Consider the following 144,179-nt stretch of genomic DNA (forward strand, 5'->3'; position numbering starts at 1 on the left):
ACGTAAATATGGGTACATATCTATAAAAGTATAGATACCTATGCTATGCAACTTAGTTTGGACTGAGTTTCTGCTATCTTAGACTAAATACAACAATTCAAAGTGATTTTCCTTTTGGGCTTTCCCCAGAAACTGTTGGAAGCGAAATATATGACCCGTCTTTGGATGTGTTTTCATGTGAAGAAACAAAAGATTGGTGGAAAAATTTCAGACAGTCCTATTTGACATAGACAACCCTATGCAACACCATTTAAAATCCCGAACTGTAACCTATAGCTCAAGGCATAATGTGATATTCATCAATCTAGTCTGAGGTCCATACTTTTCGTAACAATAAAATCAAGATAACAAATTATTCTCAAAACATAGATCCTTTTGTATAATAAGGACAGCAAGGTCTAAACTTCAAGTCTTTAGGCAAATTGGAGATCAAAAATGAATTTGTCCTCTGAGTCCCAAAAAGAAAAGGGGAAAAAAGGGTAGAACAAAACAAAATCGCTTTGACATGGAAAACTTTAAAAAAATCAGAGTTATCTTAGCTTTAGTAGTTATCTGAAAATCAAAACAGGAACGCATTTTCATTTGAAATCCTCCCAATTTTTTGTCTATTAACAGATTAGGTTCAGCAACTGACTGCCTTTGAGAACCAATCAAACAGTTCGTGGTAACGAACTGTAGTAACGAGCGACCCGGCTCAATATTAAACGAAACTCTAAAAAACGAAATTTTGATGCTAAAAGATACATCAAAAGAAGAACCCCCCATCCCTGGGGGAGAGGCTGCAAGTTACAATCTATGTCCAGTGTTTACATACAGTAATGGTTATTGGGAAGTTTACAGACGTTTTCAGGGGATTTTTTTGGTTCGGGGGGGTTAAGGGGAGGAGTCTATGTGGGAGGATCTTTCCTTGGAGGAAAATGCCATGGGAGAAGAGAAATTCAATGAAAAGGGCGCAGAATTTCTAGCATTACTATAAATAAAACAATGAAAAGATAAACATGAAAAAGTTTTTTCAATTGAAAGTAAGGAGTAGCATTAATACTTAAAACGAACAGCGATTTTAACGCATATGAGGGGTTCTAAAAATACTTTATCATAAAGAGCGAGGTATTTAGGAGGAGATAAATATCTCTCTCTTTATGCTAAAGTGTTTTTAGTAATTTCAACTATTTATTCTACGGCCTTTCTGAGTCAGGGGTCATTCTTAATGAACTGGGACCAAACTTAAGATTTAGTGTAAAGGGTGAGGTATTAACGAGGGGACAAACCCACTCATATACATAATAAAATATAAGAATATAAAAGTTTGTTACGTAAGTTAATTCTCAATCTACGTAAATTTTTTTACTAATAAAAACGTTCGTTAAAAGTTAAAAGATCTAGTTGCCTTTTTAAGTAACCAAAAAATTGGATAGCAGCTAGGCCTCCTTCCCCACTACTTATTTCTCAAAATCGTCTGATCAGAACTAAGAGAAAGCCATTTAGCTAAAAACAGAATTAATCTGCAAATTTCCTTTTAATAATTTAAGTGCGGAGAGCCAAAATCAAACATGCATTAATTCAAAAACGTTCAGAAATTAAATAAAAAAAACTGAAAGTAAGGAGCGACATTAAAACTTAAAACGAACAGAAATTACTCCGTATATGAAATGGGTTGTCCCCTCCGCAATCCCTCGCTCTTTACGCTAAAGTTTGACTCTTTGCCACAATTCTACTTTTGAAAACAAATAAAAACTTTAGCGTATAGAGCGAGGCGTTGAGGAGGGGACAACCCATTTCATATACGGAGTAATTTCTGTTTTAAGTTTTAATGTCGCTCCTTACTTTCAATTAAAAAAACTAGTTTTTTTTTAATTTAATTCACTACACAGACACGTCTTTCGGATTGCTGAACTTGTACTGCACAACTGACTCTTTCAAAACATATTATGATATAACAACAATCTGACAAAAATATTTGGATATTCTTATTTATGTATCTATTGCTCTAAAAAGAGCTTTTATTTAGATTGATTTGAGAGTCTTAACTTTTGATTCGTACTATCATAAACTAGATGGCAGTTCGTATTAGCAGTAGTTGCTTATATAAGCCTTAGAATACTTGATTGATATTAATTATTGTTTTCTCTTAGCAGATTATGTTCAGTACACAGCCTATATAGACACACTAGTCTTAAGATGTGTGTTGAAATCCTTCTATGGACAAGATACGACTCCGTGCAACTGTGTGTCTATACAGGCTGTGGTTCAGTACCTACTTGTCTTTGAGCAAGGGCGCCGGCAGAAAATTTTCCAGGGGAAAGAGGGGGGACAAATGCCAAAATATCAGTGGTGGTTGTGTGATTGGGAATATAGTTCAAGAATTTTCTTGGCAAGAGTAAGTTTATTTTTAAATACTTTTAGAAAAAAACTCTTGAATGAAAAAAAAAACAATTAAATTGCATGCAAAATGAAACAAACTACAGTAATTTTAAACGACAAGGATTCCAGGTAAAGCGATCAATTTACTTCAACATTAACATATCTAATTATTATGTATTTAATCTTAAAATAAAATCAAACTCACACCAAAATTTCAGAAAGATTTATTACTTCCGTAGATTAACAAATGTAGCCTTGTCTTAATTTTCAGCGCCTTAGAATAGTTTACAGAAGGACTAGAGACACTCAAGAATCATCCTGCCTGCATACCCCGTTTTGATTTTATAACGGCCATGTAGAATGTACCTCTTTCAAAGCAGGACAATTCCCCCCCCCCTCGAACTTCAATCCCTTATATATTCAGACATTAAGAAAATAGAATTTTGAAAAAAAAAAAAAATTAAACTTAGTACCCAGCTGTCAAATTAATTCTCTTTGTTGTTGTCCTATTCAATTAAATAAAATGAAAAGGTTCAAAAACAAATTCGTCCTAAAAGAATCCTATCAAATAGTTTGCGATAAAGAAAACGACAAAAAACTGGCCAATATTCACAAAAACTAAAAATGGAATTTTCATGACAGTTGCTACATGGGCAGTGTTGGTTGTTTATGCTGATTCTAAGTATATAAAATTCTTTCAGTTTATTGTTACCCATCCAAAGCCAAAAATCTGAGAAAATTTGCCTAATTTTAAAAAAAGGGGAAACACACCCCAAAAAGCAGGCAATCTTATTGAAAATTCATTTATTAGATACATCATACCAGAGAACCCTACCATAGCGGTTTCCAGCTCCGACCTTCGAAGTGTGGATTCCGCTTTTTTTCAGAAGAAAAACCGTCGATGCATGTTTATTTGTTTTGTTTTTGTCCCAGGGGTGATTTTATCAAACCGAAAATCCAAGATAATTAGGAGGGAGCTCATTCAAACGTAAATTTAAAGCTCTTTTTTTGTGACCATACAAATTAGGTGAGGAGAAAGTCTTATTTTCTGCCATTTTAGGGCACCAAACTACGACTTAATCCCAAAGAGGACGAATTTGCAATCAATTTAAAATTCTGAGAAGATAATTGATTTAAAAGTACCAATAACTATTTTTAGGCTTCCCAGTTACAAAAGAAGTAATGCCACACTGTGGCAGTACTGGAATCAACCAAGTTGATTCGCTTTATTTGTAATTAAATTATGCTAAGTCTGGTGATTGCTATTGTGTATCAGCTATAATAGAGGAGGTGGGTAATTGTTTAGGTTAAGGGTAGGGTAGATTCCTAAAAAGAACATTTTAACGGACAAACTGCTTACTCTGCATGACATTTAAGTTAAATATTGAAAGAGGCATGGCGGGAGGAGGAAGGAATTAAACTGTTTTTTTTTTTATTCAGCTAAAATGTTACGTTCCCATATCTACCAGCACAGAGGTGGAAAAGGCAAGGCAGACCATCATCAGCTCCACCAGGAAACTTCTTTGGGGTGGCAAATACTACTAGGAGCTTAGTTCTCATAAATTTTAAATGGTCTCATTTTCTTTTTGTATTTGTATGAAGTACTTTAATGTATTTCAAGAACTGTAGGTAATTTATTTATAGATAAGGAAATTCTCTTGAAGAGGTTGTATGGCTTCAGTTATGTAGAAAATCAAAAGTCTCGCAGAATTTCCATCCATGCAAATGATAATACTCCTTTTCATCCAACCGAAATTCTTTAGTTGTGATATTAACAAGGAATGTTTATCAAAATCACTATTCACCGCCAATTTTTTAAGTATATTCAAATTTTGTCCAAAATTGCTATTGCAAATTTAAACGTAGGACGGTTCTAATCAACATACAATTACTGATTTACACATTTTGAAAGCAATTACTCAGGGATTTCAAGGGACCGGTAGCTCAAATTATATCTTGGTTAGGCCTGGGTATGATTTGAAAAACAATCTACAAATTAAATAAAAAAAAGAGCTTTTCAAATGAAAGTAAGGAACGGATTTGAAATATTTTTGCACATATGTTTCTTTATATGAAGGGGGGTGTCCCCTCCTTAGCTCCCAACTCTTTACTGTGAAGTCTGGCTGTTTTGAAATTTTTAAAGACAATTTACAATTGAAAGAAAAAATGTTTCAAAATACTAAAACTCATTTGTTTAATGAGTAAGCTGTTGAGAAGGGGGCAGTCCCCCTCATATACAGAATAATTTATGTTTGTTTTAAGCTCTAAACTTGCTCCTTACTTTGTTTGAAAAACCTTTTCTTTTTGTTTAATTATATACCATGAAACTGTAAAGTTTTATGAATACAATACTTTTGGTAACACAGAAAAAAAACATATTTCAATGATCTCTGTTTGGATTTTGGTGGGTAGTCAAACAGATCGAGGTAATGAACTGCAACGAGTGACCAGGCTCAATAGTAATCGAAACTTTAAAAGCGGAACTTTGATACCAATAGATATATTAAGAGAAATGGCTCAATATGCAGCATCCAAATATATACGTTTCATTAAGTTTAGTCTTACTCAAAAACCACGACCCTGAGAGAATTTGTCTGATTTTCGAAAAAAGGGAGAAAGACCCCCTTGAAGCAATAAAAATTTTAATGAAAGTCACACCATCGGATTTAGCGTATCAAAGAACCATACGTAGAGGTTTCAAGCTCATGTATGCAAAAATGTGGAGTTTTTTGATTTTTGCCAGAAGAAAGATCACGGATGCGGGTTATTTGTTTCTTTGTTGTTGTTTTTTTCAGGGGCTATTGCATTGACCCAGTGGGCCTAAAACATCACGAGAGGGCTTATTCTAACTGAAATGAAAAGTATTAGTGCCCTTTTCAAGGGATCAAAAAATTAAAGGACAACTAGGCCCCCTCCCATGCCACTTTTTCCCCAAAATTACTCGATCAAAATCTTGAGATAGCCTGTCTATTTGGCATAATTGAAAAGCCACATAACTATGTCTTTAGAGATAAAATGACCCCCCTACCTGGGGAAAGTTTTTAAGTTGTAAATTTACCCATTGTTTTATTTGTTATCGGGAAGTATGCATACATTTTTCGGGTGGGGAGGATGAATTTTCTGCTGGGAGGATTTTGCAGGGGGAAAATTTTCCATGGAGAGGAATATTTTCCAGGGGGTGATTTTTCAAGGAAAATTTTACACTGGGTGAATTTGCCAGAATTCCTATACGAAATTTCTTTGTAAGTCTTGCTTTCGCTTTACCGATTTAATTTTAGGCGTGGAAATGTTAAGGGTAATTTTCCAGGGTAGATTTACACCTGGATTGAATTGCCCAGAGAATATTTTTTTGGGAGGGGGGTTTTTCTATGGAGGTGAAGCCAGGTATCCTGGTGTTATGTAAAAACCGATAAGAAATTAAATTTAAAAAAGCAAATTTTTTTCAATAGAAATTAAGGAGCAATATTAAAACTTAAACTCTAAGGTTAAATATTAAAACCTCTCCAGCACCTCGCTGTTTACGCTAAAGTTTAAATTTTGTCCCAATTCTTCGTCCGAAAAACTAGTGGTTTATAAGAATTATTTTTGTATCAACAGATTATTTTTAATAACTGCCTAACTTTGAGAACGACTTAATTACCTGAGCACATTTATCAGATTGAGAAATATATAATGCAAAATTAAATATGGTTCTGTTTCTTATGCTTTCAAAACTTAGTAAGAAAAATAAAAAGTTGACCTAGTTGTTTCAATGTTATTGTTTATTTAGATCCTCTCTCTAAAAGGAGCTCTTATGTAGATTGATTTGACAATCTTGACTTTAGATTCTTGCCGTTATAAAAGACATGGGAAAACGCATTAGCGGCAGTTGTTTACCTAGGCATTAAAATGAAGATCACTTCCTTTTTATGTGAGTGCTAAAGGAGTTACAAGGCAGTTTAACAGTTGAATTTGAGAGCCCTAGAAGAACTTCTCACGGTTTTAAAAGGTCCGTCGATGTCCTACTGTGGAAACAATGTTAAACACATTTTAATAAGAGAACAAGCACATAGGTAAAGAAATATCTAACAACTTTTGGAAGAAAAATGTATTTTTCTTGACTGATTCAAATTTAAAAAATTTGCCATATATAAATATGTGTACACTTTCTATTCATAACATTTCTATATTCGTAACACGTTTTTTCTTTTTCTACTTAACTATGTTAATTACTTAGCTATATAAATTATGCAAACCGTTATAGAAATGTATGTAATAAATTATATAAATATTTAAACAGCCACAGAAAAATCACACCATTGGCATAGCTGACTTTAACCAATTAGAAGGATCCTGGAGGGGATGGGCATACAACTTATCTGAACCTTTAAATTTTGTATGTCTTCAGTTCTTGGTGTGGTTTGAAGAATAGGAGAGGCTATTGATCAAAGTCGCACGTTTAGATAAATCATCAAAAATTATCATAGTTATTAAGCCCACATGTTTTTCAGTTTTACTGACGGGGATATGTATCATTCAATTGACTGAAACAGCTTGAACTGAAGGGAGGCACTAAATTTACACCAGAATGTCTTGACTCGATTGAAATGGCTGATTTTCCAGTCCATCAGTTAAAATTAAAGAATAAAATGATAATCAGGCTGATGTCTAATTTAGATATTTCAAAGGGTATATGAATGCAACTACTAGAAAATCAGCTACTAGCGAGAGGCAGAGGCATCAGTGAATGGCGCTGTCTGTTTGTTTTTGTTGAGGGAAAGGGCTACTTGAAGATTAGAAATATTTATTTTAGGCCCAATTACTAACTTTTAGGGGGAGATCTTTCAGATTAATTGGAGGGATGAGATTTGACCCACAAAATCTCTCCATTCAGAGAACTAAGATTCTGAGGATTATGTTTCAGAGTGTTCTTACTAAATTATGTAAAACGTAATGAAGGCAAAAATAAGAGCTGGGGAAAAAGCTGGAAAGGAAATGCACATTCCCCGAGTTACGCTTGACTCCAGCAATAGTTGACTTGGGTTTACAGTAGAACGTCCTCAATTTCCGCTTCGACCATCTTTTATGAAGATCACGCATAAATCGCAAAGTCAAACTTATAAATTCGTTGGCGCCGAATTCGTACACCTGTCTCTAACCACGGAATATTGTATGTATTATTTTTTCGTGTTAAACGACCAAAAGGCTTGAAAGTTCTGCCAGCACCTTGTAATGAACGTCGGACGTACAGCGTTAATTCTGAAAAATTAGAAAAAATGAGGCATTTTTAACCTATGAAGAGAGATCGGATCTTAATGAAATTTCATATTTAGAAGGACCTCGTAACTCAGATTTCTTATTATAAACTTTATCTTACGGATTGGTGATCGGATCTTAATGAAACTTGATACATAGAAAGATCTTATGTCTCAGATGCTCCACTTCCAGTTCAAATTGGATCCGGGGACATAGGAGGTTGGAGGGGGAAACAGAAATCTTGGAAACCGGAAATCTTGGAAACCGCTTAGAGTAGAGTGATCAGGATGAAACTTGATGGGAAGAAAAGAACAAGTTCTAGATACGTGATTGACGAAATTGGAACGGATCCACTCTCTTTGGGGGAGTTGGGGGGATTTCCAGTGCTTTGGCGAGTTCCGTGCTTTTGGACGTGCTGGGAAGATGAAAATCTGTAGGAATGTCAGGGACCTACACGAATTGACTTGATAACAATTGTTTCCCCGATTTGACCATCTGAGGGGGGGCTGGAGGGAGAGGAAAAATTTAAAAAATGAGGTATTTTTAACTTACGGGTAATCGGATCTTAATGAAATTTGATATTTAGAAGAACCGTGTGTCTCAGAGCTCGTATTTTAATTATCGACCGTATCAGAGTCCGCCGGCGAACTATAAGTATTTGGCGTAAGCATCCATGTTCGAAAGCAGCTAGTGCTCTCTCTCGTGTTGAAGCTTCAACGACGAAGTTTCGCATCCATAAAGTAGGATGGTTCGGACCATGGCCGTAGAGATTTGACTTTTAGTCAGAATGGATATTTCTCGGCGGTTCCAAAGGAACTTTCGAAGGGATGCGAAAACAAACTGCGCCTTATGTATTCTTATGTATGTCTAAGTCTGAAGAGCCATCAGTGCAAAGTATGAATCCTAGGTAGGTAAAGCACTCAACCCTTTCTAGATGAGTTAAATTCACTTTCAAAGATACTTGGGTCGGATGATTCATGACTGTACATTTAGTTTTCTCTGCGCTTACTTTAAGTCCAATCAGACTTTACCATTCGACAATGTCACCTAGCATCTCTTGAGCATGGTCAGGGTCAGAGAGGAGTCCGACATCATCAACATAATCCAATTCGGTCGAGGACAGATTTTTTTTTAATTTTTGGCACCATTGTGTTGCATTAGGACCTTTTCTAGTACCCATTCTAAACAGTAATTAACAGGATTGGAGAGAGAGCCCAGCCTTACTTTACTCCACTTTCGACTAGGAATTCTTCAGTTTCTTCGCCACCGGCATGCCATCAATTTCTAGGATATTCCAGAGTTTGAGACGAGTAATGGAGTCGAAGGCCATGGTTTGGTCGAGGAATATTAAAGCCAGAGGTAAGTTCTACCTTTGGAACTGTTGGATAATAAGTCGGGTGCCAAAAATATTATCAGTGCAGCCTCTGCCTGGTCTGAAACCAGCTTGATTTTCGCGGGTATTTTTCTCCTGGGCACTTTTGAAACGATTCAAGAGAATTATCCCCGAATATTTTTACCGCGATATCTATAAGACTTATTCCTCGGTAATTTCTATATTCAGTCTTGTCACTTTTCTTATAAAAGGCTAGTAAAGTTGAAGTTCTCAAGTCCTTTGGGAAGGAATTCGTTTTCCATGCGTCTTGAAGGATGCCATGTTTCTGTTCAGCTGTTACGTCGGGGCATTTGTTGTATAGTTCAAGAGGAAGGCCATCTTGACCAGGGGATTAATGGTTCCTTAGTGTTTTTATTGTTTGGAGGATTTCAGCTCTTGTAGGAGCACCCAGTTCAACATCATAGGGCTTTTTTTCGACAGATGGGGGAAGATCGTCAGAGGGGAATGAATGAGATGGTAAAAGTTAAAGTTAGATTATGTTAGTTTATATAAGGTCAGGTTAAGTTAGATTAGGTTAAATTTAGTTCTAAATATCATAAATGGGTTAAAAACCTAACTTCAGCTAACTTAAAATAACATAATCTCGTCTAACCATACCCAATCTAATCTAACCCAATGTTTCATCATCAAACCTTGGATTAAATTGAAAAAATTGACTGGTAACACTGACTACATTCAATTCTAAATTCAAAAGACAATTTGAACCTTTTCTTGATGCCATGACGTCACCACAGGATCGATACAGCCACCCTGGGAAAAGTTCAAATTCTTTCTATGTTTTGACCTATTTGGATCGTTTTCGTGGCCAGAAACTTCAATTCGCTAGTTTTAAGAAAAAATCCAACTATGTAGCCAATTTTAAGACCAAGCCCCGTTATGGCTACGAGACAGGCTTGTCTGTATTGATTCTCATTGTCGCTTATCTTATAACCGCAGACAATTTGAGCCTCTTCTTGATGTTTCGGCGTCACCATAGGTTCGGTACAACTACCATGGGAACGGTGAAAAATTCTTCCTTAAACTTGTGACCTTTTAAGATCGTTCCAGTGGCCAGAAATACCAATATACCAGTTAGGAAAAGAAAACCATGTTGCCAATTTCAAAGCCGGGCCGAGACACTCGGCATACGGTAAGCTTGTATATATTGATTCTTGTTGTAACCAGTAACCTCCAAATGAGTCAGCTTTCTTTGTTACTCTTTCTGCGGGAAAATAGAAGGCTCCCAAAGAACACATATAACGTTGAAGGGTCCCAATGACTTGTAATAAACAGTTGCGCTGTTTATGGCATCTTTGTAGGTTTGTACTGGGTTTTGCGCCACCTTTTGTTGGAGTCGAAGGCCATGATAGCGTTGTTCTTCTAAAAGAATATTTCTTTCTTTTTCACTTTCATTTGTTACCCATTCTGATTTTTACTGTTGCTTGTCTTCTAACAGCACATTTTTTCTTTTTCTTTTTTTTCACATCATTTTGACATGTTCTGATAATTGCTTGTAAAACTCGCTTGCTTGTAATTCTCACTGCCGCTTATGTTTGAACCTCATATATTCTTTATTTTTGTTGTGACATATCTTTTTGCCGCATATTTCTTTGTTCTTCACTGTTTTTGAGCAGTTTAAATCCTTTTTGCCGCTTATCTTCGAACCGAGTGTCTCATTGTCTTTACTATTGTTTTTGACTCAATATAATTGTTGCTGACGGAAGTATTCTGACTGTATGTATTTGTTCTTAATTTTTGTTTATCATTACTTTTGACATTTTTTCAGTACCATTTATCTTAGCTGCTCGAATTGGTCTTGTCAAGTTTAATGGTCTAGGGTGTTAATTTGTCCTCTAGGCATTATGAAACTACTTAAAAAACTTTTTGTAAATATAATAATTAAATTTGGTATTTTATATTTAGCTATGTTCCTTGGGGGGGCTCCTGGGGGGAGTGATGTAATCTAGACCCTTGAGAAACGGGAAAAAATTAGAAAATTGCGTGCATAAAGACAAGGGAGGCATCGAGGAAAAATGGATAGAAAAAGCCTGAACAAGTATATGTCTTCCGTGAACGATAAACATTGGACTCTGACATCTTTCCTGATTATTCGTGCATTGTTTTCAACTTGCACACAATAAGACATAACAACAAAAGGTATGTAAGTTAACCAGTCTCTTTAATCCACAACCCTTTTCTAAACAGGTGTCCAATAGAATAGGAATTATTTTTTGCATTCTGTCAAAAGAGCGAATAAGAACCTGAGGCTTCGCTCATTTCTTATGCTTTTCCAAAAGACATGCGTTTCCTAAAACTTCTTCTAAGAATACCTGCAGACCCGGCTTATTTTGAACAGTTAGACAACTGCTCTACTAGTGGCGTATAGGAATAGATAGAAGCTACGGTAAGCTCTTGTTCAACCTAAATTCAACCTTCAGGGTGTACAAGGTGAAATAAAAATTGATTCTCGAATATACACCAAAGGATACTAGATCAAAGAATACAAACTTGAAATCAAGCAGTTTATGATTTTATTTAAAGTGATTTTTCGGACGTTTCAATTTTTGTAGCCCTCCTCACCATTTGAAATATTATCCTTTCAATTTATGTTTTTTGGAGGGGGGAGTGTTATTGTTTGAAAATGGTATATTTTAAGCCAAAATTTAAGGCTCTGCTCCCGTTTAGAAATAGGGGAAAGAAAATCTTTTGGATGGACGTGGGTTTTCACTTTGGCAACAATAGTGCATCACCTTCGAAACACCTACAGGACTTAGGAAATCATCTGCCTGAAACAATAGCCACCGGGGAAAAATAAAAAGATACTGATTAATTTGTTCTGTTACCTGTTAATTATTCAGAACACACTCATATTCTTTACCTGAGTATAGGATCTGAGAAAACCGGTTTTGTAGCCACGAAGACAAGTAAAGGGTGACAGAATGCATTGGATTTATATAATTTGGGCTATATATTTGCATATTAGGGGGAGGGTGGGTGGGGGTGACGTATAGCGGGTCTATATGCAAGATGTGTTAGCTACAATTATTCTGCATATTATGAAGTAAAAATTGTTTTCTAACTTGACGCTGTCAAAGTACTTTAACCCCCCCCCCCCCCGCTGTAATGGAAAAACATATAGCCAAAATTATGCGAGTCCAATTATGTAAAATCCAAGCAAAAAAAAAATACTGTCTAAGAAGCAGAAGAGTTCTTAAATGGCGAACAGAAAATATAATACTTGTTTATTAGGCTCTCAATAATTCTTTGCTAAAAATGATGTCGATAGTTTTTAGCTTTCTATACAAAAACAAAACTAAAAACGAAACTAACACTTTGATACTCAATAAATTTTAATTGCCTAATTTTGAACAGATTTTTTTTTTAATTTAGTGAAGCTTTTTAGGAGTAAAATATCAGTTTTAGAGCTGTTCTTATTTTTTGAAGATAGATAATATTGACAATGAATCTTTCTAGTGGAACGACGGAAGTCTTTCCACTAGAAAGATTCAGGCGTGCCAGGTGTCAAGAAATATGCTACTTGTCAAAATAAAAGTAACTCTTCTGGAGGTTATATTACCATTTTTATTTCTACGCTAAACATGGACTCTTTTTTTGGTCTGATTTTACCATTGAAATACTTTTTCTATAGCAGTGACTTGTTAAAAGTAATGCATTTCTTCACAGCTCACAAGTTTTTACTTTCTATTAATAATAAAAAATTGAATCTATACATATGCTTAAAAAAACAAAATTTTTCTCTTTCTGACAAAACTCATGGTGCAGGGTTGCTTAGGAATTGAAACTAAACAGTTTGTGGCAATGTATGGTAAGTAAGGAGCTGCGCGACTCAATAGTAACCGAAACTCTATTAAACAGAGTCTTGATAACAATAGATACATAAAAAGAATCGAATTTTGATGCTTATTTAAAATATTTAAAATTCATCAAGTTTAATTATACCGTCAAGAGTTACGAGCCTGGGGAAATATGTGCAATTTATGAAACAACTAAACCACCAAATCCTCAAAAGATTAAATTATCTTAATGAAAACCACACCATAACATTTAGCGTATCACAAAACCTTACTGTGGAAGTTTCAAGTTCCTATATATAAAAATGTGGAATTTTACATTTTCTGCCATAAGAAAGATCATGGTTGCGGGTTTATTTGTTTTTTTTTTGTGTTTGTTTTTTTCCATGAGTGAATGTATCAAGCCAGTGGGAAGATCAGAAGAGGGTTCGTTGGTTTGGAGATCAAAAGTTCTGGTGCCCTTTTTAAGTGACCAAAAATATCGGAGGGCAGCTAACTCCCCTTCTACGCCTCTTTTTTTTCAAGGTTGTCTGATCGAAATTTTAAGAATGCCTTTATGTTCAGAATAGTCGAAAGGGCTAATAAACTATTTCTTTGACGATGACTTGACCCCCAAAGCCCCAGGGGAAGGACCGTAAGCTATAAACTTTGCCCATTGTTTACGCATACGTAGTGTTGGTTATTGGGAAGTATACAGATGTTTTTTTCGGGGAGAGGGGGGTCCGGAGGGGGAGAGGACTACGTGGGAGGCTATTTCCATGGAGGAAGTTTTCTTGGGGAAGAAAATTCCATGGAGGGGGAGCTAGATTTCCTAGTATTTTATAGAAAACGGTCAGAAATAAAATAAAAAAGTTTTTCGAATGAAAGTAAGGAACAGCATTAAAACTTAAAACGAGCAGAAATTATTATATATGATAGTACTTCGTATTCTACGCTGAAGTTTTTTTTTAACTTTTAAAAGGCTTATTATTCTAATTAAACGGCCCTTGTGTTTCGAGTCGTTCCTAAATAATTGGAAAAAAAAGTCAAACTTTAGCGTAAGGAGTTAGGAATTGAAGAGTAGGCAGCCCCTCCCAATTTTACGTAATAACTTTTGTTCGTTATAAGATATAATGTCTCTCTTTACTTGCAGTTTCTTTTTGTTTAATTTAGCTAAAAAGCAGATAAATAGCTCCATCAAAACAGCTTGAATTAAAACTTACTTTTTTATATTTATGGATGCAAATTCTACTTAACATACTAGCTTGATACAATATCCTCTTTTCACCACAAGGGTGTAAATAAAGTTGTTCGAACAGCATTTCAAAAGATTCTCCGTCTCCATTTTCGCTTTCTCTTTAAAATTCTGCATTGCCCTACTATTATACACCAGAAAATCTAATATCCAGAACTGAAATATTTTCACAGCATTTTCAGATTTCTAATAGGCTATCTTTAACCCTTTGGACGAACTGAACACACAGCTGATTTTTTTGACATGATGTTTTTCAGTATAAAGGAAGAATAACTGCAAACGCTCCAGGCTATTATAATTTAATACCAAAATTCAGATTTGTGTCTTTCCTAATGGCCAAATAATGACGTCGAGTACTAAAATACAGTTGGTCGCAGATGAGGGTAGAAGAAGGCTTCAATCCCCATCTAGAAACAGAAAAACGAACCAAAAGCTCGAAAATATCACAAATTTTTCAAAAATTTGTGATACACTTCTGTAAAAGAGCTTTTTAATTCATTACTCAAGCCTCCCTCCCTGAAAGATTTCCTGCATATCACAATTGGTGGAATTTATGTGGCTACTTTTGTTAGGGGACAATATACAATATATGATAATTAGTTTTATGTTTTTCAATATAAAATTAAATTGAAATTACATACAATTAAGCTTTGATTTAACGAAAGTTATCTTCAAAACTTATTAACAAGAACATCTTTTTACCAATGTCGCTCTGTTTTTATCCCAAAAACGAAATCTGTTCAACTGATAGCGACGATTCTAACTAATCACCCAAATTTCTCATAAAAAACTATCTTAAATAGACCAAGTTTATAAAAACTTAAAAAGCGCATTTTTTTATAAGCATTTTTGTTATATTCTTATGATTTGCTATATTTTTATGAGTCAAACGAGCATCTCGAGTTTTGCAGACGTAGTATTTTGTTTCCAGTGTTTGAAGAGCATAGATACGAGAAGCGTATGCCGACTTTTATAGAATAATTGATTTCAAATGAGAACAGAGATTAAAATAAATAACAATGCCAAGCTTAAATGAACAGAAATTACCGGGATCATGAGGAGGGCTACTGAGTTCAAATAAATAGGCTGGATAAAAGTATTATAATTCCTAGCCGATCAAAAAGAAAATTATAGGTTCTTTTTCGGAAGCACTTTGTTTTCAACTAATCTTTTCAAGACTTGCATTGACCCAATACCTTATGGTTGTTTTTCATGTCTACCAAAGTAAATATTGGTTCTTTTTTGGACATACCAGTATTTAAAGATAAAAATGTTTTGCCTTTCATAGCCTTATCCCAAAACATGATGCGTGAATGGCCCTTGCTCTCCCCGAACACTCCCAGTAAGTTTCAACCTGATCCCTCAGTCTTACTGTAAGTGTGTTAGACACGGTATTATGACAGCCTGGGAGAATATATTGTCTTTTGACTTACCTCACTGCTTCAGCGTAAAGAGATACAAAGTTTCACGGGGGGTTATAGTCCCCAAAGATTAGACAGATTTGAAAGCCATTTTTCACCCCTTCCCCTCTTCTTCTTGTAAAGAAAAAAAATATGATATTCCCTGGCCTCTCCCCCTGATGCTTAAAAAAATTTCAGTCCCACCTATCTTCCTCAAGTTGTTGTAAGTAGACCATTTTGATAACCCAGATACATAGATTATTTCAATTTACCTCTTTCTATTCCCCTAAATAAAATTAAGCTTCGTTTAATCTTCAATATCCCTGGAAAATTTAATCTTGACCCTCCAAGCTGTTTCCGTGATAATATAGACACGTTATTTTGATAACCTTGGCAAAAATGATTTTTCTGTTCTACACCGATACTGGCAGGGATAATTTCTAATTCATCAAAGGGTTCACATTGACATACATTTTAAGCAAATGGGCCACTAACCCTCTAGACCCAACCCATTTCCCCGTCCCCCAAGTGAAGACTGTGTATCCACTCGATCCCTCTCCAAAAAACAAAACTACCAGACAGTTTCAAATTGATCTACTAACCATTGATCCCAGAGATGTTGCAGATATGCAGTTCTGATTTCCTAGCAACTTGTAGTGTTTTTATTTCCTTCGGTACTTAACTTTTGATAGATTGTAAATTCTAAAGATGGTAAGGCTGAAGATATTTTAGGTAAATGCTGAGAAGTAGCTGCTCTTCCCTCCACTAATTCAAAATGCAATGTTCATTCGGCCCCTCTAACACTCCCTCGAAGTTTCAGCTTAATAGCTCAAGTCATACCAGTGGTGTTATAGATACCATATTTTGACACCATAATACCAAACAGTGTCTTTTGATTTAACTTGTTACTTGGATGTAAATAAGTTAAATTCTTCATAGAAGATTAGTGCAGAAACTTTCAGGTGTATCGGACACAGGGTATTTTTAGCCACACCCCTCGGAAGCCTACCTTAAAGTCCCCTGGCCTACTTCCTTATTTCTTCTACACTACCTGAAAGCTTCAATTCTATATCTCCCAGCGGTTTTCTATAGATTGCAGATATGGTATTTTAATATTCTGGATGCGTTCCTGAATGGATAATATCATTTGATTTAGTTCTATCCTCTCCATTTAAATCTTAACTCCACGTCCAATTGCCCAGACCCCACCACTCCCCACACCACTCCCACCAACTCCCACCCCTTCCACAGACACATAAAGCTCGATGCCTTAAAGATGTTGCCATATATTGCTAATATACTATTCCAATGCCCTAGATAGATGGACATAGTGTCTTTTGGTTTACCTTTCTCCCAGCCCTAGGCAAAATTTGAGATTTGCTTGACCCCTCATCCCCTCCCCACACTTACCAGCTGAAAGCCTCAACTGTATTCCCAAGTCGTTCCTGAGACAGGCCTATTGCAGATAATTTGAAAACTCAGGTGCACACAGCGTTGTTCGATTTACTTTTGAAAACAATCCTTAAAAGCTTTTCCAAAAAGATTTTAAAATTGTGTAATCTACTGTCATCGGCCATGTTGCTCCAGGGCTATGTCAACATCGAAAGGAGGCATAGTAAGCATTTCAACGTTTCTGAACAAAAGAGCTATCTCAAAATCGAATATAATATTGTTGGTTTTTAGGGGGGGGGGTAACAAAAAACTTTATAAGGGGAGCCCGTTCGCCCACTTTAAAAAATTACTTTCAGCACTTAAGAAACACTAGAAAATGCAATTTACAGTCAAAAGATTCCCTTCAAAGGTTTCTATGACCATCCTTCCGTGAGAAGTGGCCGAGGAAGATATTTTCCCACCCTTTTCTGGTCTTTTGTCGGGTCCATTTTACGGATTCCTTAGTAACTGTTCTATGCTGGGGTCTATTTAGCAAATGTATTAAAGAATGCGAATTTCAAGCCAAGTTTCGATCCTGATTTTTGGAGGGGACTGTGCCCCAATTTGAGAATTATATTTTCCCAAGACCTAAGAAGATAAGGATATAAGTTTCAAATTTATCAGAAAAAAAAGTTTTGGTTTGTTCCTGACCCTTTACCGCTCTTCCCCAATACAATATTTGACCCTTTTGGCCCAGAGAATGGCTCCTGAATTCTTATGAGCCAAATCGCACTCCCATTACCAAATAAGCCCCCTTTTCTACTACAAGATCTATGTTTTAATAATTGGCAAGTTGCATTATTTATAGCCCTTGACCAAGGGGCTTTTGGGGTCATGTCATATCCGGAGGCGTGTTTATTGGAACAAAATACTTACTAAAAATTTTGATTTGACGCCTCTGGGGGTCATGGTTCACCCAATTCGCAAAAAGAGCCGTCCAATTACTTTCAACTCATAAAAAGGCGTCAGAACTTCTAATTTCAAATCAAATGAGCTCGCTTCAACGTTTCTACGACCATTCCTCAGTACGAAATGGGCAGCAAAAAAAAAAATAGAACATTGAAGGCTTGTGGCTCTTTATTCAAGCAGCTCTCATGTGCTCCATCTGATAAACTTTATGTGCAAACATTTGGAAATTTACATTATTTGTGGCTTTTTCTCCAAAGGCTGCAGGGCTAATGTTATCTCTCGAGGCTCATTAATTGAACCCACATCTCAGAATTTTAATAACGTATCAGGGAGGGGGCTGGGTAAAAAAATGCACGGGGGCGAGGTTTTATGCTCTCTAATCACCTTTGAATTTTAAAAAGATTATTTTAAATTTCAATTTCCAATCAAATAAGCCCCCTCCGTAGTTTCAACAACTACTCCTTTCATACGAAGCAGCTGGGAATCAACTAAGACAATTTGCCCGACCAAACCAAGAAGTAGGTCAACAAGTGAGTTAGTAAGTAATTCCAGAAATATCATATTAAAAATATTCGAAGATGGGGAGAAAATCTTTCGAACTAACAGTTAGTCTTAACACGCTGAAAATGAGCGTTGGCCTTGAAAGGAATCGTAGTTCTAAAGCTTGCGTAAAATACACACTTATGAAGTCAATGCGACCCTCTCAGTTTGAAATACACAACTTCAGTGCAGCCTTTGAGAAAAACCGATGTAAAAAAAAAGAAATACTAAAAATAACCGTTGACATATATTGAATTCCGGGTACCAGAGATTGTTGAGGAACACCACGTCGTCCAGCCCTTAAATATGAGGGAATCAAGCTTTCCAATAGAATTAAAACAAGTCAAGCAATTCTAAAAAATATTCATTTGGTGTTTTGCTTAAGAATCAAACATTCATTTATTTTAGAAAAAAAAATTCAACAGATGGATGCATGAGTGGAAGAAAGAAAGAAAAAAGATTCAGATCAGAGTAATTTCCTCTATAAAGTTACCCAATAAAGGCTTTGCAAGGCATTTGTTTTTTGCGTTATTGATTTTTTCCTTCTTCTCTATGGCATAAGAAATGAACAGCGACATTAATAGAATAAACATAGTTTATAGTCAGAACAAGTTTAAAAGAAAGGCGAATCAGAGTCTAGGGGACAATTTTTGTTAGGAGCACTAGATGGGCTATTACCGTTCTCACTCCAAGTTGCATAAGTATAGCCAGGGAGATAAAAAATTCAGAGACCCCTTCCATTGGTCCCAGCTTTGTGCAATGTCCCAAAGGCAATGCGTTAACATTTAACGACAAAGGAGCCCTGGATCTAGCAGGTGTTTATTTCGGCCATTTCGTACAGGTGTGATCGCAGATTATTGGTTGGTGCCTACTCGACCTGAAATTGAAAGTTCAACTATCCTTTTTAAGGACTGAAAGTAATCTAGGGCAGCCGGTCCCCACCTGTGCACTGTTTTTGCCCACAGATGCTTAAATAGCATGCAACGGTATCAGATCAAAATTTTAAGTTAGCTTTTTTCTTATATAGTCTAAAGCTCTAATATACATGCCTCATAACCTCAGGGACAAGGGCCTAAATGTTGTAAGCTACCCAGTTCTTGCATAGAGTTTTAATAGAATCAGTGGACAGGTTTAGTTTCGGCTTTCCTATCAGTTAGGAGCCCGGGATCGTTATCCCATATATATATATATATATATATATATATATATATATATATATATATATATATATATATATATTTATAGACAAATGCCTTTCTAATTGTAAGCCCTTGCCCTTATATATTTTTTTAAGTAGTAGCTCTAGTGTACCTGTTGGTCCTAACAATTCTGCTTCTCCATGCTACTTCCTTACGACTAACCTGAGAAAAACGAGGCTTTGTTGACAATTTACAATAGTCACCCAGAAAGCTCAACTTCCTTTAATGTCTTGGAGATGAAAAGCTATTACACTTAGCTAATTACGTGAAAGAGTATACTTCGCTCAGGAGAGTTTATAAGTAGATAGGAAAAAGGAAAGAATTTCACTTTTTGAAAAAGCAGACATAACTAGAAAGATGAACTTTTTTTTAATGACATCATTGCGCTATTTATTAATAAGTCTCAATTATGTAATAATATTAGCGTGGTATAAAGGATAAAATCATAACTGAAAATGGGAAATTAAAGAGCTAGCTATACTCGGTGATAGAAATTTATTGCCTTGAAAAAACCGGAGCTTTTCAATACTGTAAGTTATACGTAGCTTGCTTAAAAGGAGAAAATGTTTAAATTTGTTTTTGAACTCGAAGTATCTACACTGTATCTTTTTTCTAAATGCACGCCATGATCTTTCTATCTTTTCATTTTTATTTTTTTGTAAAATAGTCTCCTGAATATATTTGGAATCATGGACATTTCCGAAGGCTCTGAAAATAATAAAAAAAAATTCTAAGAATACTTGTAGGTACTCGTCTGAATGATCATATGTCAAAAAATAGCTGTTCGAAATTTTTTTTTTGAAAGAAAGGCTAAGAGTATTAAGTCACTTTCACTGGATTAAGTACAATAGGCTGCAAAAAATCGCAATTTTCGGGAATCCATCGGGGGCCAACCGGAAAGCAACACGTCATCGAATAGAGAAGAAAAGGGTCACAGGAAATGATTTAAAGGAAATAGAGACATAATGGAAGGGAGTAATGAGTGAAAGTCTAAAGATATTAGGGCGGAGGAAAAACCTAGCCTGCTGCGTTGACCTTCGCTGAATTTCTGCAGCGATACATTGTAGGTTTATGTAGTTACAGTTTCAGTAGCGTCAGGAATAGTCATACTGTGCAATATTTGTATAGTGACAATTCCAATATCAATGATAATTTGGTATGTTTGGCGAGTTGATTAGTAGATACTGGAAAACGTCATTAATTTTCTGAAGCTTCAATTCTTTTACTTTAAGATTTTATCGGAAAGTAATTTTAGAACCATGTGCTTGTTCTAGGTCCTTGGAGCTCATTAATGTAGGTCAGATAGGAAATTAACAAGCTACAGTATTTGTGCTTCAGTGTATGAATTTTTTAACCCCTGATGTTTTTGAGAATTTTTACCAAATTAATAGCGACCTACATTATTATAGAACTTGGAAAAGGGATAATATAGTTTTTGATTTGCGTCAGGGTTCTAGAGCTTCATTTTCAATGAAAAACCTGGATCCGTCTGTGTGAAATGAGCTACCATTGATCATTAGGGCGGCAAAACACGTACCTCAATTTAAAAAGAATTTAAAAGATCATTTTTGAGAGGATAATTGTTGGATTTTATTATGGGTGGTAGGATGGGTAGGGGAGGAAGGATGTGCTGGGTGACTGGGAAGGTAAGAGTTGGGAAGGGGGTAAGGTGGGGTTGGGAGGACAGGGTGAGCGAGGGGGAAACTGATTATTAAAGAGTTATTGAGACTGGACTTATTATTATTATTTTCTTTTGTATTTTGATTTATCTATTTTTACTCTTAGTTTAGTTTTTTCTTAAATATAGGTAATAGTTTCTTTATTTTTGGCTTATCTATGATGGTTTTATTTAAATAGTTGAGTTTTTCTTTACATAGTTGAGTTGAAAGGTAAGTTGTAACGTGGATTTCCGTGAAACCGCAAACCCTCATATGCTTTTCTCCAGCGCAAGAGTGATGTTTAATTAATTTATTTATTTTTGAATGTGAAAATAAAAAACTTAACAATATCACAGACGTATGCAGATCTACAGTAAGAACAACTATGCATGGTCATCTGATGGCTAGGTAAACAAAGGACCATCGATTATATATCAAATAAAATTTTATTTTGTTTTATTGAGTCAAGTAAGTGTCTTTTACAGTGTTTTTGTTGTCCCTTTCACCAAAAGCAAGCTCTTGTAAACTATTGGGCTGGTCAGATGCCTGTATACTCGAGTGAATTCTAATAAAATCTTTCTCCTTTATAAATACATTTGCACATTGTTGTCCAGATTTAGCAATATTGCAAAACTTCATCTTTATGGCTTCACGATGTCAAAATTAACTTGAATAAACAAGAGTTAGCTATCAAAATTGAATATCATTTGAGATGATGCGGTACATTGAAGAATCCCCCTACATCGTCCACTAGAATTTTTTTTACTTCACTTGGCCAAATTATTTAGGCCTTTTTTTGTGGTCTTCCTTTACCCTGCAGAGCTTGGATAAGATATCCAAATAAATGAAAGAAAACTGCCAGCTAATACCTAATATCCCGACAAAACAAACAAGAATCATTTAACTTCTTGCGTTTTGTTCTAGAGATAGGGAAGGTCAATTTTAATAGGTCAATTTTTTTTGTTTGTTTAATCGGAGCAGAATTCTCCTTTTTAAGTCCAGGGAAAGGTAGTTCCTGAAATTGATCTAGCATTCCTGCTCAGAAAATACTAAAATTCAGCTCAATAGAATCATCATTTGATTATTTGACCGCTTTAGGATTTCAGTACTGATGGGGCAAGACAAAGCAAGACTTGTCAAATCCAGTTTTGACAAGCCAGATAGGGGGTGTACAAATGGACCTATCAGTTTCTCAAGACGTTATTTACGTCTTGCTTCAAAATACCTTCTTATGACAAATCTGTAGCCCCCTGTCTAATTTCCCTAGCCTAATTCCCTTTCCAAGATAGAACAAGATCTAAGAGCTCATATGGTACTTGTGACGAGGCAAGAAGAGCTAAGAGCCAAGAGCTCATATGGTATGAGCTCTAACAAAATTCTAAGAATCAATAGATTGATTTAGAAGGAAAATCAGACGCTTAATGCCGGTCAGTATTTATAATAAGAGCTCCGAGTTATGATGTCCTTCTAAATATCAAAATTCATTAAGATCCGATCACCCACTCGTAAGTTATAAATATCTCATTTTTTCTAATTTTTCCTCTTCCTTTAGCCCCCCAGATGGTTGAATCTGGGAAAACGACTTTATCAAGTCAATTTGTGCAGCTCCCTGACACGCCTACCAATTTTCATCGTCTTAGCACGTCCAGAAGCACCAAACTCGCCAAATCACTGAACCCCTCCCCCCAACCCCCCCAAAGAGAGTGAATCCAGTACGGTTACGTCATTCACGCGTCACGGACATTTGCCTATTCTATCCACCAAGCTTCATCCTGATTCCTCCACTCCAAGTGTTTTCCAAGATTCCCCCCTCCAACTCCTACAATGTCAAAAGATATGGTCGGGATTTGAAGTAAGAGTTCTGAGACATGAATTCTTTCTAAATATCAAATTTCATTAAGATCGGATCACCTATTCGTAAGATAAAAATACCTCAATTTTCACGTTTTCCAAGAATTCTCGTTTCCCCCTCCAACTCCCCCCAATGTCACAGGATCTGGTCGGAATTTGAAATTAGAGCTTTAAAGCACAAGATCCTTCTAAATATCAAATTTCGTTAAGATCTGGTCACCCTTTCGTAAGTTACAAATACCTCAATTTTCAAAATTACCCCCCCCCCCCCAACTCCACCAAAGAGAGCAGATCCAGTCCGGTTATGTCAGTCACGTATCTTAGACAGGTTTTTATTCTTCCCATCCAGTTTCATCCTGATCTCTCCGCTTTAAGTATTTTGTAAGATTTCCGGTCCCCCAACTGCCCTCCCCCTCCAATGACACTGGATCCGGTTGAGATTTAAAGTGAGAGATCTGAGTTACGAGGTCCTTCTAAATATGCAGTTTCATGAAGATCCGATCACTCCTTCGTAAGTTAAAAATACGTCATTTTTTCTAATTTTTCAGAGTTACCCCCCCCCCCCAATAGAGTGGATCCGTTCCAATTATGTAAATCACTTATCTAAGACTTCTGCTTATTTTTCCCACCACGTGTCATCCCAATCCCTCCAATCTAAGCGTTTTCCATGATTTTAGGTTCTCCCACCCCAAAGTCCCCCCAGTGTCACCAGATACGGTCGGAATTTAAAATAAGAGCTTTGAGACAGGATACCCTTCTAAATATCAAATTACATTGAGATCCGATTACCCGTTCGTAAGTTAAAAATACCTAATTTTTTCTAATTTTTCAGAATTAACCCCCCCCCCAACTGCCCCAATGAGAGCGGATCCGTTCCGGCTATGTCAATCATGTATCTAGGACTTGTGCTTATTTTTCCCACCAAGTTACATCCCGATCCCTCCACACTAAGTCTTTCCCAAGATTTTAGGTTTTCCCCTCCCAACTCCCCCCAATGTCACCAGATCCGGTCGGGATTTAAAAAAACAGCTCTAAGACACGATATCCTTCCAAACATCAAATTTTATTAAGATCTGATTAACCGTTCGTAAGTTAAAAATACTTCAATTTTTCTATTTTGTCCGAATTAACGGGCCCCCTAATCCCCCCCCCAGATGGTCAAATCAGGAAAAAGACTATTTCTAATTTGATCTGGTCTGGTCCCTGATATGCCTGCCAAGTTTCATCGTCCTAGCTTACCTGGAAGTGCCTAAAGTAGCAAAACCGGGACCGACAGACAGACCGACAGACCGACAGAATTTGCAATTGCTATATGTCACTTGATTAATACCAAGTGCCATAAAATAGTAGAATTTTTGGAGAGTTAGTCAATTTTTTATTTAAATATGTATAGTAGGGGCACTCTAGAGGAAAAAAGCTACGGAATCTTTAACTTTTAAAAGGAAAAGGGTAACATCTAACCTTATTGGGTATTTCGGGCTTTTTAAACAATAAAAGAAAATTATGGTGTAACAAGCAAAACCTATTACATATCACCCAAAGAAATTCTGATTTTACGGGGGCCCTTGAATGTTTTTTAGGTAATTAACGCCTTTATCTCTTAGAAAAGATTTCCTATGATGTAAAATACACCTGCTGGCTGAAGCAAGGATAGGGATGTTGTTAAAAGCAGAGGGACATCACTACTTATTTCCCTGTGGTGTCACCTGTTTTGATTGATAAGGTCCCCAATAAAAAGGACGCAAAATTTCACTGTTTTTCTGTCAAAATTTCACAGTCAAACCACAAATTTTGGACAGTTTTTGAAGATAGCTGGTCCCCTATGATTATTCGCTAACAAACCCTTTGTTTGTATGACGGTCAGCTGACTGTGAGTATCAAAAAGAATATTAAGGTACGCATCCCCTTAATACTCAAAGACTATTTGGTTTTGGTAGAACACAAAAAATGAGACAATCTTTGAAGCCCAACAAACATCCAAACAACGTAAATGTAGCATTCTTGTACAACTTTTTCCCATAAAAAGTTTGGGTTATTAATGTTGAAGTGTAAGAAGTCCATATTAGGTCACTTTTTAAGCACTGATACTTCCACATAGCTAAAATTGTATATGTATCCCTTTGTTTAACTTCTATAGTGGAATCACTTTTTTATATTGGAATCACTTCCTTCACTTTGTTCCGGATCCATTTTGGAATTTTCTATTTTGGAATCACTTCTATATGCCTCACATTCACATTGAACGAACACAAAAACCGTGAATTTCACTTTGGTGGGAATAATTTTACAATTTTCGCTGGTTTTGGGATTACGCTCGATTATTGTAACTAAAAGTTTGTAAAAGACACACTTGCATTCATAAATTAAGTTCTAGCTAGTACATTGTGTACTGCTAGTACTAGTGCTTGATATTTTATTGGTTCCTAAAAGGCTAAAAAAGATAAAAACAAAAAGAAGGTGAATAATAAAAGGAAAAAACTATTTTTCTCGAGTGTTATTTGCGTCAATCACTTAATTAACTTGTTCCCATTATTTGCCAGTTAAGACAGGCCATTACACCGGTTAAGATGGGCCTTAATCTTACTCTATTTCAGAAACTTTTTTATTGATTTGGTAACTTGACACACTTTTTGATTTCTAGCTACCGGAAAGCTATGCCACAAAACAGGTAAGTCCGGAAACATATCCGCGATTATTCACTCGTAAAAAGCGTTTTTCTTTTTCTATTCGATTATTGATTTAATTTGGACTTGGCTCAAAGGAGTTAACAGAGAACAATTTTTCACTTTAAAAGCAAACATTTTCGAATGACGTTTTTTTTTGCCAATAATATGCTGTTTTAGATGCTTTTGGATATTCTGAATGTAAGCAATATTTTATTATATAGGAAATTAAATAGAACAAATAAAGGGTAAAAATTAATTGACAATTGTTTCTTTCTAAGTGATAATTAAGTTATTTCTTCAATCCAAATGCCTAAGGGTGTCTCCTAGGATATTTTTAAACTGGCGCTTTTTTTTAAATTTTGAAAGCCAGCTCTTTATTTAAAATACAAAACTGACCCAGATAATAGGATAATCTCTTTGGATAAAAAACCCATGAGTAACCTGCAGAAAATAAAAGACTAATTTGTAAGATTTTATATCCACCGTCATGTCGACAACAATTTGTATAAAACTATAATTCTCTAAAACTCAAGCAAGCTCAAATTTCAGTAAAGTGCTAGTTTTTAGAATTATACAGAAAGTAGAAAATATCACTTGCTAGTTTGCATCAGCTGGTTCAGCAAATGTATCTATTATGTGAAACAATAATTTTTGTTTATTTTCACCCAAAGACTTGTTTTCTTTTATATTGCCTAAATGTAAGACGAATTTTTGGTACTTGATAGGAAAGGCCTACGCCCTACCTAATGTTCTTTTAATATGTTTCTCTGACGCTCAATCCTAATGAAATATACCAAAGTAAGATAAAAATATAATACTGTAGAAATAAATTTGTGCTTTATATTTTCAAATTAGGGGGTTTGGGGGGTAAAGTGATGCGGGTCTGCATGCCTACTTTGTTAGATACAATTATTTTGCATATTCTGCAGTAAAAATTGTTTTTTAAGTTCACACTGTCCAAATACTTTACCCCCCTCCCATGTGCAAATATGCAGCCCAAATTATATATTTTCCGCCTATTCTGTCAGATCTCTTTATTTTGTCTCACGCTAAGCTGAAAAAAACTAACGAAAATACCTTGTTTTAAAATTGGTCAATGAATGAACAACATTAGGTAGGACGTATATCATGCAAGTACTGGATTTTTAATGAAGTTAGCACAACTTTCTTCTTCTTCTCATTGAAAATTTTTTTTACTTAATTTAAAGTGATAAATTTGCTTGGTCTATCATCCCCATATATGCGAAGTATTTATTTTTTCAACATCACACTGCCTTTCTACGACGAAACAAATGAGAGTTCCAATAGTGATTTTTAATGAAGGTGGCAGAGTCTTCTTCTTCTTCTGGTTGTAAATGAAATGTTGCTGAATTTACAGTTATAAATCTGCTTGGTTCTATCATTCCCATGAATATGACGTCTATTTTTTTTCAACACCACACTGCCTTTTTAAGACGAAACAAATGAGAGTTCCAATAGGGATTTTTAATGAAGGTGGCAGAATCTTCTTCTTCTTCTTCTGGTTGTAAATGAAATGTTGCTGAATTTACAGTTATAGATCTGCTTGGTTCTATCATCCCCATGCATATAACGTCTATATTTTTTCAAGGCCACGCTGCCTTTCTATGACGAAGCAAATAAGAGTTCCAATAGGGACTCTGGGTACAAGGCTATAGGGTACAAGACTTTGAGTGAACTCAGTTACTGAACCCTCTCAGCCTTTATTTATTTTAAGTTTCAACTTTGCTTGTTACTTCCATTGATTGTGTTTTGTTTTGTTTAATTGGTTTTTGGTTGTTTTGTTTTTTTAAACATAGACAGTAAACCTTAGAAAATATCTCTGATTGTCTTAAGCAACAAAACAAAAATAGTTGACAGGATTGTTTTTGTTAAAATGGGACTTTAAATATGGGGTCTAATCCTACCTCCTTTAGCTTTCCCACGAGATTCCTGCAACTTTTGGCATAATCAAAAAATCTGACTGCATTTGTCTCTGGTACCTTTTATAATTTGCATTAAAAAAAACTATTGCCATGAAAATGCCATTTTTTTTCTCATATGCATTTTTTTCTCATAGCACATTTTTTTGTTTTCACTTAACAAGGGGACTGGAAGAGGCAATATGAAGGAGAGGTAAGCCACCGGTAAAGGTTTTCGACTAAAATGCTGCGTTTTATTTGAGACAAGATAGTTTCAGTTTGGGCTACCGTTTCCAGTCTTGTTTCGCATAATTCTGTTTTATTTGAGCCTTCGTCTTGTTTCGTTCGGTACTGCCTTTGACAAATAAAACGCTGGAAAAGAGCTAGGCAGCTTACTGGCAAAAGTTTTCAAAATCCACAAATGCATCTTAGGTTAGGTCAAAAAGTGCTTACATTTGAATTTGCAATAGAAGCGATTATTATATTTGTAAAGAGCATAAAAAAAGGCATCGAATGGCATTTTCACTTTATTGGTAAGTCAATAATATGAACTGTCATACATTTACCCATCTGGGAATGTTGAAAGTGAAATCTGGCTTTTTTAGGATTCAAAAAGACACAAAGTATTGTAATTTGTTAAAGCCAAGGGTATACCTTACAGTAGGCACAGAAAAATAGTGCTGTACACATATCTGGAAAAATACATCCACTAAGTAAATATTTTCTGCCGCCATTTTCATGAAACAAGGGGTGAAACTATCTAGACGAACAAGTTTCGATTCTTGGAATCTAGTTACGGAAAACGGTACGGTCCCTTACGGGATACTGCAAATAAAACGGCTTTGAGCTTACTAAACACGTAAAAAAACGCTATTAAGGAAACAGGACTGAAACTAGACTGAAACAAGACCAAATAAAACGCGGCAAAAGATTGTAATGGCACCCTTATCATGCTTCCCGCCTTTTGACTCAAGAAATAGCACCAAGAAGTTACATTTCCAGTGCTATATTGGACTTTACGATGAAGTTAACAAGCTGAATTCATGAATGTCCTTAGAGAATGTTGCTTTTAAATTAGCCAATAAACTTTTCTCTGTGATCTCTTTGAAATCATTCAGAAGAAAAGCAGTAAAGAATGAGACATATGCTTTCAATGCAATAACACAATTTTCCTAACTTTCAAAGATGGAGGTCTTTAGACCTCCATACATCCAAACCTCTGGTTTTTAGCCATGGCAAGTTTATTTTTCATATAAGAATCTGCATTCCCAGGGATTTTGACTCTTTTTGGATTAAAAATGATGTGTTCCGACACTAAAAGGTAGAAGACGCTACTTAGTTAAAAAGGGCATTAGATATTATTATTATTTTCACCCATATGAACCCTCTCAATATTCAATATTCCCAATATTCCACTGGCTCGATACGAGCATCTGTGAAAAAGACAACAAACAAAACGGAAACACCAGTACTTCCCATGGAAAAAAGTGGTTTTGCTCGTTGATCAAGAGAGGTAGATTCTGATTCTTTCACAGGGTTTTCGACCACGTCTTCTAATCTTGTATTTTCATCTCGGTCCACCGCCATTTTCGAGAGTTTCAAGTCTTTTTCAGAATTATCAAAAATTTTGTTATCTGCACACAATTATTTTTATTAACTATAATCGAAATAACAGTTACGGTTCCTGAATCAGCTTCAAATGAAAAACGTCTCGCTTTTCTAATTTGTTGGACTCATTTATTTTGGTTTTTGAATTAGCAACTAGTTATTTTGCTGTCAGAGGACATGACCTTGACAAAGGTTGGGTTTAAGTTGAGTTCAGATTTAATATAGTCAGTATTGTATAAAACTACGTTAAAGTATAAAATAACATAAAGCATAAACAAACAAATAAGAGAAAAATAAGTAACTAATGATAGCAATAAAAAAATAGCCATCGAGTCTCATTAGATTGTGGCTAATGCGCTAAAAGGCATATTCTCTAGAAAAAATTTGTTTCATCTCCAAATTGTAGATAGTTTTAGGAAGTCATTTTCCAGTTCTTTCCAAGCAGGCCCTGCGACATCAATTATGTGTGCTTGATTTTCTAAAATTTGAAGGAAGACTAGAAATTAAGATGAATTAAAATATGCAAATTAAGATTCTCGGGAGATTACACTGCCTCACATTCATGTATACTTTTACTAATCTTATTAAAAAATTAGTAAAATCAAACTTAAAAAAAGTTCAGAGTTAAAACGTTAACAGAGCTCATCTAGGCTATTCTCATCAAGAATGTGTTAGAAAAGACTTTTTTCTAAGTGAATAATGAGCTCAAGGATAAATGAAGCTGATACTGCTTAAAAGTTCAAGATATATTTTAAGGATTAAGATGTAATTCTTTTTTCTCCAATAAAATTTTTCTAATTTCAAAATAAAGTACTTTTCGACAAAAATCAGTAATTTAAAATGAAAATTTTACGTAATTTACGTTCAGAGTTCAATCGGCTTTAATTTGAAAAGAAAATGAACTTAAGAAACTTAATGAACTTAATGAACTTAAGTTTAAGAAAATAAACTTAGAAGACACTGTTCTGTAACACAATGATAGATAAGTCCCTTAAACTTAGAGATCCTTCACTATCACGCAGAACGGCGTAAGTAGTTTACGATGCGTGCAAGCAGCTACCGCATGCTACCCATAAACTTGGTCAACCTACCTGAGAATCTAGGCGGGCAAGCCTATTAGGCAAGCCTATTAGGCAAGCCTATTAGGTTTAGGTCACTTTTTCACCTGTGAGCCCAAACAAATTCAGTTCCCCATTTTGAATACAAGTCGAGTTGACAGTGCCCGCCATGCACTTAAAAAAATGATTTCCAACAAATTGTTTTGCTGGACTTTAAACAAGTAAAAAAAAAAGCACAAAAAAGAAAACAAATAAAAGCACAAGACACTAATTCAACTGATACAAAATAAAAAAAACACAAAAACTATCAGAAACAGATGTCGACCACTGCTGTAAAACATTGGCCCACGGGTAAGTCTTGACAGATTGATTATATCCGTCAATTTGCGACAGAATCACTTCTTCAGGGTTGATAACACTGTACTGGCACGTAACATAGCTGTTACCTGTCAACGGTAGTAAACGCAGCAAAACTTTGCATACTTCTAGTACATTGAGCGTAATTTCAGTTTATATGTAGCCGTAAGAATGCGCCAAAATGGGCTAAGGTACAGATAATTAAGTAAAATCATAGCATTGTGCAGCTGGGCCAACAGATGACGATCAAACTTCCGCTTATTTGCCACTATACAGCTATACGTAAAAGAACACCACTTCCGAAAATGAGAGAGCAGTAGTCGCCGTGTTTCTAGTATTGACCGTCCGATAGGGAGGCCCAGATATACAACATAAAGTCGCAACAGTTATTGGCCAAAAGGACGAACATTCAGAGGGAAGTGTATTATTCTTAGGGATGAACATCCAATTGAAAAAGAATCAGGGAAAAATCCCAGATTAAATACCATTTGATAAAAGAGTACTAAGTGTTCCATAGGCAGTTCGCCGCACAACAACAAATGCTGTGCAGATATCCCATCAAATCCTCTAGAGTTTTTTTCTTCAGTTTACCATCTGCAGAAATAATCAGGCTCTTTGTAATCAGTCCGGGAATAGAAGCATGCTAAAAAAAAAAATCTAGAAGTTTCACTTTGTAACTATTATGCAGACATAGCATTCAGAAGGAGGTTTATTATCCTTACGGTTAGGAGTTACACATCCAATTGAAAAAGAATCGGGGACAATTCCCAGAAAATTCTTTCTTATGATGCTCAAATATTTATAATATTTAATTTTTTATTTTATATTATTAAATAATTATTTTTTATATATATATATATATATATATATATATATATATATATATATATATATATATATATATATATATATATATATATAAAATATATATATATATATATATATATATAAAATATATATATATTTTATATATAAAATATATATATATATATATATATATATATATATATATATATATATATATATATATATATATATATATATATATATATATAAAATATATATATATATATATATATATATATATATATATATATATATATATATATATATATATATATATATATATATATATATATATATATATATATATATATATGTGGGTTTTCCAAGAACTCCGGTTTCCAAGAATCTTGTTTTCCCCCTTCCAATCCCCTATGTCCCTGGATCCTATTTGAATTAAAAATTCAACATCTGAGACATAAAATCTTTCTATATATCAAGTTTCATTAAGATCCAATCACCCATTCTTAAGATAAAGATACCTCGCTTTTCATGTTTTCCAAGACTTCTGATTTTCCCCTCCAGATCCCCCAATGTCACCGGATCTGGTTGGGATTGAGAATAACAGCTTTGAAGCACAAGATTCTTCTAAATATCAAATTTCATTAAGATCTGATCACCCGTTCGTAAGTTACAAATACCTCCTTTTTTCTAATTTTTCCGAATCAACGGACCCCACTCCCCCCAGATGGTCCCCCCACATTTTGCTTATCTGCGCCCCTCCAATATTTGATCTTGGCTACAACCCTGATAATGTGAAACAAGCGTGTCTGTTGTTTTTTTTTTACTGACCTAGTTTAAAACATTAGTCGTTATAAACTTGAGAGAGGTTCAAACTTTAAAAGTTCTTATACAATCTATGCTATTTTAATAAGGAAAATGGGGCAAAAATTCATGCAGTTAAATGTAATGGTTCATAGCACCTGAGTGAATTTGGCTTCTAGACTGCTTAACATTTCTGATGTGATACAACAAAATTTATTCGTACTAGATGTACTCATACAAAATTTATACTAATCAACTATACATGGTCGAAAACGTCGAGATAAACGTATTTCATTGTTAATGGTTGAGGGGGGGGGGTAGTTTGTCTTTTAATACAAGACATTTCAGATGTTATATGACTCAGTAGGAGTATCATTAAGTGGCTTGCTCGTGAAGAAGAGGATGGCTCATGAGATTAGAACCTTTTCCTCGAATTCCTAAAATGTCTAAACTTATTTGCACATTATCCAAACATAGATTTCGAAGCTCTTGTCAAGGGAATAAGGGATGTTTAGGTCCCTTCCAAAATTGGTCTCTGGCTATAACCCTGAAGATGTGTAATAAGTGTGTCAATGCTATTACAGAGCTTATTCCGCCTCTCTCTCTCTCTCTCTTTCTAAAATACAGAGCTCTGAAGATTTAGTTCAAACTGCCTTTCAAGACAGCTCAGCCGATTAATCTTGTAGAATTCATTAGGAATTAAACTAAAAAGTTCCAAAAGTCTTTACTACCTGTCTTAGAGAAGCTATTCACTTTTTGAAACCTTAGATCCCCTAGATTTTTTTTCAGCGTATTCTTGAGGGGTGTAATTTGATTGGGATGGAAGAGGGGTGTGCGTATCTGTGTTGAAATCAAGTGCCTTTGTGCTGCAGTGAGTTGTCAGTAGTAGCAGTAGTCGTAATTGAGAAAAATTAATAGTTGCAGATAATTTAGAGAAGACTTATTATAACAAACAAACAAAAAATTCAATTCTAGTGCCTTTTTAAAATAGAAAAGGATATTTCATCGGGGCTTTGAATTCCAGAGTGATAATTGACTCAAGTAGAGTAATCTTAATTAGACAAACCCTATGGGGTATCTATTCAGCTTAAGACCCTGAAAACAGGACTGAATTTTTCACAGGGCCCACTCCGATACTTTGTATATTTCGATATTGAGCCTTTCCTTATTCTCTCTACAATTTCAATTATATATTTCAATTCAGTTGAATTGGAATATTTCAATTGCATGTGGTGCAGTAACTTGGGAGGGGGCAGGGGAGCCTGAGCTCGTCTTAATTTTTCGAATTCCTAGATCTTGAAAAATAGCATCCTTTGGATATTTTGTATTGAAATATGCCTTTTATTTCGATATTTGTATTGGCAAAACTAAAAAACAGCATCTTTTAACTGCATATTAGAAAACACATTTAACCCACCCCCACCCCTAAATTCTCAGGAATTGGCACCACTGTATTTTAATCCAGAAGTAAAATCTATTTGTTGATCTCAGAAGTGTAGGCCTAGATTAAGGAAAGCATGGGGGTGACAGTGGAGAATCTACAGTAATGTAAGCGTTTGAATGTTTTTTACTTCGTTTTATTCTAAGTTATAGTATGTTTCTCTTAAGATATTGAATGCTATTATATCCAATATTGTTTCCACTGGGCTATATCTTAAGATATTTAATATATTAGGATACTGGATAAGTTTTTAAATATTTGAAAAGCTTCCTATGGTACATATAATAATTATTTAATAATAAAAATTTTTCCTTTAATAACTTCTATATTGCAATCTTAATCTCACTTATAGAATCAACGAACCAAAAATCGTGGATTCAGCTTAAATTCAAACAGATCCTGGGGGGGGGGCTTTTCAAAATAAAATATTTTGCAGTAGAAAATTATGGAATTTATTGATTAGATTAGAATACCTTGTGGCAGCTACTTCTTCTAGACATGGCATCAAAAATTGAATTTATCGGAAATTATTATTATTTTTCCAATAATTTCGAAATTATTGTTCCAAAAATTCCATATTTATTGGAATTTATTATTAGAATTTATTATATGGAATTCATTGGTTAGATTAGAATACCTTGCGACAGCTAATTCTTCTGGATAAGGCGTCAAAAATTGTCACTACCATTTCACACAACCTTTTTTTTTCTAAAAGCTTCCTTTACATCACTTCTATATTGTATTTTCAGCCTCATATTTATAACCAAACGAACAGAAAACCATAAATTTGACTTTGGTTCTGATTTTATGATTTTTAACTTGAAGAGTAGTGAGTATGCTATGGAAGTAACACCTAAGGATCCTCTTTTTCTCGTTTTTAGATACCACAATGGAGGACGAGTAAAGTGATACTTTATAATGGGATTATCCTGGAGTTTCTTCACAATAGTTTTAATCATCCTTTCAGGTAAAGTTTAATCCTTTTGAATAACTATAGGCCTTCTGAATAGAGCTATCAAGACCAACGACAGGGTCCTGGAAATGTATTATTTACGATGCTCCACCTTCTCTTTTTTTTGTATAGCAAAACGGTACCCTCGCAAACGATTTTGAGTGGTAATTATAGCGGTTCTGAATTGGAATGGAAAAAATGCATTCAATTAACCCTGATACTCTCCTGCAATTATATTTACAGGCAGAATGCTTTATTGTTTTAGTGTTTATGTTTTGTTTTAGATAGTGTGTATTCTTTTTTCTTTTTTTATTTTGTAGTGTGTGTGTTTTTGTTGTTTTTTTCCTGTGAAATACCTGTTTTTGGTTTAATCACGAAATAAAGTATCTATCAATGCTTTATTGTAGATTTTCAAATGATTCGGCAATTTTTTACTTAGAAGAAATGGAAGTTTAAATAATGAAAGGTTTTATTTATACAATTAATATTAATACAATAAAACTCTAATTCTAATGAGAAATGCTATAGAAGGCCTTGCTGAGGATAAAACCCCGGAGATTTCGCACCCCATGTCCCTTCCTGCTCACATGACGCTTTCTAGGTTAAATCTATTTTACATGTTTATTCACTGTAAGAAATAATATATTTTATTTTTAAAAATAAAATATAACGCAGAACCAGAACCTACTCTAAAACGCAGACCCAATTATTCCGAATTTATCAAACAGTTCGTGGTAAAGAACTGTAAGTAAGGAACAACTCGGCACAATAGCAACCAATATTCTAAAAAAAAAAAATTGATAACAAAGATAAATCAAGAGAATTGGCTTTTTAGGCTGATTCCAGTTCAATATTACCCATTAAGACTGTGAGGCTGGGAAAATTTACCTTAATTTCAAAAAAGGGGGTACATCCCCGAAATGTTAAACGATTTCAAAGTGGAAAAATTATACCATCAAATTCAGCATATCAGAGAACGCTACTGTAGAGGTTTTACGCTCATTTCTACAAAAATGTGGAGTACTGTATTTTTAACGAGAAGAAAGATCAAGTATGTACGTCAATTTGCTTTATGGTAGTTTTTTCCTCCGGGGTGGTCGTGCAAAACCAATAGTCCTAGAACATCAGGAGAGGGCTCATTTGAACGGGAATCGAAATTTCTTATACCTTTTTTAAGTGACCAAAAATATGGAAGGGGAACTAATTCTCTCTTCACACCCTTATTTTCCCGAAAAATATGCAATGAGAATTTTTGAGATGGCCATTGGATTCGAAATAGTTAAAATGTCCTGCAACTATGGTATTGGGGATGAAATGACCCCCCCCATTTTCCCTGGGGAAAGGGCTGTTAGTTACGAAATTTTCTTATTGTTCACACATAGTATATGTTGCTAAAAAAAACGAAATTTTTTTGGGGGAAGGACTTTCCACGACAAGAATTTTTCTTTGGAAAAATAAATTTCGGTAAATTTTCCAGGGAATATCTTACGTGGGGTGGGGGGATATCCTGAAATTATTTGAAAATCAGTAAGAAATTAAATATAAAAGCAAGTTTTTTTTTTCTGAAAGTAAAGAGAAACAATAAAACTTCAATCAAACAGAAATTATTCCGTATATAAGAGGGCTACCCCTTTCTCAACCCTTGCTCTTTACGCTTAAGTTTGAAATTTTGTCACAATTCTATAAGAAAAACTACTCAAGCACAAGGGCCACCGAATTCGAATGAGAGGTACTTTTTAAAAACCTTAGGACTTTAGCGTATATTCAATTTGAATATACATATTCATTTGAATGTTTTTATTTATTTGTTTTTATTTTATTAATGTTTGAATGTTTTATTTATAATGTTTGAATGTTTTTATTGATTTTTAGTGGGATTTTTTTTTATGTAGTTAAGAGCAAGACCAAATTTAAAAACTATATACTTCGTGCTTGACACCGATTAAAATAAAAAAAACAAGTTTTTTTAACTGAAAGTAAGGAGCACAATCCCTCGCTCTTTACGCTAAAGTTTTTAATTGTTTTAAAAAGTAGAATTGTGGCAAAGAGTCAAAATTCAGCGTAAAGAGCGAGGGATTGCGGAGGGGATAGCCAATGTTATATACGGAGTAATTTCTGTTCGTTCAAGTTTTAATGTCGCTCCTTACTTTCAGTTAAAAAACTTGTTTTTTTTATTTAATTTCTGAATTGGTTCTCCGCAAAGGAATAATTAAAACCAAACTTGCATTTTTTTATTTTTTTTTTTTTTTGGCTAAATGGCTTTCTCATAGTTTTGATCGAATGATTTTTAGAAAAAAAGGAGTGGGGGAGGAAGCCTTGTTGCCCTCCGATTTTTTAACTTAAAAAGGAAACTAGAACTTTTAATTTTTTGCGAATGTTTTTGTTAGTAAAAGATATACGTAACTTATAAATTAGCTTACGTAACGAACTTTTGTATTCTCATGTTTTTATTGCATATATGAGGGGGTTCACCCCCTCGTCAGTCCCTCGCTCTTTACACTAAAGCTTAAATTTTGTCCCAATTCATTAAGAATGACCCCTGAATAACAAAAGCCGTAAAATAAATAGTTGAAATTACTAGAAATACTTTAGCGTTAAGAGCGAAGTATTAGGAGGAGGTGAGCCCCTCATATGCGTAATAATTTCTGTTCTTTTTAAGTTTTGATGCTGCTCCTTACTTCCAGTTGAAAAAACTTTTTCATATTTATTTTTTCATTGTGTTTACTTTTAAATAATGCTAGAAAGTCCTGCGCTCCCTTGATAGAAATTTTCTTCCCCATGACAAATTCCTCGATGGAAAGTCCCCAAACATATCCCCCAGCATATCCCCCTCTTCTCAACCCCTCCCCTCAAACAAAAAATCCCCCTGAAAACGTCTGTACACTTCCCAATAACCATTACTATATGTAAGCACTGGTCAAATTTTGTAACTTGTAGCCCCTCCCACAGGGACTTTGAGGGAGTAAGTGGTCCCCAAAGACATAGTTATAAGGTTTTTCGACTACGCTGAATAAAATGGCTATTTCAGAATTTTTATCCATTGACTTTGGGAAAATAATTAGCGTGGGAGGGGGCCTAGATGCCGTTCAATTTTTTGGTTACTTAAAAAGGGCACTAGTACTTTTCATTTCCGTTAAAATGAGCCCTCTCGCAACATTCTAGGACCACTGGATCGATACGATCAAAGCCTGGGAAAAAAAACAACAAACAAATAAACACGCATCCGTGTTTGTTCGTCTGGCAAAAAATGCAAAATTCCACATTTTTGTAGATAGGAGCTTGGAACTTCTACAGTAGGGTTCTTTGATACGCTGAATCTGATGGTGTGATTTTTGTTAAGATTCTATCACTCTTAGGGGGTGTTTCACCCTATTTTCTAAAATAGGGCAAATTTTCTTAAGCTCGTAGCTTTTAATGGGTAAGACTAAACTTGATGAAACTTGTATATTTAAAATGAAAATTAAATTTCGATTCTATTGAGGTAACTATTGATATCAAAATTCCGTTTTTTAGAGTTTTGGTTGCTATTGAGCCGGGTCGCTCCTTACTACAGTTCGTGAACACGAATTTGATTCGTCATACCCTTATAATGGTTTAAGTACAAAAAAATATGTCCACAAAATGAGTTTTTCAAGGAGAACAAAAGATCTTCATTAAGCCGAAAATGAGAAAAAATAGAATCAAATAAGATACCAAGTGTAAAACTACCACAAATCAGAATCGATAAATAAATGAAATCGAAAACGAACAGAGGTTAGAATAAATAACCGAATCAAACTCAAAACGAGGAGAAATTAACTTGATTAGGGCTCAAAACCTACTATGCCTTTTCAAGGCCAGAACATAATTTGCACTTTGCTTAAAAAAATGCAATTTAATGTGCGCTGTCAGTTTAATATACATATGCTCGTATTTATTCCTTAAAATATTAATAATATTTTTTTTTATTAAAGTTATAAAAGTGAAAACATTTAAAATTTATTTTTTAACTTTGTTTGGCTTTTTATTTATAGGAAATGACTGGCGTGGGGGGGGGGGGCTTTTTTCTCTCGAATCTTTTTTGACTCTTAAAAAAGGATCTATAACTTCCAATTTCATATGAAAGCCCCATATGAAGTTTATACGACAACACATTCCATAAAAACCTTAAATACCCCCAGGGCATAACTTACAGAAAATTTATACAGCCATCCCTTATATAAAAAAAAAAACTTAAATTCCCCCAGGACATAGATTACAACCCTTGCCCTCAGGCCCTGACGGTTTTTAACAGCCCCAGAGGCCTATTTTTTGTGATTTTTGAATAAAATAGCTATGTCAAAATTTCTATCTGGCGCATTCCAGGAAAATACGACGTTTGTGGGCAGATAGCTGTCCTTTGACTACATTGACTCTTAAAAAGGGCACTGAAACTCCTGATTACCAATCCAATGAGATCCCTCCGATGTATACACGACCACCCTTTCTATATTACCTTATATGTCCCATGGGCAAAACTTACAACCCTTACCCTGAGGGCTCTGGGGTGGTTGTCATCCTCAAAGACGTAGTTTTTGGACATTATAACTACGCTAAATAAAATCGATATCTCAAAATTTATTGGACGTATTTGGGGAAATGATGGGCGTGGAGGGGGGTGGTTGTTCTCAAATCACTTTTGACTCTTGAAAAGAGCATAATAACTTCCAGTTTCAAATCAAATAAGCTCCAGCTGCAGCTTATACGATCAGTCATTCCGTAAAAGCCTTATATACCCCAAGCACACAACTTATAACCCTTGTCCCGGGGTTCTTGGAGGTCGTACCAACCCTATAAACTTTTTTTTACGTTCTTTGGATTAATTTGAACAAAATGGCTATCTCAAAATTTCAATCAGATGCGTTTGGTGAAAAGAGTGGTAGTCGGGAGCATGCTAGTTGCCCTCCATTACTTTTAACTCATAAAAGGGAACTAGAACTTCTAATTTCAACCAAATAAGACTCCTCTAACGTTTATACAACCATCCTTACCGTTAAAAACTTAAATACCCCCACGGCATAACTTACAACCCTTGCCCCCAGGCTTAGGAGTTTTGTTTCAACCCCAAAAGCCTTCTTATATGACTTCTGGACTATTTTGAATAAAACAGCTATGTCAAAATTTCTATTGTATGCATTCCGGGAAAATACGACATATGTGTGTGTGGGGGGGGGGCTGGTGTAGCCTCCCTCTAATCACTGGTACTAGTTAAAGTTTAGTTTTACCAATCAAAAGTAACGAGCCTGAGAATATTTGCTTTATTTTAGCAAAAAGGAGGAAATACCCCCTAATTGTCATAGAATCTTAATGAAAACCATACTATCATATTCAGTGTATCAGAGAATCCTGCTGTAGAGGTTTCAAGCTCCCATAGGAAAAAACGTGGAGTTTTCTAGTTTTTGCCTGAAGAAAGATCACGAATGTGTATTAATTTGTTTTTTCCCCCTAGGGGTGATCGTATCAGCCCAGTGGTCCTAGAATGTCGCGAGAGGGCTCATTTGAACGGCAATTAGAAGTTCTAATGCCATTTTAAATGATCAAAAAAGTAGATTGATGATATAACAGAAGAGAGATCAAACTGAGATTGGAATCATACATAGACAAAGCCTTTAAAAAGACGCTGGTGTTCCAAAATTGCAAAACGATAAGAAATAAAACAAAGAAAAGGCAGGAGAGGCTCTAAAATAAATTTAGTAGGCAACTTTTTGCGAAAGACTGTAACAGACAGAACAAAAATATTGAAGAAAAAAAAACATGGATAGTAAGGACGATGAAAGGCGGAAGCTAGAAACAACCCTGGACATACAATCCAAGAATGAATAAGTTTCAATTAAAATTCCTTTTCTTAGGGTTTAGTAATGCAACATAACTGTAATTTTTCGACTTACAGCCAACGTGCTTTTACTGAAGAAAGAAACTAAGGTTTTAATAGATATTCACAGGAAAAGTGACTCTTTAGGAATTAAATAAGAATAAAATCTATAAATTACAGTGCATAGCTGAATTTACATTGTTCTTCGAATAATCTTCAGATGCAACACTGGTCTTGAACTTAAAAATATGCTAGAAGGCCTATACCTTTTAGTATATATTTAAAAATCTCAAAATCTAGTTGAACAAATAAATATAATAGATGAAATTCGAAAAGTCGGCACTTTTTAACTAAATCTGTTACAGGCAAGGTCATGTCGGAGCCTGATTTTTCCGGTGAAGTGCAAAACCTGACAGTCCCAGTTGGAAGAGAAGCAATATTCCAGTGTACTGTTACCAACCTCGGAGGATACAAGGTAGGCAAATAAATTACAAAATTCTGCTTTTTCTTCTTAGACAATTTGCCTTAGTCTAATATGGCCAAGTCGCGACATGAGGGCACAATTGCTGCTAGAAAACCCATTCCAACAAAAGCACGATTAGAGATCTTGAGCGTTCCTGCTCGAATGCTCCACAGTCCGGTAAACAAAGCTGTATAAGCTTAATTTTTTTTATTATTCACCATTACATTTTGTAAAAAAAAGAAGCAGGATAAGCTAATTTTGCTCTCATTGAATGTGTCGATATGAGCCTGAGAATAAAATTCATCTTTTGTTGCTTAGGAACGGAGGGCCTTGCCAAATCCCTATATAGACAGTTCAAAAGAGAAGTAACAATTGTGTTGACCACTTAAATATCTGCAAAACATTGGCTTCCTGTAGATGATTTAGTTTGGTAAGAATTAAGTTTCAAAGCTGAACGTGCTTTTGTATCTTATGCACAATATCAATTATTCCAGACATTTCACCTTTTACTACAGTGTAAAGTCGAAATATTCTTCCACTTTTAAAATTTAGTGCTCTATCTTACATCCTAATAAGGAGATGATCCTCCCTAAAAACAACAGCTTCCCTTATTCACTTGAATTCAATAAAAAATAAACATGTATAATAGAAGTCTTATATCCTCTTAGGTTTGTAATGTCAAAGTGTAATTAATAGTTTTATATTTAATTCGAATTTTTTTTTCAATACAATGTTGCACTTTCTTTTCCCCTTTTTAAAATGCATTTCAAAAGCCCATTTTAATTTTTAATATCTCTTTTTTAACCTTTTATATTTTGCCACATTTTATATCATTTTTACTTTCGAGATATCATTTTTGTCTTTGTGTGTTTTAAAAGATAACCTACTCTTTTAATGTTATGTTTTTTTTTTCAAAACTGAAAACATAGTAATGACGTTTTATTTTTAATTAATTGTTATTAAGTGATCTACAGTTATAAAAGGGATACGAATTCGGTACTCTTTCCTTGCTTTCCTCTCCTTTAGATACAAAATAGAAATATGGGTTTTATTTGTTTACCTTTTTCTTGATAACGTCAATTTTCATGATTCCACGTCAGAATAGCATAGTCTTACTAACAAGAAACAATAAATGAAGTTGAAAGCCCACTGAAGGCACTTTTGGTCTTGTGAACGTAAGATGGCGTTTTTGGCCATATCTATTATATATCTCTTAACTTTCGGCAAATCAAAAACAATCAAATTATTAAGAGTTTGAACGATCAGTGTCTCTCCATGGACACATTAATATGCTAATATGAATCGTATAATAATAATAATAATGATTTATTTTTAACCCGCTACAAAACCACAAACACAAGCGGAGTACTAGGAAAAAAGAAACATAAAGAAACTTCAAAACGCACAAATATAGTGCTCAATCACTAACGGCGAAACAATCTAATTAACTGGTGGAAACAACCTAGAGAAAAAACAGCATTATCAGCTAAAACAGTATTTAATCTTTAAGAAAACAGTAAGAAAACGTCAATATCGAACATCAAATATAATAATATTCCAATGTCAAATTTAATCTTATTAACTTTCAATTCAATTTTTCTGTTGACTCAGTTTCCAGCATTTGTCCCTTATTTTTTATTTAATTCCTACTTACACTTTTGGTCTTATTATAATAGTAAAGTAAAAGAAATTTTTGGGGAAGAATATTATTTTAAGGTAAACTTACCCTTTAGATATTTAAAATCATGGATCCAGTTGAGGGGAAATTGCCTTCCAGTACATAGGGGACAGAAATAAAAAAAATAAGGGTACAAATGGTAAGTGTGGGTATTGCGGAAAAGAGGATAATAATTTAGCCCATTTCCTCATGGAGTGCCAGGAGTTTGAAAGTCTTAGGGATGAAATTTGGGGGGACCATCGGTTGGTGCTGCTTCCTGATATCCTGAGGTCTTCGATGCCTGGAACCATATGCAAAATGGCACGATATGTGGAAAAGGCGGGAGAGGCTCAGTCGAGCCCGAGTGAATGAAAATAAGTATTGTTTTATATTGAGTGTGTGTTCTGTGCAGTGTTGCATTATTAAATCATGTTGTGTATGGCCGTAGTGCTCAAATAAAAAAAAAAATTCTATAGGCAAAAGAGCGACGTGGACAAATATATTATTTATACATGCAGTTTTTTCACCAAGGCACTTCGTATAGAAGGAATAGTTGTAGAAACTTCAAAAGGAGCTCAGTTGATCGAAAAATTAAAAGTTCTAGTGTCTTTTTAAGAAGCAAAAGTGACTAGAAGGCAACCAGCCCCCCCCCCCACGTCCATCACTTTACCAAGTATATCCAATCAAAATTTTAAGATAGTCATTTTGTACGGCATAATTTAAAAGTCCAGTAATTATTTCTTTGGGGATTTCCCCTGCCCATTGCCCTTAGGGCAAGAGCTACAAGTAATGCCAGTAGTCCATTATTAACATGAAGGTTCTTTTGGAAGGAATGGTCATATAAAGTTCAAAGGGGGTTCATTTGATTTGAAATCAGAAGTTCTAGACCCCTCTTTAAGAGTCAAAAGTGACCAGAGGGCAACTAGCCCCCCTCCAAAAAAATCCTTTATCCCCAAATGCATCCGATCGAAATTTTGAAATAGTCATTTTGTTAAAAATAGTAAAAGATAATATAAGAACGCCTTCAGGGTTAACCCAAACCCCCAGAGCCTAGGGGCAAGTGTTGTTAGCTATGCCCCTGGTTATATAAGGTTTTTATGGAAAGAGTGGTCTTTAACTTGGACGGAAGCTCCTTTGATTGGAAACTGAAATTTTTAGTTCCCATTTTAAGAGTTGAAAGTGATCGGAAGGCAACTATACCACCCGCCCTCTTCATCCGATCGAAATTTTGAGGTAGCCACTTTGTCCAAATCAGTCCAAAGGCCATATAACAATGCCTCCAGGGTTGACACCCCCCCCCCCAGAGCCGGTGGCAAGGGTCTTAAATTATGCCCCGCGGGCTTATAAGGTTTTTATTGAAATTTGGAAGTTCTCTTGCCCTTTTAAGAATCAAAAGGGATTGGAGAGCAGCCAACCTCCCTCTCATTTTCCAAAACACATCCAATCAAAATTTTTAGACAGTCAGTTTGTTCAACATAGTTAAAAGGTCCAGTAATCATGTCTTTGAGGGTGTCACTCCCCCCCCCGTAGCCCTCAGGGAAAGGACTATAAGTTATGCTATTCGTCCACTGCCTACATATTAATTTAAAACACTTTTTCCATAAAATAAGCTTTTCAAAGAAAACCAAAAATGAGCGGAAATTGTTAAATAATCTTCTAAGCGTAAAACTACCACAAATCACCATCAATAAATCATTGAAATCCAAAATGAACAATATTAAAACAAATACCCGAGTCAAATTCAAAACGACGAAAAATTAACTTGGGTAAGGCTGTATCTCTCCATGCCTTCTGAAGGCAAGAACATAATTCGTCCTTTAATAAAAAAAAACTTTTTGCCTTTTTACTTTGAAAAATAGAAAATTCTTAAAAATGTAAGGCATAAATATCATTATATGTATATTAAACTCTCAATCCTTATTCATTATTATGCTTTGCCCATTTCAAAATTTTTGCATTTCTCTTGGAAGAAATTCGAAAAGTTTTGAAAAATCAAAACAAGATCAAAAAATTTTTTGTGGTGCATCATAAATTATGATTTCACAAATTATAATAATATATTATAATTTTCTTAAGTTTATTATTTATTTATTAAGGCATATATTTATTATATAACATATATTAATTATTATATATTTATTATGACATTTAAAATATACGAACTAAAATTATGAAATGTATTGTCAGCTAAATCTTCTACTTGGTACATCTAAAGGACAATCAAGTGTCATTCATTTCATCTGTTAATCGATTCTATTTTTGTCTTAATATTATTTAGTGCTGGGAATGATGCATCTCAATTATATATGGATGAAAAATTTGTTTGCAAAGTCATTGCTAAATCTTTTAAGTTTCTACAAGTGTCAGGTAATCTATTGCAAACTTTCAAAATTTCTTCTTTCCAGTTGTACTCCTTTTCATTATTTAAACATTTTCGTTTCAAATGCTCAACTACTGATCTTGTCTTAACAAATTCTTCCGCTGAAACATTATTCTGAAAAATCTAAGAATAGCACCTCTAAATCCTCAATTTCCATCCATTGAAAATCCTTTAATTCCAAAGTATTCTAATCAACTGCATCAGGGTACTTAATTAATTTAATTTTATGTTGTATGCAACAACTTAATGTATCCAAACATAACATAACAGTTAATTCATATGAACAGAGATTTTTCATTGATATGAACAGCTCTAAATGGGTACCTGTAGCTATCTGGGGAAGATAAACAGGAAGGGTGGTCGAAAGCACAGGATAGTGGGCCCTCAGGCCCCACTGCTTCCTCGATGAAGGGCCAAGAAACGGATATCAGCACCGCCGGTAGGGACTATAGGGTCCAATGCTGTATTCTTTACCTTTTTTATATGAACAGAGAGATCAGAAAAAAAATGACATTCAGGGAAATTGCTGATCCAGATACGATTATTGACCTAAGGAACGTTTGTTATATCTTTATTTTTAATAATAAAGATTGTATCGAAACACCATATAAATCTCTCCAATAGTTTTCCACAGATGTCATATTATTGAATGTTAATACTCTTTTGAAGGATGATTCTAATTCCAGTAGATATGAAGAAAATTCGGTACTTGTGCATTATTCAGAACACACTCAATAAGCGAAATTAGATTTTTTCGTGAAACAAACTACGATGCAGGTACATTTTATGAAAAAAACCGGTTTCATAGCCTCAAAGACAAAACTCGATTTAGTTTGCTACGCATAGTGATAGAAGATAGTGTCTGAACATGGATTTTGAAATGAAGATTAGGGATTTGCCAAAGCCTGAAAAAGAGGCAATTATATTTTTCCAGGATGAGGGGTGGCTGCCCCCCTTAAAAGTACGAAAAATTTACGATCTTTCTAATAAAATATTATATTTTCATCATATTTTGTTTTATTTCATTATCTTTATGATTTATTTGCACATTATGGGGGGGGGGTGACGTGCATTATATCGAATACCTTACTTAACCTAACCTAACGATCTCTACATATAAAATATTTAATTAAAAACGTACCTGCATTGTAGTTTGTTTCACGAAAGAACCTAACTTCTCTTAATAAGTGTGTTCTGAATAATACACAAGAACCGAAAATTCTTGCTAGTGAAGTGCCTGAGTAGCTATAAAATTCCCTATTTTTTGGCAAGTAACATTACATCTTTTCATTTAAAAAATCTAGGTTTGGCATGCTACACTTCCTGATGGATAATGCCATGAAAAGAAATAAGTGAATGTGGAATAGTTCTCGTAAACAATTGTATAATTCCCGCATTATTTTCCAACCCTATTTGTTGGTGTTCAATCACTGAAGATATGTGTCACCAAATATGAGCTGATGAGTCAGCACTGACACGCGTTTCATAGGTTCGTCATAAAAGCTCTAGACTATATTAGGATGCTTACTGGGTTTTTTTTTTCGAATTGGCATTTTGAAACAACTTTTCATCAGATATAGGTGCAAAAAATAATTCAAATCAACAAAAGCAGTAAACTTTTGGACATAGCCTAGAGCAATTTCCAGATGTTATGGGAGGGGGGCTGTGACGCAATTAAGCTAGAACCGAACAATTGTATTGTCCGGTTGCAACAATTGTATTTATTATTATTGGTGGTGGTTTTTATTTGGTTTTTAGATTAGTTTTCTATCTTGTGCTGAAGACGCCTTGTTTGGATACAGGCGAAATATCCGCGTTGTTTTAGTCTTTCAATTCTACTGGCCGTCGTCTCGTTTGAAGTTTTCTTTTTGTTGAGTTTTATCTCTCTTGGTTGTTTAAAGTAAGAAATTATTGTTTAAATAGAAATTATTGAGAATTGAATACAGATTTTGGACAGGAGTCACAAACATACAGAGCAGGTGTAATAAAATCGTATAAAAATATCTTTTAAAAAATATCCACATTATTTTCCAACCCTATTTGTTGGTGTTCAATCACTGAAGATATGTGCCACCAAATATGAGCTGATGAGTCAGCACTGACACGCGTTTCATAGGTTCGTCATAAAACCTCTAGACTATATTAGGATGCTTACTGGTTTTTTTTCGCATTGGCATTTTGAAACAACTTTTCATCAGATATAGGTGCAAAAAATAATTCAAATCAACAAAAGCAGTAAACTTTTGGGCATAGCCTAGAGCAATTTCCAGATGTTAGGGGAGGGGGGCTGTGACGCAGTTAAGCTAGAACCGACTAGAAAATAAATTAAACAAAGTTTCTCCGATAAGTATTAGGTAAGAATTTTGCTATTGTTTTAGAAAATTTAGAAGAGAGATGACTGTGCAAGATTGCGTTTGTTTCGCTCAAACGAAATTTTTGATCACAGACATGGTCACCAGGATTGGTACTTTGGGCGCTAATTCCCAGATGCGAATTTCTTGCAAAATACTAAAATAAAATAATTTTGAAACAGTAGCATTGGGTGGCGTTAACTTTCCTTAGAAGTCATGTTTTGTAGGTGGCTTTCTGGCTTTCACTTGAAACGTCTAAATCAGAAGATCTATGGCTTTTGGCCTTGTTAATGATTGTTTATGAGAATCTCGGAGCTTGCGCAGAGATTTTCTTTGATGCAAGGTCAAAATTTCATCTGTGATTTTCCACAATCTATTCATGACGGGTTCTTCCACCATATAAAGTTGAAAACTATTTAATACACTTAATTGAGTTCGCAACCTATCAATTATAATAAACTAATTATGAAAGAACGAAGAAAAACGGGAAAAAACGCGAGAAAAAAAACACACACAAAGTTTTAATATTTGAGGGAAAGAATTAAGACGCGCAAATCATATTATCTTAGTATATTTCCTTCAAACACTTTATAATGCATATACTTTTAGTACCTAATGGATTGAAATGGGGGACCTCGAAAGCCTATATAAAATACCCTTAAAGTTGATTGTGTACTTCAAAGAGATTTTAATAAGACTTTTAGGAGCTAAAGACTCTTAAAAGGTTCTCTGAATATATCTATCGTGAAACTGTCAATTTTCTTTAGGCAATGAACGCTTTTCATTTGGCCTTAAAGCCATGATATTGAGAAAGACCTCAATCGTTGATTTTTCCCTTAATTTGCTTTCCAGGACTATTAGGCTAGGTATCATCTCAGGGGAGGAAAAGCTTTCAGGTTTATCAAAAATGCTGATTTCGTCCTAACTGTGTGACGTTTTCTCTTTTAAGGACTGTCACTCGAACTAATCTTAAAATCACACAGTTGCAGCAAAAGGGAAAGTTTTGGGGTTTTTCTTCGGCTGCGTCGTAATTTTAAGGTATGCGCCAGAGCATAACTTGCAACCCTTGCCCCTGGGCTCTGGGGGGTCGTGTCCCCATTAAGACATTGTTAAATACTCTTTGGAGCATTATTAACAAGATAGCTATCCCATAATTTCCATTAGATGCGTTTGCAGAAAGGAGGATGTCAGTGAGGAGGGAGGCTTCTTAGAAGGGAGCTAGAACTAGTTCATACCGCTACTTACTCCATAAAATTCCATTTTTTTAAACCACTCATTCCATTTTAAGATAAGGGATATAAAAGAAAGGGGCAATGCAAGAGGAAGAACAATTTTCAGTATTTAGAGTAATTTTTGAAATTTTGGTTTCTTTCCTACAATCAATGATGAGCTGTTACCTTTATGCCTCTTATGCCATTAATGCTTAACCAACAATTCAAACGGTTCGTGGTAATGAACTGTGAGTAAGGAGAGATGTGGCTCAATAGTAATAGAAATTCTGAAAAAACGTACTTTTGACATTAGTAGATATATCAAACGAATCGTCTTATTATGTTGATTCCAAATGTATAGGATTAATTAAGTTTTGTTTTACGCATCAAAAGCTATGAGTCTGAGAAGATTTGCCTGATTTTCGAAAAAGGTGGGGGGAACCCCATAAAAGTCAAGGAATTTTAATGAAATCGCATCATCAGATTCGGCATATTCAAGAACCCTGATGTACAAGTTTCAAGCTTCCATTTGCAAAATGTGGAATTTTGTGTTTTTTGTCACAAGAAAGATCACGGATGCGTGTCTATTTGGTTTTTTTTTCCAGGGGTGATTACATCGAGCCAATAGTCCTAGAATATCGAAAAAGGGCTCAGTAAAACAGAAATTAAAAGTTCTAGTGCCTTTTTTAAGAGACTAAAAAAATTGTAGGTCAACTGGCTCCTTGGGTCAACTGGTCAACTGGCTCCAACTTTCCTTGGGGAGGGAAGTTCCCGGGGGGGGGGTGAAATTTCCAAAGGAAATTATTACACTGGGGAATTTGCCAAGATTTCTATGCAAAAATTTTACTTGTGGAGGTATTAAGGGGGATTGTCCGAGGGAAATATTTACCTGGCTAGAACTGTCTAGAGCATCTTTCCGTAGGTGGAGGGATTTTCCAAAGGACAAATTCCCCACGGGGGAATTTTCCATAGGATAAATTCTTCAGAAGGAATTTTCTGCGGGAGGACTGTTCTACTAGGGGGTGGGGGTATTTGTGAGAATAATTTTCCACTGAGGGAGATTTCTGGCATTGATTTTAAGAACAGTCAGAAATTAAAGTATTTTTCAAATAAAAGTGGGCTAAGGAAGATTTTTCAGCCGGAATCGACCACAAGGAATTTTCCAGCGGTAATTTTTTAGCTAGAATGGAATTGTCTTGGGAGGGGGAATTTTCCTGGTGAGGGATATTTTATGAGGGAAAAACTTACAAGGAGGGACTTTCTGCGAGGAGAAGGAATTTTACATGGAGGGGGAGCCGGATTTAGTGGCATTTTTTAAAAACGAACAAAAATTAAAGTAAAAAACAAGTTTTTTTTAATTGAAAGTGAGGAGCAACATCAAAACTTAAAACGAACAGAAATTATTACGTATATGAAGGGGATTACCTCCTCCTCAATATCTCGCTCTTTACGCAACTTAGTTGAATTGTTAACCAATCATTTCTTTGATTTACTAAGCAGGAAAATAGCCCAAGAAGTCGCAGTAACGACATGTTTGAAACTATTTAATAAGCTTGCGATTATTTAAAAAAAAATGTTTATTATTATTATCAACAACAGCAGCTTATCACTATCTGTTTTGTTTAGGCTACTACAGTTTTATAGTAAAGACAAACAATTTCATGATTTCTGATCTCATTTCTTAGAAACAGTATTTGTAAACCTATTGTCAAACATTTCGTGGTAACAAACTATAAGTAAGGAGTGACTCGGCTTCCAAAACTCTAAAACGGTATTTTCATATCAATGGATAAATCAAAAGAATGACCATAATATGCTAATTTCAAATATATAAAATTCATCAAGTTTAATTTTACCCATCAAAAGCTACACGCCTTAGAAAATTTGAGTGATTTTTGAAATAGGGGAGAAACACCCTGTAAAATTCAAAAAATCTTAATGTAAATCACACCATCAGATTCAATATTCAAGTGAAACTCTCTGCAGAAGTTTCAAGCTCTTATTTCGCCCTCCCATTCTCTCTTTATTTTCCTTGAATTTGGCACAGCCTCGCAAGCTTCGCTTATGTTGTGCCATTGGTTAAGAATTGTTTATTTCTAATAAAATTGTTCGACTACTACTACTTATGTACAAAAATGTAGAACTGTGCTATTTTTCCCACAAGAATGATCACGGGCGCGTGTCTATTTGTTTGTTTGTTTTTTTCCCAAGAGTGATTGTATCGATATAATGGTCCTAAAAGATTGGAGGAGGGTTCATTCAAATGGAAATTAAAAGTTCTAATTCCCTTTTTAAGTGACCGAAAAGATTGGAGGGAGTCTGTCCCCTCCCATACCCTTTTTTCTCCGAAGTTATATGATCAAAATTTTGACATAGCCATTTTGTTCTGTATAGTTGAAAGATTCAATAACTATGTTTTTAAGGGCAAAATAAACCCCCACAACCCGTGGGGAGAGGCCGGTAAGTTAAGAATTTTGCCAATTGTGTACGCATAGTATTTGTTATTGGAAAGTATAGATACATACTTCAGGGGGGAGGATTTTGTGCTTGGGTGGGTTTTGTCAATTTTCCAGAGGAAAGCTTATACTGGGGAGATTTGACAAATTTTCTTTGTGAAATTCTTGTTAATTGTCTTACATTATCTTTGCCAACACAATTTCGCATGTGGAGATGTTTTGGGGGAATTATCAAGGGGCTATTTTCCGCGTGTTTTGATTCGCAGGAACAAATCGCCACGGAAGGGGGAATTTTCAGAATGATTGAGAAACTGATTAGAATTTAAAGTCTTTTTCAAATGTCAGTAAGCTAGGCAGAATTTTTCAGGCTGAATCGTCCGCAAGAAATGCGAAGGGGGGATTATTAGCGAGGATAGAACTATCTGGAGGGAATTTGCACTTCACGTGGGATGAAATTTCCAAGGAAGAGTTTCCCGTGAGAGGGGCGGATATTTCATAGAGGGTGAGCCAGTTTTACCGGCATTATTTGGAACACACTCAGAAATTAAATATAAAAAAAACAAGTTTTTTTAATTGAAAGTATGAAGCAACATTAAAACTCAAAAGGAACATAAATTATTCCGTATATGGAGGGTTGCCCTTCTCAATACCTCCCTCTTTAAGCTAAAGTTTCACTCTTTCTTCCAGTTTTTTTAAGAACAGCAACTGAAACACAGGGGCCATTTAAATAGAATAGGATAGAAATAGAAATTAAATAAATAGAATAGAATAGAATAGAAAGTTTAAAAAGAAAGTTTTCAAGAAAGTTTGAAACTTAAATAGAAATAGAATAGAATAGGAAGTTTTTTTAAAGTTCTAACAGCTCTACAGTTCTTGGTATGAACTATAAGTAAGGAGTGTAATATTTATGGTCTAATGCCCTTCACCAGAGGTTTAAAATCACCCTCCCGTATACTCTCCCTCCCAGCCTCCTTAGTAAGTTTCATAAATTGTCTGCTCAACAACAGGCTACTGCAACATTAGAAGAGCTTGAAACTAATAGTTAGTAATATACAATCTTCAATTGTAAAAAAAAAACATGCTAAAGTCTTACTCGAAATGAGGAACAAATGAAGCGTAATATCAATTCCGAAAATCCAGTTATTTCTCTCTATACAACGGAGAAGTGTAAGTTATGATACACATTCTAAAGCAAGTCTAAAGCTGGTTTAGTTGCACTAGTTCTATCAATGTATGGTAGATCAAATAAAAAAAACAAGTTTTTTCAACTGAAAGTAAGGACAACATTAAAAATCAAAACGGACAGAAATTATTTCGTTTATGAGGGGGTTGCTCCTCCTCAACATCTCCCTCTTCACGCTGAAGTTTTTTAGTACTTAAAAAAAACAACAAAAAAACTTCTCACTGTTCAAAGTAAATGAACCTTGGGTTTCAGGAGTCATTCTTAAGGAATTGTGACACAATCCAAACTTTAGCACAAAGAGCGAGGTACTGACGAAGAGCAACCCCGCTCATATTCGTAATAATTTCTGTTCGCATGAAGTTTTAATGTTGGTTCTTTTATGTATAAAATCTAATTACAAAAACTTTTTTTATCAGTTTAATTTTGATCGTTTTCTAAATAACGCCAGGAAATCTGGCTCCGCCTCCACGGAAAAATCCCTCATCCCCACGGATATATTCTCTAGACAATTTAATCCAGGCGAAAATTTACCCCGGATAATTGCCCTTAACATCTTCATGCGTAAAATTGTGTCAGCAAAGAGAAAGTAAGATATACTAAGAATTTTGTATACAAATTCTGGCAAATTCCCCTAGCATAAAATTTCCCCTGAAAAACTTACCCCCTTGAAACCTCTGTTCCCTTGAAAAATCCTCCCCGAGGAAAATTCCTAACAGCAGAAAAGTCACCCCTTCCCCCCAAAAAAACATATGCATACTTCCCAATAATAAATACTATACGTAAACAATGGGAAAATTTATAATTAAAGATCTTTCCCCCGGGACTGGGGGGGTCATAATATCTCCCAAGGCATTGTTCCTTAGCCCTTTGACTATGCTGAACAAACAGCTATCTCAAAATTTTGATAGGGTGATTTTGCGAAAAAGGGGCTTGGGAGGCGGCCTAATTGCCCTCCAGTCTTTTTGGTCACTTAAAAAGGGCACTAGAATTTTCATTTTCATTCGAAAAAGCTTTCCCCCTACATTCTAGGAGCACTGGGTCAATGCGATTACCCTTGGGAAAAAGAAACAAAAACAAATAAAAAAAATACGCATTCGTGATCTTTTTTCTGGCAAAGAATACAAAGTTCCGCGTTTTTGGAGACAAGAGCTTGAAACCTCTACAGTAAGGTTCTCTGATATATTGAATCTGATGGTGTCATTTTCATTAAGATTCCATCGTTTTTTTTATATTCGAAAATAGTGAGAATATACAAAATCCTTTTCTAATGCGTACTATAAGTTCTTCTTCTTTTCTTTCTTTTATCCAGCGGTATTTGGTCCTCCTTTCCTCGATTCCTCTTCTTTTTCATTTTCTTAATGATGGGTTGGTAATACTTCACGTAATGGATAGAATCAAGCCGGTTTTTGTTTTCTTTTCGTACTCCTGAAAATAAAATAAAAATCAATCCTGTTTCTTTCTTCTTCTTTTTTTGATCTACGACTCCCTGCTTATTTGTATTCTAATTCGTCCCTAATCCACTATTATTTTCTTCACTTTACTACTTGTCTATCTTACCTCTTACTCGGCTTTCCATAGCTTTCTACTTTTCTGATTCCTCACATACATAGTCTTTTTCTCTCCTAGTACATTTTATATACCTTTTTCCTAATAACCTCTTTTATTTAAAAAAAAAGCCCCTATTCATACGATTCTCCATTTATTAATTTACCATTGAACAATTTCAAAATCCTTATTCTAGCTACCCACGGTGGAAAGGGGCTGCTCTCATTTATTAGGCCTATAACATATTACATTAAAATACAAATATACAATGCATATAAATTTTGTACTTTAAAATACTTTCACTTTTATTTAAATAAAATTTTAGAACACTTTTCACTACATTTACATAAAAAACATAACACCACTGTTTTTTAAAATACATCACGTTTCAACAAATTCCACTCTCGCTGGGCCTTGGGTTATTGGGTAGCTACAACAATCCGTACAAAAATTTCCCAAAATCAAATCGTATCCCCTTCAAAATATAAAATAAGTTCCACTAATTTAATATAAATTTCAAACAATCATTTAAAAAATGACTTCAAATCTACACTCTATAATCTAAAAATTCATAGAAAACCCAATACTCTTTCTACATTCCCTTGAAATATATTCAGTCTTTAGCCCATGTAAAAATTTAATCAAATATCGAACTCTAAATTCAAACACTTCATTAGAAGTTCGAAATATCTAACTTAAGTTTTACATTTATTCCATAGATATATATTCCGTCTTTATTTTTCTTTTTTTTACCAAAATTAAGAACTCCCTTTTCTAATCTTCTACCTAAATACTTATCACAAAGTTAAAGAAATAAAAATCATACAAATCTAAAGACTTAATCCTTCAAACCTTCTATTTTTTTTCTCAACTCTCCTTTGTTTTTTCCTTTTTAACAACACATCCTTACCTACCAAGGCACAAAAATTGTTCCCTTCTATTTTAGACCAAATTCTTCCTCAATTTCCTTAGACTTGATTTTCCTTACCATTTTCCATTCTGTTTCCACAAGATTCATCCTTTGTTTGATTTATTGATTCATCCAAGATTCCATTGTTTTAGGGGGTGTTTCCTCCGTTTTTCGAAAATCAGACAAATTTTCTCATGCTCATAGTCTTTGACAGGTAAATCTAAGCTGAAACGTGTATTTTTTGAAATCAGCGAAATAAGCAATATATCTATTGGTATGAAAACTCCGTTTTTTAGAGTTTCGGTTACTAGTGAGCCGGGCGCTCCTTAACAACAGTTTATCACCACGAACTATTTGATAGGCTGTGAAGCAATAATTTTTGTTCGTTTTAGTTATCAACTCTGCTCTTTACTTCCCTCGGAAAAACTTTGTTTTTTAAATATTAAAAAGGATGTATTTGATGCTTGTGAAGTGATTAAACTGAATATTGGGATGAAAACCGGCAGCTAGAGCAGCCCTGGACATACAGAACAGTGGTCACGGCTGGATTGCTAGTAGACAGGATTTGAAAAGGATTACAAAATATATAGGTAAAACTAAAAACTGATTGGATTTTATTAAAAAAAATAATAGTACCGAACCTGCATCTCCCAATTTAGAAATCAAAAAATGAACAAGGTTCCACAAAAGATGCTTGACTTGGCTATCTGATCAACTGATAGATTAGTAGTGTGTGTTAAACTCTATCCATTTGTTTTTGCAGGTCGGTTGGGTTAAAGCAGACAACAAGGCTATTCAAGCGATTCATACACATGTTGTGACACACAATCCACGGGTGTCTGTAACACATTCAGGTCCCCACATCTGGAACCTTCATATAAGCAGTGTTAGAGAAGAAGATGCTGGAACTTATATGTGCCAAATAAACACTGATCCAATGAAAAGTCAGGTAAGAATAAATAAATAAATACTTAGAAATTTCCTTTTGATTGGAAATTTTTGCTGTGCTTATCTCATAAGGACAAAATGATACATACACAGTAAAGTTGTTTAATCTGATCAAGTAATTATTTTCCCCGGGAAAATATTTCCCCCTTAAATTCAAAAGATTGTTTACCATCGTATCGTTTACCAAATTGGGTTTTTGAGAGAGCTCCTTTGTAGGACTAATTGGGTCAGAGGGAATGGCCACCAGATTTCGAAAATGTATTTCTTGTATTTTTTATAAAAAGAAAGAAAAATAGAAAAAATAGCCCTTTAAATTTTGAAAAATCTTGTTTTTGTTCCTTCATTAAAAAACCGTGAAAAATCATTGCCCCTCCCCATAATTTTCAGGAATTGGCGCAAGGGGACTAATTTTTCCTGTGGGTTGATTGATTCTTAAGAGGGGTAATTAAAGATAAACTGAGAATATCTTGTTTTGTCAAATAAACATAGACCCCATGAAAGTCAACCCTCCCAAACAGAATTGACATAATTTTTTTTTATTTTAACTAAGGACTCTGCTAAGATTTAACGAATAAACATCACCTGTGCCATTTTTGTCGTCAAGTAATTAATTCCCTTAAATATCCACCAAATTGCAAATGCTCGTATAATCTGCAAAACTAGAATTTCCAAGAGGGTTCAAGATTAGGATTTCTAACATTGGATTGAAGTTCAAAGGGGTTGAAGAAAGGTATACCGAAAATACACTTTTTGTAGTAGTGTTTAGTATGTATTACAAGACTTACGTTTTTAATCAAATGTAAATCAAAAGGACATTAAATTGTGTCATTGGAATCAAATGAGCCGATTGGCTGAGAAACATCGCAAATTAAAAGAATGAATAAAATACGAATTGTTATTATTAACTCTATTACATTAACGTATTCATAGATAGATAGATAAATCATGTAGTTCAAAAGCCCAAGGATCATATACATATAAAAGTTAAAAAAAAAACATAACAAAATTAAAAAACACACAGAAATATAGTACATAGCGAGAAAATACCCAATGTAGCGAGAAAATAATTGTAATTCTGCGTAATAATTAATAATTAATTGTATAAACTTTCTTTCTTTTTAATCTTTTGACTATGTACACATCAACACGAAATATTGTGGTTGCATTACTACTTCATAAAATATCAGGAAGTAGCAATACAATCCCATGTAAGTATTTTTCTCTTAAATGAGAGAGCAACGGATACTTCTGGAGAAACTGGTCCAAATCTTCGTCCTCATCTTTACAAAAAGGACACACATACCGCCCTTCAGGATAAACTATCTTTTTGTCCAGCACCTTTTGCCTGTTCTGGATTCGAAGGCAATTCGCCCTAAGCTGAATCCATCGACATAAAATCATAGCCGGTAAATTAATTTTAAACTAAACTTCCTCTCCAAAACTAGATTTAGCCTGATTATAATGTTTCAATGTCGTAGAATTTAAAACCAGCCCTTGCCATTACTGAAATTCTTGAACCTCTAAGATAAATCGTACCTGGCTTTCTAAATCTGTTGGTAAATCAGGGGAACCAACACTATAATCCTGTAAAGTAAGGCATTCTCGATCCTTCTAGCAATGACTTAGTTTGGGAAGGCCACGACGTTTTCAAACCCTAATTCAACATCTGATAATATGCTGCTGTTACTAGTGTATCCTCATTACTCCTAATTAGCTTCAACCAAATTCTAAGCATCAAAATAGGCCTATGTTGCTTTAACGAGAACAGACCCATATCACCTTTCAGAATCTGTGAATGAGTTGTCTGATGTAGACCGAACACTTTTATAGTACTGGAGGGACTCCAACTGCTGTGTCACATCTCCACTCCAAATCTCTGCTTCATATTCTATAACTGGTAAAACTTTTGCATTAAATATTCGTTTACACATTTTTAGATTTCTAATTCCCATTATCGTCAGGTATCCAAAAACTGCAGACATGGCCACTTTGCCTCTATTAATTATTTCATCAACATAACTCTTTAAACTTCCATTTTCCGATAAAAAAAACCTGAATATTTTATTCTTTTACTTACATTCAGTTCCTTATTATTAAATTTAAATCTATAATTTTTTTTCTTCAACACTTATTTTTCTTTTTTTCTAAATAACAACTTCACTCTTTTCAACATTCAACCTTATTTTCATCATCTGCAAATATTCTTCTGTGAGACTCAGGGCCGTCTGCAGATCTTGCGGTATACTAGGCATCGAAGCAATATCGTCTGCAAATATTAAACCGGTGGTTTTTGGGTCCCTAGACTAGTTTTAGGAACCCATCCATTCTCTATAAAATTAACAACATCATTTAAAAATTATTAACAATTTAGGAGAAAGAGTGAACGAAAGTAAATCATCAAACAGTTCGTGGTAACGAACTGTAGTAACTAGCGACCCGGCTCAATAGTAACTAAAACTCTAAACAACGGAATTTTGATACTAGTAGATGCATCAAAAGAATTGGAATTTTATGATGATTTTAAATATTTAAGTTTCATCAAATTTATTCTTACCTATGAAAAGGTACGAGCCTAAGAAAAATTGCCTTATTTTAGAAAATAGGGGGAAACACCCCCTAAAAGTCATATTATCTTAACGAAAATCACACCATCACATTCAGTGTATTAGAAAGCCCTGTGTTTATTTGTTCTTTTGTTCTTTTTTCCCAGGGGTGATCGTATCAACCAATTGGTCTTAGAATGTTGCAAAAGGGTTCATTCTGAGGTAAATTAAAAGTTCTAGTGATTTTTTAAGTGACCAAAAAAATTTGAGGGCACCTAGGCCCCCTCCCACGCTCATTTTTTCCCGAAGTCAACATATCAAAATTTTGAGACAGCCATTCTGTTCAGCATAGTCGGAAAACCTATTAACTATGTCTTTAGGGGTGATTTACTCCCACACAGTCCCCGGGGGAGGGGCTGTAGGTTACAAACTTTGACCATTGTTTGCATACAGTAATGGTTATTGGGAAGTGTACTGACGTTTTCAGGGATTTTTTTCTGGTTGGGGCTTCAAGGGGAAGGGGTTACTTGGGATGATCTTTCTATGGAGAATTTATCATGGGGGAAGATAATTTCCATGAAGGGGGGCATGATTTTCTAGCATTCTTTAAAAAAAAACAATGAAAAAATAAATATGAAAAAGTTTTTTCAACTGGATGTAAAAGGAGGATTAAAACTTAAAACGAATAGAATTCATTACACCTACGATGAGGTTCATCTCCTCCTAAATACCTCGCTCTTTACGCTAAAGCCTTTTCTTTGTAATTTCAACTATATATTCTACGACTTTGGTGATTCAGGGGTCATTCTTAAAAAATTGGGATAAACTTTAAGCTTTAATGTAAAGGGCAAGCTATTGACGAGGGGTGAACCCTTTCATATACGTAATAAAAATATACGAATATAGAAGCTCGTTACATAAGTTAATTCGTAAGTTACGTATATTTACTACTAATAAAAACGTTTGTAAAAAATTAAAAGTTCTAGTTGCCTTTTTAGGTCACCAAAAAATTGGAGGGCAACTAGGCCTCCTTCCCCAACCCTTTTTTCTCAAAATTGTCCTATCAAAACTATAAGAAAACCATTTAGCCAAAACAAAATTAATATGAAAATTTATTTCGGCCAGATTGCTGACATGAGGATCCAGAAAAGAGCTTTCCAGACAAAAGTAGCTTCTAGTCTACATTGGGCTTCTGAGGTTTGGGGTTTTGCAAAAGAAGCTAAGCTAGAAGTAGTTCAGCATAAATATTTTAAGAGAAACCTAGACTTGAAGGATTCATTTAGTTTCAGTGGTACTGAAAAGAGATTTAAGGTTTACTTGATTGGTTAGAATGGTAGAATTGTAGAAGAAAAAAAATAGGCTACCTAGAGTTCGGCTTCTTAAGGCAGCCTGTTGAGAAAGCTTGAAGGACGATTGACGTGATTCGCGACCAAATCATGTCAAGAAAATACTGGACCTTTGTGGCCTTTCGGAGGTGTGGAATGAAGGAAAAGGCCCAGTGGGCGAAAGCGTGTCAGTATGGAAGGAAGTCCAGCGTACCCTAAATGACCAAAAAATACAAGACTGGCAAGCCCATAGGGACCAATCCATGTCTCTGAGGTTCTACTCCCGAGCTAAACATTGCTGGGGGGAGGAGGTTTATTTCAAATTTGGGTTGAATAAAGAGGATTTGAAGAATCTGTTGTCTTTAACGGGGGATAGTTTGGATTTAGGTGAGAGAAGGAAATTTCTGGGAAAGCTTAGGCTGGCAGGTGGACCCTAGTTTTGACCTATGTGTGGATGTGTCAATGAAAACTTATAGCATTTTGTATCAGAGTGTCAAGAGCTGTCTGAATTGCGGAAGGAATGTTTTGGACGAAAATTTGGGAGTGAATGCTGGTTAACTGAGTGGATCGCTGAGAGGAACGGATGTATTGATAAACAGTTGTGCAAGTTTCTTCGTTTATGAATTAAACATAGGGAATCATTGTTGAGTTGATAGTTTGTTAGGTGCATTGTTGTTGTATAGCTGTATTCTGTTCCTGAGTTATGCTTGTTGACTATATTCTGTGCATTTTGTGGTTCTTTTATTGTTCTTTTTGATTGTTTTGATTTATATTATCTAAAGTTGTATTTTGTTCCTCAGCTTGTTTGTAGATTATGCTATGTGTTGCAATGGCCTGCAGGATTTTTTGCAATAAATCTTATTTTATCTTATAAATAAGGCAACTTATCACGTAATCCTTGCATTTTCCATGAATCTAGATTCATTATATGACCCTTTATATTCTATGCGTCTTAGTTTTCTGTCATTGCGTTAACATCACTAGCCTCTTTTTGGAATTGCTCGTTCCTAGTCTCTGTTGGGGAAAAGGCAACATTTAAACCAGCAAGAAATAATAGACGTTATGGTGGTATTTTGGTTTAGCAATTTTTTGCCTGTTCCATGACACTAGACTCAGTACATGACCATTTATTTACTATCCGTCTACACTTTCTGTCAGTGCGTTAACATCACTAGTCTCTTCTTGGAGTTGCTCTTTCCTAGCCTCTGCCGAAGAAAAGGCATCATGGTAATAATCACGACTGTGACTATTAATATCTGTTAACGTGCCTCACTCTCTAGTATAAGCAAAATCGAGGGAAAATCCACTGCGATGTCTTCTGTTAAATCCTTTTCTTAGAGAATGGCTTCCTCTGGGTGCCACGTTACGAGGAGCTGGTCAATGTAAGCACTAGCAGGTCTTCTAATTACCAATACTGCCTGAGAAAAGGCTGTCGATGGTTACACTGTCTCGGTGTCACTTTCACTGGTATCACTATCTAGCTACATCGAGATATCATTGGGATCATTCGGGAGCCAAGCACTAGTAGGTGGACAAGGACTTTTAACTGGCATCGAGTTACTCTTAACCTCAATAACAGCCTTTGCATTGTACCTGATTAGTCGGCCTCGGATAAACAGCTTGTCACCTCGTAACTTTGCATCACGGCCGTTGTTCCGTGCATGATTCATAATTTACTTCAAGTGTTTACGAGCCTCCCTTTGCTTAGCCGTGTAATCTGGGGCCACCGATAGACCTATCCTTCTCAATAAGGAATTATTTCTTAAGATGTAGTCTCTGATTTCGACTGTGTTTAGCTTCACTTTTACTGGACCAGATTTCAATATAAAAATGTCACAAACATCCTCTCGATTTATTTTGAGAGATGGCATAGCACGGTTTAATATACACATTATTTCTTGCTTCACAGTATACTCGCCAAGGTGTTGAGGAGTATAATTATCTATAATCAAATTTGTTCTTTTCTGCTCTACCTCGAGCTGGTTGGCTCGTTTTTGTATGTGAGTACTAGGTCTGATTTCACGCTTTTCAGCTCTTTCTTAATCTATTCATTTGTCTTAGCAGTGCTAGATATATGTGTACTAATGTTATTTATCTGTGCTTGTAAGGCAGCAGCGGTATCCGAAAGTCCAGTTGTTACCATACTATCTGAAGTATATGTTACCGTGAATGTCCGAAATCTGGTTAATGTCGACTTTCGCCAGTTAATGTCCAAATTCCTTTTTCTATGCTTGGATTCAATTAGCTTAGCGAATCAGCTTTTTCAGTCCTATGCAAGCTACACAAGCGCATCATACGTAGCGCAAGCTACGTATAATGGTAAAAGTCAAAACCAATTCAGGTTACCTTATGTTAGTTTAGATTGGATTACATTAAGTTATGATAAATTTTATTATAAGTATCCGAAATGGGTTAAAACTTAACCTAACTTAGCTCATCCTAACCAAAACTAATCCAACCTGTCGAACCTAACCTGTCACCATCAAACCTTGCATTAAACTGAAAAAGTTGACTGGCAACGCTGACTAAATCCAAGGAGAAAAAAAATCAACAGTGCAGCACCACCATAAATTTGATTATTCTTACTTCTCTTTCTTGAAACATGGAAACTTAAAAACTTTTTCTAAATACTGACACATCCTGCCATACCTCAACTACGCTGGTAACATCATAATCGTCTAGCCTAAACAAATCACTCATTTTACATCATTACTAATTTGGATAACCCATTGTAACAACTTAAGGCTCGTACTACTTTGCCCATGGGCCAGCCACCGCTATTGACTATTATTAGCACTGAAATTACCCTCAAAATGGCCACCAGAGAAACTTCGGTCAACAGAATACCATCTAAGACCAGGACCGCGGTCTCCAAACTTCAACGCACGACAGACACCCGTTAGCTCCCTGTCATCATAACCCCCACGAATACCAAATCTCCTTTTATCCCCCCACTATTCTGTCAAATACATGCTGAAATAGGTTGACTATCCAGGTCGTTTGGGCTCACCACCATCTCACTGCTTCTTTTCATCGTGGTTTTAGGTGTGATAGTAGAGTCTGATTCTTGGGAGGATATATATTCATTTCTTTCTCTGTCCACTATGCTAACATCACTTCTACTCTCCTCCGAATTATCCGGCTAATTTAATTTAGCTGCCTCAATCTTTTTTATTTCCTTCACTTTGTCGTTTATCTTGTTGTTCACGGATTAACGATTTTTCAAAAAAAAGTTTCATGCCCCTCAACCTAGCGTTTGACTGACTTTCTTTTCTTTTGCATTACCTAGCGTTTGACTGACCTTCTTTCGCTTGTATCATAACTGGTATAAGTTTCCCTCAGCCGAGCTGTTCAATAGCTAAATAATCGGAAGCTACAGAAAGGTCATATCTTTTAAAATTCTGAAATGATTTTAGGGTCGTGATTTTGAGATCTGTTGATGGGAATCTGATCACAATATGTCGGACGCATTTTTGTGATGGTAAACGAAATGCGTCAATAATATCATTTTCGGTTATACTTAAATGGGGCACCACATGGGTAAAACACGTAATAAGATCTTCTGTCAGATATCTTCCTCTTACTGTCGGAGGAAAATTGTATAGGATTAAATTACACCTTTTCTGCGCTTTTTCTATCCTTTCCATTCTTGCTATGCCAGGGGCTACTTCCCTGCTAGTGCTCTGGATTTGTTTTGCATTAACGTCTACGACAGAACGTACTTCACTAATTTGACCAGAAAGACTTGTAGCCCGGCTTTGGAAATCTTTCAATAAATAATCAACCTTGTGAGACATAGGATGAAGAGATTTTAACTTTTCTTCCACACTTTCCAATTTTGCCAATATCAATTGGATCTATTCATAATTCTATTTCAGTTTGCCTACTAAAATTGCAAAGGCCTACCTTAGAATGTGCCAGCTATATGCTCCGGCACTAGAGTTATGAAGGGGGTTCTGATTTAGACAAAGCAACGCTCAGGACGTAGCGTGTTAACACAAGTGGTGGTATGAAGTGAGCAATCCGTTGAAATCAAATCAGCTGGATTTCTTCATGAAAAATTAATTACTCAATCTAACACAGTACAAACGATAATCCAGTTATGTTCAAAAATTTGTTCTTTATAGTTAATATATAATGTTCTTTATAGAGACTAAACTCATATCTTAACCAAAGAGAAAACGTGATATCCCAACAGAGAATCTACTAAGAGGGTTGAAGAGTTCAAACTTCTAAGGTCATTAATAGATTATAAAGACAGAGTTTCTGGTGAGATTCAAGGAAGGATTAGCATTGCTTGATCCGTCTTTGGCTTGCTCCGTAGATCACCATGGACTAGAAGGGAAATCAACCTCGTGACGAAACTCAGGATGCGTGCCTTCAATCTTGTTCTGTGTTTGTAAGAACTGCCCCCTCAAGGTGAAGGAAGAGCGCGAGACTAGCAGAGACTAAGAGATTAGCAACAAAGTTGCCATTAGCTACAAAGGGATGTCGCGAAGAATCAGAAACTACGAGTTGATAAAAATATGCAAACTCAAACTTGAGGTTTCCCCTTTGATCATGACAAGACTTCACATATGGCTAGGCCATAAAAGGAGGTACCAAAATAGACCCTGACATGCTAGGTACTATTAGCAGCCGCCCTCCTTCATGGAATGAAAAACCAGGTGGTCAGAAAAAAAAATGCGGCATGATGTCGTCAAAAAGGAATTTAAACCTCTTTGAGGCTTCAGGAAACCATGGTTTCAAATGGGACAAGGCTTTGCCGGAGTTTATTCAACCCCACACATTAGAGTGTTGACTCGATAGAACATTTGGTCAAGTAGCTTTTTAATGCTAAGCTGGGCTAAGCAGTCTCCATCTTTTCTTAACTTTGTCTTATGCTTCCTATCCGCATTCCCAGAAAGTTTTTTAGTTAATACTCATAGCCGTCCCTGATATATTTTAGATGCACCCTTTTGACGCACCCTGATGTATTGCATCCACATATAGTGTAGAGACACACAGTGCCTTTAATTTAGCTCAACATCCCCCACAACATTCATTGAAAGTTTCACCTTAATACCCTCAGCTGTCCCCGAAATTGTAGGTACATCTTTTCGACTACCTGAATATATAACCAGTTTTTATTTTATTTAACATCCCTGTCAACATTCCCTGAAAGTTTCAACTTGAAAACCTAAGCCATTCCTTAAATACTGCAGAGACAGCCTTTTAACAACTTGGATTCAGAAGGTATCTTGCATGCGCAACATGCATGCACAAAGTGATTCTTGATTTAGTTCAACATCTCCTTAAGATACCCTAAAAGGTTCAATTTAATACTTTAGATGTTCCTGAGACATTGTTGATTAGCCTATTCGAGAGCCTGAGTACATGAAGCCTCTTTTGATTTAGTTCAACAACCCTCTCAATATTCCCTAAAGGCTTAAACTTGATACCCTTGGTCATTTTTAGGAAATCGCATATTCGTCCTTGTAACAACCTGTATACTCGTATTACCTTTTAATTTAGTTCTGTACCCCATCAACCTACCTTGAAAAGTTCGACTTATTATCCTCGGCCGCTCCTGATCCGTTGTATATAAGGCCCTTTGACAAACTGAATGTCCATAGTGTTTTTTTAATTTAATTTAATATCCCCCCAACATTCCTTGAGAACTCCCTCTTATTAACCTTAGGCTTTTTGAACACCCAGGATCAAACTCTTTCCCAATAATAAAACTTATCTGTAAACAATGGGTAACTTCCATGATTTACAGCGTAGATAACTTCGAAGACCACACTGCCTTTCCACGACGAAAGTAAAACAGTTCAAAATAGGGATGAAACCTTTTTATTGACAGCGAACAGGTATAAAATTTAACTGGATATTTCGAACACATATACAGTGTTCATCATCAGAGTTTTACTGCTGACTGATCAGCTGTTTTACTTTCGTCATGATTTACAGCCATTGCCCCAGGTACAGTGGGCTTTTAATTCTAACACCTAGTGCTTTAATCAAACAGTTCGTGGTAACGAACTGTAGTAAGGAGCGACCCGGCTCAATAGTAACCAAAACTCTAAAAAATTGAATTTTGATATCAATAGCTACATCAAAAGAATCGCATTTTAATGCTGATTTTAAATATATAAGTTTCATCAAGTTTGATCTTACCCATCAAAAGTTACGAGCCTGAGAAAATTTGCCTTATTTAGGAAAATAGGGGGAAACACCCCCTAAAAGTCGTAGGATCTTAACGAAAATGACACCATCAGATTCAGCGTATCAAAGAACCATACTGTAGAAGTTTCAAGCTCCAATCTACAAAAATGTGGAATTTTGTATTTTTTGCCAGAAGACAAATCACGGGTGCGTGTTTATTTGTTTGTTTTTTTTTTTTGTTTTTTTTTTTTCTTTTCCCCAGGGGTCATCGTATCGACCAAGTGGTCCTAGAATGTCGCAAGATGGCTCATTCTAACGGAAATGAAAAGTTCTAGTGCCCTTTTTAAGTGACCGAAAAAAGTGGAGGGCATCTAGGCCCCCTCCCACGCTCATTTTTTTCCCAAAGTCAACGGATCAAAATTTTGAGATAGCCATTATGTTCAGCATAGTCGAAAACCATAATAACTATGTCTTTGGGGATGATTTACTCCCCCACAATCCCTGGGGGAGGGGCTGCAAGTTACAAACTTTGACCAGTGTTTACATATAGTAATGGTTATTGGGAAGTGTACAGACGTTTTCAGGGAGATTTTATTTTGTTTGGGGGTGGGGCTGAGGAGAGGGGGGCTATGTTGGAGGATCTTTCCTTGGAGGAATCTGTCATGGGGGAAGAAAAATTCAATGACAAGGGCGCAGGATTCTCTGGCATTACTATAAGAAAACAATGAAAAATAAACATGAAAACGTTTTTTCAAATGAAAGAAGAAGTAGCATTGAAACTTAAAACGAACAGAGATTATTACGCATATGAGGGGTTCTAAAAATACTTTAGCATAAAGAGCGAGGTGTTTACGAGGAGATAAATACCTTGCTCTTTATGCTAAAGTATTTTTAGTAATTTCAACTATTTATTCTACGGCCTTTCTGATTCAGGGGTCATTATTAAAGAATTGGGACAAAACTTACGATTTAGTGTAAAGAGCGAGGTATTAACGAGGGTACAAATCCCCTCGTATACATAATAAAAATATAAGGTTATGAAAGTTTGTTACGTAAGTTAATTCTTAAGTTACGTATATTTTTTACTAATAAAAATATTCGTTAGTAATTAAAAGTTCTAGTTGCCTGTTTAAGTAACCGAAAAATTGGAGGGCAACTAGGCCTCATTCTCCACCCCTTATTTCTCAAAATCGTCTGATCATAACTAATAGAAAGCCATTTAGCCAAAAAAAGAATAAATATACAAATTTCATTTTAATAATTTATGTGCGGAGAGCCAAAACCAAACATGCATTAATTCAAAAACGTTCAGAAATTAAATTAAAAAAAAACTAATTTTTTTAGCTGAAAGTAAGGAGCGACATTAAAACTTAAAACGAACAGAAATTACTCCGTATATGAAATGAGTTGTCCCCTCCGCAATCCCTCGCTCTTTACGCTAAAGTTTGACTCTTTGCCACAATTCTACTTTTTAAAACAATTTAAAGCTTTAGCGTAAAGAGCGAGGGATTGCGGAGGGGACAACTCATTTCATATACGGAGTAATTTCTGTTCGTTTTAAGTTTTAATGTCGCTCCTTACTTTCAGCTAAAAAAATTAGTTTTTTTTTAATTTAATAAAAACGCAGAAATGACCACAATTCTCTTAGGAGGAGAAAATTAGGTAAGTGGCCTGTGGGAAATGAATGACTTATTCATAAGGCTTTTAATCGTCTTTAACCAGCCATGATTTCGGTAGTTTTAGTAAAAGATAAAGGATGCGGCGCTAGACTTCACAATCCCTATTGACGGTGCTGGTCACTGTTTCCTGGCCCTTTAGCCAGGAAGTATAGCTGGGTTTTGGAGCCAGCCATCCTGTGTTTTTGCACAGCCTTCCCACTTTTTGGAACTGGGTTAACTCTTGCTAAGCTTACAAAGTCACACCACTGACCTCGTCCCAAACCACATAATTGATGACTATTATTGTAATCTGAAAAACCCTAATGAGCTAAAAAAAAACGTATTCACGCTTGTTTTGTTGTGCTCATAAGATTGAGCTTTATGTCTGGTTTAAACTAACTTTCGTATTCACCCTCAAATGAAACAATATTCCCTTCTAGGGCTACAAAATAAAGGCCAAAGAGAATATCACCTCAATAAAAGTTTCATTTCTTGCTTTTGTCGTCGTTTTAGAAAAGCAAGTCATACGAAATTAACTTTTTCAAATTCTTTCAGATTTTGAAGAAAATTCAGACCTCCAGAAACACATTTCCTTAGAAATGCCGTCAAAACTTGTCGAAACTTTCTATTAAGAAAATAACAATCCAAGAAGAAATATTCGTTCTCTCCAAGTGTAGCTAATTCTATGCATTCCTTGATGCCATTGAAGCGCAACATCACAACTTACTCTTAGCACATATTCATTTGTAAATAAAATTTTATCAATAAGAAATGGAGTCAAATTTTGGTACATTTCACTAAAATATGAAATCAGGTTTTGCAGTTCAAACAAGGAAGGTATTTAACAAAAATTATATTAAATTTTTTTTTCAAACCTTTTCCCAAAAAAAACGAGTTTAAATAAAGTGAAAAAGAAAATTACCATTAATAAAAGTGGCTCTACCGTAAACTATTTAAATACCAGATGATCGTTGGCTTCATTCACATAATTTATCCCCCCCCCAAACGGTTCCAGAGGTACTGCAGATAGCGCGTTTTGGTTATCGCTTTTTCATTTAGTAAAAATGCATATCAAACAGTTCGTGGTAATGAACTGTAGTAGGGAGCGACCCGGCTCAATAGTAACCAAAACTCTAAAATATGGAATTTTGGTTCCAATAGCTACATCAAAAGAATCGCATTTTAATGCTGGTGAGAAAATTTGCGTTATTTTAGAAAATAGGGGGAAACACCCCCTAGAAGTCATAGAAAAGGATTTTTAGAAAAGGATTTTGTATATTCTCACTATTTTCGAATATAAAAAAAAACAATGGAATCTTAACGAAAATCACACCATCAGATTCAGCGTATCAGAGAACCCTACTGTAGAAGTTTCAAGCTCCTATCTACAAAAATGTGGAATTTTATATTTTTTGCCAGAAGGCAGATCACGGATGCGTGTTTATTTGTTTGTTGTTTTTTTCCCCAGGGGTGACCGTATCGACCCAGTTGTCCTAGAATGTTGCGAGAGGGCTCATTCTAACGGAAATGAAAAGTTCTAGTGTCCTTTTTAAGTGACCGAAAAAATTGGAGGGCACCTAGGCTCCCTCCTACGCTAATTATTTTCCCAAAGTCAACGGATCAAAATTCTGAGATAGCCATTTTATTCAGCGTAGTCGAAAAACCTTATAACTATGTCTTTGGGGACGACTTACTCCCCCACAGTCCCCGTGGGAGGGGTTACAAGTTCAAAACTTTGACCAGTGCTTACATATAGTAATGGTTATTGGGAAGTGTACAGGCGTTTTCAGGAGGATTTTTTGGTTGGAGGCAGGGGTTGAGAAGAGGGGGATATGTAGGGGGAACTTTCCATCGAGGAATTTTTCATGGGGGAAGAAAATTTCCATGAAGGGAGCGCAGGATTTACTAGCATTACTTAAAAAAAACAATGAAAAAATAAATATGAAAATTTTTTTCACCTGGAAGTAAGCAGCAGCATTAAAACTTAAAACGAACAGAAATTATTATCCATATGAGGAGCTCACCTCCTCCTAATACCTCGCTCTTTACGCTAAAGTATTTTTAGTAATTTCAACTATTTATTCTGCGGATTTTGTGATTCAGGGGTCATTCTTAATGAATTGGGACAAAATTTAAGCTTTAGTGTAAAGAGCGAGATACTGACGAGGGGGCGAGCCCCCTCATATATGTAATAAAAATGTGAGAATACAAAAGTTCCTTACGTAAACTAATTTATAAGATACGTATATCTTTTACTTATAAAAAGATTCGTAAAAAATTAAAAGTTCTAGTTGCCTTTTTAATTAACCGAAAATAAAAGGGCAACTAAGCTTCCTCCCCCGCTCTTCTTTTCTCAAAATCATTCGATCAAAATTACGAGAAAGCCATTTAGCCAAAAAAATAAATATACAAATTTCGTTTTAATTATTCCTCTGCGGAGAGCCAAAATCAAAACATGCATTGATTCAAAAACGTTCAGAAATTAAATTTAAAAAAAAACAAGTTTTTTTAAATGAAAGTAAGGAGCGACATTAAAACTTCAAACGAACAGAAATTACTCCTTATATGAAAGGGGCTTTTCCTTCTCAACGCCCCACTCTTTACGCTAAAGTTTTTTACTGTTTTAAAATGTAGAGTTAAGAGAAAGAGTCAAACTTTAGCGTAAAGAGCGGGGCGTTGGGAAGGAAAAGCCCCTTTCATTTAAGGAGTAATTTCTGTTCATTTTAAGTTTTAATGTCGCTCCTTACTTTCATTTAAAAAAACTTGTTTTTTTTATTTAACCGCTTCAGGAACATACCATTCGGAAGTCTTGGCGCGCTCATCAATCTTTAAAATTTCAATCTGGTCGAAAAACCAAAACCAAATATGTTCGTGTATTCCACTAATAATACATATGGACAATGGGTAATTTACACGCTTGAGGTCCTTGTCTCTTGGAGCTGTGGGGACACATTAATCTAAGAGGCATTTTTAATAGACCTTTCTGACATTATGAAGAATCGAAAAATATCATGGACATGGATTGGCTGTTCTCTGATTTCCGAATGAATGAACCTTCTTACAAGTTTTAACGACCAAACCTTCCATACAAAGTGTTTGCGAAAAAATTAAAACGCAAGACGCACATGGGTTTTTGTTAATACAACAGATTGTGTATGATACGGTCCTTGACTTCCAATTCCCTTATACAAATAAATAAGCCATCGATTGATTCAAAGCTGAAAACAAGTTACTTATGTTGATCATAACAATGAGACAAGAATTGACCAAAGAGGCTAGTATTACTTGCGAAAAAAAGAAAAATTAAAAGAAGAAGAAATTCTAGCCAGTAAAATCCTGAAAATTCTGCAAATATTCTTGCTGACTACCTTCACTCAGCCATCTTCGATGTGAAATTCCGTAAAAAAAAATGAAATAATTAGAAGAACCACCCAATTTTGACAACTTCAAGATGGTGAGTAAGAAATTAACATAGACATTGAATTAATGATTAAACATTCATCGGGAATTTATTTTATTTGAGGCACTTAAATGAGCTACTCTCTTGCCAGGTTTTAAAGCATCTAAATTTTCATTTGGCTGAAAAATAATTGACATACTAATGCATGGTATCTATCATAAATGTAAGAAAAAAGTGAAGAATACTGATCGATGTGTTTTGTAAATAGAGCTAATGGAAGTTTTAACGAACTGTTAGTAAAAAGCAATTTTCACCAATATTATCCGAAAGTAAAAGAAAAAAAGTTGGGAAAAAATATATATCGCATATTCAAGAATTCAAGTTTCATGCCAATGCCAGTAAGTAAGAGAAATTCAGTAATTTTAACAGTTTTCCTTGACATTTGTTAAGTAAGAAAACCAAGTTTTTTTTCGACTGAAAGAAAGGAGCAGCATTAAGGCTTAAAACAAACAGAATTTATTCCGTATATGACCGGGTTGCCCCCTCCCCAATACATGGTCTTCACGCTAAAGTTCTTAGAACTTTTAAAAAATATCCTATTCTCATTAAATGGCCCTTGTATTTCAGGATTCGTTCTTAAAAAATTGGGACAAACAATCACACTTAAGCGCAAAGCGCAAGGTATGGAAGAGGGGGCAACCATCATCATATACTGAATAGTTTCTGTTCGTTTTAGTTTTAATGTTGCTCCTTACTTTCAGTTGAAAAACTCATTTTCTTATTTGATTTCTGATGGTTTTTCTAATAATGCCGGTAAACCTAGCTCACCCTCCTTGAAAAATGTACTTTCCTCACGGGAAACTCCTCCGTGGAAAGTTCCTCCTACGTAAAAAACAACCCCCAAAAATTTCTTCCAGGCAATTCCTTTCTTACTGAACATCCCCCTCCTCCATAAAACTTGCTGCAGAAGATTTTACTTACGTTTTACTTACAGTTACAGGAGCAAATAGATAGGGTCCCAGGTAGAAATTGGTTTCTTTATTAGGTGATTTTACCACCCATGTTGGTAGAAATAGAGATACATGGTATCCTAATCCAGGTAAATTTGGTATTTGAAAAGAAAATATTAATGGCTACAGACTGCTGCGATTTTATAGGTATAACAATCTAGTTGAAGGCAATAGAGTATCAAACAGTTCGTGGTAACGAACTGTAGTAAGGAGCGACCCGACTCAATAGTAACCAAAACTCTAAAAAATGGAATTTTGATACCAATACCTACATCAAAAGAATCGCATTTTAATGCTCATTTTAAATATATAAGTTTCATCAAGTTTAGTCTTACCCATCAAAAGTTACGAGCCTGAGAAAATTTGCGTTATTTTAGAAAATAGGGGAAACGCCCCCTAGAAGTCATAGAATATTAACGAAAATCACACCATCAGATTCAGCGTATCAGAGAACCCAACTGTAGAAGTTTCAAGCTCCTATCTACAAAAATGTGGAATTTTGTATTTTTTGCTAGAAGGCAGATCACGGGTGCGTGTTTATTTGTTTTTTTGTTTTTTTGTTGTTTTTTTTCCCAGGGGTGATCGTATCGACCCAGTTGTCCTAGAATGTTGCAAGAGGGGTCATTCTAACGGAAATGAAAAGTTCTAGTGCCCTTTTTAAGTGACCAAAAAAATTGGAGGGCACCTAGGCCCCCTCCCACGCTAATTATTTTACCAAAGTTAACGGATCAAAATTCTGAGATAGCCATTTTATTCAGTGTAGTCGAAAAACCTTATAACTATGTCTTTGGGGACGACTTACTCCCCCACAGTCCCCATGGGAGGGGCAACAAGTTACAAACTTTGACCAATGCTTATATATAGTAATGGTTATTGGGAAGTGTACAGGCGTTTTCAGGAGGATTTTTTTGGTTGGGGGAGGGGTTAAGAAGAGGGGGATATGCTGGGGGAACTTTCCATCGATAATTTGTCATGGGGGAAGAAAATCTCCATGAAGGGAGCGCAGGATTTACTAGCATTGTTTAAAAACACAAAACCACTGTATAAAAAAGGTAATAAGAGTGAGTGTGGTAATTACTGAGGCATTAGCCTGGGCTCTGTTGGTAGTAAATTAATTTGTAATATGATACTTTTTGGACTGAAAGATGCTATAGACAAAGTTATAATAGAAGATAAGTGCGGTTTTGAAAAGGGCAGAGGATGTGTCAACCAAATCTTCACTCTTCGGTTAATAATTGAGGAGTGCCTGAACTATTAAGCACCTTTAGTTCTCGGTTTTATAGATTATGAGCAACCGTCTGGTTCCGTTGCTAGATGAGCTTTAGCAAATATTTTATCCTTGTATTGTATTTACCTCAAAAAACTATTTTAAAAGGAAGGCTTTTAAAGAAAAGTAAGGGCTATATTAAACTTCAGATCAGAAGAAATAGAAACCCACAATAGCTCAAACACAAAACGACCAAAAATTACTATTAAAGAATAAATGAAACCCAAAACGAACAGAAATCCAATAAATAATCACAGCAAAATAAACATACAACAGGTACTAATATAAATAAATAAATAAACCTCGGATTGAGTAAAGCTTGAATTGAATACGCAAATCAAGCTTAAAACGAACACAAATATTTTGCTTTTGAAGCATAAATGAAACCTGAAACGAACAGAAATCAAATAAACAATCATAGCAAATAAACATACAATAGATACTAACATAAATGAATAGATACGTCTCAATGCGAGCGAAACTTCAATTAAATATACAAATCAAGCTTGAAACGAACAAAAATCGCTACAAACGAGAGTTTTGGTCTTGGCTCCTTCTCTCGCTGTAAAAGTCTAAAACCTATTGCGTAATTGTTGCTTTACTGAAAACTATTTATGTCTTGAACAGCCTTCAAAACCACAAATAAAATCAAGCTTTATATTTGATATATGATGTAGTTGTTGAAATATAATCAGTTCAAGATTTTATTTCACAGTAACATGTGTTTTCATTTTCAATACTGTAATAACTGGAACAATTTTAATATGATTGTCTATCTAATTTCTCTTCGTTTTGGGTTTCATTCGTTCTTTAATAGTATTTCGGGAGAAGAGGGTTGTTGGGTGGGGGCTAGTTTTCATTGGATTGCTTTTGACTCTCAAAAAGGGAAGTAGCACTTTCAGTTTCTGATGATTTGAGCCTCCTGGGAAGTTTATCTTTTCAATAAAAACCTTATATGCCAACAGGGCATGAGATACAACCCTTCCCCCGGGCTCTGGTAGGGGTTATGCTGACCCCAAAGTTTTCTTATCCGATCGTTGGACTATTTCAGACAAACTGACTATCTGAAAAATTTTGATTGAATGCATTTGGGGAAATTAGGATGCGTATGAGAGTGGGAGGGTAGATGATCTCCGATCACTTTTGATTCTTAAAAAGGTAACTAGAATTTTCGATGTTGTTATCATTTGAGTCCCCTCTGAAGTTTGTACGACTACTTCTTCCACAAAAACATTACATGTCCCTGTGGCACAAGTTACAACCCTTCCCCTGGGCTCTGGTAAGGTTAAGTTGACCCTGAAGTTTTTATCATCTGATTGTTGGACTTTTTTTTAAACCGAATGACTTTCTTAAAAATTTTAATCAGATGCATTTGAGGGCAAGAGGGTGTGCGTTGGCGGGGGGCGGGGGGGTACAAGCCTTTTGATGACTTTTGATAACTGTTAAAAAGGTAACTAGAAATTTCGGTTTCCAATCAAATGAACCGTCTCTGAATTCTACAAGACCATCCCTTACATAAAAACCTTATACTCCTCGAAATATAACTTAAGTTACTCGACCCCGGGCTCTGGGGAGTTGTATCGACCCCGGCGGTTTGTTATCTGATGTTTAAATTATTTTTAAGGAAATGGCTATCTAATAGGAAAAACTTTATATACCCCTAAGACATAACTTACAATACTTGCCCCGGATAATAGGGGGTTGTGTCAACCCCGAATTTTTGTTATTTGATATTTGAACTATTTTTAACAAAACAGATATCTAAAAATTTTGATTGGATGCATTTGGTGAAAAAACCTTTGGGGGGGGGGTTGTTGCCCTTTCAGTTATTTTTTACTCTTAAAAAGGGAACTAAAAAACCTTATACTCCTCGAAATATAACTTAAGTTACTCGCCTCCGGGCTCTGGGGAGTTATGTCGACCCCGGCGGTTTGTTATCTGATGTTTAAGTTATTTTTAAGGAAATGGCTATCTAATAGGAAAAACTTTATATACACCTGAGACATAACTTACAATACTTGCCCCGGATCATAGGGGGTTGTATCAACCCTGAATTTTTGTTATTTGATATTTGAACTATAATGAACAAAACAGATATCTAAAAATTTTGATTGGATGCATTTGGTGAAAAAAAACCTTTAGGGGGGGGGGTTTGTTGCCCTTTCGATTATTTTTGACTCTTAAAAAGGGAACTAAAAATTCTGAGTTCCAATCGAATGGGCTCCTTCCGAAGTTTGTACGACCATCCCTTCCGTAGAAACCTTATATGTCCCCGTGGTATAAGTTACAACCCTTACCCGGACTCTGAGGGGTTATGTTGACGCCGATGTTTTTGCTATCTGATTGTTAGACTATTTTAAACGAACTGGCTATCTCGGAATTCTCATTGGATGCATATGAGGAAAAAAGGATGTGTGTGTGTGGGGGGGGAGGGTAGCTGCCCTCCGATCACTTTTGACTCATAAAAATGTAACTAGAACTTTTAATTTCCAAGCAAATGAGCCACCTCTGAAGTTTATACAACCACCTCTTACATAAGAACCTTATACGCCTCGAAACACTTAAATTACTCGCCCCCGGGCTCTGGGATGTTGTATCGACCCCGGAGTTTTGTTATCTGATGTTTGAACTATTTTTAAGGAAAAGGGCTTTGATCTCAAAATTTGTATTGGAGGAATTTGGTGAAAAAAGGGCGCGGGAGAAAGCTAGTTGCCCTGCGATCCCTTTTGACTCTTAAAAAGAGAACTAGAACTCTCAATTTCCAGCATCCCATAAGAACCATATATGCCCCAAGGAGTATAACTTACAACGCCTGCCCCTGGGTCCTAGAGGGCTTGATTTTTTTTTTAATTTCATCTTTGAACTATTTTTAAGAAAATTGTTGTCTCATTTTTTTTTTCGAATGCGTGTGGGGAAAAAAGGTGTGGGGGTGCTAGTTGCTTTCCAATCATTTTTGACTCTTAAAAGGGCACTAACACTTCTGATTTCCAATCGAATAGGCCCCCTCCAAAGTTTATACGACCACTCCTTCCATATGAAGCACCTCCGGGAAAAAAAATATCCGTGCTATGTACGAGAACACTGCTGCGGTTTTTGTAGGAAATGAGATTAGCAGCTGGTTTCATATTAAACTAGTAGTTAAGCAGGGTTGTATTCTATACCCCTTTATACGGATTTTTGATCGATTTTGCCTTAAGAAGCACAGGAAAGGCAATGGGAGAGCACAGAATCAAATGGTGAGGGAAAACTTTCATGGATATAGATTATGCTGATGATTTATGCATTCTAAGTGAAAGTGTGAGCAAAATCAATGAACCTTTAGAGGTTTCGCGACTTCAGGGTGCTAGAATAAGTTAGAAATTAATGTTAAGAAGAGTAATTCACTAAGACTAGGAATAACTGAAAAAGAAAACATGGTGTTGGGTAACGAGAAGATTGATTAGGTGGACAGCTTTTTACCAAAATAGTATTATTAGTAAGGACGGTGGGAGCAGTGGAGACGCTAAAAGTAGAATAGCCAAGGTTCAGGATGTTTTGGAAGAAAAAGAGTTTGGGAGGATAGGAAGATTATTGTGAGAACCAGGATTAGAATTTTGAAGCTACAGTTATGACAGTGCTCAAATATGGTTCTGAAGCATGGGCTCTCTGAAAGACGAACAAAGATTTACTAGCTGTTTTCGGCAGAAATTGCCTACGGATTGTTTTGGTCACCCAGCTGACTGATCGTATTTCACACAGTAGGCTGTACAAAAATTGTGGTTCAGTCCCGCTTTTTAGGGCTATAATGAGAGACAGGTTGAGATGGCTAGGGCACATTTTGCGGATGAAGGATGACAGACTGCCGAAGTTTGTCCTTTTCGACCAACCGTCTAGGGCTAAACGGAAAACAGGTCGTCCGTGGTTGGAGTGGGAGTGTGTAATAAAGAAGGGTTTAAGGGAAATGGAAAATTCTTGGGAGGGTGTAAATAGGGAGGCTTTGGATAGACCGGAACTGAGGAGGGGCATGCACAGCTGTGTTGGCCTCTAGTGGCTCAGTGCCGCGGTGAGTTGTTAGTAGCAGTAGTATCCAGCTTGAAAAATTTTCCTTAGCATACATTCATTTGAAAAAAGACTTTAATTTCTAATTGTTTTTCCAATCACTCCGGAAATCCCACTTCCGTAGAAATTATTTCTCGGAAATCCAAACACGCTGAAAATTTTTGCCGGAAAATTCCTCTGGATGATCTCTAAATGCAAAATTAAGTGCGCAAACCTCTACAGTTGAGTTCTGTGATATGCTAAATATGATGATGTGATTTTCATTAAGATTATTTGACTTTTATATAAGAATAAATATCAGTAGGTCTATACGTATACTGAACTGAAAATCCACGGTCATTGTTTTTTTTTTCAGTAAAGCGCAAATTATGACCTTGTCTTAGTTTTAAAACAACGTTTAGTTTTAAGCCATAATGGGCCTATTCAATAATTGTGGGGATTGAGATATACAATATCCCTAGAGACGTAGCTGCTGGACTGTTTTACTATGCTGAACAAAATGGCTGTCACAAAATTCTGATTGATGTGTTTGGAAAATGAATGGGCTTGAGAAACGGGATGATTGCCCTCCAATCTCCTTTTACTCTTAAAAGGGGCACTAGAACTTTAAATCTTGAATCGATTTAGCTCCTTTAGAAGTTCAAGAAGTACACAAAAGCCATAATTCTGGAGTCGAGCTCCCTATGAGACCCATCACATTACAATGAAGGCAAGTCACTTAGCTGTACAACAGACAGCAATTAAATAAGAAACAAACTTTTTCAAATGAAAGAAAAATATGACATTAAAAGCTTAAAGGAATGTAAATCGTCGAGGGGGCAAACTCTTACCCCTTAGTACCAGCTATTTTTGCCAAATTTTGGCTTTTCCATGCTTCAAGAACAAACGCATTAACACAATTGTAAGGAGTAAAAAGTTCATTTATTTTTTTCCAACGCCTCGAGAGAGAAAGGGTTTAGTTTCTAAATACATGAATTACTTACAGGCACTATCGAGCTAGGCTTTTGTTCTCTTAAATACATCCAGTTAAGCATTAGTTAGACTTTACAGTAAAGAGTAAAGGTTGAACCGATCTTCCTAGCCAGACAGACATTTGCTCGTCCTTATCATACCATTTTATCATATTTTTTCTGCGCGGCTTAACGATTCACTTAAGTATATTTTTGTTGAACACGCTGCGAGTTATGTCTCCTCAGAGGTTACACTTCTTCTAATTTTAAAGCTGTCATATTTTAGACTTTACAGACAGTTCAATTGAAAATTAAATGGAAAATGTTTCCATCCTAACGTACTTTTCTGTTATTATCCTAGGCATTAAACTGACTAAAGTAAAACGGCTAGTTCGTTGTCTCATGACCAAGGAAGGGATCACTCATGTTAGGAAAGACGTTTCAGTTATCTATTGAGAACATTCTAGAATGACGAGAGATAAACAGAAAATACAAAGTTATTTTTTCAAATGAGGTAAAGAGTTCAGATTGCAACTAAACAGATTATCAAACAGTTCGTGGTAACGAACAGTAGTAAGGAGCGACCCGGCTCATCAGCAAATGAAACTCTACAAAACAGAATTTTGACACTATTAGATGCATAAAAAGAATTGGATTTTCGTGCTGATTTTAAATATTTAAATTTTTATCAAATTCAATCTTAAATACCAAAAGTTATGAGCTTGAGAAAATTTGCCTTATTTAAGAAAATAGGGGGAAACACCCCCTAAAAGTCTTAGAATCTTGGCGAAAATCACAATATCGCATTCAACGTAATCTAAAACCCTACTGTAGAAGATTCCAGCTCCTATCTACAAAATGTGAAGTTTCGTATTTTTGCCATGAAACCTATCACAGGTGCGTGTTTATTTGTTGATTTTTTGTTTTTTCCCCAGGGATAATCGTGTCGACCCAGTGGTCCCGGTATGTCGCAAGAGGGCTCATTCTAACGGAAATGAAAAGTTCTAGTCCCCTTTTTAAGTGACCAAAAAATTGGAGTGCATCTAGGCCCCCTCATACGCTCATGTTTTTCCCAAAGCCAATGGATCAAAATTTTGAAATAGCCATTTTGTTCAACATAGTCGAAAAACATAACAACTATGTCTTTGGAGACAACTTACTCTGCCACAGTCCCCGGTGGAGGTGCTGCAAGTTACAAACTATAGCCAGTGTTTATATACAGTAATGGTTATTGGGAAGTGTACAGACGTTTTCAGGGGGATTTTTTTTGGTTGGGGGTTGAGGGGAGAGGGCTACTTGGAAGATCTTTCCTTGGAGAAATTTGTCATGGTGGATGAGAAATTTAAAAAGCGAAGTTGAGAGAAAGAGTCAAACTTAAGCGTAAACAGCGGGGCGTTGAGGAGGGAACAGCCCCTTTCACACATGGATTAATTTCTTTTCGCTTTAAGCTTTAACGTTGGTCCTTACTTTCAGTTATAAAAAATTGTTTTTATTTTATTTAATCCTATTTAAGAGGTCTTCCTTCGGGAAGACATATACTAAAATTGGAACGATACAGAGAAGATTAGCATGGCCTCTGCGCAAGGATGACACGCAAAATCGTGAAGCGTTCCACATTTTTATTAGAGCCGTCCTAGCCGAGTCGGTTGGTGCGCTGGATTTAGGATCCTTTGTCTGAAAGGACGCAGGTTTGAATCCCAGTGTACCCAATTGTTCAGTTTGGGACGGGGGTCAGTGGCGTGACTCTGTAAGCTTAGCCAGAGTCGACCCAGCTCTAAATAAGTACCTGGAGAAAATCTGGGGAAGGTAAATAGGAAGAGTGTAAGAAAGCACATGATGGTTGGCCCCCAACCCCCTTGCACTTCCCGGCTGAAGGGCCAAGAAACGGAGATCAGCACCGTCGGTAGAAACTGTAAAGTTTAATGCCGTTTCCTTTTCTTTACTTTACTTACTTTACTATTTAAGAGGACCACTTGTGCATGTTTTTCTTTAACCTAACGTTTTGACATGTTATAGACGATAAATAAAGGAGGGGGGCTTAGGCAACATTTCCAGTCCCCAGGTTAAAGATACTCCGGACGAAATGAAAGGGACACTTCCATTTTTTTTCAAAGAAAGAAGTGAAGGGGATTGGCCCCCACTGACTTCTCCAAGAAAGGGGACGATTTTGAAAAAAAACTTTGGTTTTCTCCAGAAAGCATTGGCATCTTTTACGGATACTAAAAAAGTGATCTTTATATTCCCCCCTCCAACTAACAATGCATACAGCTTTCCTACAATTCTAACCGACTGATTATCTCCATATTTTTTCTCATTTTGGCCGTTGTCAGGTTAAGATTAAGTTTCTTTTTTGTGGCCAAAATGGCAGAAACTAGGACTTTGATGGGGCATTGCCATTTTTGTTACTAAAATAGACAAAAAACTTGGTATTTTGGCTGTAATGAGCACCCTCTCGGTTCTACATGACGGCCGATTTGATGAGATCATAAAAAACAAACTAAAAAAAAATAAAGGGGTATCCGAGATAGACCTATCGGACAAATGTGAAATAGTGTTTTATTTGTTTATGAGCCAAGATCATCCACTGAAGGGTCTTGGAGATGCTTGATTTGATGATGTGGCTTTCGTTAAGATCACTCCCAGTTTTTTGGGGTGTTTTTCCCATTTTTGTGAAATTAATCATATTTTCCTTTGCAAATAAGTTTTGATAAGTAGCTTTGCACTTAATGAACTGCATATTTTGGAGTAACCATGACAGATTCTTTGTTAACTATAGAACAATAATTTAGTTTGGGCTACTATTTGCCCGCGGACCTTTTCCAAATAGGCTACTCCCAAAAAATTCACTTGTGTACATTTTGCCCCTTCTTGGGGATTAGGAAAATTACAGCGCCCCTCCCAAAAAAGTTGGATGCACATTAAAAATTAAGACATGTAATGAAAAACAATTGCATATTTGTTTTTTCAAGGGTGGTTCAACTTAAGACATGATTTCTAGTATGGAATAAAGTTCTTGCTATTTGACAGCAAAACTGTTTGGTTTGTAAACAGGTTTATGTTTATACATTTTCAGCTTAAAAAAAGAATTATGCTGATTACTGATTCTGATCACAGGCTGAATAGCCCTGGTAAAATTAAGCTATTTAGCACCACGAAATAAATTTAGGTTTATGGCAAGGTGAGGTTTCTGGTCCAACTTAAAGTATGTCATTTCTAATTAAAAAAAAAAACAAACAAACAATTATACAGGATAGGAATACACACAGGATTTTTTTTTCTGGGTGGAGGTAATGATAAAAAAAATTCGCTAGAGAGCAATAAGACGAAAACAAAATTGTTTGATAATTTTAATAAGAAGTACCTGGAAATTTTAGTTAATTTGGATTTTAGGGCGACGAGGATATAGTTCGGAGGCCCCTACCACAAACGCCCCTGACACAAAATTTTAATTTAAATAAATTTGAAATTTAGGGTGGTGAGGATATAGCTCAGAGGCCGCTGCTGCATAAACCCCTGATACAGAATGTTAAAGCCAGCTATTAAGCTCATTTAGATTGTTTCTATCAGGTATACCTTATATTTTGACAAGGGTATGTGACACGCGACATTCAGTAAACCAACTAATTTCCACTGGTTTACATCCAAACAAACCAGTTCACAAGTTTAGATTCTAGAATATTAGTTTAGAATTTTAGTTTAGAATTAGAACAAGTTTAGAATTAAGTTTAGAATATTTTCTCTATATTATTAATTTGCTATTTATTATTTGATTGGTATTATTCGATATTGCTGAGTTGACCACCAGTTATTATTTAGCTGCCCTTCATAGTTGGTTTATTTTTACTAGCTTGAAAAAAATAGTCATAAAAGTCAAAACTTGCTTCTATATGACTATGTTTTCTTTTCAGGTTGCTCATTTAGATATTACTGTTTCACCCGATATTTTGGATGACGAGACCCCTAGTGAAGTTACTGTAAAAGAGGGAGAATCAGTGCGACTTACATGCAAGGCAAATGGCCAGCCTCAGCCGAAAATAACTTGGAGACGAGAAGATCAAAAGGAACTCACCGAGGTGCGTTTCAAGGACGAGAAAGGTGCGTTTTATAAAGAATGTTAATGCACTTATAGAAACAAACACATAACTTTGAAAAATAGTTGAATTTTCTCGCTTAATGAGCTTGGGAATAGCCTACATACTGATGCGGGAAATTCAGAGTTTTATAATGAAATTATTAACAAAATAGATATCCTTTAACCTGGTTCAATAATTGGCATGGTAGCCTTCCGTCTTTAATAGGTCATTGTCATATTACGCATAAAACAGTTAGGAAGGTAATTTGATTGTGGATCATATTCCATTTTTTCTTCCTCTGTTACAAAGGAGCCTTTCAAATTACCTTTTTCGGCTGATATTTTACAGTATTTTCTGCATTTCTGTCGTGCATAGCAATTCGTTCAACGTACTGTTTTTGGCATTTCTTATTGTGAAAAAAAAAAATTCATATAGGGATAGGTCCTTTAATTAGACACGTAGGACTATAGGGATAGTCCTTTTTAATTAGAGAACATGTACAAAAGTTACTGGATTTTTCGACCACAAAAATCAGTGATCATCTTTAGCAGTGAAACTAAACTGTTACTTTAGTTTCACTTATTTGTGTTATTTAGTGTTATTAATTATAACACTAATAACTTATAACAATAATTATTTAGTGTAATTATTTAATAACACTTATTTAGTGTTATTTGTGTCACTTATACAGAACAAAATAATTACTTCCGGGTCACAGATAGTTTCCAGTCCATTGGCTTGGAGGGCTCATTAAATGGGTTCATTCAAGTTTTTAATTCATCAATATTGCTTGATTTTGTGTTCCAGAGCATGATACATTTATGCTCTGAGTATTTTCATGATCATTTTTCCATGAATCAGGAAAGCCATAATTATGATACAAGAAATTCACAACTTTTAACCCATGAAAAAAGAAAAACTGTCAGATCATCATATATGGTTCATAATCTGGGACCTTCTGTTTGGAATAGTCTGCCGGCTAGCATCAGGGAGTCTGTCCCTTTATACAGGTTTAAAAATAAATTAAAAACATTTTGTTTAACTAACAGATTTTGAAGGGTGGGAGGTTTTCGATGTCTTTTTTCGTAGTTTCTTGGGGTGGGGCGGGGGCTGAAACCGGTAAATAATATTTAATAGGATTATTCTGTTGCATTGTGTTCATGTGTATGTTGTACTTACCTCCCTACCTACCTAAATGTAAGACTAATTTTTAATGAAGGTGGCACAATCTTCTTCTTATTTTCATTCCAAACAAAATGTTGCTGAATTTACAGATATAAATTTGCTTGGTCCACAGAAGTTGCAATGAAAATTTTGTTTAAATGTGTGTTTTGTCTCTTTTTGTACGCTGTGGTTTGTTTATGTTAAAATCTTATTTTCTATTGTTGTTTTTTTACTTCGGTTTTATATTTTGCTATCTAGTAGGAAAAGTTTTCATGACTTGAAATCGAGATATCCATAGTGCAACTGTTTACTGTTTAAGTTTTATTCTTTTCCTTTGTTTTTAAAAACGGCCGGTTACTGATACATTATTTTTAATTCCCGTAGATCTCGTGATTGTAAAGTGAGAGCCATTGGTGAAGTCTTAGACAGGGAGGAGGGTAGTGACTGTGACATGTATTCTTATTGAAGTGGAAATAATTTTTGCTTGAATGTTCTCATTTCAATCAATCCTCTCTCGCTTCCTCGTCAAAATTCTGGATCTGCCGTTTTGCTACGCGCATTCTAACCTAGTTACATTTCTGAGTCAAAATGATTTTACAAGAAGAAACGTTCACCTACATTAACAACTTAGAATTTAGATATATCCAGCGCATATTTTAGCAAGTTGAACATGATTACTCCTGTGAGAAGTTTAACTTCCTTGAGATTTGGCATAAATTAAAACTTGTTGGTGAAATTGTAGGAAGCTTGAACTTGCGTCAAGTCTGCTTAAAAAAAGTGTGTTAAAGAATTATTTGTCATGAGACCAGGGTTGCCATCCTCGTGATTTAGCACTATTTCTAGTGTTTTTTTTTTGTATTGCCTAAACAAAAACAAAAAATCACTAGCCTAAATCAGCACAAGAATATTTAAATTATTGAAAAAAAAATCAATAAATCAAAGAAAACATCCCTAAAATCAAGCAATTTTTTCAACGGGAGGTAACCCTGCATGAGACTGACATGGGGTCGAAGATGTCAGCATTGTAATTATCATCATTGATATAATGTCAGCATTGCAATACTAGTATCCACGATGTCAGTATTGGTTAGTCAGTATCAGTATAACACCCTTCATTAGTGCAAATAAAGATAAAAAATTACTATTTTAGAAAGTTTTTAAACCAAAAAACATATAACTGAACGAGCCTCACACAGTCATTTGAAAGAAAATATCCAAAAAAGGCATTTCGAAGAATCTACATGTGAGAAGGGGAGGGTCAAAATATCTCGGGGGAGTCCCAATTCCTCTTACTCAATTAACATCACTGCTAAGGGCTTCTGGCAGACATTTTTGTCTTTATAAATTGGGAATCTATAGTAAGAACTAATTATTGAAAGAAAACTCTGCCTTATATTTCTTCATAAAACTACCGAGAGATAAAAAGAAAAAATTAGTTAGCATGAACGAACACACACAAAGCAAAATATAATTATTGTAATCCTGCTAAGGCTTGACAAACATAGTAAATTTGCTGACGTGTACATCGCAGGTCGCGCTGCATTACCAACAGTGGTCGTTTATCTTCAGCTTTTGCATATTGGGGGCCAAATTTTTCTCAGATCTCATGAAATCTATGAATGTATTATGCTCAAGGGGAAAATTATAGATGGTTGGGTAGAAACCTCCAGCCTGGATATATATATATATATATATATATATATATATATATATATATATATATATATATATATATATATATATATATATATATATATATATATATATATATATATATATATATATATATATATATATATATATATATATATATATATTGACGACATGACTGCCTGTCCATGGATTATTCTTTATGGTTGATTGTGTGTGGCTATGCTGTTTGACCTATGTGATTGTATCGATGAGTAGGGTTAAGGCCTCATTCAAGTGCTTGTCTATATTAATCACTAATTTTAGGAAAACAGTCTTCCTTTTCTCCTTCTGTCTCTCTTTTTTTCTTTTTTTTTGTGTGTGTTTGTGCTGTTGCATTGGTGATTTTTCTTTTCATGATATATATATATATATATATATATATATATATATATATATATATATATATATATATATATATATATATATATATATATATACATATATATATATATATATATATATATATATATATACATATATATATATATATATATATATATATATATATATATATATATATATATATATATATATATATATATATATATATATATATATATATATATACATTTGCTAAGTTATTCATGATAGTTATGAATAACTATCATTTTTGGTATTCTCGTTGACTTTCCTTCGCAGTTGATTGTGCATGGCTATGGCTATACTGTTTGGCCTATGTAATTGGGTGGATGAGTAGGGTAAAGGCCTCGTTCAAGTATTTATCTATATTAATTACTAAAGTAGGATAACAGTTTTCCAGTTTATATATTTTTTTTTTGTTCGGTTTTGTGGTTTGTGTTTGTTTCTGTATTTGCACTGTTGCATTGATGGTTACTTTTTTAACTATTAAATAAAAAAAACAAGTTTTTTTAACTGAAAGTAAGAAGCGACATTAAAACTTAAAACGAGCAGAAATTACCCCGTATATGAAAGGGGCTGTTCCCTCCTCAACATTTTTTAGTTAATCCATCTTTTGATTTCGGCTCTCCGCAGATGAACAATTAAAGTGAAATCTGCATATTTATTTATTTGGCTAAATGGCTTTCCCATAGTTTTGATTGAACGATTTTGAGAAAAAAGGGGGGGGGGGAGGAGGCCCAGTTGCCCTCCAATTTTTTGGGTACTTAAAGAAAGGCAACTAGAACTTTTAATTTTTTACGAACGTTTTCATTAGTAAAAGATATACGTAACTTACGAATTAGCTTACGTAACAAACTTTTGTACTCTTATGTTTTTATTACGTATATGAGAGGGTTCGCTCACTCGTCAATACCTGGCTCTTTACACTAAAGCTTAATTTTTTTCCACTGAATCACAAAGGCCGTAGAATAAATAGTTGAAATTACTAAAAATACTTTAGCTTAAAGAGTTAGGTATTAGGAGGAGGTGAACCCCTTATATGCGTAATATTTTCTTTTCGTTTTAAGTTTTAATGCTACTCATTACTTTTAGTTGAAACAACTTTTTCATATTTTTTTCATTGTTTTTTCATGCTAGAAAATCCTGCGCCCCCAGTTTCCCCCATATAACCCCTTCTTTCCAACCCCTCCTCCTAACCAAAAAATCCCCTTGAATACATATGTACACTTTCTGTGTACAGAAATGGTTATCAATGGTTATCTTTACACAATAAACATTACTATATGCAAACACTGGTCAAAGTTTGTAACTTGCAGCCCCTCCTACGAGGACTGTGGGGGAGTAAGTCGTCCCCAAAGACTTAGTTGTAAGGTTTTTCGACTATGCTGAATAAAATGGCTATCTCAGAATTTTGATCCGACGACTTTGGGAAAAAGTTAGCTTGGGAGGGGGCCTAGGTGCTCTCCATTTTTTTGGTCACTTAAAAAGGGCACTAGAACTTTTCATTTCCGTTCGAATGAGCCCTCTCGCAAAATTCTAGGACCACTATGTCAATACGATCACCCCCGGGGGAAAAAATAAAAAAACAACAAACAAATAAACACGCATCCGTGTTTGTTCGTCTGGCAAAAAATGCAAAATTCCACATTTTTGTAGATAGAAGCTTGGAACTTCTACAGTAGGGTTCTCTGATACGCTTAATCTGATGGTGTGATTTTCGTTAAGATTCTATGACTCTTAGGGGGTGTTTCCCCCTATTTTCTAAAATAGGGAAAATTTTCTCAGGCTCGTAACTTTTGATGAGTAAGACTAAACCTGATGAAACTTATACATTAAAAACCAGAATTAAATGCGATTGTTTTGATGTAACTATTGGTATCAAAATTCCGTTTTTTAGAGTTTTGGTTACTATTGAGGCAGGTCGCTCCTTACTACAGTTCGTTACCACGAACTGTTTGATAATGACCAATTCTCAGTTGCAGTCCTACTGTCTACATAATGGAGCAGTTTCAACCGGCAATGATTTGTGTTGCATTCTCGATGCATTTTGATTTAATAAGACATCTGTATGTCTTAGTCGCTTCTCTTAAGAATTTGTACAATTCTAAATTGATTCAGTTAGTTCCTTCTGCATCCTTTAATATTCTTTTGATCCTTTCAATCTGTCTGTCAAACTGTTTTCATTACTAGGCTCATGGCAATATTCAAGGTCCGGTTTCATTGAAGGCGAAGTGATAAAGTGGCAAGCTGTTTCTCGACACCAGATGGGGGCATACTTATGCATTGCAAATAATGGAGTCCCTCCTTCTGTTAGCAAACGAATTATGGTCAGTGTAATGTGTGAGTATAATATTATTTTAGAAAAATTGACATCTTAAAAATTTTTAGTTAGTGGCCACAGATATGCTTAAGGATTACAATCACATAAAATGAAAACATGCACAAATTTATTAGTCTTTTCTTACTTAGTGAAGCAGTGTTGCTATGTGAAGAATTTCTGTCTATGTTGACGAACAGTAAACCATAGAGGAGGTAATTATCCAATTGACAGATATTACTTAACATCAATTTTTTCTGTCATGGAGGGCGACTTACAGATAAAAATTGTGAGGTATAGAGGTGAGGGGCTGCGTACTTCTTTTAATTGGTCTATATTTTCTTATGTCCAATTTTATGGTAAAGAAATTTATCTTCATACAAGTGGCTTTACAAATAATGATGCAGCGCAACGACGTAGTTTCAGAATTATTAGTAACGTTTTTATGGTCTTAGGTAGTGTTTTGGCATCTTTTAAGGGTTAATACCACGTCAGCAAAGAGTATGAATAAGCTTACAGGCCATTTCTTACTTTTGCAAAGCAGTGTTTTGTATGTGTATTCTCATCTGTCCTATGGAATGTTCACCCCTTTAAAATCAATTATAAAGAGTTCAGACGTAATTTCCCAACATCGGTGTAAAAGGGTAGCTAGAAACTATATCAGGAGAATGTAATCAGCTCTGGGAAGGGATTCTGACTACGAAAAATAACAATTAATTTATATACAAAAAGCAGGATATTTTTAAGACAGTGCATAAGCGTAACATTTTTCTTCATTAAAGTTTTCTTTGTCAATTTTAGTACCCAGAGCCCCCCTTGTGATATTTATCCAAGACCCCCCCCCACACACACACAAGAAATTCCTCCCGTGGAAAATTCCTCCGAAAAATCCCCTCCCCCGGCAAAATTCCCCTCACCCACGGAAAATTCCTCCGACCGGGGAGAAATCTCATGCAAAATTTACCCCGCGGAAAGTTCCCCCGGAAAATTTTCCAGTGGAAATTTCATCCCTATAGAAGATTCCCCCAACCACTAAATTGAGCGGCCACTAACAAAGTACCAAATATTTACCTCAAAATGCCAGTCAGATATCCTAAGGGGTAACAAAAGGACCAGATATCAAAACAGTTTTAGTACAGTGGCCGGCTGCTCACCTATCACTTTTGATTTACAAAAAAGGACTAGAACTTTCAATTTCCGGTCGAATGAGTAGCCTCCAAAGTTTTGACGGCCATGAGGGGGAGGCTGGGGATGAGGAAGGGTCACCTCTCTTCTATTCGGAATAAATTCTGCTCATTTTGGGATGTAATATTAATCTTTACTTTCATAATAACAGCATAGACCAGAAATATTCCGTGAAGTCAAGAAGGATTAAATAGCACTTTCTACCTCACCGCGCCCCATTCTTAGAACTAAATCTGTATTTACAATCACAGTTAGGGTGTTTTGATATAAAAAACACAATTTTAGACATCAGCCCCCTCCCTAACTAAAACGAGAATCACAGAGGCCTACTGTAGAGGTTTCAAGCTCTTATCTACAAACATTTGGAAATGTATATTTTTTGCCAAAGAATGATCATGGTTAAAACAAAAACAAGTAAAACAAGGGAATTTACCCAAGACAGCGAAATTTGTTTAGACCTTAAAAACAATTTGGCTCTATATCCAAGAGCCGTCCACAGCAAACTATGTATATAAAATAAATGGAACATACAATAAACTAAGATCTTTAAAACTGAAAATTAAAACACTCCAAAGTTTGTTGTTTTTACGATGGAAAGGTAGTGTGGTCTTTTACCAAGGATGGTAGTGTCAAACCAAGGGCCCTAGAAGATGGAGAGTGGGCTCATTCGAATAAAAATTAAAAGTTTAAGCCCCTTTTTGAGTGACCAAAAAGAATGAATGGAAACTAGCCCCCTTCTCATGCCACTTTTTTCTCCAAAGACATCCGAATGATATTCTGAAAAACCCATTTGGTTCATCATATTTGAAAAGTCCAATAAGTGTGACTCTGGGGACGACAAGAAACTCACAACCCCTAGGGAAAGGGCTAGGAATTTTGCAATTTATCCATTGTTTACAGGTAGTAGCCTATTCGTTATTGGGAAACATACCGACATTTTTCGCAGGAATAATTTTTTTTTTTGGGGGGGGAGAGATTTCCTTGGGAGAATCTTCAGGGAGGAGGAAATCTTCTGGGATTTTTTTCCTGAATTCATCTACAGATTTATTTTTATTTGTCCTTCTTTTTTTTGGTGCACAATTTTATATATGGAGAGAATGTTATGGGGGATTTCATAATACAATGGAGTATTATTAAGAATGGGTGGTTGGTTTTTGTGTAGAGGGGGTTGGGGTAAGATGCCAAAAAGAGTACGTTTTAATGGCCTAATATTTTAAGCCCCATTGAGCCTTCAAATGAAAACTAAATGAGTTTTTACGATTTACTGTCTAATCCTTCTCGTTTTCTACTTACATTTTTGGTCTACGCTCTTATTATTGGTGCTGAGGGGAAGGGGGGAGCAGTAATGTCTTAGTGTCACAGTAGCCACCAGGTTTGATATAGATTATGTGTGACGAAATTGTGTACAGCGAGGTATAATTTTGCATAAGCTTTTATGAAGGAGTGTCAATGGGTCATTGCAGAGTAGGGATAATAATTAAGATGATCGGAAAAAACTAATAAAAATAAACAGAATATTTAATTTATAAATATATGTTACTGACAACTCAGCAATTGGAATACTCCTGGAAACGTAGCAAATCAAGATTTTATTTCCCTGTTATTTCTATTTTTATTTGGCAATGTGTTAATTACAAAAGATAATATTTGTAATATATTTTGTTTTCAGTAAAGCGCATACCCAACTTTTTTTCGCTCATATAGTGAATATTCTCTGGTTTTTCATATCTATTGAGTAGCAATTAAAATTTCCAATTCTGATTTAGTAGTTCAAACTAACGACTTTTATTCATTTCAACACCCCCTAAACATTTCCTGAAAGTTTCAACCAAATGCCATCAGCCGTTTCTGAAATATTTTGGATACACCCTACTGACAACAGGATGCACGGGATATCTTTTGATTGAATATTTGGACCCTAACCCACTCCTAAGATATTGCTGATAGGCCTTTTTTGATAACTTAAATGCACATAGTTTCTCCTGATTTAACTCAACATGTCCCTCAGTATTCCCCGACATTTTAACTTAATACCCTTTGTCTTCTCGGACCCACCCAAAATCAAACATTACTGCCTTCCCAATGATAAATTCTGCACGTTGAAAATGGACAAATTGGATAATTTATAATCACTCCCCTGGCCCTGTAGGGTCATGACATCCCCGGAGGCATAGCTAATTGACCTTGAAATCATTTTGAATAAAAGGGCGTTTAAAGATTTTTACCAGTATAAGGACTCAAAGAGTAAAAGGAGGGCTGACGTGTGTTCCTTTTTCAACTTCCCTCTCAACATGATTAGTTTGAACAAGATGGCTATTCCAAAGTTTTGAACACATGCCTTTGGGGAGACTGCCGCTCAAAGGGCACAGGAGAATGACTGGCTGCTCCCGATCATGTTTTTAGCATCCCCCTGAACATGACCTGAAAGTTTAAATACATAATTTTGGCCATTCTCGAGATATTACAGATACGCATTTCTGAAAACCGAAAAGAGGGGTTCTGGTTCCCTCTAATCACTCCTGACTCATAAAAAGGCACACGAGCTTTAATTTTTTACGAATTCCCTCCGAAGTTTATGAGACCACTCCTTCCATATCACGTGTCTCTGAGAAAAAAAAATAACCAAAAATAAAACAATGGACCCTTACGGCTGTTTAACAAAGGCAGTACTACAGCATTGCCTGTCAATTTTCTTTCTGATGAACATTCGAAATTATCCAAGGAAAATACGGGGGGGGGGAATATTCTAAGATAAATTTTTCTAGGGGAATTTTCAGGGAAAAATTTTTGTGGGAAGGAGGTTTTAAGCAGGGGAACATTTTCCAGGGGGCGCCTAGCACAGTGACTTTTAGCTGACACTATTTTCCATCCTTGGAAGGTAATTGAGCCAAAAAATTTCCATGAAAAGTTATTTAACCCTGGGAATGAAATTTGATCACAAGAACATTTAGTTAATTTACATAAACAATCTAAACCATCAAAAAAATTTACATCTGGATTGATCTTCTGCATCTTGAGATAGTGGGCCTAAACTTGGAAAAATGGTTATATAGCCATGGTCAATGTGGTCCATAATATATGGCCGTGGTTCATACAAAAAGCACCACTGAAATAAGCTAATTCACTAAGTTTGTCTTATTTCCGTATGGAATAGATAGAATAGCTTGATTTCACATCTCTCATTTGTATTTTATGGTTTGTCATATTATTTTTGATTTTTGTTTACCACTACGAGTATTCTAGGCCAGTAGTATTTGTTTCCTTTCGAATTGTACATTTCCAGGAAAATGCTAATTTTATTTGACAGTGTCCCTGTGGGGCGAGAAATAGCAGCCGCGCCCTTTGGTATCGAGAAATCTCTACTTTTTATAATAGCTTACTTTTTTTCTAATGCTTTTGCCGATCTAATGAAGAAAATGATATAGATGAATTTCATGTTGATGCATTACGATCTAAAATTCAAATCTGAAATTTAAGTTTCATAAGATGACAGTTGATATTTCTTAAATATATTCCTCAATGAGCCGTTTCAACATGGGATAGAGTCCATCTCGTCAGGTCCATAGAGTCCAAGAGTCTATATACAAACTATATTAGTGTCACTTCTTAATCCCAACTGTCTGAAACCATTCAAAATAGCAACAACAAAAAATGTAGTTGGTAAAATTACTTTCATACTATACGCAAGGAAATTAAGTTTTTTTTCGCAAGGTTTTTTCTTTGTTTACTTTCCAGAATTATTGCTTCACCGACTACGCAAGATACATCTAAAAAAATCAGCTGAAATAAACTGAATGATGATTTCTTCCAATAATATAAAATTTTAGCAACAACATCTTTATTGAAAACGCGAAAACCCCAAGAAACAAGATGTTCTCTTAGGAGCAGAAAATTCCATGAGTAGCCTGCAAAGGATTGATGATTGATTTATGAGCCACGGTCCCCAGTAACTAACCAAATTAATGGAAATTTCCAAAAAAAACTGTAACCTCAAAAATAGCTTCTGATCGAAAAAAGAAAACTGCACCAATGGAATCGCCATTACCGAAAATCTTAAACCAGAAACTAAAAACTCCTTAAACCCCCTGTAGTCGTTAATCCACAATAGTACCGATAACTTTCAGCAGGTGATAGGATAAGTGAGTAAAGTTGTAACCTTGTAGTCGTAGGTGAGTATCCTTGTCCAAGTGCCTACTTATCTCAATTTCTTAAGCAAGAAAACAATTCTTTTCTTCATTCTTTCTTTTTTTCTCTTCTTGTTTCTTTCCTTTTTTTCTAACCAAGAATTAACTTTAAAATATTATCGATTATAATTTGCTAAGAAATTCAAGCAAGCTTGGTTTTCAATAAAGAGGTAGTTTACTGCAAGGCTGTAGAAGAAGTTGAAGGCAAGCTTCATCTAAAGGAAGTGTTAGAAACAAAGTGGTCTGCAAGATCGGAGTCGCTTGTAGTGCTTTGGAGTTTTCTGCCAGAAGTTGTTGGACTGTTGAGAGAAATGTCGAATTCAGACCCCCTTGATACAGACACCAAGTCGAAGTCCAACAGGCTCCTTAATACCATTATTAGATTCAAATTCATAGCAAAGCCGATATTAATGAGGGCATTACTTTCTCGAACAACCGTCCCTTATTCCTGAACTTCAAGCAGTAGAGCTGGATATCATCAGTGCATGCAACTTGATGAAAGCCACGATGACTGTCATCAAACAATCCATGAGCAACGAGAGCGAACTCAATGGTCAAGTAACGGCATCTTTCAGTATGGCCTAGCAATTAATTTGCGGAGAAGAGGACGATGATTGTCCCATGAGTGATGAAGAATTCTCCTCTTGGTTAGAGGGGGAGCATAGACGATACCATCGTCAGCGGTGGCTTCCTCGGAGATACGCCGACGGTGTCAGAACAAGTGAAGTGTTGCAGACGTTGCCTGCCAAACTTTATGCTACTGAGTTTAAGAAAGTTTTATCAGTCGTAGGTGAAGAGTTGTTCCTAGCATTCAAAGAAACAAAGGAGCTGGTACTTGCTGCCTTTGATTGCCACGTGAACCTTGAACTTTCGCAGTGTCAAGCTTTCAGTGCTGCGTTCCCAATAGCAGATATGTCTGTCCAAGCGTTCCAGTCCCAAATGGAAGTTTTGCAGAAGTTTGCCAGCGTGAAAACGACAGAGTTTCTGGAAGCGTATTTGAGTTTGCCCAGCTATTCTCTCTAGCGAAGAAGAATAGAAGAGGATTGCCCTTAGTGTACAGAGCATTCATATTTGCAAAAACAATTCCGGTAACATCGGCCGAAGGTTAGCAAATATTCAGTAAAATGAAAATCATGAAGATCAGATTGAGGTCAACAATGGGAGACGAAAGACTTGACCATATCATGCTTATGACAAACCTCAACCCTCTTTTAGACAAGTGGAAAGTTGTAAAGCAGCGCAGGCTTAAAGTTTAGCTGATTCATTCGTACGGGTTTGATCATGTGATTCACCTTTTTTAATTGTTTTAAGCTATAATATATGACATGTTTTTTTTTCGAGTTTAAATTTCAACAAAGGGTACCGACATCTGGAGATTTTCTTTCCGTCAGCACTTGCCTAAGATTCGTCGGCACATCTCAGGTGCCCCCCCCAAAGGTGAAAGGCTAGTACCGTCCCTGGGGCTGGATGCCCTGCAATTACTTTCGGCTCTTAAAAGCAGGGGCGCAATTTGCTATGGAGCAGAGGGCAATTTCCCCTCCCAGACTTTTTTCCCCCTTCCCCAGACCCGAATTTTTCCCTCAGGCAAAATTAACTTTCTTGAAAAATCTTGTCAAAACTAACATAACCCTGCATAATTTAAGCATCAACAGAAATGGACCAGTTTTCTTTAGTATATATTTACCTTTATAGTGCTATAAACTATTTTATATTACTATATAGCACTTTCATAACCCCAAGCGGCTCATTTTTCAGCTTTTGCTGTCATTTTCACCTGATTTCCGAAAATTGGCTCCAATTGTTCCCCCCCCCCAGGACTCTGACGAATTACGCCACTGCTTAAAAGGGTACCAAAACTTCTAATTTCCAACAAAATGACCCCACTCTGAAATTCTAAGAGTATCCCTTACAGATAAAGTGGTACCGGAAAAATTATACATGGGAGGTGTATGACTGTCTACCTAGGCACCGCCAAATCATCCACTTAGATAATTATTTTATGTGCTAAACTTATTTTCATCTAGAATTTTAGGCTAAACTCAACGGAAAATAAATAGTGATCTTGGATGATAATTGAGGTCTGCAACATACCCTAAGTTTCATGCACTGCTTCACTTACCTTGTTACTTTGCTTTATTGACATTGATAGCCCCATCAATAAGCCACATATCATTAGAAACGGAACAAATTTTTCTTCTCTCTTTCAGTTGTTCCCTCGGTTAAAGTGAAGAGTCAACTTATAGGAGTTCCAAAAGGATCAAAAGTGATTATTGAATGTGAAATCCAATCATCTCCAAAGCCTATCACTTTCTGGACTAAAGATGGTAAGAACCACCATTAAAGTTAATGATGGAAATGGATTAGAATAATTCAGTGTGTATGTATGGCATGATTGCGTGTGTACGCCGCGTGTGTGCTGCTTGTGTGGGTTTTGTTTGTGTTTAGTGTCTTTTTTAACATTTCCCTTTTGGCTAAAAAGCTGTGGTTTAAAATCTTTTCCCTGTATTTTACACAATTTTTTGAAAGTTCGCACAAATATATATATATATATATATATATAATATATATATATATATATATATATATATATATATATATATATATATATATATATATATATATATATATATATATATATATATATATATTAGCCGAAAAAATATTTGTTGTTGAGCAAATGATCTGGCTAAATCACATAACAATTTATCGTCATCTGTGGAATAAATAAAGAAAATAAAAGTCAAACAAAAATTAAAATAAAATAAAGAAAACAAATAAAAGAGGAACAAAAAATAAATATAATAAAAAAAAAATAAATGAAAGTTGAGAAATATAGTAGGTTACCTTACAAATATTGACTAAAAAGTAAAAAAAAAATAAAACTACTAATAGCATTTTCTTCTTTTCTTTTACATTTCTTTCAAAATCACAATGAAGATCCATGGAAGCCCATGGAGACAAGCAGGACAGAATTTATGGAGACCAATGATTTATCTATAATTAAGATAATATGTCTAATAGGTCGAATGTCTAATTGGCTGAAAAATCCTATGAAAAATTGACGCTAGTATTCCATCGGTAATAGTAAAATTTTAGTAGAGACATCATGTTCTTCTGAATATACAAATTTTGCACTATTATAGATTTTTAGTCGTCTGTAGCATTATACAGTCTGAAATCCTAATCTCTCTCTTTTTGGCGCCCTTGATAATGCCTATTCTTTTATCCTGTTTGATTTCCCTTTTTGCCGAATTAATCCCGCTCATTGAAATCTGTAGGATTCTTACAAGAATCTTTTATTTTGAAGGAGAAATAATCGTGACAAACCAACGGTTAACCCTGGATGAAACGCAGATATCCAATCATGATTATCATTATGTGCTTTCTTTGAGGATTCAAGGTTTTGTTCCATCGGATTCTGGAAAGTATGAATGCCATGCTAAGAACGTCGTGGGAGAAGGGAATGGAACTATAAAACTTTACGGTGAGGTTTATTAAATCCCCTAATTGTAGATTATTAAAAGGACCTTTTGTGTTTAAATGGAATAAAGTTGTCTTCTTTTTTGATAAATTTGAGTATATTATAAGAATCTAAATTGATTTTTAATTAAATAATAAATGTAAATTATTTTTGGTTTTCGTACATGTTCGGGGGTCAAGCATGAACGTTGGATCGATATGTCAAATCCATTTATGTATGTTTATTCAGCTAAGAAAGTTTAAGAGGGGCTATTCTTGTGAGTTCTTTAGTACAAAAAACTACATTCCTTAGATATTGCTTCTTTTATCGAAATTAATTTAATCTTAACATGGGGCTCAACTTGGCCTTGGAAAAAAAATGGAAAAGTATTTCCCAATTGGAGCGGAAAAGTATTCCCTCCTTTAACACTGAACATTTGTTTGGATCACCTCATCCAATAGGTTGGGGGATATGGTATACTGCTCAATATATGGATAGTCAGATAATTGGGCTGAGACCAAAAATCTTGCACTCGAGATTGCACACATTGGAGCCGTACTTAGGGAAATTGTCACCAAAAAGCCTAAAAAATATGACCTAGAATGCACAAAATGAAACCAAGATTGCAAAAAAAGTTTCCAAAATTATCAGTAAAACTATACATTTAGAAAAGCGTTTTGGCGATATTTACAAAAACGGAGCCAAGAATGCAGGATTGGCACTGAGAATTCCAAGAAATATGACCAAATGCAAAAAATGGAGCCAAGATAATAAAAAAAAAAATCCCACAAAAATATATTCATAGATATGCATATAGAAAAAGTGGTGGTGAAAATTTTGAAAACGGAGCCAAGAATGCAGGACTTGCAAATTTAGTCTCTCCTTTTGCCGACCTTATAACTTCTCTTGTCAATTTTGGTTTATTTTTAAGTTTTATTGTTAATTTCAAGTTTTATTTCATGCATACCTTACCCCATTGTAATATTTTTTTGAAGTAGCGCTGGGAATGCACGTAACGACAATTTCTCTCTCTTTTTCGGTTCTAGCAAAAAAAAATCATTGGGAGCCCAATAGCGCTGCCTAAGTAAAGATTGAAGTGGGCACAATGTACTTTTTTTTACCAAGGTACTTCGTTTAGAAGGAACTGTCCTAAAAACTTCGGAGGGAGGTCATTTGATTGGAAATAGATATTTCTAATGCCCTTTTCATTAGTCAAAGGTGATTGAAGCAAAACTAGCCCCCCCTCCACCCCCATTATTTCCCCAAATTTAACCAATCAAAATTTTTCTATTGCCATTTTATTCAACATAGTTGAACGGTCAAGTAATTATGTCTTTGGGGATGTAAACCACCTTCCTACAGTCCTCAGGACAAGGGCTATAAGTAATGTTAACCTTACCTTAGACCTTAGTTCCTCCAGAACCAGGAATAGCGCATAGGATGTCTACGAACCTTTAACCAGACATCTAGGAACTAAGCTGTTGCCTTGAAATCCTCCCACTGTAGTTGAAGAGTCAGCTCTCCACTTCTCAGGTCCCGGTCGTACTGCCGTTGTATAGTGTGTCTTGGTCGACCTCTTATGTATCTCCCCTCAGGAGGCTATATACTTTTTTTTGGGAGTCGATTCTATGGTGTACAAAGGAAGTGACCAAAATAGGTCCATCTCCACGTATCAGGAAGTCACTCACTAATTGCTGACCGGTTTGTCGATGAACCTCTATATTGGTAACCTTTTCCTACCACAATGTGTTTAGGATCCTTCTAATGCACATTCTCTCAAAAGCTAGGGAGTGTTTTGAGTCAGACAAAACTATGGGTGGAGGAGGGGGAAGTTTTAAATCCGGTAACTCTCCTAGCTATAGCCCGATATAGAAATTGTAATAAATATGAACATTTCGAAGAATAGTTTTATAAATGGGGATACTAGCTGCTTGTTAAATTTCATTTTTACTTTCTTGAAATGTCAACTAAGAATTGATTGGTACTTTCAGGTAACATTATAAATTAGTTTTTTCTTCTCGAGCAAAAATTCTTTGTTTGAATGGTACCTTAGCACAATGTATCCCGACGTATATTCAGTCATAAATCACAATCATTTGTACCATACTTATCTAGACAATTAATTTCAGTTTGGAGGTAATTCTAATTGGATATTCTATTTATTTATTTTCAGAAGTCGTCATCCCGCTCACAAGACCCATGACAAATCTGTTTTTCCCGACTAGTCCTACGCATGTAACGAAGAAAATAAGGTATCCAAAGACAGCTTATATACCACCATCGACAGTGTCGTTTGAAAGTCAAATGAAGAATACAAGTCATTCCGCGCTCAATGAAGCAAATATTTGGTCTCGGATTTTGTCACAAGACAACAGTGGGTCCTTTTTAAGACCTTTTCAGAGAATAGTTTTATTCGCCTGTGTTATTCTGCTGATTCTTTTTTAAATTTGTGTCTTCCAGTTTTTTATTTATTTATTAATTACTATAAATACAGTTAACTTGACATTGTTTTGTAGACAAAATTATCTTTCCAAAGATTCTTTCCTCCAGGACACTGTAAAATAAATAAGCAAGTTTTTTCGAATAAAATTGAAGAGCGATATTGAAGACAGCAAAGATTTGGAAAATGGGGAAAACAGTTCTAGTACCAGTTTTAGCAGTAGTTTTCAGTTTTGTGACTGGAAAAAGGAAATGGCCTGATCAGTGGAATGTGTCAGTAGGAATACCAATTTTCAAAAAAGGTAACAGGCAGGATCATAGTAACTATAGAATAATTAGTTTGGGAAATGTGATGAGTAAGATTTTCTGCAAGGTTATAGGTCAAGATTAGGGAAGTGGTTGGAGGTAAAGGAACTGTTATCCCCTTTTCAGGTAGGGTTTAGAAAAAACCATAGTGCAGTAGATCATATTTTTACTTTGAGGATTTTCGTAGAGAAGTATAGGAAAGGAAAAGGGGGGAGGTTATTTGCAGCTTTTTTAGACCTGAAAGGGGCACATGATAATGTGGATAGGAACCTGTTAATGTTAAACTTGTTATCTTTAGGACTGCCTCACTATTTCGTATTGTTGCTGTGCGAAATGTATAAGTACGTGAAGTTAGTAGTGAAAGTGGCGGGAAAGTGCTCAACTCCGGTGCAATCTTCATTGGGACTAAAGCAGGGATGTGTGCTGTCACCGAAATTGTTTAGCCTTTATTTAAATGATGCCAATGAATTTTTCGTTAAGAACAATGCACCAATGATATCGATAGATTTGCTTAAACTGTGCTTACTACTATTTGCTGACGACATCGTATTACTGGCTGAAACAAAGGAGAAACTGCAACAATTATTAGAGATTACGGAGGTTTATTTGGAAGAGAAGAAGTTAATCCTGAACACATCGAAGTCAGTGGTGATGGTTTCTTTAAAGGTGAAACTATACCAGTGAATAATGAATTTGTTTATCTTGGGGTATAGTTTACTAGTAATGGGAAATTCAGTGGGCATCTGGATCTACCGAATGCAAGGGGGAGGTATATTAGCAGTGAAATAGGGAGAAGTAGTCTTAGACGGGTGAGAGATATTAGAGTACATAAGAGGATTTGGACAAGTAAGATAGTACCGGCGATGCATTATGGAGCAGAGATCTGGGGCTATCGGAAAGGTCCAAAACTTGAGGTGATTATGACGAGATATTATAAGAGGATGTTAGGACTACGGGATTCGTTTAGTAATTTGGTAATCCAGGGGGATTTAGGGCTAGTATCGCTGCGATCTATGAGGCTAGTGACCATGGTGAGATATTGGGTTAGGATACTGGGTATACAGAGATTTACGGTAGCAAAGGCAGCATACTTAGAGGCATTCAGACAGAATACTAAAACAGGGTGGCCGGTGGAGATTAAGGATATCTTAGATAAGCGTGGATTAGGGGAATGGTGGAATGAAGGAAAGGGGATTATGGGTATGGAGGAAATAGTAATAAGGGAGGTACAAGAGAGGTTGAAGAACCAAGAAATACAGATATGGTGGGCAAGTCTGTATCGTTCAGGGTTGTTAAAATTGTATAGACAGATAAAGGGTAGCTGGGGGGAGGAGGTATTTTGGAAGGTTGGGTTAAGTAGAGAGGATTTGAAGGCTTATTTGGATTGGAGGGGAAGTGGATTTTTGATTGGGAAGAAAAGAAAGTATCAAGGGAGAAAAGGGGAGAAGGTAGAATCTATTGCTTGTCCTATGTGTGGATCTCAGGATGAAATTTTAATACATTTTTTGTGTGAATGTGTCGAATTGAATGATTGGAGGCGAGAGATGTATGGTAAAGAAAAATTGAATGAGATATGGATGGTAGAGAGAATGAAAGAGACAAATTTCCTGAGTATTAAAAGGATAGCAAGATTTGTAAGGATTACAGCGGCACATCGGGAGCGTTTTCTTTAAATAGTATTAATTTAATTTAGTTAATTTGTTGTTTGTTTGTTGCTATGTAATTTTCCTATGACCCACGGGTTTTTTCTGGAATAAACTATTATTATTATTATTGTTATTATTATTATTATTATTATTATTATTATTATTATTATTATTATTATTATTATTATTATTATTATTATTATTATTATTATTATTATTATTATTATTATTATTATTATTATTATTATGAACTTAAAACGGACAAAAATTCCTTATATGAGGTGTGCGGCTCCCCGTCTCAAACCTTCGCTTTTTGCTCCAAAGCTTCACCAGTACTTAACTGAAAGTATTTTTTAGCGTAACGAGCATAGTTAGTGGGTAATTACAAGCATTCTGTCTATCGATTCAAAAATTTAAAAAAGTGTTTTGTATCCTTGTTTGAGGTACTGACAGCTACAAGTTTTATAAGCGCGTTAGTCAAACCCTTAATACTAGAAGAAAGTCAAGCACCAACTGGTGCACAAAACAAACATTTTCTCGCAAAGAGACTATAACGAACAATTACTTTTTGCTGCAAGTAAGTGTGACTTCTGCTATTGTCTTTCAAAGACCATTTCAGAAATGTTCGTCTGTATCTATGCGAGTACCACTCTATGTCATTTTCACAAAAAAGTCAGTTTCTTTTCAGAATAAAATAAAAAAAAAAAGTTTTTTTTTAATGAAGGAAAGGAGCAGCGTTAAAACTTAAGCGAACAGAAATTACTCCGTATTTGAAAGGGGTTTTCCTCCTTAACCCCCCGCTCTTTACGCTAAAGCTTGACTCTTTCTCTTCAATCTATTTTTAAAACAGTAAGAAACTTTAGCAAAAAGAGCGGGACGTCGAAGAGGAAAACCCCTTTCATATACGAAAACCCCTTAATTTGTAGATAGGACTTTGAAGCTTCTACAATAAGGTTCTCTTATACTCTGAACCTGATGGTGTGATTTTCGTAAGATATGTATGACTTTTAGGGGGTGTTTTCCCCTATTTTGTAAAACGAGGCAAATTTTCTCATGCTCGTAAATTTTGATGGGTATAATTGATCTTGATGAAACTTGTATATTTAAAATCAGCATTACAGTCCAATTCTTTTGATGTAACTATTGGTATCAAAATTCCATTTTTTAGAGTTTCGGTTACTATTGAGCCGGGTCGCTCCTTACTACAGTTCGTTACCACGAACTGTTATTATTATTATTTATTTAAGAATTAACGACGCTTCTTGACTACTAAGGCCCTGCGTCGGCCCTGCAATGCATTCCTGTAGCGTCATTCGATCTCTGGATCCCGTGCTACCAAGCTAAGGTCAAATCCACTGCGCCACCACAGGACACCACGAACTGTTTAATTTAATATCCAGTATTTTCGAAAAGAATTTCTCGCATAGATATGCTGTTACAAACGTCATTGAACACCACAAAGCTTTCACAACAAGTAGTCAACATGTTACCATTTAGTGACACCAAGACATTGAAAGTGTTGTCGTTCGTTTATTCCATAATGGCAGATTTTTCTGATAAGCTACTGTTTTCTTCCGCTTCTATGACATAGACTTTACCACCTCGCATACTGAGGTGGCCTTACTAGTGCGCGGGGCTTTTCACATCCACTACAGCACGGGGCCTGACGTCGCGTTCATAATGTAACGGGGACAATAATAATGTAGCCTCCAGCGGGAGTGGCAGCAATGTGATTCCTAGTGTTCAGCGGGAAGGTTTTGGCTTAGACAAGACTTCAGATAATGACCGTGCAACAAATCCAGGAAACACGTCAGTTTTCTTTAGTGTATATTTGTCTTTATGGTTCTATATGGCTCATTCTTCATTTTCACTTTATTTGGGAAAATTGGCTCTATTTTTGCTCCCCCCCCCCCAGGATTTTGTCGAAATTATGCCATTGGTGTGGTTATAGTGTGACTTGATCTTAATTATGCATGTATCGCAGTCTAGGCCATATCCAGTGGGTGGGGGGTTCAGCATTTGACCCCCCCCCGAAATTTCTGTCCGACTAGTAAAAACGTAATAAAAATTCGGATAAACAAGTTTGTGATGCGTTTAAAAATGTTTATCTTTTAAAATTTTTGGCGTTCTTTTTTTGGCGGCTGCATGCGTTCTAACCCTTGTAAGTTATTCTTTGGCATTTTGTGTTACAAAAGATGAATGTGTTATACGTGTAAAAACGCTCCCAAGCTCCAGTAAGACAAAAGTAAAAGATAACTTAAACTTAGTTGGCTTAATTCAGCATTAAGAAGACAAGTGCAGAAACGTTCTATAAGGTTAACTTACGATATGAAACTTCAACATGAAAGCAGTGTTATGTGCGTATTATGATTACATTTTTACACTGGGAAATAAACCGCATCGCAAACTTTGTACTTTCTAAGATACGTTCGCTTCTTTATAAACTAAAAAGCAAAAACTAAGGCCAAAACTAAAAATTCTCATCTGACGATAAAAGGTAAAAATCACCCTCGACACGCTAATCGGAAAAACCAAATATTACGAAATTGAAAAAAAGGAGGGGTGCCACAGGGAGTCCCAGACTGGAAGTAAATTGAATTGAAAAAAGGTCACTTATTTTATAACCATGGCCAAAAGGATCGTTGCAGGGGTGGGGGGGTTGAAGTTCTATAACCGCTGGCCCCACTCTACATAAAGGGGGGCAACACATTTGGAAATTGCAGCCATACTTTCTACAGATTTTTCTGAGAAGCCTCTCTCGAAGCTACAATATCTCTCACCTGATTGCAGTTCGTAATATATTTAACCCTGTTAGCGCATGGCACCCATAGGTGAGGGACCTGGTGCGGTCACACCACTTGCCGCCCCCAAAGGCCAGCGCTACTTGCATCTCTTTATTGAAAGGATTAAGACCTGCGAAGATATAAGTCGAGCATGCCAAAATGAGAAATAATACTAAGTTTTTTAAGTAATCGACATGATAGTGTTGCTGCAAAAACAGGGCTAATTCCACACGCATGACAAAATACAGTTCATCTCCTTTTCCTGGAATAGCCACCGGATGTTATAATGATACGGAAGTACCTTGAATTCAGATCCATCTTCTTTATAAATCACTTTAAAGATGCGGTCTTTAGAGTTTTAAAGAAAAAAACAAGTTTTTTCAATTGAAACTAAGGAACAACATTAAATTTAAATTGAAGAGAAACTATTACGCATGTGAAGGGGGTTGCCTCCTCCTCGACGCCTCACTCTTTTCATGAAAATATTTTAGTACTTTGAATAAAGCTTCTTACTGTTCTAAGTAAACGTCCCTTATGTTTCAGGAGTCGTTCTTAAAGAATTGGGACATAATTCAAACTCTTGCATAAAAAGCGAGGTGTTGAAGAGGGGGAAACCCCCCTTTACATACGTAATCATTTCTGTCCGTTTAATTTTTAATGTTACTCCCTACTTTTAGTCGAAAAACTTTTTATTTTATTTAATTTCTTACTGCTGAAAATTAAGCCGGGACAATTACCCTTAGCAACTCCGTGCCTAAAATTGAGACGGGAAAGTGAAAGTAAGATATATATAAAAAACTTCCTATAGGATTTCTCGCAAATTATCCCACTGTACAATTTGACCTGACAAGTTAACCCCCTGGAAACTTCCTTCTCCATGGAAAATTCCCCTGTTGAAAAACCCCAGTAGGAAGTTCGACTCTCGCCCTAAAATGTATGCATTCTTCTCAATAACAAATAGTATGTGCACATAATGTGCAAAATTCTATAATTTAAAGACCTTACTCATGGGGCTGTGGTGGAGGGGTCATGTTATATCCAAAGGCATTTTTAAACTATGAGGAACAATATGGCTATCTCAAAACTTTGATCCGAGGATTTTGGGGAGAAAATGGCCGGAGCAGGAAGCCAAGGAGCCCTTCAATCTTTTTGGCCATTTAAAAGGTCACTAGAACTTTTAATTTTTGTTCGAGTAAGCCCTCTCATGATTTTCTAGAACCACTGGATCGAGATGATTACCCCTGAAAAGGAAAAAATAAATACGCATCCGTGATATTTCTTCTGGCAAAATATATAAATTTCACATTTTTGCAGATAGGAGCTCGAAACCTCTACAGTAGGGTTTTCTGATACGCTGAATCCGATCGTGTGACTTTCATTAGTATTCTATAGCTCTTAAGGAATGATTATCCCTTTTTTCGAAAATCAGGCAAATTCTCTTAGGCTTGTAGCTCTTAATTGACGTAGAGATTATCCTTCTCCTCCTTGTGGTATTCTTAAACATATCGCACTTGAGAACCTAATTCGTTATTTTATTTTTTTTTTCTTGTCGTCGGAGTGTTCGACGAGGAAGATTAAAATTGAATATGCAAATCAAGTTTAAAACGAACAAAAATCACTACGAACAAGAGTTTGACTACTGCCCCATTCCTTAACTGTAAAAGTCTAAGGCCTACTTTGTCACTGTCGCTTTACTTAACACGAATTAGGCTATAGTATATACAATATTCTACAAATATAAAAATATACACAAATATTTTCTTTTCAGTAGCTACAGCATTTAAAGTTAAAATATAAATCACAGTGAAATAAAATCTGCAACTGATGAGCTTTGAGTAATTATTATGATTATATATCAAACATTCAGTTTAATTTTATCAGTTCTTTCCAAGCCCCTTAAAGGAAAATATAGCTTTATATAGGTTACACAGACAGTTCGTATGGGTATTCTCTGAAATCTATACAATCACCCCTTCATTAAAAACCATATATGTTGACATTGGACAGCTTTTATAGCTTGCGATCATTGCCCACTGGCTCTGGGAATTGTGTCAACCCAAGATGCATTTTTATACTATCCTTGGACTATTTCAAGACCCCTTTCTATAAAAATCTTACATGCCTCCGGAGCAAATCGTACCACCTTTGTCCCGGGATTTGGGGAGTAATGTCCGTCCAGGAGGTATTGTTGCATGATCTTTGGACTATTTGGAACAGAATTGCTACCTTAAAATTTTTATCAGATGTAATTATGGAAAAGAGGGTGTGGGGGGAGGCTAGTTTACCTCCAATCACTTTTGACTCTTAAAAAGAGAATTAGAGCTTTGAATTACCAACCAAATGAGCCTAATACAAAGTTCATACGACCACCCTTTCCATAAAACCATATATGCTCCCAGGTTATAATTTACTACCTTGGTCCTGGGATTCTGGGGGTTGTATCAACTGTGGATGCACTAAAAACGTGATATTTGGACAGTTTTGAACAAAATGGGAAGCTAGTTGCCCTCTGATCACTTCTAAATCTTAAAAAGGGACTTAAAACTCCTAATTTCCAATCATACAAGCGTCCTCCAAAAATCATATGACTTCCTCTTCCATAAAAACTTACATAGGCTACATTATGAGCATTATTTAAAACCCTTGCTACTGGATTTTGGGGGTTTTGTCCACCCCGGTGGTATTTTTATATGATCTTTGGCCTATTTGAAACGAAATAACTATCTCAAGTTTTCTATCAGAAGTATTAGGGAGAAAGAGGGCGTGGGAGAGACTCTCGAAAAGGGAAAGAAAACTCCCAATTTCCAATCAAACAAGCCTCCTCCTAAGCTCATATGACCTACTCTTCAATAAAAACTTATATACATTCTGGGTATTATTTAAGACCCTTGCTACTGGATTTTGGGGGTTTTGTCCACCCCGGTGGTATTGTTATATGATCTTTGGCCTATTTGAAACGAAATAACAATCTCAAATTTTCGATCAGAAGTATTAGGGAGAAAGAGGGCGTGGGAGGGACTCTTGAAAAGGAAACCATAAACTTCAATATCAAAGCAAATGAGCCACCTCCAAAGTTTTTACGACCACCCCTTTTTATAAGCGCCTCAGATACCTTTGGGGCATAATTTACAATTCTTGCCCCCAAGCTCTAGGGGGGTTAGCTAACCCTGGAGGCATTGGTGCATGATCTTTTGACTATGTTGAACAAAAAAACTATCTAAAAATGTGCTCGGATGTATTTGGGGAAAAGTGGGTGTGGGTGGTGGGTCTAGGGGTCTACTCTGATTACTTTTGACAGTGAAAATGGGAACTACAACTTTCTATTTCCAGTCAAATGAGCGTCCTCCAAAGTTCATACCACCACCCCTTTCATTAAAACCTAATATGCCCCGGGGTATATATAACCACATTTTTTCTAGGGCTCTAGGGGGATGAGTTGACTCCGGAGTTGTTTTTATCTGATCTTTGAACTATTTTGAACAAAATAGCTATCTCAAAATTTCGATGAGACAGATTTGGGAAAAGAGAGCGTAGTAGGGCAGATACTTTCCAGTTACTTTTGACGCTAGAACTTCTGATTTGGCACTAGAACTTCCAATTTCCGATTAGATGGGTCCCTCTTTTTTCTTTTATCACGTCGTCTCTCACATAGCGCACGAATAGTGCAAGCTGGCTTTGATTGGAAACTTGTCAGGTCTCAGTGAGTTGAAGGCTGTATTTTGACGAGCTTGAAATCCAATCTGCAATCACTTAGCCAAGATATCTATGCTTTTATCCTAAATTAAATGTAAGAAAACAAGGGTTTTTAACTGAAAGTATGGAGCGTCATTAAAACTTAAAACGAACAGAAATTACTCCGTATATGAAAGGGGCTGTTCACTCCTCAACTTCCGCTCTTTACGCTAAAGTTTGACTCTTTCTCTCAACTCTACTTTTTAAAACAGTAAAAAAAAATTAGCGTAAAGAGCGGGGCGTTGAGGAGAGAACAGCCCCTTTCATATACGGGGTAATATCTGTTCGATCTAAGTTTTAATGTCGCTCCTTACTTTCAGTTTACTTTCAGTTTCTCCTTACTTTTTTTTATTTGATTTCTGAACGTTTTTGAATTGATGCATGTTTTGATTTTGGCTGTCCGCACATGAATAATTAAAACGAAATTTGCATATTAATTTAGTTTTTTAGCTAAATGGCTTTCTCATAGTTTTGTTTGGACGGTTTTAAAAGCAAAAGGAGCAGGGGAGTAGGCCTAGTTATCCTCAAATTTTTTGGTTATTTAAAAAGGCAACTTGAACTTTTCATTTTTTATTAACGTTTTTATTAATAAAAATATACGTAACTTACGAATTATTATTACGAAACATACGAAATTACTACGAAATATACGTAACTTACGTAACGAACTTCTATATTCGTATTTTTTTATTATTTATATGAGGCGGTTCACCCCCTCGTCAATACCTCGCTCTTTACACTAAACTTAAATATTGTCCCAATTCCTTAAGAATAACCCCTGAAACACAAAGGCCGTAGAATAAATAGTTGAAATAAATAAAATAACTTTAGCGTAAAGAGCGAGTTATTACGAGGAGGTGAAACTATCATATGCTTAAAAGTTTCTGTTCGTCTTAAGTTTTAATGCTATTCCTTACTTTCAGCTGAAAGAACTTTTTCATATTTATTTTCTCATTGTTTTTTTAAGAAATGCTAAAAAATCCTGGGCCCCCTTCATGGAATTTTTTCTTCCCCCATGACAAATTCCTCCATGGAAAGTTCCCCCCGCGTAAGCCCCTCCCCTCAAGCCCTCCCCCTCCAACCAAAAAAAATGCCCAAAGACAAAAATCAGCTATTTCAGAATTTTGATCTGGTGACTTTGGGAAAAATGAGCGTGGGAGGGGTGTAGGTGCCCTCCAACTTTTTGGCCACTTAGAAAGGGCACTAGAACTTTTAATTTCCGTTAGAATGAGTCCCCTTGCGACATTCTAGGATCACTTGGTCGATACGATCACCTCCGGGAAAAAAAACAAACAAATAAACACGCATCCGTGATCTGTCTTAAGGCAAAAAATACAAAATTCCACATTTCTGTAGATAGGAGCTTGAAACTTCTACTGTAGGGTTTTCTGATACGAAGAATCTGATGGTGTGATTGGTTCTATGCAGGGGCATCTAAACGAAGGGATTAAAGTTATCCCCCTAGATGTGGAAAAATACCTTTAGATTGAGATTTAGTTTTTTCTCATTTGAAATTTACCTTGAAATATTGAAAAATCCATTTTTCCATCTTTATGCATAGAATAGACCAAAATCCTTACTTCCTTCCTGTATTTTTCCGAATTGGTACCCTGGCTTATACCTTGATCACTGAAAACTGCGGTGATCTAATTAAAATATTTGCTTTTTCTTTTTAATTTGTTTCCTTGTCGATCCAAAACTCTCAAAAATATACATATTTTTTTCCCAAAAAAATATGGAAACTATTTTCTTTTTACTTTAGCTGAGCTAGTATAATTCTGGGACACCAGCGATAATTTTGAAAATGGCCTTTTTATATTTTTATGGAAAAAATTGGTACCACTCTTCACAAATTTTGATAAGCATCCGTCTTATTGCTTCTTTAATAAAAAAAAGGTTCTTTTTACTTATACGGAACACACCCAAGAAGTAAAGTTATGTTAATCCTAATGAAATATGCCAACAAAATATAACACTTTAGTTTATATAATAATATTATATGGGCTATATATTTGCACATCAGGGGATAGTGGGGGTAAAATAACCTAGCCTAACCGTACCTCCACCCCCCTAATGTGCAAATATATAACCCAAGCAATACAAGTCCAATGTACTTTGTCACCCGTGTCTTTGTGGCTATGAAACTGGTTTTCATAGATCGTACATTATCCTGATTACCTTTAGTATACTGGTAGTAATGACACTGTAGACACTGAGTCTAAATCATTTGCATATACCCTAAACCTCATTTGCATCGTGCTGACTATTAAACCAAAATCAACACTCTTTAGTTCCATATTAAGCACAGCATATTTCCTTGGCGTTTTGCAAAAAGAGCCTAAGCTGTCACAGCCGCAAGGGCTGTGGGGGGGGCCAGGGGCTGTCATCCTTGAAGATATAGCTTTAAGCCTTTCAACTATGCCGAAAAACTAGCTATCTCAAAATTTAGATCAGGTTTCTTCGGGGGAACAAGGAGCGTAGGAGGGGACAGGGATGGTTGCCCTCCAATATACTATTGGAGTAGCTCTCAGTGACTGAAGGCTTCAAGAAGTGGCATATTTCTCAGCCTACTTTGACCTTCGGATAAACTCAAAGAAAACGAAAGTTCTTGACCTGAACGTCACAAGAGATAATGAACTTAACCTTTGTGGCCTCCTACTCGAAATGGTTCACAGCTTCGCTTATCTGGGATCCGAGATGTATTCGAGAGAATGATGCGACCAAGATTTCAATATAAGAATGTCTAGAGCTCAGGCAGTATTTGCTTAACTCCACAGGTATCTTTGGATTCGTCAAGAGATTAGCTTAAGAACAAAGATAAGCATTTTTAAGTCGACAGTGAGCTTAAGCAGTTTAATTCTTAACAGTACTTTAAGTCTATTGTGTCAAATTAGGGCCCATCAAAGCGGCTCAGAGGCGCGCTCTGGAAGTATTCGACCACCGTTGCTTGCGTTTAATCTTTGTTACCTGGTTTTAAAACCAGATCTTTAAGGACGAAATCTACCAACATTATTACAAAATCGACAGAATTTCAGACATCATCAAGCTCTGCTGGCTTGGACATACTTTACGTCACTCTGACAATCTATTCATTAAACAAATAGTGATCGCTGAACCCCTTTCAACTCGGCGTAGAAGACAAGGGGGACAGTTTAAAAATTGGTCGACGCTAGATCAATAAAATCTGGATCCAGATGGAGATGGTTCACAAATTTGGCCATAAATGGGAAAAATGCGGGCTGAGGTTTGCAGAAGAACTGGCACAAGACTACTCATCGTGGGAGACCATCATTCAGAAGCTCTCTTTCGATTCTGGGTAAAGCAGAAACGCCTGGTCTTGCTGCAACTACAGATAAAATAAGTCCCTAGTGTGTTTTGACTCACCTTAACTTTTTCCCTCAACATTTTCTGAAGTTATCATCTTAACTGTTTTGGCATTAGTATTAGTTTTCATGGAAGTGGTAGTTGTAATTGTAGTTGTAGTAGTAGTAGTAGTAGTAGTGGCAGTAGTAGTAGTAGTTGTAATAATAGTTGTAGTAGTAGTAGTAGTAGTAGTAGTAGTAATAGTGGCAGTAGTAGTAGTAGTAGTAGTAGTAGCTTGCACATATTGCCTTTTCATGGTTGCCTTTTCAGTAGTTTTCATGAAAGTGGTAGTTGTAATAGTAGTAGTAGTAATGGTTGTGGTATTAGTAGTAATAGTAGTATTAGTACTAGTAGTAGTGACAGTAGTAGTGTTAAGAATAGCTAGCACATATTGCCTTTTCATCAACTGATCATCCCCCTCATCATTCCCTGAAAGTTCCAACTTAAGACTCTAAATCATTCCTGAGATACGTCTTTTCGTTAACTGCAAGCACGTAGTGCGTTTTGATTTAGTTTAACACTCCCCTCAACATTCCCTGAAAGCTTCAACTCAATGTCCTAGACCTTTTTGAATACCGGAACTCAAACATGCCCATATTTCCTAATAACAAATACTATTTGTAAACAAAGGGAGAATGGAATAGCTTACAGCCCTTGTCGCAAAGACTGTGGGGGGGGGGGGTCTGTCATCCCTAGAGACATAGTTTTTAAGACTTTTAAGTATGCTGAATAAAAGAAAAAGAAATGAACATAAAGATGACAAACGGATCTATGGCTAGTAAATGGGAACGAAGAGAACAAAAAAGAAAAAGAAATTCGAACGAATATTTTGCCCGTATGCAACAAGGCTTCCTCAGCGTAGAAAATTAAAAAAAAAAACGAAAAAAAACTGCAAACTAAAAATAAAAAATATATTTTAAACTAAAGTAAACTAACATAAAATACAAAATATACAGTTACTTACATATACAATTGACAACTAGCTTCATGCAACCACGAAAGTATCTGAACCATACTGGCCATTCATTTACTGGCCATAGACCCGTTTGTCTTTTTTGTATTCGTTTCTTTGCTTTCCGTCACGGCTGGCCAGTTTGGCTTTAGATCTATTATGCTGAACAGGATGGATATCTAAAAATTTCGACAGGATTTCTTTGGTGGGGGAGGTGCGTAGGAGGGTAGGGGGCTGTTTGCCCTCCAATAGACCCTTGGGATAGCAACCAGTGATTGAATTTCATACCACCGATGTTTTACAGCAAGCATTTACATTTTCAGCAAAAAGATGAAACCATCAATTTGGGGACTTAAAGTCATATACAAAAGTACACGGGTGTCCTAAATCTCAATTCCCAGAACCTAGCTTCTTGGGGGTAAGGTTGCCATAGGGAATATTTTTCTTACGAGAAATATTACCAAAAGAATAGCAGTCTTGTGGCAATACTAAACTAATAAACTGGCATGTCAACATCTAAAATGAACAAAAAGGAAGTTTGCCATCATATTTATGAGTACTTTTTTTAGGGGGGAGGGTCTCATTAGACTGTAACAAAAGCAAAGCGAAAGTAATCCCTTGTATTTATCCTTTTTTTCTAAAGAGCCCACTTGAGGCATTCAAAACCTACAGTAGTGCTCTAAACGGTTGTAAGTCTCCTTGGAGTCTTAGAAAAGCACTCGTAGAATGTTCACAATTCTTCAGGACAGTCGGTACTCCAGCCTGAGAACAAACAAAGGGGATAATCAACCATATTTGCGGAAGATTTCCTATTCACTCAGTTGAAAGAGAAAGAGAAAGAGATTGAGAAAGAGCATTGAGGGAAAATTAATCGTATCTTGTTTCATATGGCTTCTCAGTAAAATTCAAGTAACTTCCTCACGAGGAAAAGACCTTAGAGACATTTGAACGGTATGGTGTAAGCAACAAGAGGGTTTACTGATAGTCCAATCACTTAAAATGTATCATTCTTTCACCTAAATTGCTTAAATTTTACTGTTTTAAAAAGAAGAGTTGAGAGAAAGAGTCAAACTTTAGCGTAAAGAGCGGGGCGTTGATGTGGAAGTAGCCCCTTTCATATACGAAGTAATTTCTGTTCGTTTTAAGTCTTAATGTCGCTCCTTGCTTTCTTACTTACTTACTTAAAGAAAGTTTAACTATAAAAAAATCTAATGTTAAAATAGACATTTAAAGAAAGTTTAACTATAAGCTATATTAGGCTAAACTTTTTGTTGCGCTGCTCTTTTTAGAGCATTCAATATTGATGGATTAAAATAGAAAATCAGATTATAACGCAAAAACTAAGGATTTGAATGGGGGTATCAATTACAGGGTAGGCCTCTATTCGTTTTAATTGTTAGTGTCGTTCTTTACTTCTAGAGATGAAATTTCTACCGCAGTGCTTCAGTGTTCAAATTAGTTTTTAGGGTGAAACCTACCTTTAATTTAATAATTGGAGGCTGTCACCTCCTCTGCATCCAGATTGCACACTTAATTAATATACGAGAAAACAAAGGCGTATCGGATGTAGTTTTGATAAGGGATACTATATTATCCGGATAATATAGTATCCTTATATTTAAATTTTTTTTTTAAATTATTCAATTAAAAATATAAAAAGTTTATATTTTGAATATATAAAATATATATAAAATATAAATAAAAAATAATAAATGGTAAATATTTTAAAAGCAATATTTAAAAAATTAAGAGTTAAGTTCTTTAGAGTTTGGATTCAGGTTCGTGGCTACTGTCTGCCGCTAGTGAAAGAAATGGAGGGATTTTAATTTTCCAAATAAACTGCGAGCTTTTCCTCTATGCATTATCTTGGGGGACGGACTGGGATATTTTCATTGTAGAAAAAATAATGAATTTAAGGGGAGATTTGTCTAGTAGTAAGAATAGTGAGCTCCTAAAGGGAATCGTAGTAAATAAGACATCTTTTCGTTTTTATTTAATAGTTACCGGTATTTTTAATTTTGTATATTACTTTATTGGCTATGAAACACACATTATTTGTACGTAAATCATAAAAAAAGTTACTTACGGAGGTAGAGAGAAAGGTTGAACTATAAATCGAACGAAAATTATTGTGACTAGTGATTTTTTTCCATAAAATCGTGAAAGAAAACGCGTAATATATTATATATCTAAAGAATTCTAAGAATTGGCACTTTTCTGAAAGCACAAAAACTACCATAAAAAAGAATATTCTCTTGAGATTAAAAAATTCTATAAGTAGTATGTAGAAAATTAAAGACGACTTATAAGTTTCTAATGTGCCTTTCACCGACGATGTTATAGATAACCTTTAGTATATACTTACAATTCTCTTAAAAGCTATGTCAACATGCTATGTTTTCAGTAAAACAACAGTTTTTAGAATTCTAAGGATTTTTTAAATATCTAGATTCAAGTTTTTAAAGCTAGTTTGGTAGATATATTTTGCGTAGTCTGCGAAGCAATTACAATTGTTTTTTGTTTTAAGTTTCAACTTCGCTCTTTACTTCCATACGATTTTGACAGTTATTGACGGTAGACAGAATATTGACGGTTATGGGATACTGCCGGTGCTCTGTATCTTGTCTGATTGATCGGTGGCTGTTCTATTTTAGTTCTATTTTCATTTAATTTGTAAGTTTTCTAAAACTGTATTTAAATCAGTTCCTTTTAGACTTCCTTCTTCCTTTAAACCAGACTTTATGGAATCCACAGTTCCCTTTCAGCTTCATTAACATAATCAAACCTCGGATAAAATATGGACGAGGTATCAAGCTTAACTTTTCTCAAACATTTTTTTAATCCGAGCGATCGGGGGTAAAACCTTAAGCAGTCTGACAATTGAACTCCTTAGACAAAATGGAGAATTCAGATAATTGCCTTGCATCATATCTGCATGGGTACTTTAAGAAACCTCAGGGGAATACAATGACTGTAAATTATCCTTATATTTTATCTTATTTTTTATCTTATACCTGATGTTGTGTCATAACTTACATCTCATTCTGGTCTTATTACCCGAATCCGCTTCTTTGACTACCCAAAACCTATATTGCCATTCCCTGAAGTCTCTTTCCTTCATTCCAATGCCTAGAAAAATCAGATTTTTCTTCCTTTTTACCATTGTTTCCCCTTAAACATCATTTTAATAAAATCTAGATCTCATATTATACAATCTGACCTAGAACCTATCTTTTTTAAATCTTTTGCAACTTCTTTCTTAAATACTATTATTTTGTTTCATTGAGCCAGACTTATTTAATTGCAGAATAGCTTAACTAGAAGTAAAAATTAAAAACATCGCTTAGAAGCTTTTACAAGGCTATGATTGCCATGCATATAAATAAGCGTGTTTGTACGGTGTGGAGACAATATCGAATGCCAAGCAGTAACTGTTGTTCTTTCGTCATTGAAGCATCGTTCTGCTGCCGCATTTGTTGCTGGCAACGGCAAAACTTTCCAGCAGACGCTAGATTCTTTGGACAATGGCAGCTGTGCCGGTACAGCTGCCACCTATATCACCTGTACACCTATACACCGTACACCTGTACGGTGTGGAGACAATATCGAATGCCAAGCAGTAACTGTTGTTCTTTCGTCATTGAAGCATCGTTCTGCTGCCGCATTTGTTGCTGGCAACGGCAAAACTTTCCAGCAGACGCTAGATTCTTTGGACAATGGCAGCTGTGCCGGTACAGCTGCCACCTATATCACCTGTACACCTATACACCGTACACCTGTACGGTGTGGAGACAATATCGAATGCCAAGCAGTAACTGTTGTTCTTTCGTCATTGAAGCATTGTTCTGCTGCCGCATTTGTTGCTGGCAAAGGCAAAACTTTCCAGCAGACGCTAGATTCTTTGGACAATGGCAGCTGTGCCGGTACAGCTGCCACCTATATCACCTGTACACCTATACACCGTACACCTGTACGGTGTGGAGACAATATCGAATGCCAAGCAGTAACTGTTGTTCTTTCGTCATTGAAGCATTGTTCTGCTGCCGCATTTGTTGCTGGCAACGGCAAAACTTTCCAGCAGACGCTAGATTCTTTGGACAATGGCAGCTGTGCCGGTACAGCTGCCACCTATATCACCTGTACACCTATACACCGTACACCTGTACGGTGTGGAGACAATATCGAATGCCAAGCAGTAACTGTTGTTCTTTCGTCATTGAAGCATCGTTCTGCTGCCGCATTTGTTGCTGGCAACGGCAAAACTTTCCAGCAGACGCTAGATTCTTTGGACTATGGCAGCTGTGCCGGTACAGCTGCCACCTATATCACCTGTACACCTATACACCGTACACCTGTACGGTGTGGAGACAATATCGAATGCCAAGCAGTAACTGTTGTTCTTTCGTCATTGAAGCATCGTTCTGCTGCCACATTTGTTGCTGGCACCGGCAAAACTTTCCAGCAGACGCTAGATTCTTTGGACTATGGCAGCTGTGCCGATTAAATTTACGGGAACGCAAGTGTTGGATTGATTGCATCAACCTAGAGCGGATCTTTTGATTTCCGATCGTAGGCTTCCAAGTTCAGATAAAAATTCATTTTAAAAGACAAAGCTTTTCTTATGGAAGTGAAGAGCGAAATAGAAACTTGGAAAAACAATAGCAAAAATTATTGCTGTGTCGAATACGTATGATACATCTACCAAACTAGCCCAAAACTGACTCACTATATTTTCCAATATATACAGAATTCTAAAAACTATTATTTTGTATAAAACACAAAAATATGCCCCCTCCCCCCAAAAAAGGGTTGTCAAAGAGTTCATGGTATCGAACTGTAAGTAAGAAGCGACCCGGTTCAATAGTAAGCGAAAATCTAAAAAACGGGATTTTTATACCAATAGACATGAAAAGAATAGAATTTGTATGCTGATTTCAAATATATAAGTTTCATCAAGTGTACCCATCACGAGTTACGAGCCTGAAAAAACTTGCCTAATTTTTAAAAAAAGGGGGGGAGAGACACCTAAAAGTTATCACCATCAGATTCAGCATATCAGAAAACCCTACTATAGAGGTTTCTAGCTCCTATCTGCAAAAATGTGGATTTTATTTTTCGCCAAAATAATGATCACGGATGCGTGTTTATTTGTTGTTTTTGTTTTATTCTTTTGTTTTTCCAGGGGTGATCGTATCAACGCAGTGGCACTAGAATACCTCGAAAGGGCTCATTCGAAGAGAAATTAAAACTTCTAGTGCTGTTTTAAGTGACCGAAAATTGGAGGGCAAATAGGCCCCCTCCCACGCTCATTTTTCCCAAAGTCACCTGATCAAAATTTTTATTTTATGAGCATTTTGTTCATCTTGGTCAAAAAAATCTAATAACCATGTCTTTGAGGATGGCTTAATCCCCCAGAGTCCCCATAGGAAGGGCTGCAATTTATGAAATTTGCCCCTTTTTTACATATAGCATTGGTTATTGCTCTGTATACAGATTTTTTCAGGGGGATTTCTTCTGGTGGGGGAAGGGGGTGAAAGCTTGACTGTTTGTTCAAATTCTTTAAGCATGACTACTGAAACACAAAGGTCGTTTAATTAGAATAATAGTTTTTTTTTTAATTCTTCATAAGGCTTTAGCTTAAAGAGCGAGATATTAAGGAGGAGGCAACTTTCACTTGAACAAAAAATTGTTTCTTTTAAATTTAATTTCTGATCTTTTTTAAATAATGTCAGGAAATCCAGCTCACCCTCCAAGGACGATACTTCCCCCTCCGCGAAAAGTCACTCCATATAAACTTCTTTCAACGTAAAATACCCCCTCCCACCAGTAAAATTCCCTCCATGCAACTCCATTCTAGCTGAAAATCCCCCCCACCCCCCGAAAAATTTCTTGCGGACGATTCTGGCTGAAATTTTTTTCTTAGCATACTTTCATTTGAAACATACTTAAGTTTCTGATTGTTTTTAAAATCATGCCGGAGATATCCCCCTCATTGGAAAATTCTTCCCGGAAATGTACCTCTTCACCCCCTAGTGGAAATCTAGACCCGTAAAAAAAAATCCTCAGAAGAATTTTTCCGTGGAAAATCCCAATCCCGTAATGGAAAGACACTGGACAATGTCGACCCGATAAAATTTCCCCAGATAAATCCCCTTAACATTTCCACATGTAAAACTGAGTCGGCACAGAGAAAGTAAGACAAATAAATTTCGTATAGGAGTTCTGGTAAATTCCCCCAGTGTAAAATTTCTATTGGAAAGTTCACCCCCATGAAACGTCCCTATTTGCAGAATATTATCCCCATTGAAAATCCCCTAAATGGAAAATTCACCCCCACCCTACAAAAGATGTCTGTATACTTCCCAATTACAAATACAATATCATGAAAAAAGAAATCACCAATGCAACAGCACAAACACATGAAAAAAAAAGACAGAAGGAGAAAAGGAAGACTGTTTTCCTACATTAGTAATTAATACTAATGAGTATTATTAGTTGATACAAAATTAAACAGGCAGTCATGTCGTAAGTAAGTATAAGTCGTCATTTACCAAATATGAAAAAAAAAAATAAGACAAATAAATCAGAGGCAACAACCCAACACAAGGGCTCATCAAGAGAATATACACTTGCCTAGGGGATTTCGGCACTTTAAATTCCCAATGAAAAAAAAAATAAAGACAAATAAATCAGAGGCAACAACCCAACACAAGGGCTCATCAGGAGAATACGCACTTGCCTATAGGGTTTCGGCGCTTTAAATTCCCATATAAAAAAAAAAATAAAATAAAAAGACAAATAAATCAGAGGCAACAACCCAGCAACACACACTTTATGTGAACAATGGGCAAATTACATGACTTACAGACCTTTTACCAGGGTCTTTTTTTTTTGTTCCCAAGGGCATGGTTTTTCAGTTATGCTGAACAAAACGGCTATCTTCAAATTTTGATTGAAAAAACTTTGAGGGAAAAGAGTGTGGAATGTGGTCTAGTTGTCGTGAAATCTCTTTGGTTACTTCAAAAGGGCACTAGAGCTTTTACTTTCCGTTCAAATAAGCCCTTTTTCGATGTTCTAGGACTAATAGTTAGATTTGATCATCCCTGGGAGGAAAAACAAATAAAGATGCATCCGTGATCTTCTTGTGGCAAACAATACAAAATTGAGCATTTTTGCAGACGAAAGCTTGAAACTTCTACAAAGGGTCCTCGGATACGCTGAATCTTATGGTGTGACTTTTATTAACCTTTAGGAGCTTTAGAGGGTATTAAGATTTTTAGGGTGTGTCTCCCGCCTTTTTCAAAATCGGGCAAATTTTCTCAGGCTCGTAGCTTTTGATAGGTAACGCTAAACTTGATGCATCTTATATATTTGGAATCAGCATAATACGCCGATTCATTTTCTATTGATATCAAAATTTCATTTGGTAGAAATTCAGTAACTATTGAGCTGCGTCACTCCTTTCTTACAGTTCGTTACCACGAACTGTTTGATATACCTTCTAGATTCAACAGATAATCGCAAAAGGTATTTTAACACAAGAAATTTCCAGTAGCCCACAGGCACCAGACATCAAGTCGGTATTTCGGCACGTCAAAACGTTTGCGTTTGTGGGTTGCTGAAATATTTTTGGCGGCACACCACCAGTTTCGGAGAGCCTTGTCGGCTCTCCTTTCTTCTTTCGGAGGCACCTTGTTGTCACCTGTTTCTTTAAGATTTTGCACATACGGGAAGTAGCAAAAACACCACTTTGCTCTGGTTTTTCAAGGTAGAAGGATCAAAACTTCCTGTTTAAGAATGAAGAGCCAACTGGCTGTCTCAGAAATTGTATTTTGTTTCAAGATAGGGCTTGTGACCAATTTCTTAACACCCTAATCAAATACAACCTCCATGAATCTTGTGTTTTACTTTCCTTCTTTAGAAAAATAGACCGTCGTTAATTACTTTAAGTTCCCTCTTACTTTTCCGATAGTAACCTAATTAAACTCTTATTCATTGTATCTATTCAATGGCGTTCAATGGAAACAGTTGAGCCCCATCTGAGACCGATGGCTAGTAACTTTTTATTTGAGTAATCAAGACTTAATTTCGTTCAAAGATAAATGAAGTTTCCGCTTGGCTTTCTGGTGGCCTGTAATAGTCTGCGCCACGTAGCAGGTTTTGCTGAATGTTAAGTCTTTTCAAACCTATGCTCAGTGTTGATTTCATTGTCTCATCAATGTAAAGCTGCGTTTGGGTAAGGCTTCAAAGCCGACAGGCAGCTGACATTATTCCAAAATTTTGCTCTTTTGGGTTTGATTTGTGCCTTTTCATGCCGACTTAAAATAGGATATTGAACTCAATTTTCTGTATCTAGCATATAGAAATTGCTAAAAACTGTTTAATATAGAGCTATTAAATATGTTTCTACGACTTAATATAATACTATTTTATAATTTATTATTATTTTCTATTTTATTATATATTTTTATACATTTTACATATTTATTATATATTTTATTATTTTATAATACTATATTGCTCTTTAGAGTTTGATTTGTGCCTTTTCATGCCGACTTAAAATAGGATATTGAACTCAATTTTTTGTATCCAGCATATAGAAATTGCTAAAACTGTTTAATATAAATAATGACGAAGACCACACTGCCTTTCCATAATACAACAACAAAAGAGAGAATAATGAGGACTTTTTTTTCCAAGACAGTGAACCAACAAAACCTATTTGAATATTTCGGCCCAATATCTAAGGGCCGTCTTCAGCAAAGAAAAAATAAAAAACAATAAAACACTTACAATAAAAGTTCTCAGTTAAAAATCCATTTGTTTTTATTTTAAAATAGCCTTGGCATCATTACCTCTTAACGAAAAGTTCAGCCAAGACTGTCTGATAAAAGCTAACATTTTGCAAGATAAAAAGGTTCATTCATTTCACTAACTGTATTTATTAAAAATTGGAATGATTTCTTATTGCGATATTTGCCTTCTCTGCAGCTAATCTGATAGTTCTTTTGATATTGGGCTTGTTTTTGTTCGTTCCTATTTTTGTTTTATTTTGAATTAGATTTTTTTCTATAATTAATTTTGTGTACATAGGGTTGAGTGTGTCACCCAAGTCTCTATTTAGGGATGTGTTATTATTTAAGTTTCGTTTGATTTCGATTGCCTCACGGACAGTTTGTTTGATTCCTAGGTCATTGCTAATTAGAATTGTTTCGTCAAATAGAACATAATGGTCTGGATTTTCAAAAATATGATTACTTAAAGCTGAATCGAAAGATATGGAGTTATTTTTAGATTTTAATGCTCTTTCAATACTTTCTTTGTGTTGCTGCAATCTTGTTCCTAAATTTTGGTGGGTTCGACCAATGTAATAATTTCCACAACTACATGGTATTTGATACACCCCCTCGTAGACGAGTAATTGGGGTTTTATCCTTACCAGAATTGACAAGATTCATTATACTTAAATTGCTTGTGAATACAACACGTAAATTGTTCTTTAAACAAACTTTTTTCAGTTTTGAAGTAATTTTCGGAATATAAGGTAGGTAAACCGTGTTTGTGGGTTTATTCGAATCATTTACTGGTGTGGGATTTAAGGCTTCAGTAGAATGCATCTTTAATCTTTGAGCAATAACAGTATTTATGAGAGAAATTGGGTACACGTTGCCAAAAAATATGTCTGTAATAAAATTTAATTCTTTTTTAACATACGGCTCTGAACAGATATAAGTACTCTATCCACAAGAGATATTACCACACCTCTTTTAACCTGTGGAGGATGGTTAGATTTGAAGTGAAGGTATCTATTATTATTCGTAGGTTTTCTGTAAACCGTAAATTCAAGTTTATTCACACTGCGTATTATCAATACATCTAAAAAAGGTATTTTTCCATCTCTTTCGGTCTCTAGAGTGAATTGCAGGTTTCTATCGTAAGTATTTATTGTTTTATTGTTTTTTATTTTTTCTTTGCTGAAGACGGCCCTTAGATATTGGGCCGAAATATTCAAATAGGTTTTGTTGGTTCACTGTCTTGGGAAAAAAAAGTCCTCATTATTCTCTCTTTTGCTGTTTAATATAGATCTATTAAATTTGTTTTAACGACTTAATATAATACTATTTAATACAAAATTGACTATCATCAATTACCCGTTCAATTTGTATTTGCAAACTGGAATTTTTATTTTTAACATCAGCACGGGAAACAACAGATTTTTTTCTATCATCAAAAGATTACAAAATGTCGACATGAAATCAACATTTAGAAATTAACGCCCACCGTGTCAACCATGGAAGCACATAGTTCCTTGTCGTGTCAAACAAAAAGTATGGATAATTCCAAGAGTGGAATCTGACGATAAGACATCACCAATGCCGTCTATTGCAGCTTTAAATAAAAAATATATTGTCCGAATGCTAAGCTCAGTTCAAAGGCTTTCTCTAACTTTGATCACAAAATCTTTTCGCACTGCTCAAACTGACGTACTTACAGCGTCAGCAGGAGTTTTACCAATAGATTTGAGAGCTAAAGAATTAACAATTATGCGCTATGCAAAAAAGGGTAGACCAGAATACTGGCCAGAATTTTCTACACAGGGTATCCCAATATCCAGCAGAACAAAATCACACAGTGTATGCACAGATGAGATTATAAAAAAATTTTTGGATGTTCAATCCGATGATAGCTCACCTCCCCTTCCCTTAGATAGACGTAAACTGAAAATTGCTCTTTATGAAAATTGGTATCAAGGTTTCACTAATAGAGTGAGTTCATGGCCAATACAATTCTTTCCATCAAAAGACCATTTAATAGCTGCTTCTAAAATGAATATTACACACCAGCTAACGCAAATTATAACAGGACATTGTCGGTTAAATTATTTCTTAAGTAAAATTGGAAAAGCTAGAAGCGGAGATTGCATTTGTGGTGAAAGTGAAACTTGTAGCCACTTTCTGTTTATTTGTCCTGTTTATTCCTTACAACGTTTTGGTATGGAACTAGAACTCCATTCTTTAGGAATTAATTTCCCATTTTGTCCTGGCTCAGTAATTTCATTATAATTCAGTAAGTTTGATGATACAATACTTGGTATGTAGTTTTGGTAGGTCTACTCTCTTCAGTTTCAAGGCCAGGGAACCGGGTAGAAACTTTTGGGTAAAACTTTTTATGGGGAGAGACGGCAAAAGGACCTCAAATTTTGTATTGGGGAAAGTGTCCAAAATAAATTTTCAACTATACTCAGAAAAGGATACAAAATACATTTTCATTTTTCTTTTTCATATTGGTTGGCTGTGAGGCTTTATAGCTAAATTAATAAGAAAAAACTACTACTACCACTACTACTACTACTGCTACTACTACTACTACTACTACTACTACTACTACTACTACTGCTACTACTACTACTACTACTACTACTACTACTACTACTACTACTACTACTACTACTACTACTACTACTACTACTACTACTACTACTACTACTACTACTACTACTACTACTACTACTACTACTACTACTACTACTACTACTACTACTACTACTGCTGCTACTACTACTACTATTACTGCTACTACTAGTACTGCTACTACTACTGCTACTACTACTACTACTGCTGCTACTACTACTATTACTACTGCTACTACTACTACTACTACTACTACTGCTGCTGCTGCTGCTGCTGCTACTACTACTACTATTACTACTACTGCTACTACTACTACTACTACTACTACTGCTGCTACTACTACCACTACTACTACTACTACTACTACTACTACTACTACTGCTACTACTACTACTACTACTACTACTACTACTACTGCTGCTGCTACTACTACTGCTACTGCTACTACTACTGCTATTAATATTCAAGTGCAGCACCAAACAACCGGAAGCCAACACAGCTATTCATTCTCCTCTTCCACCCCAATTTATACAAGGTTTACCTCTTTACACCCTCCCTAGAATTTCCAATTTCCATTAAATCCTTCTTTACGACCTCAACTGACCCCATTCAGGAACGTCCTATGTATCGATGCTATTAAACCAAGTTTATAGCTTCGAAGTTCAACCATAAAATATGAAAAGGCTCGCATAATTTTTTGTCAAGCTTTTCCTCTATTCTGCCTTTCCAGGATTATTTTCGCTTTTGAAGATATGGTCTTTTGGGGAGTCAATAGGACATAATAACCCATAGGATTAGCAACTGTTAATGCTTCTTTTAAAAGTAGGAAAGAAGAAAAGTAATTTGGGGGAAAAATGTGCTAGCAACTCTTTCAAAGAAGGAAGATTATTGCATAAAATCCTATTTAGGCTCGATTAGTTCCCGGACAAGGATAGGCTAGATTTGTTTTTGTTGGCCTAAGAAATAGTTTTACTTTTATTTTAATTTTGGGGTGGATTTAGGATAAAGAATGGATGGCTAACAGGTGAATTTACAAACAAAACTGTCTATGGATTTCGAAAGTAAGTAGGGAGCGACGCAGCTCAATAGTAACTGAAACTCTAAAAACGAAACTTTCATTTCAATAAATAAATCAAAAGAACTGGCTTATTATGCTGAATCCAAATACAGAGGATTTATTAAGTTTAGTTTTAGCCATCAAAGGCTACGAGCCTGAGAAAATTTACCTGATTTTCAAGAAAAGGGGAAACAGCCCCTAAAAGTCAAGGAATCTTAATGGAAATTACACCATCAGATTCAGAGTATTAGAGAACCTATTATAGAGGTTTCAGGCTCCCATCTTCAATAACATAGGATTTTTCAATTTTGCCAAATGAAACATCGCAGATGGATTTTTTTTCTGGGGTGTTCGCATCAAACCAGCATTCCTAGAAAACCGAGAGGAGTCCCATTTGAACAAAAATTAAAAGATCTAGTGGTCTTTTTAAGTAATAAAAAAGATGGGGGAAGGTGGCCCCCTACCACGTTTCCTTTTCGCCAAAGTTGTTCGATCAAAATTTTTAGATAGCCATATTGTTTAACATAGTTGAAAGGTGCATTAACTATGCCTTTGGAGATAACCTGACTCCCCAAAACCTCTGGGAAAGGTCTTTCAGTTATTATATTTGCCCATTGTTTGCGTAACTTATTTGTCATTGGGAAGTATGCACAAGTTTTTTGGGTGGAGGTGGAGGGTGAATATTCTGCTGTAGAATTTTCCACGGGAAGAATCTCTGATGGGGAGGGAAGTTTCCAGGGGGTGAACTTTTCAGGCAAATTTTACACAGGTGGAATTTGCCAAAATTTCCATACAAAATTCTTTTTTACTTCTTGTCTCTTACTTTCTTATTGTCTTACTTTCTCATTGCCGAATGAATTTTTTATGTGGAGATGTTAATGGTAGTTTTCTGAAGTAAATTTTTACCTGGATTAAAATGTCTAGAGGATCTTAACTTAGAGGGGGAGCCAGAATCCCAATATTATTTAAAAAACGTTCAGAAATAAAATTTTAAAAAACAAATTTTTTTCAAGTAAAAGTAAGGAGAAGCATTAAGACTTAAAGTGAAAAGAAACTGTTTCGTATATGAGGGGGTTGTATCCTCCTCAATACCTCACTCTTTACGCAAATGTTGGAATTTGTGTCCCAGTTCTTCAAGAACGACCCCCCAAAAACAAGTTTTTTTTTAATTAGAACAATAAAAAGCTTTTTTAAAAGTACTAAAATCATTAGTGTGAAGAGGAAGATATAGAGAAGGGGACAATTTCTTCAAATACGTAATAATTTATGTTCGTTTTAAATTTTAATGTTGCTTCTTCAGTTGAAAAACTTGTTTTTTATTTAATTAAAAGCAAAAAACTGCATTTGAGTACGATATTGAAACCTATTCTCTCATTCTACATGTTAAGGAGTTCTATGAAGGCGCCGAAACTTACCTCAGGAGAATATTCCCTGTGTTATTAGGTTTCCAAGAGTCAGTTGTATATAGGTTATTCTATTCTCGCATGCAAGTTTCAGTAAGGTATGTAATGTTTCTTGCGCCATTCCCGACTTGAGTTTTGCACTTGTGTGTTTCCTACCTTGAAGAGCAGTGACGCTATATAAAATAGGTTTCTACAAGCTTCTTTTTCTCCCACACTTTGCATGCCGTTTCCCAAAATATTTTCCAGCACTTGTGTTATACGAGAAATGCCCCCCAGAATTATTCAGTGACAAACCCTGAAGGTTATAAGAGATAGCTTCAAAGGTTTATTTTAGGGTTATAAAAACCACAAAAAAAACGACAAATTCGCCCCCTTCCTAGATTAAACAAAAATATATTTGAACCCCCTCCCCCACCCTAAATTTTCAAACAGTTCGTGGTAACGAACTGTAGTAAGGGGCGACCTGGCTCAATAGTAACCGAAACTCTAAAAAATGGAATTTTGATACCAATAGTTACATCAAAAGATTCTCATTTTAATGCTGATTTTAAATATATAAGTTTCATCAAGATCAGTTATACCCATGAAAAGTTAAGAGCCTATGGAAATTTGCCTCATTTTAGAAAATAGGTGAAACACCCCCTAAAAGTCATACAATCTTAAAGAAATCACACCATCAGATTCAGCGTATCAGAGAACTCTACTGTAAAAGTTTCAAGCTCCTATCTACAAAAATGTGGAATTTCACGTTTTTTGCCAGAAGACATATCACGGATGCGTGTTTATTTGTTTTTTTTGTTGTTGTTTTTTTCCCAGGGGTGATCGTATCGACTGAGTGGTCCTAGAATTTCCCGAGAGAGCTCATTCTAACGGAAATTAAAAGTTCTAGTGCCCTTTTTAAGTGACCAAAAAAATTGGAGGGAACCTAGGCCCCCTCCCACGCTCATTTTCCCAAAAGTCACTGGATCAAAATTCTGAGATAGCCATGTTATTCACCATAGTCTAAAAACCTAATAACCATGTCTTTAGGGACGACTTACTCCCCCGCAGTCCTCGTGGGAGGGGCTGCAAGTTACAAACTTTGACCTGTGTTTACATATAGTAATGGTTACTGGGAAGAGTAAAGACGTTTTCAGGGGATTATTTTGTTTAGGGGGGAGATTTGAGGGGGAGGTTACGTTAGAAGATATTTCCATGGAGAAACTTGTCATGGGGGAAGAGAATTTCAATGAAGGGGGCGCAGGATTTTCTAGCATTATTTGATAAAACAATGATTTAATAAATATGAAAAGTTTTTTCTACTGAAAGTAAGGAGCTGCATTAAAACTTAAAACGAACAAAAATTATTATGCATATGGGGGGCTTACCTCCTCGTTATACCTCACTCTTTACGCTAAAGTGTTTTTAGTAATTTCAACTATTTATTCTACGGCTTTTGTGATTCAGAGCTCATTCTTAAGGAATTGGGACAAAATTTAAGCTTTATTGGGGTAAAGAGCAAGGTATCGACGAGGGTTGAGCCCCCTCATACACGCAATAAAAACATACGAATATAGAAGTTCGTTACGTAAATTATTTCGTAAGTTATATATATTTTTTACCAATGAAAACGTTTAAAAATTGGAGGTCAACTAGGCCTGCTCCCTCGCTCCTCTTTTCTCAAAATCTTCCGATTAATTCCAATTAATTAATAAGCAAATTTCGTTTTAATTATTTATGTGCAAAGAGCCAAGATCAAAACATTCATTAATTCAAAAACGTCCAGAAATTAAATAAAAAAAAGTTTTGTTAAATGAAAGTAAGGAGCAACATTAAAACTTAAAACGAACAAAAATTACTCCATATATGAAAGGGGCTTTTCCTCCTCAACGTCCCGCTCTTTACGCTAAAGTTTCTTACTGTTTTAAAAATAGAGTTAAGAGAAAGAGTCAAACTTTAGCGTAAAGAGCGGGGCGTTGAGGAGGAAAAGCCCCTTTCATATATGGAGTAATTTCTGTTCGTTTTAAGTTTTAATGTTGCTCCTTACTTTCATTTCAAAAAACTTGTTTTTTTTATTTATTGCTAATTGAAGCCACTGGGTTCGAGAGCCTAACTCAAACTGAAATTAGTTAATGCCTATCTTTTCATCTTTTAAATCAAATCGTGTCTGTAATCCCCAACTAGCTAGTTTGTTATAGCTAGTAATTCTTGTAATTTACCCTAGTAGCTATTTAGCCCTTTCAGGAATCACCTAAATTAAACATTTAGGAAAATCTTGTGGACTGCTTGATATGTCTGAAAAGGCTTCAGCAGTATTGAATAAAATTATGTGGCCACACCCTGTGACAGAACGCTACCGTTACGCCTAAGTATTTGCAAAGGTGTTCTCAAAGGGAGAACAGCAGAGAAGTGTAAATGAGAGGGTCAAAGGCTGATTGGAAACAGAAGTCTGATGACAAAATCTGATAAAACCTGATAAAGAGCAAAACTGAAACTGAAAATCAATAAAAATTATTGCTTCTCAGATCACGCAAGATACACACACACACACACATATATATATATATATATATATATATATATATATATATATATATATATATATATATATATATATATATATATATATATATATATATATATATATATATATATATATTGCTCCTCCTTGTTTTCTAATTGTAGATTTCAATGTCCATTTTTGTTCATCTTTACATCAGAAAATTTGTTCCATGCCTTTTGCTTCAGCAGTTTACATTCATATATAATTTTATTTAATGTCTTAAGACGGTATAGTTAACAATTACGCCTTTTCTAGTTTCCAACTAACGATCATTGTTCAGAATTTCGTTTAAAATTCAATGCGATTCTCGCTGTCATTTATTCCATGCCTTTTTATTTAGCTGTTGCGATTCTCGCTTTCACTAGCCTTCTAATCCCATTTATCTGCGCTTCATTTTCATCAATCAACCCTTTAAACGTTTTAAATGGACGACAAACTAGAAGTAGCACCTTTATAAAATCATGTTTTTTTTTACTGGACCTTTAACTTTTGCCTCGGCTTGTCTTTCGTCATTATGAAATACATATCGCCGAACTTTTGTTTCTTTGAAAAAGACGTGTTAAGCATTGACGATCTTATTCAGTTCAAAATCTAAAACCCAATCATCATCACTATCATTTTCAATTTTGACACGTTGATTTCTCGCTGTTGCTGACTTATAACCCTATTTTTTCTTGTTCATTTTAGATTTTCATTACTTCTGGCAATATGTCTATGCCCACTGCTTTAGCTGCCCTTATTGGTATAATCTTATATGATGGCCCAGGTTGTAGATTTGTTAATGGGTTGTAGATTTGTTGTATGGGTGATGGGACGAAAAAATTCTTTTTCTTCCGATGAATTATCATTTATAATACTTGTAACTTTTAGTTTCTGTTTCTTGTCTCATTTGACGGTCTAGGCTGTTGATTTTCATTCATTGTGAATTTAATTTGTTTGAACCGTTTTGCCTCGGCTTATCTTTTGTCATTGTGAGATACATACCGCCAAACCATTGTTTTTTTTAAACAAAGGTATTGTAAGCATTGATGACCTTATCCATTAAAAAATGCCAAACCCAATCATCATCACCATAATTTTTTTATTTTGACGCGTTTTGATTCTCGCTGTCACTGATCTTCTAATCCCATCTTTTCTTTCATCTTTATTTTGGATTTTGATTTTTTCAGACAATTTAGTAATGCCCTTTCCCTTAGCTGCCCGTATTTGTCTTTTCGAAATTGATGGCCCAGGTTGTTGATTTTCACCCATTGGGAATTTAATTTGTTCGGGTTATTCTCTCGATCTTATTACGTTTGATAGTTCATGTGGTGGTTCAAAGAATCATCGTTTGTAGTAGTTGCGCATTTTCATTTTTGAGTTTTCCTACTGACAGTATATGACTTTTAGTATTTTTAAAAAAGCTTCTAATTGTTCGAATTAAACAACCTTTGTGTTTCAGGAGTAGTTCTTAAAAAATTGGGACAAAATTAAAACTTTAGCATAAAGAGCAAGGCAATGAAGAGGAGGTGACCTCCTTCACATACGCAATAATTTCTGTTCGTTTTAAGTTTTAATGTTGCTCCTTACTTTCAGTTGATTTGATTTCATTTTTGATCGTTTTTTAAATAATGCCAGAAAATCTAGCCCAACCTCTGTGAAAGGCTGCCGATCTCGAGGAGGCCACCAGAAAGTGTGACACATGCGCTTTATACAAGCACCTTCGAGATTTTACAGATGGAAAGCTATCCTCGCTAGGCCTTATCACATCTAATGATGGAAATATTCTCACTGACGAGAGCACTGAACTGTCTGCCTGGAAGGATCACTTCTCTTCACTTCTAAACCTGGACTGTGCGGGCCAGCCCGACCCTCACCTTCTTCAAGTTGCATCTAGCACCCCTGAGGCCCCGTGTGAAAGTGTGCAACACCCTTTCACCTCTACAGAAATCCTGAAATCTTTGAAACTGATGAAAAACAATCGAGCCCCAGGAGTCTGTGGTATCCCTTGAGAACTGCTGAAATATGGTGGGGCAGCGACCCTTCTCTGGCTCCAAGTACTGTTCTCCATATTATTTCGTACAGAATGGATTCCAAAAGACTGGCGAGTGTGCATCATTCTCCCTCTCTGGGAACAGAAAGGCAGTCGTAGAATCTGCTCTAACTATCACGGCATCACACTCCTCTCTGTGCCCGGGAAGCTCTTCGTTATGACCCTCTTGGACCACTCTACCACTTTCCTCAGAAGCCAACGAAGAAACCAAGGCTGGCTTCATGCCAGGAAGGTCTACCGTGGAGCAAATATTCACAATGCGGCATCTGATAGAAAAGACTCGAGAATTTCAACAAAAAGCATATTTTGCCTTTGTGGATTTCATGGCTGCTTTCGATTCTGTCGACTGAAAAATCACTCTGGCTCATACTGAAAAAAACGGGACTACCAGCGAAGTACTGCAACCTTTTTGAGTGGCTCCACGAAGGGACTAAGAGTTGCGTGCAAGTCAATGGTAGACGCAGTCTATTTTTTGAAATCAATACTGGAGTCCGTCATGGCTGTGCTGCTGCTCCAGAGCTATTTAATTGTGTCATCGACTACGTTATGACTCAGACCATAAACCACCTCCAGTTTGGGTTGCATTACGAAGATAGAGTACTTTAAGACGCTGACTATACCGATGACCTTGCTCTTGTCTCCTATTCACCGTCGAAGCTCACAGAAGCCCTACAGATCCTTGCTGATGAAGCCTGAAAGATAGGGCTGTCGATTAATTGGCAGAAGACAAAAGTGATTTTTGTTGAACCCCCGTAACTCACCGCGTCCCCTGCCAGTCCTAATGATCGGTGACCTAGCACCTGAGATTGTTGAGGAATTTACATACCTTGGCTCTATCCTCTCAAATGACGGATCAATCCTCAAAGATCTAATGCACCGAATTGCTGAAGCCTCAGCAGTAGTGGGAATACTAAGTGCCCTTTGGATGAAACCTTCTATCAGCCGTAGGACCAAGATGCGCAAATACAATGCTTCAGAGGGATCCGTGCTTCTTTACGGAGCCGAAACCTGGCCAGCCAATCAGTCTGTGCTTAGCACCGTTAATATTGCCCAAACAAAACATCTTCGTCGCATTAAAGGGGTACGCTGGCTCGATTTTGTTAGCAACGAGAACCTCCTGGCGTTAACTGCTCAAACGCCCTTCTCAGTCCAACTCTCCCAACGAACATTACACTGGTACGGACATCTCCTTTGCATGCCCCCCGACACTCCCGCACGAACGATTTTTGACTTTGATCCCGTGCTGCACGGCGGGAAACGCCCAAGAGGTCATCCCCCAACCAGATGGAAGGACATGACAGGTGCCTTCTTAGCCATGGCAAATATTCAGGAGGACGTCCGCATCCTTGCAAGACACTGGTCTAAATGGAGGCACTATGTAGCATCACTTTCGACGCCGAGAGCATTTTGGTAGGAGCATTAAGTCAAGTAAGTCAAGTAAGTCTAACAACTCACCCCTGGAAACGTCCTCCAAATGGCAAATTCCTCTGTAGAAAAAAAAAACAAAAGAAAATTCGTCCCCCCCCCCACCCAAAAATATATGCATACTTCCCAATAACAAATACTACGCGTAATCAATAGGCAAATTGTTTAACTTAGGGGAAATAACCTTTCCTCTGGGGAAGGTGAAAGACCTTTCCCCTGGGGCTGAGGAGGGGGTCATGTTTTATCCAAAGGTATAGTTATTGGGCGTTTTAACTATGATGAACAAAATGGCTTTCTCAAAATTTTAATCGGACAATTTTGTGGAAAGAAGGGGTGAAGAGGGGTCTAGCTGACTCCCAATGTTTTTGGTCACTTGAAGAGGGTACTAGAGCTTTAATTTCTCTTTGAATGAGCACTCACACGATATTTTAGGACCACTGAATCGATACGATCGTCCCTGGGGAAAAAAATAAAAATAATAAACACGCATCCGTGATCTTTCTTCTGGCAAAAAAATTTACAAAAGTCCACATTTTTGCAGAAAGAAGCTTGAAACCTCTATAGTAGTCTTTTCTGATACGCTGAATCTGATGGTGTGATTTTGATTAGGATTCTATCACTCTTAAGTGTGGTTTCACCTTTTTTTCAAAAAAGGCTAATTTTTCCGGTTCTTAGCCATTAACGAATAAGACTAAACTTAAAGAAACTTACATATTTAAAATCAGGATAATAAGCTGATCCTTTTCATATATTTATTGTTTTCAAAATTCTGTTTTTTAGATTGTAGGTTACTATTGAGCCGGGTCGTTTTTTACTTACAGTTCGCCAGCACGAACTGTTTGAAAAATATTCGAAATAATAGTTGGCATTAATCATCTTCAAATGACAGTTCTTCCTCACAAGATACCGATCTTTCAAAACGTGTTTTCGAACTTTTTGTTGCCATTGGCCGTTTGTTCAACTGCCGCTGCAATCACGATGATAGCAAGGAGGGGTTATTTATTTATGCAGAATCTATCGAACAGTAAAGATAATATCCACTGGTGTCCTTTAGAGGTGGGGCGGGAGTGAGTTCTGTTTGGTAACAGGGGTGTTGGGGCAGTAGTATATATCCCTAGTTAGTAATACGAGACCCGGAGCTCAACCTCAGATGTAGCAACACGCCACAGGCTAAAAATTTATTCCCACTGACGAGATTATGTGAAAACTCTCCATAATTGTCGAAACAAGAAGAAGGTATCAAATCGTGTCCTGTGGTGTCGCAGTGGAATTGATGTCTCCTAGGTGATTTTGGAACGAAGTTTCATCGTGCCTCCAGCAGTCCGCCGTAGGGTCTGGAATGTGGTTCCTTTGAATAAACAGAAGTGTCTCTATAATAATAATAATAAAAAAAAATCATAAATACAAATCTTTCTCACAACTAGAACGAGGAATTTGAGCTTCCTCCAAATGAAATAGGCGAAGTGAAACCTCAAAGGGCATAGAAAATCAACCAAGATGCTTAAAAAAAAAAAAAAAAAAAAAAAAAAACTTAAAAGGCTTATGTCTCCAAGCTTGCGTAAAATGTTTCTATACTTGGCTCTAAACTTTTTTAAAATTTCCCATCTTCGCTTCTTTTAAAATGGGTTTCTTTAGGTGGATAAAGGGTTTAAATGGGTAAAGGGATAAATGGGTTTCTTTAGGTGGATAATAAGTTCTCAGATATCGAACGATAGGAGATTGTTCTCTTCTGTTAAAAAATTAATACCGTAGAACTGCAGAATAATTACAAAACCGTCTTTATTTTTACATTTTCAGTTTTTTTTTATTATTTGACACCCACTGCTATTAAAAACTAAGCAACAGCAAAAATAATGATCTAGAAAGAACCGTAAAGTTATAAATTGGCCATTCTTACAGCCTCATAGAAAGAAAAATAAATCAGCCAACATATACATAATTGTTACATCCTTCGCAGAATAACAAATAACACAACATTTATCTAAGCAAATTGAGTAAATATGTAATTCCTTAATCGCAAATTTCCTGAATGGCAATCACATTTCTTTACATTACTGCTTTATCAGCTTCTGCAAGTTATAAGTTTTTTTTTCAGCGATAAAAACATCAACAAACCCATGTGTTATTGTGAAATTTGAATTGTGGATATTTGCCTCAAATTGTAAGCTTAAGACATCCGGATTCTCCATAATTAATTTCTACTTACCGACAAACCTTAACAGTGACTAATCAGAGAAAAAGTTCTCAGAAGAGTGAAACCATTTAAGTAGGCTCATAGATAAGCCTACTTAGCTTATCTATTCAGCTGTCGCTCAATTCAGCTTGTCGCTCTGCCACACCTGTTGTATATCGCACCTTTATGGGAGTCGTTTACAGCAACAGAAAATGTGAAGCTTCGTTCAGCTTATTACAAGTATCTAAAATTTTTACCACGTATGCCAATCCACGAAAGAAATTCCTCATTGCTAAACCGTTATAATATGCATGATCCTTTGGATATGACACCTGAGATGGAAGAGTCGGCAAGGTCTAAGTCCCTTCGTAAACTGGCAAGTTTCTTACCTGTACATATTTGGTATGGGTGCGATTTTTAAAGTTGCGCTGCATTTGAAGTCACATTATTTTCTTTTTTTTACTCCAATTTTTCATGTTGTATGAGTGGGCATTAATAAGCTACATATTTACTTACTTTCTTTCTTTTTTCCATCCTGTTACACTTTTCTATTTTTAAGTATATTTTATGTTTTATTTGTTACCCTGTAACTGGTTTCCTTGTGATTTCTATTTTGATACGCATTGTATTTTTATGTGTTTTCTTCGTGTTACTCAACGTATTATACCTTTGTATAGTGTGGGTTAAAACTAAATAATAACTGAATAATATAAACGTAATTTCATTTCGCGTGAATCTATGCAAATCCCAATACCTTTTGAACTAAAGATTACTCTAGTAGTTGAGATTGACATATCCCCCTTTAAGCTTCCCAAGGGGCAAATACAAGCGCTAATTAAGAATGCTCTTGCGAGAGACAGAAGTTCCTCGGAATTTTGCATTAAGTTTGGATAGGGATGGTGGCAAAGTTACAAGAAGTTTTCAGATGTCAATAGTTCGAGCAGCAAAGTCAAAACTCCAATCTAAAGACGTGTCAATGCTGTCTTTGACATCTTGCACATAATGAGTTGTTAAAGCAAGAAGTGTGGTAGTGGTGTCGTGGTGTCTGCGTTGATAATATATTTGGGTATTCTCAGAACTTATAGTGGCATGAATTATAATTAATTGATTATTGAATTTTCAGCCTCCCAATCGATTAAAATAAACAAGTATACAAAATAATTTTGGCCACAAAATAGAAATTTCACTGGCATACACAAAGGGAATTAGTCTCAACTGGCCGGAATTATTCAATTTTGTTGCATGTTTTTCATTTATACATTGTAGGCCATTTCTATTCTTTTCTGTTTAAAATTTTTATATCATTTTGTTAACACGTAAAAAATAATTATATTTGAATGATTCTATTTTTGCTTTTTATCCATTTACAACTGTTATTTTTGACATGGTCTTTGCTTCATCTTATGGGTGCGAATTTCGTTTCAGACAAGTGCTTGTAAATTCTGTACGGCCTTTCCAAATTTCAATCATTTCCGTCTGTTTCTAGTGGCTACTGCCTCTCAAGCATTGTTTTAGGGGTTATCTAATCTACCCGCATCATCAAAATTTATTCCTTCATCTTGCTTAGGTAAATGCCCCTGACTTGCGAAATTGTTACCAATTGATCACTAACCCTTTATACAGAAGAAAATTCAAGCTGTAATGTAAAAAGTATGTGTAACTTATAAGAGTGGAAATTGGCACCAGTGTTGACAAAAAAACACCAAAAATTTGGCATTTTTTCAAGCTTTGTAATCGTTTCTCTGCCAAGAACTGAGATCAGATATTTATTACTGCAATACTTTTAAAAAGTATACAAATTGAATTAGTTATTTTTATTACCCTTGAAAAAAAATTCAGTGTCGCCAGACGTTATATCAGCGTCTTTGTTATAACGTATTAATTTAAAAAAAAAACGGAAAAGAAGTTTTCAAAAGAAAAGTATAGGCAATATTAAACTTAAGATCAGAAGAAATAGAATCCTACAATTTTTTACAAATTGCTCAAATTGGAGACCTATATCAATACTACCCATCATTTCAAAGCTATATAAAAAAAAATAGTGCACAAAAGACTATATGAGCATCTGAGGAATTGCCTATTTCTGTCTGAAACTCAATTTTGATTTAGAAAAAGACATTCAACTCTGCATGCCGCTTCAAATTTAATTTATAAGGTAAAGGGTGCACTGGAAAAAATTATTTTTGCATAACAATTTTCATTGATTTTAAGAAAGCTTTTGATACTGTTGATTTTGGAATTTTGTTGGATAGATTGTCGAAGTTAGGTATTAGGAAAAAGTGTTTGAGTTGGTTTGAGTCGTATTTGCGAGGTAGAAGTGTAAAAGGTGCAATAAATAATGAAGTTTCACAGGCTTACCCATTGAATTGCGGAGTGCCACAAGGCTCTGTCCTAGGTCCTTTTTTATTTTTGATTTATGCAGACAGTATGGGATTTTTTATCCCTCGTTACTTAACATCTTTTGCCGACGATACTGCTATAGCTGTTATTGCCAAATCGTTGCTGGACTTGATAGACCGAGCAAACAGTGCTTTAAAGGGACTTCATACGTTTGTTACACTCAGTAAACTTGCTGTTAATGCTTCAAAAACAAATTACATGGTTTTTAGAAGGACTGGTGAGCCCCAAGATTTACCTTCAGATGTTAAGTACAATGGGGTTTCTTTGAAACAAGTCCAAAAAACGCGTTACTTCGGGTTTCTTCTTGAATTCAAACTGAGTTGGAAGGGGCACAGTGACCTAGTTTCCTGCAAAGTGTCAAGGGGAGTTGGAATGTTGCAGCGTCTAAAAAATGTGCTTCCTTTGATAGTTTTAATGTCACTGTACCATACTTTAATAGTGTCATATATAAATTATGGTTGTTTAATCTGGGCTAGTAACTTTCAGTCTAATTATAGGAGAGTTCAAGTGCAACAGAATAAGGCAATTAGAATTTTAGGAAACTATGATCGGAGAAGCGCTAGCACTGTGTCTATATATAAGAAGTTTGATATTTTGGATGTTGGAAAATCAGAGACATGCAGATTGGTATTTTTTATATCGGTGTCTGCATAATTTAGGGCCTGATATTTTTAATGATTTTTTTTTTTAGCTTGGGTTCTTCTTATCATGATTATGACACGCGAAATTTAGATAATCTTGTTCATGAGTTTTAAAATACTTCCAGTCGGCTCATATCATCAGATACATGGGACCGTCTGTCAGGAATCCATTCCCACAACAATTTAAGTAATCAGAAAGTGTGCCTCAGCTGAAACGTCGCCTCAAGGCCCATCTTCTGAACAATTAGTAATTTTGAGTATTTTAGATTGAGAGAAGGGTATCTCCCCTCATTTTGTTAAATTGATCATTAGTTTTTGTTTTGTTTTCAGTTTTTGTAGTTTATTTATTTTTATTTTTGATGATAAGTGAAATATTTTAAAGAAATAGACCGTAAATATGTCAGCTATGCTTAGAGGCCATTGCGGCCTATTTTTTAGCTGATGAATGACAGTTTATAGTATTGTTTGTTGAATAAAATTGCCTACCTGCCTACCTGCTCAAACTCAAAATGACCGAAACTATTAAAGAATAAATGAAACCCAAAACGAACAGAAATGAAATAAACAATAATAGCAAAACAATACAACAAGTACTAATATAAATGGATAAATAAATCTTAAAACGAGTAAGGCTTTGAATAAGCAAATCAAGCTTAAAACAAACAAAAATGTTTGTTATTGAAGAATAAATAAAACTCAAAACGAATAGAAATTAAATAAACAATCATAGCAAACAAACATACAATAGGAGTATTAATGGGTAGAGTGGCCCGGTCACGGTGCTATCTCAGGGCATATGAACCTAATTTACATATTTATTTCAGGCTCTAGCAACCAGATTCGGTCATGACTCTCCCTAGTAGTCAGATGCACGATACGTCCAGGAAAAACCTAATTTACATAAGATATCTGCTGCGCCTCGGGTCATTGGCCTTAACTATTCAACTTATACTAACTGGATATAACTGGATAACTGAAATGAAGCATTTTAAAAAAATTGAAGCTTTTTGCAATCAAAAACCAGCAAAAATCGATTTAAAAAAGTTTTCCGAAAAAGCTTTTCAAAGAAAAGTAAAGGCCATATTAAATTAAAGGTCAGCAGATACACATACCTGTTATAACTTCAACTAAAAATGACAAACAATTACTATTAAAGAATAAATTAAACCCAAAACATACGGAAATTAAATAAACAATCATAGCAAACAAATATGCAAAAGGTACTGATTTAAATGAATAAATAAATCATAAAACGAGTGAAACTTAAATTGAATATGCAAATCAAGCTTGAAACGACCAATAATCACTACAAACAAGAGTTTGGTTTTGCCTCCTTCTCTCACTGTCAAAGTCTAAAACCTACTGTGTCATTGGCGCTTTACTGAAAATTGTATTTTTCTTCAACAGTCTTAGAAACTACAAATAAAATCAAAATGCGTATTTGATATGTAATGATATCAATTCTTGAATGATAATCAGTCCAAGGTTTATTTCGCTATAATTTTATTTTTATTTTCAATGCTGTAATAACTAGAAAAAAAAATTTGTCATATTATTCGTTATAAGTGAAGAGCCAATGACGGAGTAGGCTATAGACTTTTACAGTTAAGGAAGAGGGCAATATTCAAACTCTTGTTTGTAGTGAAACTATTGAACAGTCTTGGAAAGAACTAATAAATTAAACTGAATATTTCATATATAATGATACTAACTGCTGAAAGCTTTTTCACTTCAAAATTTAATTCTGCTCTAATTTTTAGTTTATTTCCAATGTTGTAATAAGTAAAGCTCCAATGACACAGAAGGTTTAGACTTATACAGTGAGAGAAGGAGGCCCAACCCAATCTCTTGTTTGTAGTAATTTTTGTTCGTTTCAAGCTAGATTTGCATATTCAATTTTTCATTCCTTTTAGGATGTATTTATTCATCTATATTAATACCTATTGCATATTTGTTTGCTGTGATTGTAAATTTAAGTTCTGCTCGTTTTTGGTTCCATTTATTCTTTAATAGTAATTTCTTCTCGTTTCTAGTTTGAATTAAATTAAAAAACAACAAGTTTTTTTTTACTGAAAGTAAGGAGCGATATTAAAACTTATAACGAACAGAAATTACTCCGTATATGAAAGGGGCTGTTCCCTCCTCAGCGCCCCGCTCTTTACGCTAAAGTTTGACTCTTTCTCTCAACTCTACTTTTTAAACAGTAAAAAACTTTAGCGTAAAGAGCGGGGCGTTGAGGAGGGAACAGCCCCTTTCATATGCGGAGTAATTTCTGTTCGTTTTAAGTTTTAATGTCACTCCTTACTTTCAGTTAAAAAAAAACATGTTTTATCATTTAATTTCTGAACTTTTTTTGAATTAATGCATGTTTTTATTTTGGCTCTCCACACATGAATAGTTAAAAAATAATTGCATATTAATTTTTTTTGGCTAAATGGCTTTCTCATAATTTTGATTGGACAATTTTGAGAAAAAAAAGGGGTCGGGGAGGAGGCTTAGTTACTCTCCAATTTTTTGGTTACTTAAAAAGGCAACTAGAACTTTTAATTTTAACGAACGATGTATAGCGTAAAAAGATGTATAGCTTACGAATTAAATTATATGACAAAATTCTATATTAGTAAGTTTTTACTACGTATTTGAGGGAGTTCACCCCCTCTTCAATACCTCGCTCTTTACACTAAGGCTTCAATTTTGTCCCAATTCATTAAGAATGACCCCTGAATCACAAAGGCCTTAGAATAAATATTTGAAATTACTAAAAAATACTTTAGCGTAAAGAGTAAGGTATTAGGAGTAGGTGGACCCCTCACATGCACAATAATTTCTATTCGTTCTAAGTTTTAATGCTGCTCCTTACTTTCAGTTAAAACAACTTTTTCATATTTATTTTTTCATTTTTTTTTAAATGCTAGAAAATTTTGCGCCCCCTTCATGTAAATTCTCTTCCCCCATTACAAATTTCTCCATGGAAAGTTCTCCCCAGCATAGCCCCCCAACCAAAAAATCCCCTGGAAACGTCTGTACCCTTAAGCAGCCCATTCCACGGGGACTATGGGAGAGTAAGTCATCCCCAAAGACAAAGTTATTAGGTTTTTCGACTATGCTGAATAAAATCACTATCTCAGAGTTTTAATCCGGTACACTTTGGGAAAAATAAGCTTGGGAGGGAGCCTAGGTTTCCTCCAATTTTTTGGTCAGTTAAAAAGGGCACTTATAACTTTTAATTTCCATCAGAATGAGACCTCTTATGACACTCTAGGACCACTGAGTCGATAAGATCACCCCTGGGAAGAAAAACAAAAAAAACAAACAAACAAATAAACACGCATCCGTGATCTATCTTGTGGCAAAAAATACAAAATTCCGCATTTTTGTAGATAGGCGCTTGAAACTTCTACTGTAGGGTTCTCCGATACACTGAATCTGATAATGGGATTATCGTTAAGATTCTATCACTTTTAAAGGGTGTTTTCCCTTATTTTCTAAAATAAGGCAAATTTTCTCAGACTCGTAACTTTTGATGGGTTTGACTAAACTTGATGAAACTTGTGTATTTAAAATCAGCATAAAAATGCAATTCTTTTGATGTAACTATTGGTATCAAAATTCTGTTTTTTAGAGTTTTGGTTACTATTGAGCCAGGTCTCTCCTTACTACAGTTCGTTACCACGAACTGTTTGACTTTAACAGATATTTGTATCTGCTGATCATAAGTTTAATATGACCTTTATTTTTCTTTGAAAAACATCTTTTTCAGAATTTTTTTTTAAATTAGATCGATAAAATCTCAGAATTTCAATTGGATGGGCTTGGGAAAAAAGGGTGTAGGCTAGTTGACTTCTGACCTCTTTTATTTTTTAAAAAGTGAATTAGAACTTTCAATTTACAACCAAATGTACCCTTTCTGATGTTTATACGAGCAGCCCTTCTGTAAAAACCATATATGCTCCAGTAAGTAACTTACAGCACTTGATCCTGAGCCCTGGGAGGTTTTTCACACCCCGGAGTTTAGTGTATCCAATCCTTGAACTAAGGTTAAAATTTTTATCATATGCATTTGCTGAAAAGAGGGTGAGGGGGCTCTTTGCTCTCTGATCACTTTTAACTCTTAGAAAATACTCTATAGCTTCCGATATCTAATCAAATGAGCCCTCTCCGAAGAGACCAACTTTTCCGTAAAAGTCTTTTTTGCACGCGGGGCATAAGTTACAAGCCTTCCTCTGGGTTTTGGACGAGGGTGGGGTGTATGTTGACCCCGAACTTTTGTCATCTGATCTTTTGAGTGCTTTAATCGAAATGGCAATCTCAAAACTTTGATTGGATGCATTTGGGGAAAAGAGAATGGTGGTGGGGAGGGGGTATGTATACCTGCCGATCACTTTTGATGACTCTTAGATATTTCAAATTCCAATCAAATGAGCAACATCTGATGCTTATTTGGCCACATCTTACACAAAGCCTTATCTGCCCCTGGGACAAAACTTAAAACACTTCCCCTGGGCTCTAGGGAGTTGTTTGACCCCTGAGTTTTTGATATTTGAGCTGTAAACTATTTGAATGAAATAAATATCGCAAATTTTGTTCAGATGAATTTGGGAGCAAAGGAGCTTTTGGGGGATAGTTGCCCTCCGATAACTTTTGACTCTTAAAAGGGAAATAAAATTCCAATTTCCAATCAAATGGGCGCCTCCGAGGTTATGACCATTTCTCAAACTTTATTTGCCCCCGCGCCATAAGTTAAAACTCTTCCCCCAGGCTTTGGGGGTGGGGGGTTATGCTGACCCCAAAGTTTATGTTATCTGATCATTGGACTATTTCGAACAAATCAGCAATCTCAAAATTTTGATCGGATGCATTTGGGCAAAAGAAGGTGCGTGTTGGGGGAAATAGGTGCCCCCCCCCGATCCTGTTTGTCTCAGAAAAAAGTAAATAGAACCTTGAATTTCCAATCAAATGAGCCACCTTTGAAGCTTGTATAACCTCTCCTACACAAAAGCTTTATATGTCCTCGGGGCATAACTTAAAGCACTTGCCCCCAGGCTCTGGAGGTTTGGTAGATCCCAGAGTTCTTATTATCTGGTATTTGAATTATTTTTCATAAAATGGCTATCTCAAATATTTATTGAACATATTTGGGGGAAAAGGCGTGAGATGGTGCCTGTTGCCCCCGATCTCTTTTGACTCATAAAAATTGAACTTTAATGTTCAATTTCCAGTAAAATGAGCCCTATGTGAATTTTATACGAGGACTCCTTTTATAAAACTATATATGCCGCAAGGGCATAACTTATAATGCTGCCCCAGAGCACTGGGGTGTTTTTTCGACGCAAAAGTTTTTGTTACATGATTTAGTTGTCCTCTGATCTCTTTTGACTCTTAAAGAGTGAACTAGAACTTTCGATTTCCAATAAACTGAGCCCTCTCTGAGGTTTGTACGAGTATCTCTTCTATAAGAACCATATATATCCCCACGGCATAAATTAAAACGCCTGTCCCCAGGCCCTGGGGGCTTGTCTCGACTTCCGAGTTTTTGTTATATGATCTTTGAAATACTTCTAACTTAGTTATCTCAAATTTTTATCAGATGTATAAGAAAAAGGCGTGTGGGGGCTAGTTGCCTTCTGTTCACTTTTGACTCTTTAAATGGGCACTAGAACTTATGATTTCCAATCGAATGAGCCGCCTGTAAAGTTTATACGATTACCGCTTTCATATGATGTGCCTCTAGAAAAGAATAATGATAATAAAATTGGAGCGTATGGCCTTCACTATAGGCAACCCTATAGTGCTGCCTCTGATACTTCAGACAAATTCGAAGCTATTCAAAAAAGTTAGGAAGCTGTGCATATTGCTGTTCGCCTATGTCTTCAACAATTCTCTCGAACTTAAAATGTGTTTGTCCAAAACGTCTATCTTTTCTTTTCCTGACATTGGCGTTGTAGATGCTATTCTTCATTAGATAAAAACATGTTTTTTACTGAAAGTAAAGAGTAACATTAAAACCTAAAACGAACACAAATTATTCCGTAAATACAAGGGCCTGTCCCCTCCTCAACGCCCCACACTTTACGCTAAATTTTGACTCTTTCTCACAAATCTACTTTATAAAACCATTAAAAACTTTAGCGTAAGGAGTGGGGCGTTGAGGAGGAGACAGCCACTTTCATATACAGAATAATTTCTGTTCATTTTAAGTCTTAATGTCACTCCTTACTTTCAGTTCAAAAACCCTTTTTATTTTTCTTATTTTTCTGAAAGTTTTTGAATTTATGCATGTTTTGAATTTGGATCACCGAACGTAACTAAATAAAAAGAAATTTTCATGTCAATTTTATTCTTTTAACTAATAACCATATAATAATTTAAGTTTGATTTTTGTTCCAGTTGTACAAGAATGACTTCGGAATCTCAAAGGCTGTTTAATTAGAATAATAAATTTTTTTAAAAGTTAAATAAGAAACAATAGCGTAAAAGTGACCTATTGAGGAGAGGCAACCCTTCTCATATACGTAATATTTTCTGTTCGTTTCAAGTTTTATTGTTGCTTCTTATTTTTCTGTTTGAAAAAAACTTGTGTTTTATTTAATTGCTATATCATTTTTTTAAAATGTCTGGAAACCCAGCTCCCCCTCCATGAAAAATTTCCTTCCCCCACGAGACTCAAATTTTCTTCCCCCACGTAACTTAAATTAGCGATATTTGCGGAACTAATATTGTAAGGCATAGTAACAAAACGCGAAAGAGGTAGAAACTATTTTTATGAAAACGAATGGCATATGTTGAGCAATTTTCAAATGACTGAAATGAATGATATAAAAAATCTTTCAACGATATACGTAATAATTTATGTTCGTTTTAACTTTCAGTGCTATTCCTTACTTTCAGTTGGAAAAAACTTTTTTTTTTTTTTGTTTGATAACAACCACAAGTCGTGAACATACAATATCTTCTGTTTATTATCACATAAAAATCATAGTTATGAAGCTGCTTAAGGTAAAATTAAATGCCAAGATTGGCTGGAAAATAACACAAACAAATTATTGCTAATATCGGACATTATTCAACGAAATTCAAACTTTAGCGTAAAGAGCAAGGTATTGAGGTGGTGGCAAACTTCCTCATACACGTAATATGAAGGGGTTCGCCCCTCGTAAATGCCTCGCTCTTTACGCTAAAGTTCGAATTTTGTTCCAATTCTTTAAGAATGACCCCTGAATCACAAAGGCCGTTTGATTAGAATAAATAGCTCTTTTGAAATTACTAAAAATACTTTAGCGTCGAGAGCGAAGCATTGACGAGGGGATGAATCCCCTCATGTACTTATTGATTTATGTTCGGTTTTAAGTTTTAATGTTAGTCCTTAATTTCTGTTGAATAAAACTTGTTTTTTTTATTTAATTTCTGATTGTTAAATAAATAATGCTGCGAAATCCATTCTCCCCCCCCATAGAAATATCTTCCTATATAACCCTCTCCCCCGATCTTCCACACTCACCAGAAGGAATACCCTCCAAAATACCTGTATACCTCCCAATAATCAATCCTAGGCTAAA

The 144,179-nt window shown here is 35.6% G+C and overlaps 1 protein-coding gene and 1 non-coding gene across 5 annotated transcripts; both read left to right on the forward strand.

The window, feature by feature from the left end:
* Nucleotides 1-11,322: 11,322 nt before the first annotated feature.
* LOC136031392 (lachesin-like) lies at nucleotides 11,323-98,821 on the forward strand. Of its 4 annotated transcripts, XM_065710928.1 has the most exons (10): nucleotides 11,357-11,372; nucleotides 25,644-25,670; nucleotides 34,541-34,626; nucleotides 40,807-40,916; nucleotides 55,361-55,546; nucleotides 81,792-81,978; nucleotides 87,363-87,512; nucleotides 95,066-95,182; nucleotides 96,166-96,342; nucleotides 98,492-98,821. In XM_065710928.1, the coding sequence occupies exons 3-10, from the start codon at nucleotides 34,578-34,580 to the stop codon at nucleotides 98,761-98,763; spliced, it is 1,248 nt and encodes a 415-aa protein (XP_065567000.1). In that variant the 5' UTR covers nucleotides 11,357-11,372; nucleotides 25,644-25,670; nucleotides 34,541-34,577; the 3' UTR covers nucleotides 98,764-98,821. The 4 variants fall into 4 exon arrangements, with proteins under 4 accessions (XP_065566999.1, XP_065567002.1, XP_065567000.1 ...); XM_065710927.1 differs by lacking the exon at nucleotides 25,644-25,670 and having other exon boundaries at nucleotides 11,323-11,372; XM_065710929.1 differs by lacking the exons at nucleotides 11,357-11,372; nucleotides 25,644-25,670 and adding an exon at nucleotides 25,759-25,866.
* Nucleotides 79,399-79,504, forward strand: LOC136031594 (U6 spliceosomal RNA). Its single transcript, XR_010618539.1, has one exon. It is a non-coding gene; the product is annotated as a U6 spliceosomal RNA (small nuclear RNA).
* Nucleotides 98,822-144,179: the final 45,358 nt, after the last annotated feature.

Source organism: Artemia franciscana, chromosome 9 (genome assembly GCF_032884065.1).
Source record: "Artemia franciscana chromosome 9, ASM3288406v1, whole genome shotgun sequence".
NCBI classification, from domain to species: domain Eukaryota; kingdom Metazoa; phylum Arthropoda; class Branchiopoda; order Anostraca; family Artemiidae; genus Artemia; species Artemia franciscana.

Bases quoted from the DNA above. Each gene is read 5' to 3' on its own strand.
- LOC136031392 (XM_065710927.1), top strand. From the start codon at position 34,578: ATGGGATTATCCTGGAGTTTCTTCACAATAGTTTTAATCATCCTTTCA. The intron at 40,917-55,360 runs GTAGGCAAATAA...TTGTTTTTGCAG, and splicing joins CCAACCTCGGAGGATACAAG to GTCGGTTGGGTTAAAGCAGA. The intron at 87,513-95,065 runs GTGAGTATAATA...TCTCTCTTTCAG, and splicing joins AATTATGGTCAGTGTAATGT to TTGTTCCCTCGGTTAAAGTG.